The sequence below is a fragment of the Thamnophis elegans genome, chromosome 1, assembly GCF_009769535.1.
Source record: "Thamnophis elegans isolate rThaEle1 chromosome 1, rThaEle1.pri, whole genome shotgun sequence".
NCBI lineage: Eukaryota > Metazoa > Chordata > Lepidosauria > Squamata > Colubridae > Thamnophis > Thamnophis elegans.
This window is the reverse complement of record NC_045541.1, coordinates 125,329,015-125,473,193: the sequence shown is the minus strand read 5'-3', so window position 1 is coordinate 125,473,193 and position 144,179 is coordinate 125,329,015.

The window sequence follows — 144,179 nt, the reverse complement described above, 5'->3', positions numbered from 1 at the left end:
TTATTCCCATGAATCACAGACCATGACTAATACCCTAAGGCTAGGGGGGAAACACTTCTCCCTTTAAGACATGCATAGCATTCAGTGTGTTAGATAAATACAAGCCTCTTGACCTCACCTTGTTTTAGACCACAATTCACTCCCTGGCAACAATAGCTATTTAAACAAGAGGAATATAAGCTTTCTCTCCATTTCATTAATTAGAAATGCTTCTTCGTTGTCACAATAGGCATTGTGATACTTGTATTTATTTTTAGTTTTGAATTTATGTTGAAGCCACTTGAACCACTGAGACACCAAAGCATCTTGTAAACTAAGTAAAAACAAATATAAAAATAAATAATATCCAATTAAAAGCAATGCTAATTAATTTAAAATCAGAATGAGATTTTTTTTAAAACCTTTTTAATGCCATTTTAAGAATTGCAAAAGAGTGATTACTCTCAGTCACCTTTTGAAAAGAAAGCTCAAATAACTGATTTCCAGAACATGAAAATACTGATTTTTTTCTAAATAAATAACTCCAGGGCTCACCTCAGTTTTATTTCAGAATTGAAATGACTAGTGCTTAAGCTGCTAAATAAAACAATTATCTATAATTATCACCTGAAGGCCCATAAATAATATTAGCTCATGTATACAATATTTACAAGAGATGCATGAAGCAGAATTCAATTACATGTAGACATTTATTAACCTTGAAAATGTTTGATATTATTATTTCTTGGTTAAATATAAAATCTCTTTCAAGTTGAGCTTAACTTCTAGTGATTGGAATATCTATGTAGTTTCATTGGTATCATCTCCTATCCAGATAGCCAGGTTCTGTTTTTTTGCTGCCACCTGCTATTTAACTATAGCTTTAACTATAACTAGTTCTCACTTAACAATCATAACTCCTTCGCTAAGTGACATGCTTGTTAAATGAGACATCATGCAACCGTGACTTGCAACTTTATTGTCAACTTCTGCATTTATTCTGCAATGGCAATTATGTGACCGCAGAATGCTATAAAGTTTGTAAATGCCTGCCAGTTTCAAAGCATCAGGACAGTGGTGAAATCTAATTTTTTTTTGCCACCGCTTCTGTTGGCAGGGCTTGGTGGTGGTGTCATGTGACTGGGTGGGTGTGGCCAACTTTTCCCCACTTTTTACAGCATTTTTTACTACCTATTCACCCGAACTGGTAGTAAAAAGTGCTTTAAAAAGTGGGGGGGGGCTCCAACGATCAGGCGGATCAGCTGTGAGTCGCAGGATCATCAGACCCTCTTTATTTCACTTTTTAGAGCATTTTTTCCTACCTATTTGCCAGTCCCAGTTTTTTGGGACTGGGAATAAGATTCATTCATTCATTTTTGTGCAATACCTTGTTAACTGAGGATTACTTGTATGTACAGTATATAGTGAAATAGACAGATCCTATGCATGCACTAAATAAAAGAATGCAGACAAAATCAGTAACAATAACTGCAATTCCACTTAATTTTTTTTCATGTATAATAAAGAAAGAAAGCTATCATTATTCTATAGCCTCAGCTAGATTTCACCTTGCGCCAATGTCTCCACCTACAAATTTTCTTTAACTTTGCCTCCTCCTCCTCCTCCTCCTCCTCCTCCTCCTCCTCCTCCTCCTCCTCCTCCTCCTCCTCCTCCTCCTCCTCCTCCTCCACCACCACCACCACCACCACTTGAAGAAAAATGTGTACTTGAAAGAAGGTGAAAACATTCTGTCACTGCGACAGGTGGGGTGCTCTTTTAAATTATGTTCAATTGGTATTGCTCTTTCTCCACTATCACCCCCTCCTCAGAAATGTCTTTAGATGTCATATAGGAGCAGATCTACCAAGAAAGTGCTATTTTTTACAGTTCTTTTTCAGAGATGAAGTGAACTCTGAATATTTTTGCTCTTTGCTGACACATTTATTTACCATTACTGGTTTTGACATGTTGCCTCATTGTTGTTTAATACCAGTTCGGTACTAACCCATAATATAGGTGCAAACATCTGTTGTTTGAAATGACTAGTATATAAAACTTCCTTATATGTGAATAAAAAGTAAAAGAACTGAGGTTAGCATAAATATTCTGCCTTTAAAAGTTTGTAAATCTACAAATAGTTGAAGACGATATGACAATTCTGATGCTCCTTTGCATTATTATACAACCCTGTCCTAAAATACATACAGATTCACTCTAAATCCAAATGATTACTCCCAAAAAGTATCAGAGTTAATAGAGAGTATTTAAAAACTTTTTACTTGAGTTACAGTCATATGGGAATTAATTATTTACAATAGCTTGATCATTCCTTAATATATATACCCATGCATTTCTATTAAAATATGTCAATTGAATTTATGGGCTGTACAATCACAATTTGAGTCCAAAATTTCTGTTCTTAAGTGAAACATTTGTAAATGACTTTTGCCCCCTTTTATGACCTTTCTTGCCAGAGTTGTTAAGGGAATCGTTGTGTTTGTTAAGTTAATGACATTGTTGTTAAATGAATCTGCCTTCGCCCTTTGACTTCACTTGTCTGAAGGTTACAAAGGGGGAATCATGTGATCCGGGGAACATCATAAATATGAGCCAGTTGTCAAGTGTCTGAATTTTGATCACATGATCATGGAGTTGCTGCAATAGTCGTAAGTGTGGAAAATGGTCATAAGTCACTTTTTCAGTGCCTTTGTAACTTCAAACAGTCACTAATGAGTTGTTGTAAGTCACGGACTACCTGTATTCAGATAAGTATATGCCGACTCATTGCCTTCAACTATTATAACAAGTTTCACTGATTTTCCACAATATTGTTATATACACAAGAATGTGAAATTGTAGCTGCCAGTTCTTTAACTCATGTTGGCCCTCATATGCATTGAGTTCTTCCCAAGATGTAATGTATTCATGTACTATATGTGCAGATCCAAGAAGAGTGGCATTTTGTAATTGGGATGAAAGAAGTCTCTACCTAAAATTTATGAAGAAATGATGTAAGTAAAGTTTATATAATTCCAAGGTTCTTAGGCTAAGGAATATATCCTGAAAATGCATTTTCCTGTAATTGCCCAAGGTCTCCCGATCTTGTGAGATTTATTGCAAAGGTAGCATGAGAACATTACGCAGACAGCACAATAACACAATTGCTGTGGGTCCAGTTACAAATGGTAATCAAAAGCAAATGTAAAGTTGCAGCAATCCCAGAATTAGCCAAAGGCAACCTATGCCTATTCATCCAGCTAAGCCCCCAATGTGATAGGTAACTAGCTATTGATTGAACTGTCCATGGGAAATAAATGATGCTTCTCTGGAGAGTTATAACCATATTTTGCCCCTCATTGTATGAAAGGTTTTTTGGTGAACTGTTGTGCGAATTTTCATTGCACATTATGTCATTTCTCTTTCACCCTTTGAGCAACTGAAGAGGAACTAGCAAATACAATACAAATATCCCACAAAGGGACCTATACTACTTTCTGAAACAGTTTTCAAGAGAGATTTTGAAGAGACCTTTGCAGTTTCAGCAAAGAGAGGTATTCATTCAAGGCCTTATCATCTTATTACCTTCACCATGAGATATGGTGCTGGGTACTACAGTAATTTGACTAGATTTAAAAAAGGATTGGACCAATTCCCAGAAGCCCTGGGATTCAATGGCTATTAGCCTGGATGGCAATGTCACTGTCATTTGAAGCTCTCGGCTGGGAGATCAGTGAGCTTCCTTATGCAGTTGGTTGGATACTATATAATGGTCCAGGGGTTTCATCCAGCAAGGCATTTCTTAGGTTTTTATATTCTTGTGGTACTTCCAATTGCCATATCACTCTTTTTTCAAGACTAAATACTCCATATATATATACACACATATATATGTGTGTGTGTGTGCGTGCGTTCGCGCACACGCGTGCATGCATGCATGCATGCATGCATACATACATACATACATACATACCAGCAAAAATGCAATACAAAATGGTTTTGGCCTGGAAGGTTCCTAGAGTGGAGATGAAGGGCAAAAGGGAAGCAGTATGCTCCCTCCATATTTGAGCATACTAGGTGCCTTGACAAAACATTATATATGTATACAGTGTTTTCCCAAAAATATGACATGTCCTGAAAATAATGCCATGCCACATTTTTCGGGTGGGCAAAAATATAAGCCCTCCCCTCAAAATAAGCCCCCTGGACAACCCCCCCCCCCATCCAGTCAGGCAAAGCGCCACATGGTTGTATGCTTTGGGCTATGCTCTGCCAGCAGCCGGCCCACAGCCATAAAGCGTACTCCCAGAGCGGCCACTGCCGGAAGACTCAGCATCCTACCTCCGTGGTTTGGAAGCCACAGAAAAAGTCATGCTGGGATGGTGGTGGCAGTGGTGGGCAGCGTTGGCAGTGGAGGTGCCCTGGCTCTGCAGGGAGAGTTGGGCAAGGGCATTGTGAGGCTGGGAGGCATGCAAGCGGGAGCAGAGAAACCACTCGCGCAATCTCCCTCTCCAGCCATGCAGAGCCCCATTCACTGACCTAGGGGCATTCCGAAGGCACCAAGCCGCAGGAGCCGGGGGGCGGTGAACAGGCGCTCATGCGGCTTGGCAGTACTCCTAGGTCAGTGAATGGTGCTGTGCCCAGCTGGAAAGGGGGTTTGCCGGGTGGCTGCTTGTGAGCGTAGTCACTTCATGGCTGCTGTGACAGTGCAACACAGCTGTTCGACCCTGAGGCTGTGCCTGGTGCTTTGGGCATCTGCTTGCAAGAGAGAGCAGCCACCCGGCAACCCCAAAACAATAAGCCCTCTCCTGATAATAAGGCGCAAGCCATATTTTGTGGGGCAAAAGAAAATAAGATCCTGTCTTATTTTCAGGGAACACGGTGTGTGTGTGTGTGTGTGTGTGTGTGTGTGTGTGTGTGTGTGTCTGTGTCTGTGTGTGTGTCTGTGTGTGTCTGTGTGTGTATGTGTGTATGTATAATATTGCCTTCCTCTGAATGGTTTCTGCATCTTTTAAATTGTGATGTCCAGAAGTGATGCTGTACTCAAATGGAATATGACTAGTGCTGAATAAAACACAGCTGTTACTTCCCTTGATTTTGAACTTTATTTACACTGAGGTAGCCTCAAATTTTCTTTGCCTTTTATGTAGAGATTCTCAATCATCCAGATAATGGTTGTCCCAAATGGCCACTGGACTTTTTCCAAAAGGCAACTGGACTCTCTTGGTCTTTTCCTTTGAACTGAAGATGCTTCTTGAATGAGAAGCAAAATGTTTTTAAAGGAGGAAAGAACAAATTAAGAAAGTCCAATTGCCTTTTGGAAAAAGCACCTTTTTATGTAGGCATGTCACACTGCTTGTAATTTGCAATCAGGTAGTATTCCTTGTTTCATAAATATTATGTCCAAGTTAGATGTTAACTTCTATACATGCCCATTTGATTAATAACTACTTGTATTGTTATTCATTCTGTCATTTTCAGCCCATTTCACTGTCATGATCATTTTGAATTTGATTTTGGCCTTCTAATAAATTCACCTAATTTTGTGTCATCTATAAATAAGATAAACATCCCCTTTATTTTTTCTTTTAGATTATGAATAATTTTAATATCAAGTTCTCAAGGCAAGGCTAAGTGAAGCACTTGTAGACTGAGCCAATTGTTTCTACAGTGGATGGCTTCCACAAATGTTATGACCAATTTCACTGTCTGTGTTAAGCTACTCAGCCTGGGGTTTCTTGGCATAAAGCCACTAAGTGTAAAAACACTTCAGCTACTTCTGAGGGAAGATTTAGAGGAACTCTGTCTTACAGAACTGGCCACCAGAATTCTTTTATCCAGGCAAACTAGGTGACATTTTATTTTGGTGAAATGGATCTTGTTGCCTCCATGATCCAGCCTAGATTTACCAAGGGAAATCTACATTCCTTCGTCTGTCCCCAAGGAAGCACTCTTCAAACACTTGAGAAGCTGTGATACAGAATAAGTCCAATATTTTTCTATTGTTCCAGAGTGCAGTATGAAGAATAATGTTTTTAAATTACAGGCTAAAGGTAAGGTTCCCCTTGCACACATGTGCTAGTCATTCCTGACTCTAGGGGGTGGTGCTCATTTCCGTTTCAAAGCCAAAGAGCAAGCACTGTCCAAAGACGTCTCCGTGGTCATGTGACTGGCATGACCAAATGCCGAAGGTGCACAGAACTCTGTTACCTTCCCCAAAGGTGATTCCTATTTTTCTACTTTCATTTTTACATGCTTTTGAACTGGTAGGTTGGCAGAAGCTGGACAAGTAGTGGGAGCTCACACTGTTATGTGGTGCTAGGGATTCAAACCTCCAAACTGTCGACCTTTTGATCAACAAGCTCAGCATCTTAGCCACTGAGCCACCACATCCCTAAAATTACAGACTAGTGTAATTTAATTGAATTACTTCTTAGGAAAAGGTTCCTAAGAATAAAAGTATTTGATGTGATTCCTTTTACTGGATGTGACCAAGCAGAAATTAGTTTGGATTTCTGTACTGATCAGAGAGTAGGACTCAATAACTGGCCTCTTTATGCTTTTTTTCAAACATGAAATGGCAATAAATAGCTCTGTAAAGCTTTTTCTAGGAATGTCTTTTTTTTTTTTTTTACATTCAGAAAAGCTGATCTTAATGTTATGTTTTGTTTGCACAGTGAAGTCTGGACTTTAAATCTGTAGTTGTCACTTTAATTAAGCCTCCTTGTTTTTATAAGATCAGTACTACTCTACGTGTTATTTCTCCCTCCCTTTCTTTGAGTCATCTTGACTGATAATATAAGCATAGGATTCATATGTACATGCTGTATTGCAATCTGTGAGTCTCACATTTGGCCACTTCTCTTTTTGCATATTTAGTAGTTACAATCGCACTTCAAAAGTTGAGTGCTACTTCTTTGGATAGAATTGCATGTGGATAGAAATGTCATAAACGAATGTGAGGCATGAACATTGGGAAGAATGTAACTGTCGTTTTAAGAATTGTATTCCAAATCAGTGGACAGCAATCCTACTGAATGTATCATACTGCAGGCATCCGTTGAAAATGCCTGGGCTTTTTTTTTTTCTTTTCCATAATTACATTCAACATGAGGCTGTTTTGAAAATAACACCTCTATGTTGACTTCAATCATCCCCTTGCAACATTTAGGCACAGTTTCACTTGCTACCAAATGTGTTTCTTCTGCACCTGCTTCTTTTTCACTGCTTGGTACAAATGGCAGTTGGGGGAAAAAATCTTATGCCAGCTATGATAGTATGTGGACTTTCAGGGGCAGTGCCACCAGAAGGTTGACAAAAAGCAACAAATATGCCCTGTTTAGGAGTGTGATATCTAGAAAGAGAGAGACCAAGTTGGGGGAAAGCACAGTTTCCCCCATCTTCCATTGCTCTGTTCTTTTTTTCATATGTGAAAGACAACTACACAGTGACCAGAAGAGATTCAGAATCCAGTTTTATATATTTTTTTTCCAGAAAAAAACAAAAGATCTGTACTAATTGGTAATGTTAGCCATTCAACTGCTCTATTGGATTTGGTAAGGACAAACACACCTGAAATTTATGCTAGACCAGAATAAAGCCCCACTTAGGCATTGACTTGTACACATGAATAGATAAAGGGGACACAGAGAATCATAGGATTGAAAGGGATCTTGGAAGTCTTCTAGTCCTTTTTTTCTCCAGCTTCTACATGCTCAGGTAGGAACAGGGGCAGTGGTGGTACCAGTGTAACAACAGGTTCACTTCACATGGACACGGGCCAAATACGTGCAGTGAGCGCGCACATTGCACTTGAAATCAGCACTAAATTTACCTTTCCTGCAGACTCGGTGAGTAAAACAGCCTAGACGTGGCAATCTGCTCTGCCGCGCCAATCAGCTGGGCTTCAAACAAATATAAGACATAAATAAAGGAAATATAGGATGGAATAGAGCAGGGGTGGGTGGCGGGGCCAACTGATTATCAGAACTACTGGTTTGCCCAAACCAGTCCAAACTGACTGAATCCCACCCCTGAGCAGATTGCATGAGAAGATTTTTAAAAAGTCAAATAGTGACCAGAGAAGTGTGATTGAACCTCCACTTGTTTTTATGTGAACTCCTGGGCAGGAATTAAAGAGGCATAGCATTTGTGTTCATATGAATATAGTACAGCTTCTTCCCTGGTCCAGGATCAGGAAAGGCAGCTTTCCTGCAAATTTTCCCTTTGAATGTGCAGAAATTGGAAAGAGTTGGGAGCAGATATGCTATGGAGCATCATTTCTCTCTCCATTTTTCATGTTCCACTTAGTCAGTTAAGAGCCATGGTGGCTAGAATACAGTACTGTAGGCTACTTCTGCTGCCTGCCTGCTGCCTGAACTTCACCAGTTCGATTCTCACTAGCTCAAGGTTGACTCAGCCTTCTATCCTTCAAAGTTGGTAAAATGAGGGCCAGATTGTTGGGGGCAATATGCTGACTCTGTAAATTGCTTAGAAAGAGCTGTAAAACACTATGAAGTGGTATATAAGCCTAAGTGCTGTTGCTATTGCTATTCCAGTAAGTGCCTGAATAGGACTAAGTGTGCTCTTAATTAGTTAGAAAGGAAATCAGGTGAAAGGATCTTCAAAGGGTTAGGTTAGGGGTAGGCTGTATTCCTGATTCACACTGGCCAACAGCTCCTAACTGCACTTAGCTGATCTTGAAAAACTTAACCAGTTGGTTAATATTTGGATGAGAGACCATCAGAGAATCCCAGGACTGTAAACAAGATCAGAAAATAAATAAGGCAATCATAAACCACTTCCATGTTGATTCTAAGGACACATGAGTGTGTCATGAGTCTGGATATCATGGGAGACTTATTTAGTCACTGTTCCTGAATGAATCTCATTATAGGTGCTCAGATTATGGTTAGAGTATATATAATTAAGAGTATATATAACTAAGACTAATGTGAGAAATTGAATGTCAGATGAGGTCTTAGTGACAATCCCTTAATTATGCCCTGTTTGGATTATAGTAATACACTTAGCATGAGGCAACCTTTGAAAAACATTCAGAAACCTCAGCAAGTCAAATTGTGGCAGCCAGATTCTTGGTTAGAGATAATTGAAGGTAACAAGGTACAATGTTATGTCCAACAACAATACTTTCTTATTTCAGGATCTTATTTGCTCTTTATTTGTTTCCAGGCACAATTCAAATGTTCCCATACACAATTAAAATTAAAGGCACCTTTATTTAAAACCAGACTATGTGAAACAAAGCATTGTCCCAAATTAGTCTAACTATTCTCTTTCTCTAACAAACAACTGGTGCTACATTTGGTAGGCATATGAGAAAAGACCTTCTCACTTCCTGCTCCAAAACCATTGTTTCTCAATGTGGCAACTTTAAGAGACATGGGTTTCAACTCCCAGAATTCCTGAAACCAATACTAGCTGGAGAAATCTGGGAGTTGAAGTTCACACCTCTTAAAACTGCTAAGGTTGAGAAACACTGTCCTAGACATTGAACCTCCCTACTAAGGATGTCAGGTAACTTTTCTTACTAGTACTTTTATGCTGATGTGCATTTTGCTTGAGAGATACTATTTATTTTCAATGTTAATTAAAATTTTATACTTTACAGTTAATGTAAACATAGTATAAATGTGAGGTTTACATAGATGTGATAATGCAAATAAGTATGTCTGTGTATGTGCATGTATATACACACACATATACATGTATACAGAGTAAGAATGTGTATGTCATTTTCACTTTCAGTTTCTCATTTACTCTAAAGTTGTCCTAATTCCACATTAGTTGCATTCCCACAGAAACACGATAGACAGACACACAGATATAGACACACATACAGTGAATGCAAAATAAAATTGATATGCAACAGAGGTGCAATATGCATATTTTGGAAAGAAGGGCATATTCAACACAAAGTTTAAAGAATTAAAATCTGGAGCAAATATTTTTACCATGTCTAGTGGAGAAAATTGTGGGAGAATGGAAACAACTTCTGACATTTTCGTGCAAATGGTCATTTACTTAATCACTTATTCACAAATCTATTCATTCACTCACTCACTCTCTCATTCACTCAATTTAATAGATGGCTATCATCCCCAAATAGACTTTCCTGTCTTGATATCACTTTTGGGAACAGACCTGTAACTACCATACATATGTCTGAAAAGTTTAAAATGTTAAAGAAAACAGAAGTTGAGGAATTTTAAGATTAGGAGTGGAATGTGATACTGAAATTCTAATGATCTCCTCTCCAGCAGGAAACAAGCAGCCATCCACACCTGACAGTGAAGATGCCTCTATTACATTAAAAATATGCACAACACAGATATTGCTTTTCTGTCTTATTTGCATATTACTAATAAACTCTGCCTACAATATGTAACTGATTGCATTCATTGCATTTCCTTGTAGATAAAGTGCATCTCCCACACAAGGAAGCACATAATTTCTTAAGCGAATGTTTATTATTTCTTAGATCTTTTTTACCATAACTGGGCCCACATCATTATTTCCAATGAGAAATTCAGTATTTTTGTGGAGGATATACAAGCAGAAGAACACATGAATCAAAATGGAATAAGTACCCTTCCCTTCCCCTTCCCCTTCCCCTTCCCTTCCTTCCCCTGCCTTCCCTTCCCCTCCCCTCCCCTGCCTTACTTTCCTTTCCACTCCCCTCTGCTCCGCTGCCTTCCCTTCCCTTCTTCAAAATAAAGAAATGATCTAGCTCTATTTTAAAATCATTATTTTAAATATTTCTAGTTAGGAATTTATCTATTAAAAATTCATTTAGACTTGGCACCAGCCCTTATACTTAGCATTTATATAATACATTTCAATGTATTTGATCAGTAATTCTTCCTGCCTCTCCAAAGAATAGAAAGCATTATCCTCTTCAGATTACAGGTGTATTCGGAGGAGGGGAAGGATAAAGCTGAGAGACTAGAAACATTATAAAGAATAACTATGAATTCTATTTAACTGATTTTTTTAAATACAGAAATAATTGCTGGAGGATATAATCAGGACTAGAGGCAAAATAAGGCAGTATGATACAGTATTTTCTGTGATAGTTTTCCTCAGAGAATATGAAAACCATCTTCAGACTGCTTCCCTACGTACCCATATATATGGAGAAAACAGATTATTATATTTTTCCTCCAGGGAGGAAAGCAGCTGAAAGAAAAGGAATTTTAAGAAAAAAAGTGGCTGGCATCAAAAGACTGGATATCCCTTGTTCAACCCACTTTTCTGTTTCTGATTGTTGCAATGCTTTCAACACAATAGGGAAGGACAAACTTGTAACTGAACAATGTATAATGTACCATGTAGTCTGACCTAAATCTATCCATTTTACTCGTGTCTGAAGAAGTTCCTGTCTTGAGTTCTCACTCTTAATTGCTTAGCTATATCACCTGTGCACATTGTACACCATTATGTGACAGAAATATATATGTAGGTGCAGTGCTTAGCAACACCTGACCATCTAGCCTTCTGAATCCACAGCATTTCAAAACTTGCTACACCTTCCTAAGATTGGGAACAACACAACAGATCTACGATGTAAATGTGCTCGCATAGTTGGCAGCCAGCCTTAAAATATTGAAGAACCAGGTTGGTCTAGTGGTTAAGTTACCAAGCTAGAAACTAGGAGACTATGAGTTCTAGTCCTACCTTATACATGAAAAGCCTGCTGGGTGACTTTGAGACACTCACTCTTTTTCTCTCAGTCCATCTGGGTCAAGCAACAAGATGTTGCTCAATTCCTGTTGCAGCCAATGGATCAATACTTAATTGATTTTAAAAAAAAAACCCCAAATAACAGGTGAAGGTACTGGGAAAAGACTGACAGCAAGCACTGAAAGTTAGGGAAATGTAGGCTGTTTTGTCTGCATGTCACCTTTAAAGTGAGCTGTTCAACTGATTGAACTGGTTTCCATGACTGATTTTAAATCTATCCTTACATTTGCTTCTATTTTCAGAGACTAGAATCATATTTAAATATTGTCTAAATACTGCATTCAAGGGTTTTCAGTTATAACAAGAATGTATAATTCTTACCAACAGATTCAAACATTATCACCATTTTTCATTTTTTAAATTAGGAAAAAAAATCCTTGAAATTAAGCTTCAAGTTGTCTATGATTTGCATAGATGATAGAACCGTTTAGTTTGCTAAAAACCAATTCTTTGCACAATGTGGGAATACAAATTAAAATATTTTTGACAGATGGCTGTCCCAGCCTTTACTTCAAAATATCCAGGGAATGGAAATTTATCCCTCTCTGGGTAATTAGTTCTCCTATCATGCTCCTCTTACTGTCAGGAACTTTTTCCTAATATTCATTCAATCTTCCTCCCTGTAATAATGTAATCCAATATTCTGAGTCTTGCAATAGAAAGCATGATTGACCTTCTTCTGTGTTACATTATTTCATGTTATTTGAAGAAGTATATAAATATTCTCTTCCAGTTCTCAAGGCTCAACATGTCCCACCTCTTTCAATCTCTATTCACATGAATTATCATCTAGCCCAAGTTTCATTATCCTTCTCTAAATTTCTTTCACCTTATCTGAATTCGGCCTGAAAAATGTGCCCAAAATTATACAATATATAAAATGGGATCTGACCATCACCAAATAAAGACAGGCTTTGTTTATCTAAATTTTCATAATTGTGAAACCACCCTTAATAAATATATCAGTGGAATCTTCTTTATGAATATATTTGGCTGTTTAATAAAATGTATAATATAATTGTTGACTATTTGACTGTAGGTCAACCTGATCCAGTGATCCTCAGGAGGTTCAATTTGACACATGATTATTTTTTACTAAGGAAGAAAAGATCTGCCAGGTAGGTTTCTAACCGGCCATTGTTTTAATCTGTAACAAGATTGCAGCCATATGTCTTTAGGATCACTTTCACCTTGGAAAAAAAATATCAATGTGAAGCAGGCACCATAGGCTGCAAATAGTGAAAAAGTGCTAGGTTGCACTAAAGAATAACAGATAACTGAGTTGAAAGGAACCTTGGAAGATTTCAAGTCCAATCCAAAGTTCAAGCAGAAGATCCTATCTCATTCCAAACAAATGGCTTTCCGGTCTCTTATTTAAAACTTCTAGTGTTAGAGTACCCACAATTTCTGGCCAGAGATATACAGCCAGAGATGATGACTGAATATCAAAGATTCAATGCATACTGAGTGTCATAGGCTGTCTAATATACTGTATGTGGCTTTTCTATGGATCGGCTCTTAATAGCAATATAGCAGTAGACTTATATACCGCTTCATAGGCCTTTCAGGCCTCTCTAAGCGGTTACAGAGAGTCAGCATATTGCCCCCAACAATCTGGGTCCTCATTTTACCCACCTCGGAAGGATGGAAGGCTGAGTCAACCCTGAGCCGGTGAGATTTGAACCGCTGACCTGCTGATCTAGCAGTAGCCTGCAGTGCTGCATTTAACCACTGCGCCACCTTGTTTTTTGAAAAAACAAATACTTAATTTTGCATTAAAGTAAGGTGAGTTTGTCATTGCAAAAACAAACCTTTGTTTTTTTCAGTTAAACTCCATCTGATATTGTTCTGTCTAATTAATTTAGGTGCACAATGTTAGATAGTGCCGAAATATTAGCTCTTTACTTCAAAGACTTGTAATCAACAAAGTAAAGATTGCTTTAAATGGATGACATTAGTTCAATACGACTTGGAAGAAGTGTTTTAGACTTCTTCAAGCTGAAGGAAAAGAACTTTAAAAGTTTAATGATCATTAACATTTCTATAGCAGTGATATTTCTATCCCCAAGTTTTCATGGAAGCCTGAAAAAGTTGGCTACTTTAATGCACAGCTGAGAGCTGCATTTGAAATCCCAAAACCGATTCTTCCAAATCGTCTTCAAAGTAGCATACTTTAAATGTCTATATCATGATGTCTCATTGCCATTTATTATCTTCAGGTTATACCTTTATGTTCTGGCTCCCCTCCATCCGGTAATGAACACAGACACAGGCTTAGCTGTTTGCAACTCTTTATTCACAGCAATTATATTCCTGTTGGCTGAAAGCCCAGACACTGACTCACTGGCAAGATATTGGCAGCAACCCAGATTTCAACAGATACGGGAACACAAGGCAGACCAGACAGGAGTTCTCCAGATTGTTATGAACGATTTGTGTCCTGCAAAAGGACTCCTCCCAAAGTCTTTTCTTATATACACCCTAGGGAGGGGCCAAGCCACAACCACCTGGACTTGATTATCTCTTATGAGTCTGTCTCCGTAACTGCTGCCTCCGTTTCTCTGCCCTTCATTGCCTGGCATCAGGGACAAACTCCCTTTGATCTTCAGCACTGCTCCATGCCTCAGGCACTTCTGGTGGCCAACCAGCCCTGCTCTGAGTCTGAACCCTGCCCAGGGTCCTCCACATCTTACATAGCAGACTCATAGGGGTCCTCGCTATCGGAGTCCATCAGCAGTTCCAATGGGTCCTGCTGGGCCACAACACCTTTATATATGAAAATTAGTTATGTCCCTTTTTTAAAGAAAGGAGATTTTCAACAATGTTCCTTTAGGCATTGGGGTACGTGATTATGTTGGAACTGATGGCACATTTAGCATTTTCAGCGTGTTGTGAGTTACTCTTCAGGGGTGGGTTCCTGCCAGGTCTAACCTCTTCTACAGAAGAGTTTCCACAAATTACAGTGCCATATAGAACTGGTTCCAGCTCCCTCCCCCCGCCCATCTGGCACATCATCAAGATGAAGAGCGAGAGGAGGAATTCTGGGAGTTGAAGTCCACAAGTCTTAAAGCTGTCAAGTTTGAACACCCCTGGGTTTTTTTTCTAAAGGGTTAGGGGTGCAAGGGTCTTGTAACTTGACAACTTTAAGACTTACGTGCTTCAAATGCCAGAGTACTGAGCCAACATTTTGCTTGCTAAGCAGAGTGTTGTTAAGTGAGTTTTACCACATTTTACAAGTTGGCCATGCCCCCCAGTCATATGGCTGGCAAGCCACTCCTACAAAGCAGGCCCACACCTACAGAAGAGGTTCTAAAAATTTTTGAACACCCACCACTGGTACTCTTACAAAATGGTTGTCAGAGATCTGCACTTTCCCCAATGAGCACATGCTCATATGTCAAGAAAAGTACATGCTCATTTGTAAGCAAGCAAAGTAGTCAATTTGCATGCTGTTAAATTCCCTAATTCCTGAAGGTGTTTGGTTTTATTGTACTTCTGTTTTTTCAGGACAGAAAAATATAACAAGTGGGGTGCAATTCTTAGTCCAGTGGCTTACAGACCATTGATCCATACTCAAAACTATTCCTTCCTCCCACTAGATGTTATACACCTTGTATGTATCTATATGAGTAGGGCTACATACTAATTGACATTGGTCACCATGGAACCTCTGAAACCTGTTTTAGCAGTAGTATGTGTGAGAACAATCTGGGCTAGATAACTGAGTCACTCAATTGAATTTGAGACATCATTATGTTTCAATTGCTTTAAAAATAGTGGCAAAAGTTATTTTGAAATATACTGCAGTAAGCAGAGAGTCCAGCTTATGGGAGATAATTACCCACTCTATTTATTTTGGTCAGTCTACACTTGGAAACTGGATCCGATTCTGTGTGCTACAGCGTAAAAAAGTCATCAACAAGATAAAGTGAGTTAATAGGAGAATTGATATGATGGTGGGTTGAACTAGTAATCAAACCCTATGAGAGAATGACTGAAGGCTATCATACATAAGGGCAAGTAGATCTACTATTGTGGTTGCAAACAATAAAGCTAGAATTGCTGGTTGAGCAGACTCAGATAGACATTAGGAGGAACTTCCTGAAAATGAGACAATGGAGTAGGTTCTTTTCAGATGTAAAAGAATAACTAGTGTAACTAGAGGCTGAAATCTATCCAAATCTTGAGCAAATCCTGCACCAAAAGGAGATTAGACTAAACACATTACTTTCCAACTCTATGATTCTATCAAATCCTGAGCCAACATGAAATTGTCAGATAATGTATTGCAAATCCCTGCTACAGCAAACTTGGAATACCTTTGTTGTTCCAAGGCCATGGCAGTTTACATAGGAAGGTAGAATATTCCACAAGGGAGTGGGTAGTACACCAGCCCAATCCAATTCATTTTGATGCCATGGTTACCTTCCACAAAATGAAATGTATCTTATTCCTAAACGGTAAGAACCTGGTGAGAGACATATCTAATTACTTCTTTCAAATGCAATTGATTCACTTTCATAAGACATATGCTATTTTTTTTAATGGAACCCTTACTGTTATTATAATACCTGTTGAGTGATACCACTAACAGACCTGGCTTTTCATTTGGAAGTACAAACAGCTGTGCAACAGATTGTCTGAACAGTCTCTGTAGCAGAATGCAACATGGATCACTGACACAAAGGCAACACCATACCAGCTGGGTCTACATCTGAAAAAAAAAAGTCTATTCCTAGATGATTTACCTGTTTTCAACTTTGTCACCCTAGTGTTTCGACTATCCAGTGAAATAAAGTTAACAGTTAAAACTAAAATGTATCTGGCCTTCCAGAAGGAGTCAAAATGGCCATACTTAAATGCTGGTGATTTTATTAGCAAGAGGAATTTCTAAATACATTTTAAGATCCTTGATTATTATTTGCAATACACTTGCATTCTTTTCCGTAAAGTAGTCTGAGCATCGTAAGAGAGAATCTCTTCTAATGTATTCATATGTTGAGAATCTAAATTTCCTAATCATAATCACATCAGCGAAAGTAAAGCTTTTCTTAGAATGCATGTTTTAGCCTAGAAAATAGTTTTTCCTTTAAAAGGGATTCAATGGAAAAAACGATATAAAAGAAGCTGTAAAATTACACACAACACTTTGAATATTCAAAACGATACTTTTCTATATTCAAGAAGCATCTCTTTTCTTTTTCTTTCTTTTCTATTTTAACTATGCAAAATGGAACAAAATCACCCTTTTGGAATTTTGCAACTGTGTTATGGCTGCAAAACCAGTAATTTTCAATATTCCAGTAGGATGATAGAAAATGCATTTGAACCTAACTTATAATTGGGGATCCAGTTATATAAAAACAGCCTGAAATGCAGGAGTAAAAGAACATTTTCAACTAATTATAGCTAATTTAGTTCAGAATAGTGGACGTGATCATTTTCTCTCCTATACATATAGTTTAATTATGCTAAATATTCATGTCTACATTTTTGGAGAAGATAAATATTATCAATGCTTTTCAAAATAAACATGTATTTTCTGTAGATTGGATTCATATGTAATTTTGCATGTTTCTCCCGGTGATCCCTTCCTTTTTTACCTTCTTCCTTCCCTAACTTATTGGAAGGCCCTCTTTGGATAAGGATTACTTTAAAATGTTGTTTATACTATGCAAGGCACACTAATGCTTTAAATGAATGCTACAATTGCATGCTACAATTTATTAAAGGTACTTGATATTGTCAAGCTGGAAAAAAACCGGCACCATTTTATTCATTTTAATGAGTGAATTCCTTAAAGCAGAAGCATTTTTCTTTCTTTCAGTCTTGCATGGAGCTCTGAAAAAAAGGTGGTGGGTTGGTTTTTCCTCCCCCATGGCCCCTTCGAGTCAGTTTTTGATTCCTGGCAACTGCCTAGACTACTCCCTACAGTTTCTTGGCAAGGTTTTTCGGAAGTGGTTTGCCACTGCCTCTTTCTTAGGGTTTAGGGAGAGTGACTGACTCAGGTCACAAAATTGGCTTTGTGCCTAAGGAAGGACTAGAACTCACACACCATTACATTAAACTGACTTTCATCTGCAAAACATTCAACTTCTCTAATTATATAGAACTCAGTGGTTGTGCTTGAATAAGGTCCAAAGCACATCTTTCTAATTATTTTCAAAGCATGCATCGCCTTAATAGATATATAAAACACTTTTGAGTTTGCCTTGTATAACTTAGGACTAAATTAGATGGTCTGTAAATATAATAGAAACTTTCTTGTATTTTTGTTTCTGGATGAGACTGGGGTTTACAGAACTAGGGGGAAGCCTATCAGCATGGGCATCCACATGAGTATAAGGAATGGAATGTGCATATCATGGCATTTTTAGAGAAATGATATGACTTATATGCTGCATCAGATGTTATGGTGCAAATATGCAATTGTATCATGTGCTCAATGACATTGAGTTCACATTATTGTCATTTCGATGTGGCTTGCTAGAGATGTTGTTGTATATACTGTAATTTCCCCTGACCCCTGTTTAAGAAAAACAATCCATACATTTCATTTGTGCTTGCCTCGCTCTACCTAAACATATGCCAAAGAACTGAGGCCTTTGAACAGTGGTGCCTGCAAGTCCCTTGGACTCCAAGACGATCAAACCCGTCAATCCTAGAGGAGATCAATCCTGACTGCTCTTTAGAAGGCCAGATCCTGAAGATGAAACTCAAACAATTTGGCCACCTAATGAGAAGGGAGAACTCAGTGGAGAAGAGCCAAATGCTGGGAAAGATTGAGGACAAAAGAAGAAGGGGATGATGGAGAATGAGGTGGCTGGATGAGTAGGTATGAGCTTAAATGGATTCTAGGGGATGGTAGAGGAAGGAAGGCCTGGAGGAATGTGGTCCATGGGTTGCAATGGGTTGGACATGACTTCACAACTTCCAACAACACCTAAGCATAGGCCACCCATGCTCAGATATCAGAAGAAAGCATTGCTCTTTCTTTGGCAAATACTTTTACTGATTCTCTAAATTTTAGTGCCTTGTCATGGAAATGGTTTGTTAGGAATCCTTTAGTCATTTACAAATTCCCAATATCATGATTGAATGATAGTACTTGTACCTTCCTAGCTGATTAGGAAAACAATATATTTGCAAATATGCTTGCATTATATTTGGACTATACAGGTAGTCCTTGGCTCACAATGGTTCATTTAGTGAATGTTTAAAATTACAGTGGCCCTGAAAAAAGTGACTTATGACCATTTTACAACCACTGCTGTATCCCCATAGTCGTATTATCAAAATTCATAATCCAGATGCTTAGGAATATTTAATTGCGGGGTCTTGTGATCAAAAAATTGTCTGTATTCTTATTTTTTAAAATGGTGCCTGAAGTACTTCAGAATCTTCACTAATGAGATTGGCAATGGAAAGACAGAAAAGGAAGTTTTTCCTTATAAATTGGAACAGAATTGCTGCTTTCTTTCCCATCTGTGGATCTTTAAAAGGGAAGGGGAAGAATAAAGGTGAAATTGCATGGGGGAAGGGGGGGTTTATAGATTGTACAAATCTTATTGCCTTCCTTCTTGTTTCAGACAAAGCTTAGAAGTCTCCACAGGTCATTTCAAAGCAGAAGACCAGCAAGTTCTGCCATCATCTCACATCATGATAGTTACAGGTAACCCTCAACTTATGTCCATAAATATGCAACTATACATAGTTCCTACCCTTCTAACAAATATGTTTCTGTAGCATTTATAGATCTGCTTTTGAATTCTTTTCTAATGTTACCCCTTACATGCGAACACATACTGCATGTAAGACAACGTTTGTCAATCCTGGAAGCCATCTTTTTCGTTGGAGCTTCAGGGCTGCCACATTCGAACCTGGGAAAACGGGAGGGAGATTACAAGGAGCAGTGGAGGATTAGCCATAACAACGTTCTTTTCTATGGGAGTCAAGGACACACCTTGAAGCACCTGGATGGGAGTGATTGGGGCTGGTCTCCGTTGGGATGTTGAAATGATTGGACCATGTAATGGACTTGTGGCTGCATGGGATGGATCTTTGACTTTCTTTTGTGGGGAGAACAGGGAACTCCCAGATTCGGGTTTTCCCAGATGTGCAAATATGACATCTCTAATAAAATGGAACTTTGAGGAATTGCTAGCCTTGGAGTTTTCTTTTGTTGTGTGTTATTTGGAACCCTGACAACTTGGAGTTGATTTGATTCAACAAGAATTTCACTTCCTTGCTTTTGACAAGAAGTGGAATTCATCACATGAAGGAGTATGTATTAGTCTTTAGTTTTCTAAAACAATTTGCAGAAGCCTATTTTTTTTAATAAAAGAGAAACAATTTAATAGCACTAGCAGTTAGACTTATACATTTCACAGTGCTTTATGGCCCTCTCTAAGTGGTTTACAGAGTCAGCATATTGTACCACAACTATGGGTCCTCATTTTACCCACCTTGGAAGAATGGAAGGCTGAGTCAACCTTGAGCCATGTGAGATTCAATCTGCTGAAATGCTGATGGCAGGTGATCAGCAGAAATAGCCTGCAGTACTACACTCTAATTAAGCTTCAAATATCTCTCTCTCCCTTTATCTCTTTCTCTATCTGTCTATCTGTCTATTTCTCTGTATCTGTCTCTCTCTCATATCTCTTTATCAGTGTATCTGTATATTTATCTCTCTGTCTCCTATCTATCTTTCTATCTATCTTTATATCAAGTTTCTACACTGCCCATCTCACCTAAGTGACCTTTAAAGATTGTGTACTCTCAAAGTGGGAAATAACCCTTTAGGCCAATGTGGCACCATGGTGGCACTGTGGTTAGAATGCAGTACTGTAGGCTACTTCTGCTGACTGCCATCTGCCAGATTTTGGCAGTTCAAGTCTCACAGGTTGACTCAGCCTTCCATCCTTCCAAGGTCAGTAAATAAGAACCAGATTGTTGGAGGCAATATGCTGACATTGTAAACTACTTAGAGAGAGCTGTGAAGCATTATGAAGCGGTATATAAAACTCTTAAATGCTATTGCTACTGGCAACTTTAAGACATACAGATTTCCAGGTCCAGAATTCTTCAGCCAGCATGCTATAGTCTAAATAGAATTTAACCTCTCACTCAGTGCAGCAGCATTATGAAGTTAGGTTAAAAAAAATCCAAAATTCATGAAAGAATAATAGCTACAATAAATACTCTCTATAATCTGCCTCATTGTCATTCGGCAGCTTAATCTACACACCTTTATTTCATTCAGAATTAAACAATCATGTTGCCTGAGTGACATTCAGCATGTGAATAAACAAAACACTGGGTTGGTTAGCCTGTGTCAACACTTTCCCTATAGATAGCAATGGGAAAATAAATTGGGGATTCTGCAGATGGATACATTTTGCAATCAAACGTTGCCTCCCTGACTGGGGGCTCTCTAGGAGTTCTGATTCAAGGTTGTGTAATACGGCAGATACAAATCTAGAGAGCTTGCAGGTGGCTGAAAGAAATTGATGACAAATCTCTTAACAATCCAACTTAACATAAAGCAATCTGCATTCACAGGAGAGATAATGCCATTCTATTCAGATTCCATGATTAAACCATATTAATCTGAGAACAGGCTAGCCGACCATTAGGACAGCCAGCTCGTCAAGGGAGCCCATTTCATTATCCCACCTTGCAAATCCAAGTGCACAAGCTCAATTTGATCCTTATGGCTGGCAAGGAATGTAATTATGGGCTACTAAAAAAAGCACATCAAATGCCTGGACAGAACTGCGTGGGAGGCAATACCCTTGTCATCTCACCAGATAAGCAGGTTTTGTTGTGTGCTGCTCAGTATTACAGTCAAGAAAACATTTTCCTTGGCTGAAGACGGCACCAGCTTTTACTCCTCAAATAGAATGACAGGAGCAGCATAGGAGTTTCTGCCTTAATGGAAACTTTTTTTAAAAAAAAAATGACATCTTTTTGCATAGGTGGAAACTATTCCTGCCAATGGACATGCAACTACATTTATGAGCAACGTAGAATTTTAAATATTAGAAATAACATAGTGTTGAGGGTGGGGGAGTTAATATGTCCATACTTAATGCATATCTATATATAAATGTTTCCATAACCAATGGGCAGAAACAACATGGTAATAGCAACATGGGCAGGGATGGGCTGCTACGGGTTTGCCCAGGTTTGGGAGTAGCTTTATAAGAGCCGAGGTGGCGCAGTGGTTAGGGTGCAGTACTGCAGGCCACTTCAGCTGACTGTAATCTGCAGTTCAGCGGTTCTAATCTCACCGGCTCAAGGTTGACTCAGCCTTCCATCCTTCCGAGGTGTGAAATGAGGACCCAGTCTTTGGGGGCGATATGCTGACTCTGTAAACCGCTTAGAGAGGGCTGAAAGCCCTATGAAGCGGTATATAAGTCTAACTGCTATTGCTATTGCTAACGTTATGGATGGTTTGGAGAACCTCCAAATCTCAAACCTGGATGGCCCCCCCACTCCACCCCACCCCTCCTAGGAGTCTCCACAGGGCCCATTGGATGCAATGTAAGTGCAGGGCCCACATGGAGGCTCAGGGAGGGGAAAAAAAAGGCTTCCTGGAAGTTTTGGAAGGCCAGAAAAGGGCCTCCTAAGCCGGGGGGGGGGGAAGCATTGTTTGCCCTCCCAGAGGCTCGAGGAAAGCCACTGAAGCCTGGAGAAGGCAAAAACGCCCCTCCAGCCGTGGTATAGGAGGCTGACTAGGCCACGCCCACCATGGCCACGCCCACCCAGCAACCAGGCAGAGAACCCATTGCTGAAATTTTTGAAGCCCACCCCTAAACATAGACATCTGTCAGGATAGCACAAGGAGGCAGATGTTTGAACCATCACTAAAGGTTGGCAAAATCGTAACTTCAGTGTTAGTTGGGATAGCTTCACCCATTACCAAAGGAAGAGCTGGACATTCTATAAGATATAGAGTATCTTCTTTTCCTCCTCCTTCCATGATGAAGTCTGATAAGACTCCACTTTTCATGTCCTTGATCTAAGAGTTAATGAAATGAAACTTGGGTAGAAACACATGGATAAAGATGTTGATACCAGGCTCATCAAGAGGACCAAGAACTCCAGCACTGAGCTAAATATATTGTCTTCATCTGTTTTTGTTTTACAAGAGAAATAAAAATCTAAGCTGACATTTTAGGATTCTATTTCTGCCTAACGATACCTGAGAAAGCTAATGTATACCTCATAATATATAAATGACAGTGAGTGCTTTTTTTTATTCCAGGTAGGTGCATTGGGAAGCCATTAATACATTGTGAAATAAACACTTTCTTTGACACGATAACAACATTTTTGACAGATGAATGTTTGTGATGGAAAATGTAAATTGTGAAGCATCTTTGAGGGGCTACTCAGATGAAAATCAGAAACTTTAAATTACCTGAGGTATTCTATAAAATGAGTGGGTGGGTTACCAGGCAGTGTGCTGGGAGCTGAGGTCTGCACATCAATAGAGATCGTCTTAGTTATGCACGCCGGCAGTAGGCATAGTAATTGCTTGCTTCCTCCTTGCCCCACCCAATTCACATCACCTTAGAAAGACTCATTCCATGTATCACCCACTCACCACAGCATAATTGTATTCCTTCTGGCTTTCTGCTCAATAGTGGACGTGCAATAGTTTGGTGATTCAGCCAGAGTTATACTGGTATCATCTGAAGTCTGGGCTGCAGGTTGCCCCTCTGTGCTATAAATAATCTCATCAAAGAAGGAGGGATAGAAAATGTTGAAGTTCGAAGGAACAGATGAGGCGTGAGGCAGCTGAGGTAAGTGAACAGCTATTTATTGAGTAACAGCAACAGTTAACTATATACGAGAGAGTTCAACACCTCGCCCTACTTGACAGCTATTTATAAGGGAGCTGTCAAGCAGGGCGACCAATAGGAGTGCAGCCCATGCTCAGCCAGCCATGTCCTAGCCAATCAGGCGCGGCCAAGCTGTTGCCGCCTGTCAATCATAAGTCGAGGACTTGCGGCCGGTCGTAAGTGAGGGCGCATGCATGAAGGTTGCGAATGCATAATCACTTAAGTAGGTGGGCCAGCGTGAGACCTGCCCAGAACGCCTCAGTTGCAGCAGCGGCGTTGATGGGGTAAGAGGTCCCTGTGGTAGCTCCTCCCTGAAGGGAGTGTAGCTGTGGGCGACATCATCCTGGCCTACCCCAAAGGCAGATCCAGGGGAAAAGGTAGGACAGGGTGAGGGGGCACATCCGACCGAGGCGAACTAGATTGTGGCTGCCGGTAGGCGATGGCAAGATAGATAAGGCCTGATTGGGCGAAGACCTCATGGTGAGGAAACCCAGGAGGAGCATTGACGATAGATGGAACTTGGTATGGCTACCAGAAAGCGGTAGCAGGGTAGGGAAAGACTGACTAGGCGAAGGCCTCATACAGAGCCACATTTGATGGAGGAATTGCGGGCTGCGGCAAAACTGGGGCCGGCTGCTGGGCAATGGCGGCTGGACTCGACGGGCTGGATTGAGTGCAGGCCTCAGGTGGAAGGCAGCGCCTCAACTGATCCACATGGCACCGCACTTGGTGCCATCTTTGAGGGCAATTCTGTAAGAGCAGTGACCGATTACTGTAGTAATGGTGGCAGGCACACACTTCGGATCCCCAGTAAAATTCTGAGCCCAAACAAGGTCCCCTTCCCCAAAAGTGCGGGGAGGAGCCCTCACGTTGCTAGGCTGTTGCCCTGAGTAGAGTGGGTACAGTCTGTCCAGGGTGGTTCGCAGGAGCCGGCCAATCAGCAGTTCAGCAGGGCTTTTGTTGGAGCTAGGGCAAGGGGTGGAATGCTGACCTAGGAGGTAAGCGGTCATCTTTGCCAGCCAATCACCCTGATCCATCCTGCCCAATGCCTCTTTGGCTGAGTGGATGGCTCATTCCACCCAGCCATTGCAAGCAGCATGGTAAGGGGTGGTAGGTGCGTGGCGGATCCCCTGCATGGCCAGGAACTCCTGAAAGGCCATGGACACAAACTGCAGCCCATTGGTGGACATGACAATATCATCAGACCGTGAGTTGCGAAAAGGCGCTGCAAGACCCACGAGAAGACTTGGGAAAGGACAGGATCAGCCATGGTGTGGGCCACCACGTCTGAGGCAGTCAGTGAGAGGTCGAGGGAGGCCATGGAAAGCATCAACAAGGATGGCACTGGCTGTGGGTCAGCAATATGGAGGGGCCAGTGGCTGAGGGCATCAGCATGCCCTAGCTGCTTGCCCGGACAGTACTGCAGCATATAAGAATACACTACCAGGAACTCTGTCCAACGGGTCATCCAAGGAGAGAGGATGGGAGGGTAAGACGATCACTGGCCAGAAGTCCAAGGAGAGGCTTGTGGTCAGTGAAGAGTGTGAAATGCCATCCACATAAGTAGTCATGGAACTTTTTAATCCCGGACACGGCAGCCAGAGCCTCCTTGTCGATCTGGCTGTAGTTCCTCTCAGCCGGAGACAGTGTCTGGGGAAAAAAGCTATGGGGCCTCAGAGCCATTGGGGAGGACATGGCTCAGAACTGCCCCAGACCAACAGGGGAGGCGTCACATACCAGCATCAGTGGCAGCTTGTCACTACATTGCACTAAGACAGCTGCTGACATAAGCATAGCTTTGACAGCCACGAATGCATGCGCTTCATGGCTGCCACAGGACTAGGCTGCAGATTGGTCAAGCAACCAATGCAGGCTTGGCTAGTGACGCCTTATGAGGTAGGAATGGCACGTTGAAGTTTAAAAGACCCAGGAACGCCTGTAGCTCTGCCTTAGAGGGAGCTTTGGGGTGTTCCTGATGGCAGCAACATTGGAGGGCGTAGAGTGGATGCCCTGGACATCAATCAAGAAACCCAGGAACTCCACCCTTGGACAGCAAATGAACACGCTGCACTTTAATTTCAAACCCGCACCCCTGAAACGCTCGAGGACAAAGTATTACAATACTTCTATAACATCTGAGCAGCTGTGAACAGCGATCAGGATATCATCAAAGTAGGGAACCACGCCTGGGAGCCCATTGAGCAATCGCTCCATGTGGCTCTGGAAGATCCCCAGGGCAACAGAAATGCTGAATTGAAGGCAGAGGCAACAAAAAGACCCGCGGTGGGTGACGATGGTCTGGGCCACTGCGGCCTCACCATCCACTAGAAGCTGCTGGTAGGCCTGTGCCATATCCAGTTTGGCAAATATGCAGCCCTGCCCCAAGGAATGGAGCAGGTGCTGCACCTCAGGGACTGGATAGGGGTTTGCCTGGAGGCTGAGGTTGATGGTCGACTTAAAGTCAGCGCAGATCCTGATAGATCGGAACCACTATGAGAGTCTCCCATTTGGAGTGGTAGATGGGTTCCAGGATGTTCTGTGCCAACAATTTGTCAAGTTCGGCATCAACCTTCGGCCTCAAGGCAAACACCCTGAGAGCCTTCAGCCTGATAGGAGCAACCTGTGGGTCCAAATTTAGGGAAATAGGGGTCCCTTTGTAGTCCCCCAGCTTACCTTCGAAGACGTCAGCAAAGTCTGCAATGGTGTCTTCAATGCTAGGGGAGCAGCCGTGGTTTGATGCAACCCCAAGAGTGATAGCCCAGTGGGGGAACCAATCAAGCCCTAACAGGCAGGCAGTGGCTTTTCCACAATCAGGATGGGAAGACTACCATGGAAAGCCCCATAGTCTACCCACACAGAATGACAGCCCAGGGTGGGAATTTGAGTCCCCTGGTAGTCTTTAAGGGCAGTGTCAGGTGAAGACAGTGGGTCATGGTCAATGTTCGGGCACAGTTGAGAGAAGGTGGTCCATGACAGGAAGGAGCGGGAGGAGCTGGAGTCGACCTCCATGATGCAGGGCACCCCTTCCAGCAGTAGGGATGTGATAATCTTCCTGGAGTTGGCTGATGCCTTGCTGACTGACTTTGCAGGGGTTCAGGAGGGTTCCTGAAGACAGTGAAGTAGTCATCCTTCTGCTGCTGCTGGCGGTGGGCTGCTGGAAGCATGGCTGCGCCGGCTGGCTGTAGAGCTGCAGCTGGGCATCTGGTTGAGGGGCAAGCGGCAACGTAGCACGGTAGACTTGAGCTAGATGCCCCTTTTTTGTGCACCTGTGGCAAATAGCAGCTTTAAAGGGCGTGCAGAGCGAGTGTGGCTACCCCCCGCAACCAAAGCAGGTGGTGATGGCGGAACGGCTAGCCAGCTGTGGCGGTAGGCATCTGGGCACAGCTCTCAAGCAGTCCACCTGTCCTCATCCAACTCATCGAGGGGCACAAGTTTATCGATGAGGCAGGTTCTGTGTGATGGCAGAGGTGGCAGCTGGATGCGGCATCTCAGCCATGGACTGCTCTGACACTGCAGCGGTTCTAGCTTCCTCCACCGCCTGCTGCAATGTGATCTCTGCCCTAGCCAACAGACTCTGTTTCAAGATCTCGAACTCTGCAGACAAATAGTTCCACGAAAGAGTCTGAGAGGTCAATGAACTTGCACTGGATCACCACCATCCAGAGAACTGTAAGAACTGGCTCACAGTCTCAGAGTCTTTCTGAACACACTGTCGGAATGCATAGCACCAGTGATCCTCGATGGTGTCAGAGCATAGCGGGTTTTTAGCTTAGTTATTACTGTGTCTCAGCTGAGTTCATATCGGCCAAAGGTGAAGTGAGAGCTCTGGCTGTATTAAACATTTCGGGACCACACGAGCTCAAGAAGAAGCTGCACGTGCGGTCAGAGGGCAGGTTATTTATGTTAGCAATCAGAAAGCATTCAAAATGTTCCCGGAACCCAGCCCAAGACTCGCCGGTGGTTCAGAATGGAGCAAATGGCAGAAGCGAAGCCATGGCTGTTGTGGCATGAGGTAAAAGTCGTTTTCTTCAAGAGAAAAATAATAATTTCGCTTCCTTGTCTTTAGTGGCTGTTCAGGCAGGAACCGTCAGCATCCTACCTTCTCTGCCAGTGTTGAAGTTCGAAGGAACCAATGAGCGTGAGGCAGCTGAGGTAAGCGAACAGCTATTTATTGGGTAACAGCAACAGTTAACTATATACAGAGAAGGTCAGCACCTCGCCCTGCTTGACAGCTATTTATGGGAGCTGTCAACAGGGCGATCAATAGAGTGCTTCTGGCAGCCCACCTCGCCAGTCGTTTCCTAGCCAATCAGCACGGCTAGGCTGTTGCCGGCTGTCATCGTAAGTCGAGGACTTGAGGCCGGTCATAAGTCGAAGACTTTAGGACTGGTCGCAAGTCAAGGACTTAGCAGGAAAGTGTTTCCATCTTCCATCATGAGCAGCAATTTGGGATTGATAAAAGGAAATTTGTAATGAGACAACAAACAAATGAAAGGCATGTACTGTCCTAAAATATTACAATAGATATTACTTTTTAGTTTTTCGGTCACTTCTGATTCTTCATAATCCATGAACATAACTTGACTGGATTGTCTTTCAGGAACTAGTTCTTTGAATTCTTGTAAAGTCTTGCTGTATTACTGATATACAGTATTTAGCCACTTAGTCTTCTGTTGGCCTCTTTTTGAATGACCTTTTCCCCAAGCACCATAGACTTTTTCAATGATTCTTGCTTTCTCATTATTAGTGTTCCCACTTACACTATTGGATTTCTTGATCCAATACTAATTATTCTTTCACAGAAATATTATCCAGAACAACAATCAATGTTCCTTTATTGTTAGTGTGATTTCTCTCCATCTTAATACTTTGTCTAGTTCTGTGATCGTCTTTGTTGCTGGAGTCTGGAACACATATATTTGTCTTCATTCGTGAGAGTTTTTCTTCCATGTAGCAGTGATTTCTTCTTTCAGGACTATCATCATTATTCCTGTGATTTTATTTTTAATCCTATGATTTTTTTGAACTTCCTTGAGAGAGGAAGATAAAATAAGTTAGCAGAGCATTGGAACAGTGGTTAGAAGACAGTACTGCGGGCTACTTCTGCTGACTGACGGCTACCTGCAATTTGGCACTTCGAACTCATTAGCTCAAAGTTGACTCAGCCTTCCATCCTTCCAAGGTCAGTAAAATGTGGACTCAGATTGTTGGGAGCAATATGCGGACTCTCTAAACCACTTAGAGAAGGCTGTAAAGCACTGTGAAGCAGTATATAATCTAAGTACTATTGCTAGTATTTTTTTAAAAAAATATCCAAGTAGTTAATCTTTCAGATTTCTCTAACCTAATTTGCATTAGCTTATCCTGAAACCATGAGCAATAGACCATATTTTGCACACATCTCTTCACTTTCAACCAAGATCTTTCTACCAGTCATGAAAGTGTATCTCCAGTTGTTGATGTTTCTGTTGGCACTTTTAAATTGCAGGTCCTAGTATTTCTCATGATACATTCTCACATAAGTTAAATCAATAAATCTTGATGCACTGCTTTCCCAATTTTGAGTCCCATAGCTGTTCCATGTTCCCATCTAAATGTTGCTTCTTGTTCATCATAAAAATCTTCAATAGGTGGGGACTGCCAGGTATGCTCATGTTTTTAAGGGCTATTCATAATTGTTGTAATTTTCATAATCAAAAGTGTTTATATAATCAGCAAAGGAAAAATAGTCATATTTCAACATTTATACCTTTCTATATTACATTTACTACTGTGCTTTTTCAATATCTGTTGAATATTAGCAATATGATCTTGGATTTCCTTGCCTCTCTAAAATCAGCTTATTCACCTGATAGTTCTCATTAAACACAGTGTTAAAATCTGAATTGTGAAACATTGATCATTACTTACTACGTATGACATAATTATAATAGTTCAATATTTTGAACATTCTTTAGCACTACCATTTTCAAATATTGGAATATAAAGGATTTTTTTTAGTTTGGCTATTGCACTCTTTCTGTACCCATTTACAAATGGCAGGTAGCCCTTGAAGTAAATCAACTTGAAAGATTTTCATATATTCCTGTACCTTTCTTATCATATTTTCATTTAACTTTATTTCCTATAACATTCAGTTGAAATTCAATAATTAAATTTTCTTAAGTATTAACAATTTTGATTTTTAACAGTTCCTTTTAACATTTTCTTTTTTCACTAAATTTTTGCTTATTTGTCTTTTATTACCGATGTACAAATAATTCTTTTGATTTCTATATATTTTTAAATAAATATTTTAAATTTCAATTCGATTGATATCCTAAATTTCTTTACATTGTATTTTTAGATATAACTCCTTTTCGTCTAGTCTTATCTTGAACTTTGGTTTTAATTTACCCTCTCTTTTGCTTTCTGCCTTTCTTTAGCTATTTTCAATGAATCTGTGGACAACCCTCTTACCTTCTTTGGCCTTTTTTTGCATTTTGAGATATTTCTGTTCACGTCATCTTTAAAGATATCAGGAATTTCAGATCATAGATCTCTGGACCCTCTATTTACTAAACTAAGTCTAGGAAATCTGTTGTTTACCTTCACTGCATAATCATATGGAGATAGTATTTTGTGGATTGACATTATTTGTTTTATCTAGTTGAAGTTGAACATTCAGATTCTGCGCATCCAGAAACAATTGGTTGACAGCTGTTTGAAACAGATTATATAAAGTTAGTACAGACTGTGAGATTTATTAAATAATTTCTAAATACCAGCCTGTACATAAATCCATACAAGTTAAATACAATTCTGTTTAGCAAATAAAAAGGAATGAAAAGACTAGCAGCATCAATAGAAATTTTGTACCTTCTCTTATCATATCTCTTCCCAACAGAAATAGTAGGGTGTTTTTTTTTAGTGATACAGCTTGGTTTCTAACCCCAACTGCTTTGCAATTTTATCTTGCATTCTAGGAGAGAAAAAGTGGGCACATCCCAACAGCTGGATTAATGTATGTACAGGCATACATATTTGCTAGCCTAAATTGTACTGTCTTCATGTTTCATCTTTATTCTATCACAGTAATGAGGCCAGGAGGTTATATTGTCCTTATAGTTTTCATGTTGGACAAATTAAGAAAGCAATTGATTAATCTCCTTGGCTCCATTTCCCTTTCCGCTTTTCTCCCACCAACGGCACCAACGACAAAAAGGACTAATATTCAGTCTTATTGTTAAAAACAGCTACTACTCAAATAATAATTGAATAAAAAAAGCAAAGATAGTACCAACAGTGATAGGTAGTTTGGTTCCAATCCCAAAACATCTGGAGCTACACTTGAACACTATCAGCACTAACAAAATCACCATCTGTCAAAAAACAGCTTTACTCAAAACAGCATACATCCTGTGACAACACTTTAACCCCATCAAACAACAGCTTCCACCTTTTCCTGGTCCTTGAAAGGGACTCAATAGATGGATAAAAAGGCCAAGTCCAGTTTAAGTGTTGGGCTGACTGTGTGACCTATCACAATTTTACATATTCAAGTAATAACCCCCTATCTAAGTCCTTGGGAAGGACTTGATAGGCAGATAAAAGAATTTTTCTACAAGGGAGATGGGTGGTTTCTAAAATCATCATCATCATCATCATCATCATCATCATCATCATCACCATCATCCATGACATGATGATATCCGGGGTGGTGGTGGTGGACGGAGCCTGCTATCAAGCACACATGCAAAGGTAAGTAGAACAGCGAGGGGGGGGGAATCCACTGTGTCATGCAATTTAGATTATCTAAAACAGGAAACATGTAATATAAATCATGCATTACAGCTGATCATCAGAAACACCAGTTCACCCGAACTGGTAGCATTCTTTTACTACAAGTTTGGGCGAACCAGTACCATTTTTAAACTACCAGTTCTGGCAAACTGGTCCAAACTGGTAGCATTCACCCCTGGTGCAATGGCAACAGGGAAAATAAAGAAGAGACATCTTATACATTTTTAAGGTTATGGAAACCATCTTCAGTAAACTGTAATTCTGCCAGACTTTTAGCATTCTGCCTGGAAGAGGAATTTTACTTTTTAAGATGAATTTGGCCTAGCATTTTGCATTACTCAATTAAATGCATCAGTGAAGCTTCCTCTATTACTTATCCTTAGCAAGCTAGATTTGATTCTAGAGATAGCACATTGTCAAATCAGAGCCTGATTTTCCATGATTTTTTCTAAACCCTTTAAAAAGCACTTTTTGATTGTCATCATCATCATCACCTGTGATAGAACAAATTTCACAATGTAACAGTGCTGAGAATTAATTCCTTCATTAGTTCTGAGCCCCCTGACCATCCAATTAGGGAACACATGGTAGCTAGGCTCCTTGTCTTCTCTTTAGGAAATGTCATTCATTGAACTGTCTCTGTTCTTCTGCCTGCCCATTCGGACAACTCCTTCCAAAGCATGGGTGACCTTCCTTTACATTTGGTCAGGATGATAACTCAGCTTCTTTTAGGAGGAGACAGTAATTTTCATCTCAACTATGTGATGTGCATATGGTTGTGGTTGCTTATACTGCTGTTTTTTAATATGTTGGGGTTTGGTTTTTAGTTTCTAATTGACATGATTCTGGCAAAGTCATAAATTATGAGTTGAATAACCTTATAAAATCTACATAAACATTTAAATAAGTCTCTTTAAAAGAACAGTCTGTAGTCTGTCAGTATTAATTTAAAGGCTTATGTGTGTTTGAAAGTTACACCAAAACCTAAATATTTAAAATGGCATATCAATACCACTTAAAACTACCATCATATCAGAATTGGGTTGTTTAAATATGCATAATGACAGTTCACTACATGGCAACAGTGAACAAGTATATCTATGTAGTCCCACATTCTACCTGAAATGTTCCTAACAGTAAAATCACATTGTATCCTAGTATCTCTATTGGATTGCAGCCAGTGAAATATTAGTGGGAAAAAGGTATAAAAAGTACTTGTAGTTCCATATTCCACTAGCAGATCAAGTTGTATAACTAGTACAAATAATATCTAGCACACTGAAGTTGCAATGAATTATGAAAATGCACAATGAAAGTGTTGTAGAAGTGTCACACTTACAGACTAATACTATTGGATACTATTCAATATTTTTATCAATATTATCATTGTTCCCAACACACATAATGAAGACGCTAGGTACAATATGGCATCTAGCTTTAAAGGTGATTGAACTGTAGACTAAATTGATGCCCTTGAACATAAATTAAATTAATGGAGTTTCTGGCCTTTAAGTATATGCTGACTAGGCATGTGCTCATGTAGGCACATGTGTTAACTGATAAAAGTTAAAACCTGAGCCATTGCGGTGTGCTGTCACTTTTTAAACACACCAATATAGTGTAAGCTCACACAATCTGTTCCTGCAGTGAAGATAAACAGAGGACTTTATCTCAAAGGCTGTCAGTCTTGGCATGTTTTAGAAGTGCTGCACTCACTTTAGAACAGGGATTTTTAAAACAGCTTCTAATGGTATTAGAAAACTATATTTACTGCCTATCACATTCTCTGAAGACAAAGAACATCATGCTACATTTCCACGGCTATAGTTTGTATGCCAGTTTCAGTGTTAATGAAAAATATATCTTCCAGATAATGGTATATGCAATTTTCGCATAATTTTATGGTTGTCTGCAAAACTGCTGAAGAAAAAGATGGCTTTAGTGCTTTCATAGTCTCACTGTTACTTAAAAATAATAACTTGGTAGAAAAAAAAATGATTTCTGAAGGCCTTGAAACAATCAAAAAGTAAGAGCTTATTGGCTGAATGTTAAGACCAAAATAGAGAGGTTTTTGAATTGACTCGCCACACATCAGTTTCATTTTTTTTTTCAGTCTACCTGAGCTAGGGTAAACTATTACATTTCATCCTGAAGGGCACAAACCATCCGTTTTATGTTAACTTTTATGTGTATATGCAAATTTAGGAGTGATTATTATAATTTAAATAGAAACACACTACTTTTCATCATGGTTGGCAAGATGATGATAAGGCGACCTGGAGGCCTACTCAATCTCTTCCTGATAGGGTACTTGAAGGTCTGCTACTTAAAGCAGTCTGCTTTATATTTAAGCTGTGCTTAAATAGGCAGGACTTCAGAAAGAAAAGAGGGTACTTTTGGATAGAATCCTGCTCCTGGAAAATAGGACACTTGGCTAGAGATATAATCCTGTAGTTTTGCAAAGAAAGTGAATAGACAGAGGGAAATAGATTCAAACTCCAAGAGAGGAACACAAGAGTAAAAATAACGGAGACATATTATTTGTCATGGAATGGTTCCAGTGGTGGGATTCATTTTTTTTTTTACTACCGGTTCTGGGACATGGTGTGGCTTGGTGGGCGTGGCAGGGCAAGGATACTGTAAAATCTTCATTCTTCCCCACCCTATAATTTGCTTTTCTAGTTCCATTCTCCTGTGCAGAGCAACGAAAGATTCAGCCAATCAGCTAGGACTTGGGAGGGCAGCGAATTGATGGGGGAGAAGCCAGGCAGAGGTGGATATTTGCTGGTTCCCGAACTATTCAAAATTTCTGCTACCAGTTTGCCAGAACTGGTCAGAACTGGGCTGATAGCACCTCTGAATGGTTCCCCTTTTAAGAAGGGTAGACTATGCTTTGAGACTTATTTCCTGCTATAGTTACAACCTTAACGTTCTCCATGAACACTAAGGAAAAGGGCAACTTGGCCACTGCTCTCAACTGGAGTAAGTCACCATACACTTTTCTAGGCCCCAAAATATCAGAGGATCTCCTGTCTTTCAATATACTGTATGTCCATTCTAGGAACCATGGTGGCTCCAGTGGTTAGGATGTAGTATTGCAGGCTCATTGTCAGGAGTTTGATCCTGATTGGCTCAGGTTGAGACTCCTCCTTCTGAGACAGTAAAATGAGGACCCAGATTGTTGGGGACAATTTGCTGATTCTATAAACTGTTTAGAGAGTGCTGTAAAGCGCTATGAAGTGGCACATAACTTTAAGTGCTATTGATATCCTGGGTTTTGACGTATAGAAAAAACTGCTTTCATACTTTGTTTTAACTTCGCATAAATTTTAAATTTGCATGGATGAATTAACAGGAGTGAGTTTTCATTTGCTATAATAATGTAATTGCTATGGCATACTGCTTTGAAATCCACTTCTACCTCTGATTATGTCCTTAGTAGTAAGAGGTTGTTTTAGTTGAGAGAAGCAGACAAATGGGCTTCTATTTTGAAAAGCAAAGAGAAAGCTTTGTGTATAGGTCATAGAAAGTTACACACTTCCTTTTCAGAGGAGTCATTTATCTGTCTCTGTTTTGAAAATGTTCCAAGTTGTCTTTTCCTAACTATGCAGAACTTTGTCATTGAAATTGACACCATCTCTTTGCTCCTTGATGTAGGTCTTTCTCATTGTTGGGAAACTTTGCTGAACTTACTCAGGTTACAGGTGATCCTTTGGTGTCAGCAAGGGCTATTGGTGAGGTTGAACCAACTCCAGCAACAGTAGTGTCCTTTTGTTTATTTAATCACACGGTAGGATAAATCCTTAAACACCCACAATTTCATTAAAATCTTCAAGTCATTAAGAGGGTCTTGTTTCACATAGGTTGGCAAACATATAATTTCCCACACAATGGCACAAGAGTTTCCTATCTTTTAGCTCAAATATTTAAAATCTGAGGGATGTCTGTCTCAGATTACATTTGGAAGGCATCCAAGTTCCTGAGAGATGAAGACACATAAGAAGGCAAAGCTTCACAAAAGCTGCAAAGATGGGAAGGTAGGATAGGTTTGAGCAATCCAAGTAATAATGCAGGGTCCTTAAATTTAATTGCATGGTTTACAAAAAAAAAAACCCATGCGTAATTTATATTTTCTTTCACATTCAAGCCAAGGAAGTAATACATTCGTAGCAATATGATATTTAATATCACACTAATCAAGAATGATTCAGAGAAAAAGCCCACTTCTTAGTGTGGAGGAGAGATTCTAAGTATAACATTCATCTATACTTCTAGCTCCTAATCGCTTCAGTCCTCTTGAGCCCTTGCAAGTATAATTCGGCCATCAATGTAATGAATGTGCATGGGTCAATGTCAGAACCAATTCCTCCCTGCTGAATTAACTGAATAGAGAACCTGAGCCCAGAAGCATGTATTTTTCTTTGAGGACGCAGTCATCAAACGCACTTCCAGATTTAGAAAGCAAGCCCTGCAGCCATTTGGAACAAACCCTCATTTAAATGACTTTGAGGTCCCTTTTACTCATCAGACTTGCAAATATACTAGAATGCATCCTGAAATACCGACATCGTAGTGATTATATAGATATAAAAGGACATAGAACGTAAAAAAGAGTAAACATTGATCAATACAAATTTATTGCACATCTTCTAATTAGCATCTTAGATAGAATCTGCTTTCAGCATTGGAATGGGTAATGTCTACATAAAGTACATATATCCGGTATACTAAGCAAGCCATCTTGTCAGGTTCAGTTCCTAGTGAGCGTGTGAACAAATGCTCAGCTAGTTAGCAAATAAACTCTCACTAGAATTTCTTTGTAATTTCTGCTGGGAATAGAACCAGAAAAGGGGAATTAAAACATCAACAGTTTCAAAACCACATGAAATGAATACCACATGAATACCACTTTATACTGCACTGATAATACCAGACTTTGGAATACGCTGTCCAATTTTGATCATCGCAATAAAAAAATGTTGAATTCTTAGAAAGAGTGCAAAGAAGAGCAAGCCAAAGATGATTAGGGAGGTAAATCATATGATGAACAATTGGAGGAACTAAGTATGTCTAGTATAACAAAGAGAAGGACTAGAGATGATATAATAACAGTTTTCCAGTATTTGAGGGGCTGTCACAGAGAAGAAGGGGTTGAACTGAACTCCAAAGTGCCTGGGGGCAGGCTAAACTGTACAGGAAGAAATAATTAAAGACGAGATCCAACCTAGAACTAGATACATTTCTGGCAGTGAGAACAATTAATCAGTGGAATGGTTACCTCCAGAAGTTGTGGGTTGCGTCCAAAGCACTGGAGCTTTCAAGAAGAGATTGGAATGGTATAGGGTCTATTGTTTGAGCAGGGAGACTAGAAGACATACAAGGGTCCTTTCAACTCTATTAGTTGGTATTCTATATTTGAAGTTATTGGTTCTATATGAGGCTTTGCATGTTGTTTCTGGCATGCAACATGTTTGGGGTTCTGGACTTGTTTCATCTACTCCACTTTCAGTCAACTGTTATGGATAAGAAGCAGAGATAAAGACTACATGGTGGGAACAAGTAATACACACACATTCATTTCATAACATTGCATCACTGTATTGATTCTCTACAGCAGGGGTGTCAAACTGCAACTCCACGGGCCAGATGTGTCATATGCAGGCCACACCCACCCAGCTCTGCAAATGGGAAAAACCTCACAAAACATCAGTGTGATGGCAATGTGACATCGCAAGTTGGACACCTGTGCTCTATATCAATGGGTACTGTGAAAGCCTTCTGTTCTGCATATGATTCTGCCTATGATAGAGAACAAAATTATAGAATATATAACTGAATACAAAATTGTCTTTCGTAACTACATAATCATGTTAAGTTGCAAGCAAGTTGAGAAGTAAAATATGAAAAAAAAATGCCCTCGATATTTGACAGGCAGGAGAAATTTGAAATATTGAATAAGATCACTATTCATGGGATAACCCGAGGCGTGGGCTGTTGGGGGTTTGCAGGGGTTTGGCAGAACCTCTAGCTAAGATCCTGTGTAGTTTGGAAAACCCTCAAATCCCACTCCTAGTGGGCCCGCCCACCCTATCCCATACCATGAGTCCCCATGTTTTGGACTGTAGGTAAGTGCAGGTTGTGCGTGGGTGGCTTGGGAAAGGTGAGAAAACAGGCCTACCAGAAGTTTGAGTTTCCGGGGAGGCTGTTTTTTGCTTGAGGAAAGCCTCACTGAGCCCAGGGAGGGCAAAAAACCTCCCACCCCCCCATGGTGCAGAAGGTACTGACTAGGCCATGCTCACCATGGACCATGCCCACCCACAACTGGGCAGAGAACCCCTTGATAAAAAATTTTTGAAGCCCACGCCTGGATAAACTTATCCCATGAAGGTGGATATGTCCTTCATCCTAATATCGCCACCTTTAGACTGCAGTTAGATTCCCAAATTATGCAAGAACTACACCTTTTTGGAACGCTTTATAAATGTAAGGGAAGCACATTTTCAGATTTTTTCTTGTTTATTTTGTTTGTAATTAGTATGCACTATGTCCAAAAGGAAAACCTCCCTTACTTTTAAATTCCTGGATATTCTCCCTGAACTTATTATTTTATTCTGAATCTTTAAATTAAACCAGCACCAAAGTTTTCAGGCAAATCATTCAATCTCAGAAGTGGAGCCATTTTTTTGGGGGGGGGGCGGGATCTCAAAGTCCTCAGGCCAACTGAGTGGGAAGAATCTGAATTGGGTTTGCATGCAGGTTTGCAGAACGTGGAAAAATGTAATTATGGAAAGTAGGAATACACGAATGGTTGAAGCATAAAGTGCAGCACTTAGAATAAGACAATTGCCTAAATTCCCCTGACTGACAGATGGATGTCACATTAGATGAAACGATACAGATTTAGTGGACTGAAGACTAACTTTCCTCTTGGCAGTGCTCTGATCCCTGACCTAAAACCTGGACTTCCTGTTTAGCTTCACTAACACAGAATAATTGTCACAGGTGCAGGATAAAAGGAACCTCAACAGCCAGTACAGTGGTTAGAAGTCTCTTTCTTTGATGACCACAAATGCCGGTTGAGATACAGTCCACAAGTCTTGACCTTCGTTGACCTTTGAAAAATTAAAATGTACATCAGAGGAAGCGGAACTGGTGTGTGTGTGTGTATAAAATGTATACACCCAAGGTTTGTGTGTGGAAAAAATATACACACACAGCAAGATTAGTTCTGGTGGATATAATAAAATACTAAAACTGCCCTAATACATAAACATACAACAGTGTAGAGTAATGGTAAAATAATGCATGTTCATTAACACCAAGCCCTGTTTTCCATACCATTGTGATGGAATAGTACTGTGTATTCAGTAGCATGCATGGGTTTTTATAATTATTAGTAAATTATTACCATGTCATATTCTGGATATGTTCACTGTTGAAATGATTCTGTTGTATTGATATGCTAATTGCTAGCTTTGAACAGAAGCAAGCCGCTTTGAAATCTACTTAAATTGGGAAGGTAGAGGATTTTAGCAGGACTTATAAATGACATGGTGACAACTGTGAGACTTCACAGAAGTTTACACCTCCTTCTGTTAGAAAATAGAGTACATTTTATTTGCTTCTTCAGCAACCTGAATGGGGAATTCAGAAAACAAGAGCACAACACAATGAGCTATGCAAATATTCTTTGTAGAGACATATGAATATTATAGAAGAAAACTAAACGACTGTATATCCCATTAGAAGGAAGTCAATGAAGTAGACTGCCAATATTGTTTTCTTTTGATGTGGAAGAATGAATATCATAAGGTGGGGGAAGAGCAAAATGATTGCACATCTCATTAAGCTAATGTTGCTGCACTAAAGTAACCTGTGTGTTTTTCAAACTGATTTACAGGATATTAAAAAAGAAGAAGACAAGATCAAGTTCTTAAAGATCCAGTAATAAATGAAATGACACGTGCAATTATTGTGATTGTTGGCGGTGGAGGAATACTAAAATCTTCCAAATATTTATTCACAAAATATGAAGGAACAGAAACAATGCATCAAAACACAATGAAATGGTGGCATCAAATTTCTGCTGCACTCTGAAAAGCAGCTATGAAAAAGCATAACATTCAAGGGTTCTTGCTGAGGTCATAGGTCCTGCCCTTTGGTTATTATTCATCCACAAATTGCTCTGATGAGTAATATGACACTAAATTGGTATATACAAGCCTTAGGGTAATTGCCCACGGTAAATATAATGATCAAATACCTTAAGGCTCTCTGTATAGGTAAGATGACTTCAGCCCACTGTGAAAGAACTATAGTCAAGGTCTATATTTCTCCTATGTCATGAGTGCTTATGTTTTAAAACATGATAAATATATGGATTATTCCATGCAATATATGTCATGAACACTGTCAATAATGCCTTCCCCGAGATACCATCTTTTCAAATGTGATGAGATCATCAGGTAACAGTGTAAGATATGAAGGCTTAGCATGCTGTGTTGTTAGCACTTTAAAAAAAGAACTTGCTGGGATAATTAACAACTACCTATTTGTCTGTGGGCTGCATTCATTATGCTGGCACAAATTGGAGGTCTCAAAAATCTGTGCAGTAAAAACTTTGCTCTTTGTTCAGGAAGTTCCCTTGGATTTGAGGGACATTCTGGTTGCTGTGTCTATTTGTAATTGTGACAGGCAGTTGACATGTCTCATAGTCTAATGTAGTGGCAAGCAGGGGGTGGTACAAATCATGGTTGGGGGGAAAAACTGCCATTCACCCTGGTGCAATGGAAAGGTGTTCTTAGCATACTCCACCTAAGTTCAGTCTAGAATTGGGTCTCTGAGGTTGAAGGTCAAATCTGTGAGGTCAAGCTATTTCTTGTCAATCTTCGTTCCCTAAGACACATGAATTGGAAATTAGAACAAAGTAAGTTAAAGCGAATAGCCCAGAAGGTGAGTGTCTGTTTTATTACTCCGAAGAGCTGGGAAATCTGGCCAATTGTGCCCTATGTGGCATGAATGACAGTTGTTAAGTTGAAAAAGGGACAGTGTGATGGGAATGCCACTTTAAATCTCAATTACCTCCTCCACTCCAATCAGCTGGTAGAGCTTTAATGAAGTGCATTCTCTGTCCTTTTCCTCATACTTCGATCTCTAGAATAAGCCTCACATTCAAGTTGACAGCAGTACAATCAGTTTTCCATTCATCACTGGCCCGGTTTTAACCTGCTGAAAAAAGGCCTAATGTACGTAGCAGTGATGGCAATTAGGCAGAAAAGTAATATTAGAAACGGACAAAAGCCTGAGTCTTTAGCATTACAGGTGTTTTTTTTTCAGCCCTTTCTAGACATAAAGGAGTAGGCAGTGTTGTTAAGTTCCCTTCTTCGTGCTTTTCTTAAGCTGAAAGTCCAGCGTTTTTCAAGATTCAATTAATTAAAGATATGGAGAGCCAAAGAACAAGGTAAAAGCTATGTTCCTTCTAGGGAAGATACACATAGTAATTGGCCCTTATTAAAATGGGTATCGTCTGGGTGTATGTTTAACTAAGGTTGATAAAAGTCGTCATTCCTCATTACAGCTACAGCCTAAAAACACTCTCTGTGCGTGTATATAGAAAAGACGAAGGATGACACATGAAAATATCAATCTTTTAACAAGAGAGGCATGTGAATTCAAGAATTCTGGAAGCTAGAGATCTGAGGCTGAGAGAACAGAGACAGATTTTGTTTCAGTATGTTTGTGAGGAATTGCTGCAATGGGAAAAGATACTTGGGAGATCTCGGCTTTTGTTTGTTTTTATTTTTCCTGAATGGGCACAATATAAATATAGCCGAGCTCTCCTTCTTCGATGGTGCATTCAGATATTACCAGGAGGCTTTTGCAATAAGTAAATTTTGTTTGAAGGGAATGGTCTCCCCCCCCCTCTTCTACTTTAAAGACTAGGTCTTTTACTACAGTCACTGTTTAGTGTTTACAATCTGCCCCTTTTTCTCTTCCGCTCATAACATGATTGCATCTTCCACTTAATGAAGCATCTTCAGTGAGCATTTCCTGAAAATGGGCTCTTGGGTCATTGTGGCTATGATGACTATTACTATTTTGGGGTTATTATTGGTTGTTCTTGGGTTAGTCTCCTTTCACCGTTCTTTTGATGCCCCTTTTGGAAAATGCCAGTAAAGGTTGTGTGTGTGTTATTTTGTTTGAGAGATTCACTAGCGCATGTGGCAACGGAGGAAGGATCTTGCTGGGGAGAATGGAAGCTCGGAGGGGGGTGGGAGAAAAACCCCAGATGCAGCAATTAGGCCGCTCTGCAGCTCATTGGGGATGTGACACAAGTGGGTGATAGTGGCTTTCACCTATTCCACTCCCTCTTTCTCCTGCCTGATTCCTCGAACAATCCCTGTCAGAAACACTCTTTGAAAAGGCTGCATTAGACAATGGCTCTTCACCTTATTTTATGCTTTAAGTAGGGAGCAGAATGCTGTAAGGGGGCTGCAAACAAGGCGTAATCTGAGAAAGACGCACAGGCATTGTTATAACTGTGAAAACCAGAAGACCCCCTTTCAAAGCCGTGACTGAAAGTGCTATGAAGACCTTTCGTCCTTTGCACTCCTCCCAATCACCAATTAGACAAACATTAACATCAATTAAGCTGTTATACAGCACAGGTTCCATATAATACCTTAATGGGTTGACGCTTTCTTTAGCAGCAATTCTTAAACAAACTTCATCTTTTGTGCAACAGGCTAAGAAAATTTTCAGCAGGGAGCATTTCCTTTTGTCACGGTTTCTAAAGAGACAGCTGAATTGTTCTATTTAACAACAAAACACCTTCACTAAGGACCCTCGTCCTGTCCTCGTTCCCACCACATTTGACTACCAGGCTCAAAGCTTATTAAGCATCAGAGACAAAAAAAACCTGACTAGCCAGGGGAGAGCAGACACATGCAGGGAGGGCAGCGCACAAAGAGCCTGTGAGTCTGGCACTGGTGTGCAAGCAGACCTTAGGCAAAAGGACCAATTGAATGAGCTGGCTTATTTAGTATCCAAAGAGCCAGATCCGTCCTGACTACCAGCACAAAGAGCAGGCGATAGAAAAACAGGATCTTGCTCATAAAACAAGACAAATCTGTCTAATTTATTTGGGACCAGTAAGTGCTCATTAAATGCAAGCTACTCAGATTCTTCTTGTTCCTGCATCACCTAATTCTCTTAGACTACTGACAATGGCAGGCTGATTTTTCCCCCCTGTTTAAACAAAACATTCCATTGAAATGTACTCAAATACAGCTCTATAAACTACAGGCCTTATATCACATTATTTTTTATTTGATACGAAATTCACAGAGGGACTTTTCCCCACTTTTCCAAAAAAGAAGAGAAAGAAGAAAGAAAGAAAGAAAGAAAGAGAGAGAGAGAGAGAGAGAGAGAGAGAGAGAGAGAGAGAGAGAGAGAGGGACAAACTTTTTCATTATATTTCATGAGGAAAGAAAGAATTAATAGCTGAATGTGTCTAGTGAAATGAAAATAATTGCTTGCTGGTATTGGTGCATAGGCATGCATACAAACAAAATAATCCATGTAGCTATATAAAATTTAATTGCACTGGATCAGTGTTAAAAGCCTATAACAAATCAGAAAGCAGGAATATGTTATGTTATGCAAAGAAAGAGGGAGAGAGAAAAAACGGCAATGTTGCTTCAAATGCCTTCGATTTTCTCATGCCGTTGTGTACCTAAACACCACTGATTGATCATAACAATATGGTAGCAAGGAGTCAATTCATTTTTTACACATTGAAGGTCATGGTCTGAACTTTCAGTACATTTAAATGTTACCCTGGTGAACTCTAAGCACCCCTTTGGGTCAAAGGTTCAAGACTGTTGAATTAAAAGACAACTATGAATCTAACACGTTATCTTTAACCTTAGGCGATGGTCATCAATGGCCAAAGCCACAGAGGAATAGCCATTTGTATCATTTGTGTGAAATGAAATATACTCTAAGAAATACACTGATACAAGCCATGGGACAATAGGTCATGGGGAGTCAGTTGATGCTTTGACATTCTGGAAACCTTTACAACAACACATTATACAGCTTAGCTAAAGTCCATGGAGGAATCCTGAAAATGAAAACAGGCAACTCTTCTTTTTTGAAAACACATTCACCGCATATTTCCTATTTTATTAGTATTGAAATAATGGAATTGTGTTTTTTTTTAAAAGCACAAAAATGCATTTTGAAACTTCAGCAAATGGAGAGTTTTTTTCTCTTAAGATCAATGATAAAATAATTTGGTTTCTATTATTATAATAAATGGGATTCTTCATCACATACAATTTTGAAGTAGCCTAAATGTAACAAATGTCATTTCTTAGATTTTTATCTTACATTATATTATTTGAAAATCTTTTGTCAAATAGGAACAATATCCATATTTTAAATTCTTGATTTAGCTTTAATAATGCCATTTAAAGATCTGTTCATCATCTTCTATGTCTCCTTAAGTAATCAGAAATAACTTCCTATTCTTAACCCAAAATTGTCAGCAATGGATGTTGTAAAATGCTGCCATGGGCATCCACAAGGGGGAGCAAAGTGGCAAGTGACCTCATATATGCCATTATGTCATTGTACAAATGATACAAGGAATGTTTTGAGTCAGTTGTGGCTTCTATTGGACACCTGTGCATGTTGCCAGCTTGCAAAACTGCAATGATTTCTCTTGGGCTCTCATAAAACCACCCATTGGAATTCTGGATCATGCTCTAAATCCAAGTCTTCATCAGTTGTGGATTTTTTTTTCCCAGGGACAATCATATTTAATGGGTAAAATTTGCTATATGAAATAAAGCATCATTTGCAGGTTAACTCTTTCACTCTAAAAAGAATGAAGTGAAATGAATGAATGAATGAATGAATGAGATTTGCAGTGAACCACTCACAGATAGCTAGATATAGATGCATTTTTGATCTGTTCTATTGCCATTACAAATATATTATATGAGTAAATACACAATGTATAAAAACTTGAAGTTTTCTTGAAACATCACATTTTTAGAAGATAGTCTGCTTTTAGAACAATTTTTGACCTGTCAGAGAGTTTCAGTGAATTAATATGATTGTCCTGTAAAAGTTTTGATCCCAGCTGAAAGACACAGACACTGTGGTAGGATTGTTTACTTTCTACACATGACTTCATAGGACTAATATGCATCCATCCATCCATCCATCCATCCATCCATCCTTCCTTCCTTCCTTCCTTCCCTTCCTTCCTTCCGTTCCTTCCTTCCTTCCTTCCTTCCTTCCTCCCTCCCTCCCTCCTCCCCTCCTTCCCTCCCTCCCTTGTGTCATTGCTACATGTACAAATAAGGATACTATATGGAATCTAAGAATAAACATTATCCCCACAAAAGAGACTATACGAGTGTTATAATGGGTGATTTAGAAATCAGGAAATGGAAAAGAAATAGGAAAATAAAAGGAAAGAATAGTAGTCACATGAGACTGCTTTCTTTTATATTAAATATAAATCTAGAGCACTCAGTCCTCATCCTACTGTTAAAAGCCTTTGGAAAAAAACCAATGGTTTAGACTCTTAATACAATACAATACAATATAATAGCAGAGTTGAAAGGGACCTTGGAGTTCTTCTAGTTCCTGCCTAGGCAGGAAACCCTATACTGTTTCAGACAAATGGCTTTCCAACATCTTCTTAAAGACTTCCAGTGTTGGGGCATTCACAACTTCTGGAGGCAAGTTGTTCCACTGATTAATTGTTCTGTCAGGAAATTTCTCCTCAGTTCTAAGTTGCTTCTCTCCTTGATAGTTTCCACCCATTGCTTCTTGTTCTACCCTCAGGTGGCTGGAGAATAGTTTGTCTCCGTCTTCTTTGTGGCAACCCCTGAGATATTGGAACACTGCTATCATGTCTCCCCTAGTCCTTCTTTTCATTAAACTAGACATACCCAGTTCCTGCAACCATGGATACAGTGATTTGTCACAGAAATAATATAAGAAAGAAAAGAGAGATGGGGAAGAGAGTGGAAGGGATTTTTTTTGGGGGGAAGGGAGATTCTGTAGTATATATTATATCATCATTCATATCATCATATATCATATATCACAGTGATGGCTAACCTTTCCCCCATCGCATGCCAAAAGTGGGGGGGAGCGCAGAGGGGTTGTGCACAGGAAAAGAAGCTGAAGAACAAGAAGACCAAAAAAAATATAAGCTGAAAACAAGGAAAATCAGTAAGCTGGAACTAGTGGACCACCAAATGGAAAAGAAGTTAAAGTTCTCTGAGACTTTAGAATTCAAACAAACAAGCACCTGCTACATGACACCTTAAAGCTAACCGTTGTCGATCAAAAAGTCTGGATAGTGGACACTGCTGGCAACAGCAGAGTAGAAGAGAAACATCTGGAAGAAATCAGAAAATATAAAGAAATGCAAATATTAGTAGAACTGTGGTAAGATAGAACCATTGTGGCTCAGTGGGGAACCACAAACAATCTGGAGTGCCCCTTTTCTTTCATCTGCTGTAGCTTTCTTGCATACTGACCTTATTTTCCAGCCTGATCTTCCAATTTGGTGATGGGCTGTTTTGCTTGGTTTTTTCCCCCCTCTTCTTGTTTCTGAACTACTTCTGGCATGGCTTCAATTTATTTGTCCTGGGTAGACCTTTGAGTTCTTCTAATTCTGCTTCTGTGAATATGTTATTCCATACTATAAATCAATATTGTTCTGCTAGACTCTGTTCTGTTATTTTTGATTCTGAATGTTGTCATTTTTGGAACTGATGCATTCTTTTCAGATATCCGGTTCTTTTTGGACTTGATTTGTAATGACTGATTATTATTTCTTGTTTTCAATCTTTGTATGTTTGCAACACCCTTCCTTCCAGTAGTGTTGCAGCTGTTGGCCCTGGATGCTGAACCAACAGTCCTGAGTCTTGTAGTCTAAATGTGAACAAATGTCCCAAAACTCCAATACCTAGTGTGGTTCTTGTTGACCTTGGGTGACACCAGTTCAATGTTGGTTTTCTAAATTATATCTCATGATATTGTTTATGAGCTCAGGATTGGCACATGTTCTTTGGAACATGTACTTTATGAATTTCTTCAACCAAATTTGTGATTTGCAACTGAATGATGGGCAAAGGTTTAGTAGCAAAATCAGTTCATTATGTGGTTACTGTGTTTCTGCATGAAATACTTTTAATGAGAACGTATAAGCAAAATATTCTTAAGATATAACAGGGTTCAGTCAAGAAAGTGTTCTTTCACTAATTAGGAAGGAATGTGTGTATCTCATTTCTCATACGTTCTCCTATATTTTTCTCCAACAAAATAAATAAATCTAAAACACAAACAAATTATAATTACTTCCTGCACCAATTTGGGCCGTATCGTTTTGTATGCCTAAATATGAAGTGACTCAAGGCTTTGATTGGTGCTACATCAGGAAGCCTTGGCTATAACTTGCATAAACTTTATATCATAAAAACAACCCAATTTACTTTACTTGGAATGCTTTAACTTTAATTAATACTTATTAATCCTTTATTTAAAACATTTATCCAGCCATCCATCTTAAACAAATCTCCGGATGCTAATTTAATCTATTCCTGGGTTTGGGGGAGGGGAGCCCAAACCTTTGTGGAACATTAATTTATAGCTTTATCAATTCTCTTCATTTATTGATATTAATAATATCTTTGAAAATATACATTGTTTTAAATAAAGTATATAAAGTAAAGTATATGGGGGAGGGGGGAATCCATAGATTCCCCCTCCCCCATTTAGATAACCAGTTTGCCTAGAAAATAGGGGCCGAGGTGGCGCAGTGGTTAAATGCAGCACTGCAGGCTACTGCTAGATCAGCAGTTCAGCGGTTCAAATCTCACCGGCTCAGGGTTGACTCAGCCTTCCATCCTTCCGAGGTGGGTAAAATGAGGACCCAGATGTTGGGGGCAATATGCTGACTCTCTGTAAACCGCTTAGAGAGGGCTGAAAGCCCTATGAAGCGGTATATAAGTCTACTGCTATTGCTATTGCTTACATAATTGTAGCCACCATCTTTACTTATTTTATGATATAACTTTACTAAGATAATGTCTATTAATTAATTTGTGACAGATCCTCTCTATCCACCTGGTTTCATCAGAACATAGAACAATTAACAGATCTCTTTCCATACCAAGCTGCTTTAAAGCTACTCATTCTAGCTCTCTGATTTCCAAATATGCATGGAATGTAGCTTAAATTCTTGGTAAAGTATACTATATATAGGGATGTGGTAGCTCTGTGGCTAAGACACTGAGCTTGTTGACCAGAAAGGTTGGCAGATCGGTGATTGAATCCCTAGCGCCGCGTAATGGGGTGAGCTCCCATTACTTGTCCCAGCTTCTGCCAAGCAGTTCGAAGCATGTAAAAATGCAAGTAGAAAATAGGAACTACCTTTGGTAGGAAGGTAACAGCATTCCGTGTGCCTTTGGCATTTAGTCATGTTGGCCACATGACCACGGAGAGATCTTCGGAAAGAACTGGCTCTTCAGCTTTGAAACAGAGATGAGTACCACCCCTAGAGTTGGGTATGACTAGCACATATGTGCAAGGGGAAACTTTACCTTTTACTATATATATATACTACTTACACACACATAAACACATATGTACAAATGCCACACACACACACAATTCAAATGGGAGATAATTTTCTGATTTAAATTTTTCTCATTATGTATACAATGTCCATATGTCCTTTATTTTAGAAGTCTGCCCTTTGGATTTTTTTCCCCCAAAAGCTCATTTTTGGTCTTTTATTTTGGACGTTTAATTTTGCCCATACAAATGGCACCACTTAACGCACTTTCACATTTCCCGTGAAAAACATAGAAATTGAATTGTGTTTGTAAATAAATCTACATATACTGTTTGATTTCAGTTTTTTTCAACTGTAATAGGTGTTTTTTGTAAAAAAAATTCTTGGTTTGCTCTTGAACTTTCCTTCATAAAATTATAATAATAAACATTTTTTAAAAAAATAAAAGCTTGGTCTTCTCCCACAAGCATTTGAATAGAATGAAATGATTACATCTTGGAGGTTTAAACTTGGTGACAGGGTTTTTTATTTTTATTTTTAGCATTTAAGGTTTTAATACTGTTAATATGGTATGTATGTATGTATGTATGTATGTATCTATCTATCTATATCTATATCTATATCTATATCTAGATCTATATCTATATCTATACTTATATCTATCTATATCTATATCTATATCTAATCTATATCTATATCTATATCTATATACACACACACACACAGACACATACACACACACAAACACCACACACACACACACAAACAAACCACAACCACACACACACACACACCACACACACCACACACACACACACACACATATATATATATATATATATATATATATATATATATATATATATATAGTATATCAGCTGATAAGGAGGAGGACGTGTGGCTTATGGCTAAGACGTCTGCCTAAGATGTAATATAGCACAGGTTCGAATCCCAGTGAGGGTATGGCTAGCTGATGAGAGCTAATAGCTTGAAATAAATCTATATTAGTCTCCCTTTATTTATTTATCAGCACAATACAACATACATACATACATACATACATACATACATACATACATACATACATACATACATATATATATATATATATATATATATATATTTCAAAACAGACACCAACAAAAAGAATCCTCCTTTTTTTACATACTGTAGAAAGTATATCAGTTGGTTACAAAAGACTTTTGTGCATCTCTTCCACAGTCATCAACCATAATTCATATTAACTCAAGTATTTTAACTCAGATATATTTATACATAATACCATCATCATACCTCCATTTTCATTTGACTAAATTGTTAAACGTCCATCATAAAATATATCAAGATTTAAAACATAACCACATACTGGCATTTCATTTGCTATTTCTAATATCCTCCAATAACACTGAATCCTTATGGCTTCTTCTGGCTAAACATCCATAATATTTAGCAACAAAATTTATAAACCTCCTTTCCAAATCACTGTTTACAATTTACATCCACTTTCCTTATGTTGTACCCATGCATATGTGTGTGTGTGTCCTTTATCATAACATTTTCCCCTAATAAACAAAACTTAACTAAATTTAACTTAGTTCTTTTATTAACCTTTATATATAACAAAAAATTCTAATCTTCTAATTCTAATCTTCCTTTCATAGGTACCATTCAATATTCATATCCAATAATTACTTATCATAGCAATACATATGTATACATTATTATCATTATCAATTATTTATTTAACTATATCTATTGTCACTAAATTTCACTAAATTTAACTAGTTTTAGATTATACCCTTTCATCTATCAACCTGCTACCTTTCCAGTAGCAAAACAATCCCATGTCCTCTGCTATGTGTGGTATCAGTCCTCTAATCATCTCTTTAATCAAATTTGTATGGACTCCTCTTGCAACTCATTGCTTATTAAGTCTCTCATGTAATTTCTTCTGATTCCTTAATCAGCTTATCTTCAATTGTCAGTGGTGTTTTCAATGATGTTGCTAACAAAATTTCTCTCTTTAAATCCATAAATTCTTTTATTTTTCTTCTTCTTTATCTTGCCATCTGGGGTAGAGTTCCCCTCCATTTAATTCCTCTTTCCATATTCCACTCTTTCTATTTCCAGACACAAACCAATCACCATAGATATCAGCGGATTTAATTTCTTTGTAGTCATTTTTCTCTTTGGTTTTTAGACCTCTAACATCCACTTTTTTCCACTTGATAAACCTCTCCAACTTCTTCATCATATTTTACTGTTAGATGCTCTAGACTTTCCAACTTCTTCTCTGTACTCTCAAATGTGTTTAATAATTTCTGAATTTCTAACAATATCTTTTGCAAGATTAAAGTTTATTTCTGCTGTTGAGATTGTGCCATTATCTCCAGGTGACAAATACTGCTGCTCTGGCTTGGAAGATTTTTACAAGATTAAGCAAAAATTCACAATAAGGTCTTATTTTCACTCCTTTCTGGTTCAAGATATATTTCAAAGGAACATCTGTATGCTTTTCTTCTTATCACTCTCTATAGACAAAACAGTGAGACCTTGAAGTGCCAAGCCAGAATAATCAGGAAAGTAAAGTGTTTTGTTTCCAATACACAAACCTCCAGCCTCTGAGTAGCAGTGTCATCTTACCCTCTGTTGTTACAATGTTCTTTGTTGCTTTTTGTATCTTTTTTTATTCCAAGTTAACAAAAATTCTTGAATGAAATAGAGAAGAAAAAAGGAAAAACACACACAGTAATGAAGAAGGAGAATTTTAGTCCAGAAGTTGAAAAAAATAATAAAAAAGAAGAAGAAGAAAACTTAATCCATTTGGTTTAAAAGGCTTGCATAAATTCCATCCATGAAAATAACATTTAAAAAGTAAGATAACTCACTGTCCAAAACCATTCAAAGCTTAATTCCGCCACTTATTTCTTCTGTTCTCAAATTTAAATTAACTTTAAGTTTTTTATAGGTAGTCTCTTTTAAAATGGTAAAAATCCTCACCAGCTGGAAACACTTTCTCTTTCCGTATCCTTCCCTTTTGGAGCCGCCCCAATTTCATCAGCCTGGTGGCTGGACTTTTTGTCGCCGGCTTGAAGAACTTCTCTTGGATCGATCATGGACTTTGCGATGTCCCTGAGATCAGCAAGACATATTCTTCCTGTTCACCGTCTCTGCGGACGGTTTAGGTCCGATTGGACCACCCAGTGGTAAATGTATCGGCTGTGGTCTCGGAGCATCAAGACCGCACATCCGTATCACTGCGACATTAGGCCCTCCCCTGTTAATATGGTTTTTATGCTGATTTATTACTGGTATTGTGTAATTTTTGATTAGGTGTTAGTGAGAGTTTGGTTTCAGACATCTATATAATCGTTTTAATAAATGAATAAATACATATATATTAATAAATGAATAAACAAACAAACCAACAAAATATTTGTCCCTCTTTCAGATTTGCTGCTTTTTCAGGTGTGTTCTTTAGAAAATATGGTCACTGTAATTATATATTTTTATATTTCAGTTTGTATGCTATGATTCTCTCTAAATGGCCCATATAGAAGAGGTGGTATTCAGCAAGTTCTGACCAGTTCTGGAGAACCAGTAGTGGAAATTTGAGTAGTTTGGAGAACCGGTAAATACACCTCTGACTGCCCCTGCCCCATCTATTCTCTGCCTCGCGAGTCCCAGCTGTTAGTAACCTTCCCCTGGAGTGGGGAATGGAAATTTTACAGTATCCTTCTCCTGCCATGCCCACCAAGCCATGCCCACAGAAACCTGGTATCAAAAAAATTTGAATTATTAATAAAAGTGTATGAGACAAAACTATGTTAAGGCTACCATCATTGTGTTTTTATAACATTCTGGGAAAGAGCAAACATTTACTTTTTAACTGACTGAAATAGATACACTAAAAATAAGATAAAACTACTACAGAACTTTAGATTTTTATAAGCAGCAATCTGTGCTCTTTAGTACTGTCAGGGCCCCAAAACAAATTCTGAAATATGGAAGAAAGTTGTTTCCAGTATAAATCTAGAAGAAATATTGAGTGCCATAACTATAGCAGCACCGAATGTGAATAAAGAAACCATGTTAACTTTGTTAAATCTTTTAGAAACAGTGATTTATTTAACTTTTTAATATATAATTATGATTTCATTTCTTAGGTTGGAAGAAGAAAAAAGATATAATAAGATCATTTTAAACTTAATTTTTGACATAGTAGATCTTGGAACAAAATTACTTCTTTATTTTGGTTACATTTATACATTTACAAGGGAACATATGCCTGAATTCCCATGGAGGACTGCTGAAGATGCATCAGAAATGGGATAATTTTTTTTTAATCTGCAGGAAGATTCATAGGAGAAAAAACTATCCCAGTGGGGAAGTGGTAGTTCCACTGGATGGATAACCCTGCCTTATATTTTATTTATCATTTTTGCAACTCAATGGTCTAGAATTGCAAGTATAACTGCAGAAATCCATAAAGGGAATAAACTTATTCAGAGTATAATTGCATTTTAATCCACTTCTATTAGTTTTATTCACTCACAGAAAGATACTGAGTCCATTTATGGTTCATTGATTTAAGCACTCTTGTTTAGTTTTACATTTCTATTATTTTCTCTTGAGAGTTTTTTATTGTATTGAGTAAAGTGCACAGAAATAATTTTATGTTTAATTAATCAGAAATAAACCAGGGCCTGGAAGAAGGAAGGGCATGCTTAGTTTAGAAACTATATTCTAGATACCATTAGTACATGATGGTTGACATACTAAAGATGCACACCATAGTGAACAATGTCTACAGCATTCCATTTATATATGTTGGGCTGTACATGTGTGGCTGTGTATGGGAAATATGAAGAGCTTTAGTTATACTATCTTATAATAGTACACACAATTATGTGTCTACACAGAAGTATATTCCGAAGAATTTAATGGAATTTATTTCCAGATATGTAAACATCACATTGCTCCCTTACTCTTAGCTGATATTATACAAGAGAAATGTAATGTAATGTAAATGCTAATATAATATCAATACAATATAAAAACAATACAATACAGTGCAGCCAGTGCAGTGTAGTGCAATAGACTAAATATGCAATGCAATGCAATACAACACAACAAAATTTTCTTGCTTTAATTCTGAGATTTTTTGGTTGAGTTGTACAAGTATAATAATATAAATCTCCATTGTCCATTACTTGCCCTTTGTATAAAGGACAATATAATTACCTGGGAGACCTTCTTTGTTTTTCTAATTCAGGGTTTATTGATTTTTTTTTCAAGGTGTAATTGCTTCAGTGATAGAAAAATGACCAGTCCCCTTCAACAAAATATCAAATTTCATCTTCTCTTAATTATGAGGATGTAAAGGCACCTAAGTGTTCAAAATGTTAAGTAGCCAGTGTGATTCATGTGAACTGGTGATGGTGATGATGGTGGTTTATGGTAGTGCTACTCACATGTCCTTGCTGATGACCTGAAAGTGGCACCCTATTTAGTTCCACATAATTTCTGGAATATGTTGGTCCTAGTATTGATTTTTGCACTGTATTCTCCAGGTTCATCTTGTAGGAGAGAATCTGGTCCTACAAGGTACTGTATTTTTCCGTGTATAAGATGCTACTTTTTCTTTAAAATATTTACTTGAAAATGGAAGAGCACCTTATACACAGGAGACCAAGGAGAAGGCTGCACATGTAGGATGAGCCTCTATCTTATATGCAGCTCTATATTTCCTCTCTATTGTAGTTGTTTCCTGTATCACATTGCCACTCTGGGTTTCATTTCTATTGTTCTTGTGATACATTTCTGTTCTTATTGTATTATTAACAAGATGGCTTTTGCACAGTGATGGATTGTATTATGCTTACTAGAAGAAAGCACATGATACATGGGGCCGTCTTATACTTGGGGGCGTCTTATAGATGGAAAAATGTGGTACTTTGGAATGGGATCATAAGGGAGTGGGATCATAAGAAAGTAAGTTGTTGTTTAAGTAGCTCTTCTGGGCTTATTGGTCTAATTTGTTGTTAAGTTGCAAGCATCTAGCTTCTGTTTTGCTGGTGCTAGGAGTGAGCCTCCAGTCAGTGAAAAGGACAGGTAACTATTTATTAAATAGTTATAGCAATAGTTCTTAGACTTATATACCACCCCACAGTTCTTTACAGCCTCTCGAAGCGATTTACAGAGTCAGCATATTGCCTTCAACAATCTGGGTCCTCATTTACCCACCTTGGAAGGTTGGAAAGCTGAGTCAAACTTCAGCCTGGTGAGATTCGATCTGCCAAATTGCAGGCAGCCGGCAGTCAGAAAAAGTAGCCTGCAGTACTGCATTCTTACCACTGCACCACCACAACTATTGATTGTTGGACCGCAATTTTAAAAGAAAAAAGTACCTTAAACAATGGAAAGGCAAAATGTATTTTTCTATCCATTCAATTTATAAAGCCTCCCATCTCAAATGCAAAACTCTGGGTAGCTTACAATAATTAAAACACAGCCCCAAATCAAAATACTATATTAAAATATATGAAAGCATATGAAATCACATTAAAGGCCACATTTAGAAAAAAAAACAATGCAATATAATATACAACTGAAGGATGGGCAGTCTTAAGGATCTGATTTTGGGCAATATTTTGAGGAAGTCAGGCAGATTTGTGTACCCGGCTTTATTTTTGTTGTCAGGCAAAACTATTCTTTCAGGAGCTGGGAAAGATGACAAAATGTTGGATTGTGGCTGAGTAAGGACAGAATGTTGGGATACTCACCTTGTTATCTTGTTCCAATTCTATTATCAGGACTGCCCTCCTGTATTGTGAGCAGGTAAATGAGTCTTCAATTATTTGATTTGGATGAGATTTTAGAAGGCTTTATCTGGATATGAAAGGATTAAGGAAAGAGAACTTAGTTTGACCCTGGTCATATCCAAAAGACAGAGAGGCACCCTCCATTTTGCTTGTTACTTTCTCTGTGACACATTTTCACATTTTATTTTTCTCCATGACACATTGTGCTTTGCCATATACTAATCATTTTATAAAATACTTTAATTGAAAGACATTGAGGTAAGATTCTACGCAAGGAATTCCCCACCCACCATGCTTCTGACCTTGCTATCAGTTTCACTGGTATTCTAGATTTCTTCCCAAGGGAACTAAACTTATTGATATATTTTTTTGTCAGCACATAATTTTTCTTCTCTACTAAGTTATAATTTACAGTATAACAGATATAAAATTCTTGGCATAATTTTCAGTTTAACAGCAGCAATTCTCCCTAGGAGACTAAGCTTTCCCCCCAAGTTCTATTACCTGCTCACATCCAATATATTTTCAAACATTGCACAAGACCTCCAATTTATGCATATTTACATTTAAGCCTGCCATCTTTTGAATAATTCTAAATGATGAATAATTCAAAATATACTGGTTAATAATACTTAGGGATCTCAGATACAACCACCAGATCATCTGCATAAAGATTAGGTAAATGTTAGGTAAATGTTGTTCCTACAGTCCCTTCAAACTGTGATTTAGTTTCAGCTTAGATGCTAAATGTTCAGTAGCAAGTGTGAACAAAAAAGAAGATAACGGGCATCTTTGCTTTGATCCTTGACAGATAGGGACAGTGGAATAAAGCTGATTTGAGACAGGAAGAAATTTTCTCCACAAACCTAATTTATGAAGTAGCAGTAAAACATATTGATGTTGTATTGTATCCAACTCTTTGTAACTTCCAAAGTGAAGATAGCGAGAGATTTATTGTACAACACAAAATATTTAACACAATTCTCTATTATGGATTCCCCTGATATAAAGACAACCTGATCACAAAGGAAGTGACAGTGTGGCTGAGCCTCATAACTTAATAGAGCAGTAAATAATTTAAAGATTCTGTTTTAATAAAGAAGTCAATAGAGAAGAATCTGAAGTTTAGGCTGATCTTCCCTTTAGAAGAAAATATTTATAGCTAAGAGTGAACTGTATAATCTTTTGGGGTCTCTGAACTTGATTATTTCTTGGTTGTTACCTAGTTGGAAATGAAATGTCTGCAAGGAAACAACCAAGCTCAGAGACCTCCAAGGACAAGACTTTTCTTTAAAAAAAAATGAAATTCATGAGGTTTGCAATAGTGGCAAATATCTGTAGCTTGGGTGTAGGATGAGGATGAAGCAGAGGTGGGTTGCTCCTGATTCGGCCCAGATCAGGTGAACTGGTAATAGTGGCGGCAGGAGACTCCGCCCACCTGCCCGGATCAGAAGCATCCTGCTCACACGAGCGAACCAGTAGTAAAAAAAATTGGAAACTCACTACTGGGTTTGAAAGTTCCCCTAAACTTGCTGAAGATGTTACCTAGCCTGGTAATGAAACATTCGGTAAACCAATCCACAAGCTCAGAAAACAAACCTTCACCCTTACCTGTGATGATTTCCAAGAATTTAGCTTTCTACATTTACTTGTTTTTCTTTAACACTTTCATTAGTCTCTAGAACTGTGTAGAAGGGAGTAATCTCCTTCTCAGACATCTGCCTCAATTCTTCTAGTCTATTTATAGTAATACAGCATTCAATCAACTCCTCTAAGGTACCTGCCATACCTTCCTGAACCAGTTCATCTTGCAATTCATTCCATAGACCCTCTTTAAACTGTCAACTACAATTATTCCAGCTCACACCTCTTAAGTGAAATTAAAAATCAGGTATATTTGCCTGAACATTATGTTTACCTTGGAACAGTCTGGGAATTTCACAAGTCCTTGTGACAGAATTGACACAAAGAACTCTTGATCTAATCAGATTTTCTATGGTGTAGATCTAAAAATGCCTTGATCTAAAATCTTGAAACAATTTTACCTTCAAAGTAAAAGGAGTTTAGAATTAATGACAATATTGACAAATCAACATTTAAGGAACAAGCATTGTTTTTACTTCTGATTAATAAGTTTTATTACAAAAACTCAAAGTGCAACAATTTCAATAAATACTTTGGCTTTTATATGTGAGTATAATTATATATGTATCTATGCAATTCAAACGATCTGTTTTTTCTTTTCTTTATCCTAGTATTTCAGTGAATGAACTTTGTTTGGTTTTTTCTGAAAAGGTGGGTCAGCCTGCACCTGCATATTGTTTACATAAGGGTTACTAACCCCATTATCACTATAAGATTCTACTCTCATATCTTCACAGTTCTCTATCACCTACTCCATAGCACCTTATGCTACTATCCACGAATCTCTCAACATACATCATGCAGGATTGAGATGTGTGAATTCCACCTTCACTGTGGGGAGAATCTTCTTGCCACACCCTAATATCCCAAAAAAGGCATGATCAGGAGACCTTTCTTCTTTTGAAAAGCTTCTACCTTCTTCTGTCAGTTTCACACTATTTCTTTACCATTTCCTATTTCCTTACTTCCATTTCTCTGTTAATTTCTGTTGATTGCTATAGCAGCCTCTGTATGTCTGTTACTGCTCTTTGAGGTGTTTCTCACCAATGGTATCAGCCGGTACCAACTAGTTTGGCCGAATTGGTAGTGCTGGTGGTGGGAGGCTCCACTCACCCACCCAGACGTCTTTGCCCACCTGCCCGACATCATGATGTCCCATTTTTACTCTCTGTCCATGTGTGGAAGGTCCCGCATGCGCTCACATTTGCAAACTGATAGCAAAGGTAAGTTGATTTCACCTCTGTTTCTTACATCTTGTTCTCACATTTCTTTGGTCTTATCCAAGCTCCTCTCACAAGCTCTTTAGCAGCCATTGTACCATGAGTCCAAATTCGCTGTTCCTAACTTGGTCACTATCTTTCCTGCAGTTTCTATCCACAACATTTTACTTTGTTGCCCTCACAAACTATCCTATCATCCATACAACTTACCATCTTCAACAACCTCCATAATTTCCTGAGGACAGCAGCAACAACAGTGTTTCAATATGACACTGGTACAAGGTCAGTTTTTGTCTTTTCTTTCTCCCATTGTTACTGACTTCAATAAATGCTAGTTCTCCTTCATTGACAAAGTACTTTAGCAATATGTTAAAAGAGAATAAATTAGAAGAAGTGGAGTTTGAAGTTTAGGGCCATTAAGGGGACATGAGAAATACCCACACAGGTCATTTGATTATTTGACTCATGTCAAAACATTGGAAGCTAACTCTGTGTCATCTTTTGAATATTTCACTTAATGCAACGTATTTCTAATGTAGTACTTTTTTTACACATTCACTTCATATTCATTCAGTATTCATTCATTCATTCATTCATTCATTCATTCATTCATTCATATCATTTTTGTGTCCAAATCTTCCTATTTACAACCATTCTTAACTAACTCATCCCCACTGCTTTCATCTAAACATTAATTTCCATGTAATGCTCTTCTACTCAGTTTTTGACTCTTTCAAATATTAATTCCTATATCCTACTTTTCAACTATCATTTCTGCATCTTAAAATATTTCCAACATTTCTCCATCTTCAGTAAGGGTACACACATTTGTCTGCCTGTTCTAATTTTTCAACATTTATGTATCACTTGCAACTGTTTGCTTCATTCTTCCTGTCAAATATAACTACCTTGTCTTTTTTGAAATATTGATTTTTAGAAATATACTCTTTCCACTGCAGCATGTCTAATATTTGCTTCAAATAATTCAAGTTGTCTGCCAGCAATCTAGCTTTATATCTATAATAAAGTATACACACATTCCAATCTTCAGTCAGTGTACTTCTTGCATCAACACAAACATAAATTTACCCCAAAATAAATTAAGCTATCATTAGGACATCCCACAAATTTACCTTATTCCCTGCTTAAATTTGAATTGTTCACTAAGTGTTCAGCTTATTCTTTTGCATGCTTTCCTTCCATCATATATTATTTCTATTACTTTCAACAACCAAGAATCAGTATTGTGCAAAATGTTCCATAATTCAAGCAATTCAGTTTATCATATGCTTTTTTCTAAAATCAACTGGCAAACAATACACTTTCTCATAATTGGTATATTACTCAGGGACTTGCTTAAGAGGAAAAATATGGTCTGCACACATTGCTCCCAGCATGATGCTGTACCACATTTCTTAAATTTTGCTCATTGCCACCTATTGCACCCTTTCATCAGAATTCCTGCCAAACATTTTTCCGGGCACACTGAGCAAATTAAATCATCCCTGAAGTTTCTGCATTCAATTTATCATTTTTTTTAATGTTAGGAAGAAATAATGGCACCCTTAATTTTTGGTTGTTATGTGTTGTTTTTATTTTATTTTATTTTGTTAGCTGCCCTTAGTCACATGGCAAGTGGGTGGTCATATAAATTCATGTCAAGCTTTCATCATTCTTTTGAAATAAATCATGCTTTTATACTAATTAATTTATGATATTTACATGGCAATATATGTATGCTTAAACCATGTTTTCAGAACAAACAGACTGTTGAATCAGTTATTCACTAAACACTCATACATTTTGGGGGTCTCTGAATGACTCACTAATTTTTTGCTCTCTCTGTCTCAATCCATTCATAATATCTTTCCTTAGATTACATTAATTCAAAATGTGGTATAATCTACTCCAAACTCATCTTTGTTTTTACATTATCACCATTCACATTAATCGTATGGATTAAGATGCATTTTCGCATGGATTATCACTTCATAGAAACCCATAATAACCTAGATTTTATAACCTAGATTTTATCTACTGATACTTTATACTTTTTTGTAAAAATCTATATACACATTTTATATTCCCAGATTCAATCTTGTCTCTGATAAGACTCATTATCTGTACAGCTTGTCGTGCTGGCCATGGTTAGAATGCAGGCTACTTTTGCTGATTGCCAGATGCCTGCAATTTGGCAGTTCGAATCTCACTAGGCTCAAGCCTTCCATCTGTCTGAGGTTGGTAAAATGAGGACCCAGCTTGTTGGGGCAATATGCTGACTCTGTAAACTGCTTAGAGAGGGCTGTAAAGCACTATGACGTGGTATATAATCTAAATGCTATTGTTATTGTCATAGACTTGGTTAATCAAAATGTTCACATTATAAACAAGATAAAATAGATTAGGCTTCAGATTAGTCACCACATATTTATGAAAATAGCAAAGAACATTGTTTCTGGCTGTTTTGGCTAGAATGCAGAAACAGTGCCAAACATTCTCAACAAGTCTACTCCAGCTGGGCCCGCTTCTCAATCAATTCGAAGTATGCACAATTTGCAGAGACTTTCAGGACATTAAGTATTTAGTACAATTTCTTAAGCAATTCCTCTTTGTGGGTCTCTTCCTTGGTTTTCTAAAAACTTGAGAATGATGAAAATTACAGGGCTTAGATTTCTGGTAGATGCAATCAAGAAATTAGATAAAGTTATAGCATTAATTGTGATCATGTAGTATTTATTTTCTGCCTTTTATGTGCAGAGTTTCTGATGCAGCTTTTCAAAGTTGCATTAGAGTGGAGAAAAGCTGAAGAAAAGCAAAACTGTCAAAATTTCATTTATTATATATTTGCACATAAATGATGTGCAGTCTTATTTGGATTGCATAAAATTGCAATTCTTCAGTATGCACATTTGGTAGCATTGCATAAGATGTTTCAAATTGAGGAAGAAATATAAAGTTGGTTTATTTGATCAAGATTAAAATAAGACTTTTTTCTTTTGTACAGTTCTGATAAGCTTCATGAACATTTTATTGATACAAGGATCAAAAAACTATGTTTTATAAATTTGTTTTTTATATAAGGAATGGGATATGAAATGAAGAATAATCTGTTTAAAGCCTTAGAGAGAGTGAAGAGTTACTAAACTTGTTATACTTTAGTAAGGGAGGTTAAACTTCTTTATATATTATTTTTCTTTTCTGTATTATATGTTACTTTTTCTTTTATTCTTTCTTTTCTGTTCTTTTGATAAATTTAATTTGTTATAATTGTATTGTAATAAATTCTTAATAAAAATTATATACAAAAGGTTTTGTTGGAAGTGTTTCAAGCTGAAATGATTAATTTTGGGTGAAAAATAATGCTTACATCTATTGGATGTCTTTCCATATTGCTTTGAACCTTCAGGAAGTCTTCCTAGTTTGAAATGGCATCTTGGACATCTCTGATAGACCTGGAACATTTTTCAAGACTAACAGAACAACTGTTTCAAGCTCCTTCAAACTGAAATGGATTATTCCACAATTGAAATGTTTCAATTCAAAATATTTTACACACCACTATTGATATCGGGTAGTCATGTTATAATGTACTGTTTCCAGTTGTCTATCATGAGAATACAAACCAGATTTTTAGCATTGTTGACTGTGAAGTTGTGTTTGATTCTTGCTCTTCTTGATTGATTAAGTCCAACGAGGCCTACTATTTTTCTATAGATATAATAGTGGTAATTGGCTATGGTTTGCTAGGGTTACCAGCTATCTGAATAGGCAAAAGAAGATGTGGACAATTGGAAAAAGGGACAAGTGGGGGGGGGGAGGAATACTAATTGTTTTACATTCTTGACTTCTGCAACAAAACTGCAAAAAACCAAAAACAAATAAATGTACTTAGGCCTACATATATATTAAATTACTTTTTCCAACATTAGGAAGACTGGTTTCAATGGTAGGAATGGGACAGAGCCAGACCTGGAATGGAAAAAATCTTCAACATGTAACTGATTAAGGTCTTGTCAATTTCGGGTGGTGTCACAAGCCACCTGGAGGAGACTAATCAACTAATTAAGGTCAAAGGGCTGAGCTTATTAACTTAGCACTTATTAGAGAAATGTTGCCCCGTGGAGAAAGTTGCTTGGGAAGAAATAAAAAATATCTTGTTAGATTCTCAAAGAAGGAATACTTGATTGTATAGCTCTGTCTGCTGGATAGAGGACATGGGGGCAAAAAGGAGAAGATGTCTTTCTTCCTGGAAATTTGCTAACCTTATCTCAAGCAGAATTTTCTGTCTCGTATCTTACTGTCTCTTATGAAACCTCTTTAAAGAAGTTGTCTATATAGAGAGAATCAAAGCATTTTGAACCAATAATGTTCTATTTTGCTATTTCTGGGCCAGATGCTTGAGCATATGATGATGTCCTCAGTTCTTCAGGCCTGCACAGTTTGTCTTGATGTGGCTAGGAGTTTTGTTTATATATGGGGACACGGCAATGTCAAAGTGAACAAGTCATCCCATTTATTTTAACATAGCTGAAGAGTCAATAGTTCAGCTCGATAAGTCCTTTTGGATTGCACCGCATCCTTAAACCTAGAAGATGCTTCTGAGCATGTGTAGATTTTCTGACTATGGGACTACATTGCTTGGGGGTGGAAACTTTCAAACATTGCTTAATTTTTTGTGAAAAGGAAGCACTCTGTTAAAGATCTCCCTGCCCTCTTTTATAGAAAGAGTATCTAATTCTATTCTATTTGATTTAACAGAATAACAGAGTTGGAAGGGCCCTTGGAGATCTTCTAGTCCAACCCTCCATGCTGAAGCAGGAAACCTTATATTATTTTGAACAAATGGTTGTCCAATCCTAACTAAACCAAATGGTTTCAAGGTGGCTTCAACATTAAAAAAAAGCCTTGTGTGAGTGGAGGCTTACCCTACTTGTGTCCTACATACTAAGAAACAAACCAGTGAAGCTATATTAGTATGTAGATCTTCACTGTCCCACATTTCCTATCAAGACTAGAGACATCCCACTATTAAAAAAAAAGGCTTGAAAGCCTGGAGCAACAAAGTCTGGTTTAACTGGAATTCTTCCATGGAATTCAGTGGCATAGACCTGCAATAAATAAACTCTCTTGAATCACATTGATTCCATGATTCCATGTCTATATTCATTTTGGGATGTTGTCTTTTGGGTATAATAAAAAGCAGATTTACCATTGTATACTGTTGAGGTTGTTTCATTTCCTCAAATAATCTACATCCTGACATTTCCTGTTGGTCTCCTACCCAATAGCAACCAGATCCAATACTGCTTAGCCGTTTTGAGATTTGCTAAGGTCAGTTAAATAATGCAGAAATAAATTATTGTGTAGTGGGTTTCAGTAGGCAAGAATAGACCAGCATAGCTACACCTGCATTTATTGACTCAAAACTGGAACTGTGGTACAACCGCAAATCCCTGTTTGCCTGTTGGGGTCCACGGGACCTTAACCAATCACAACCCTTAAGAAACCTGGCCCAAATATAAATATTCTAAGTTCTCTCCAACACATTTGCTGTTACAGTTAGGGTCTCTAAAGGTTATTCACTTTAGCAGGACTTAAACAACTATATAGATGCAATATATAACAAATGGATTAGATTTGAGTGGAATATATTATAGTCCTTTAAATGTGTAGAACCAATGGCCACTTGCCTTAGCTCTTGACTCAAGGTGAAATCAAACAAAATAATGAACATGTAGTCCAAAAGGAGATCCTGTTAAAATGCAATATGGAAGTGGGCACAATGATTGTAGTCAGTCCAATTTATCACTGGGTATGCAGGGATTATTTTTTTGTTAGGATTCTAAGTTGACAGTCTTCCTCCTGCCAAAATCCTTTAATCAACAGTTGAAGCATTGGAGAAAGCTCTAAAGTTTAATCCATTAAACAGCCATTCAGAACCAAAACAAATAATAGAGCTTTAAGCTCTTCAGTGACAACAGAGCCGAAACCAAGCAGTCTTCTTAGGAACTCTCAGCATTTGAGCATCAATAACTTGCACTATGTGCTCCAATGGTGATGAAAGCTAGAAATCTCTGCCGTAGGCCTCTGCTTTTCAAATATATTGGGCCACACAAATATTCTAAGTGAAGGGTGGCATCAGCCATGTAGTCCCAAAGGCAGACTTAAGTACCATCCCTGCGAACAATGAAACAAACTAATTCAAACATCACTTGAAACTGAAAATAGTCTTTGTTTTCCTTAATCTGCACTCTTAAAATACTTCAGCTTCATCCCAAGGTGATTATTTTTTCAAATTAATTGAAATATGATATATACAGTAGATATATATGCATATATGTGTCACAACAACAACCAATGTTTCCAAGAATGCAAAACTCTGCTATTACTCTGATACATTGTAAATGTGCAATGAGTTCATTTAAGCCACTGTGAGTAATCAAATCTCAATACATTTACATGAAGAAGGAAGAAAAATAAACATTCCCACCTTTTTAAAGACTAAGTGCTGTCTTTAAAAGGATTGTATATTGTCCTTTGTGTGATGGAAAATTATACAATCCTTTAGAATGATTCAGGTTTGATGCATACATATTTATTGTATAAAGTATTTAGTCTACAGCATTAATAAACTCAGCTAGATTTATTCAGTTACTTTTTTTCAAAGAAATGTGGGTAGAATCCTTAATTACATGAGGTCCATTTACATGATGCATTTTCCTGTTTGATCCTGCAGAATTGTGTCCTTCAAAGATCTGCCCCTAATGACTCCATCTCTTTGCAGCATGGGAAGACCCTTCCCCATTATGATGCTATAAAAATTTAAGTAGGATTGGAAGCAGATATACTCTTCTTTGAGGATGCTTTTTAAAATCGACTGGACTTAATTAGCTTAGACTTTTTTCCTGTGGGTCTGCCCCCAGGTTTCTTCATTTTTGGATCATAATTTCAGGGCTAGTGGGCTAATAAAAGTGGATTAATTTTGTCTTTGTAATTTCTTGAGGCAAACTATTTCTCATTTGACATATAGCAATAGCAATAGCATAGCAGTTAGACTTATATACTGCTTCATAGGGCTTTTAGCCCTCTCTAAGCGTTTACAGAGTCAGCATATTGCCCCCACAGTCTGGGTCCTCATTTCAACCCACCTCAGAAGGAGGGAAGGCTGAGTCAACCTTGAGCCGGTGAGGTTAGAATCGCTGAATTGCAGTTAACAGTCAGCTGAAGTGGCCTGCAGTACTGCACCCTAACCACTGAGCCACCTCAGCTCTTCGGTTCTCGACATATCAGAACCAATTTAATCAGACATAATATGACTTTCTCAAAAATCAACATTCACAGAGGGAAAACATGCCTGAATGAAATGAGTTTTATTAAACTTCCATTGGCTTGCACTGGCCCAGTTTGCTTCAGTTTTCATAACCTTGTCTTCCCCCTTCCTCCAGTTCCCTAAAACTGTATTAAATCTCAACATGTTCTTTGTCTCTGTTCATTGTTCGTATTTTTATTTCAGTTTCACATTTACACATAATTATAAACCCAGCAGTTCAAGAGGAGTATTATTATTATTTATACTGCAGTGTCATTGATTTGTAGTTTACCCCTGAATTATCTAGAAGCATTAAATTATATACCTTCATAGGTAGTCAACAAGATTCTGTAGAGATTGCCCACAATATGCCTACAAACTAATTTGTTTACTAAGGATTTGTCAACTTTATTATTTATTTTTCATACGCTAGCTGGATTTGCTGAATGCTTGCTCTTAATATTGTTTTAAAGGATAATACCAGATCAGATGATTCAATTTTGGGGGTGGAAAATGTTAGAAGAATCCTGCAGCTATTGAACCAAAGAGTGTCACTCATCTAAAGGCTGTACACTCATATCCAAGAATATGTAGCTCTGCTGTATGTCAGGAGGAAAAAAGCTTAATTTGGATTCATCAAAATGCTTGCTGCATAAGTGAATTGTCAAACAGGCAGTACGTGGGTGGCTGCAATGGCAGTGCGGAGGTTTGTATGGAAAACAAGTATGGCATTGTGAACAGTTTGTTTCAGTTTATTGGTACCCATGTTTAATGTATGTTGGAGATTTAGTAAAATCCTTCTCATGATGCACAAATATATTGGGGATGGGTGGGGGGGGGGGGACAAATCAAGCTACCTAGATTTTTGAATGTAGCAAACAATGTCAAGTAGCACACCACCTTTTCTTCTTCCTGTCTCAAAAACCATTCGTTCACCAAGTGTGCTTCTAAAATTGCTTTTTTCCTTAATGGGAAAAGAAATAGTTGTCAGCTTTTGCTTTAATTCAAATGTGTTACTATGTGAAAAATATATTTCCTGCATTTTTAAACAAGAGCTGATACGTGAAAAAAAGAGAGGATTGAATATATGTGGGAGGGAAAGATAACCCCAAATATATTCTCTAAGCTTCCAAGATTGGGAAATGAAAGCCCCCAAATTTATTTTGCATTTGCTTGGAATAAAATTCTATGCATTTTCTGGTACATTGTCCAAAATGGACATACAGCATTCAAAGTGCCTCAGCAGCTCTTACATTGTCCTTTATTTTCAGAGACATAAAATGCTTTTATAAGGGCTCCTCCCTTTCTTTCTTGACAAACACATGCATGTTTTCTGCAAAATGGCACAAAGAGAACACAGTCTACTTGCAAAAATCTCCGTAGATTTAATAGAAGTCCTTTTCCAATGATTGTGTCAAAAATGTTAATTTTGTGATCCACCATATTACTAGTAGACCAAACTGAATAGCCAAAAACTAAATTTGATTATATTTCTAATGTAGTGGTATTATTTTGCCATAGGAAATGAAATAATCAGAAATGGCCATGAATAGCTAGTTCAGAAAAATATGTTAAGGAGTGTTTTGTTTTAACCTGCTGAGTTTACCAGGTGAAAAGTTTACATGCTGAAAAGCAGAACTGAAAGGCACTTAGATCACCCTCATTCGATTTCATCATTTCAAAATAGTGATCTGGCAAGCCAAAGGAAAATATAAACATAAATACAGTTTCATAAAAATATTAGGATGCAGAGAATTGAACTTTACCTGAAACATTTTCAACAAATGACAGCCTCCGAAACCAAAAATAGGAGGTTTAACTGTAAGCTTTAAATAATTTCTCTCTGTATGTTTGTTTACTTCATAAAGGTGAGTCACAGATGGCAGCATACTACAGATAGATCAGTATTCCTTCAATGGAAGACAGAGCAAAATATTCAACTTTTCTTGTCAATGTGGTTGCCTTGCTCAATAAACTGATTTCATTTATTGTTAGGAGTATGACAAACCTGACAGAAAAGTGGTGGTGGTGGGGGAATAATATAGCTGTACATCTTTTACAGGGGTTTAAGCCTCATTTAAATTAGAGAGTGACATTGAATGCACTAGAATAGAATCCCTCTATTTATATTTTCTCTTCCTTAAATTGTAGCAGATTTAGACCAGAGGAAATTGACCTAGATAGTATTGAACCAGTCATGGTAGATATCTCAGCATTTATCCAACTATGTAAGTAATGTAATGATGTTTCACATGTAATAAAAGAAGATACAAGATTAAATAATAATTATTAAGGTAATGTAAGTTTTATAAAAGTCTCTTCTACCTTTCCTGCCTACCTATTATCACATTATTCTATCATAACTAAATATCATACTAAAAGCTTCTCATTTTTCCCTCCAGCATACTTTATACATACAACATACTAATTATACAGTTACAATAAATGGAATTACTACTGTCTGTTTGGAAGATAAATTGACTTTCATATAAATATTAAAAATTAAAGGAATTGGAATACATGGATAGCCAAGTCTTCTTTGCTGGAGTAAGATGTATATTTTCTTCCAATGTTTTTTGCAGAAATGCTTGAAGAAAATGGCATGCTGATTAGATCTAAGTGTGTTGCTTTAGGAATGTCTTGCAATCGTTTTATATTTAATCATCTGACTGATTCTGTAGGGTGGATAGTTGTTACTCTTATTAGGCAGCTGTGAACAGTTGCTGTTCACAGAAGTGAATATTTGTTACTGTTATTAAGCTGCCATATATGATCTCTGTATGTAGATTTTGTCCCTGTTTTCTTCCTGTAATTCTTCTGCCTGTAATTATCTAATGGATGTATTTCCTTAATATTTGGACACACACACACACACACACACACACACAGAGAGAGAGAGAGAGAGAGGAGAGAGACAGAGACAGACAGACAGACAGACAGACAGACAGACATAGAGTGTATAGGTCCCTGCAATATCCATTTTTTGTCTAAAGCAGATAGATAGACAGACAGACAGACAGACAGACAGACAGACACCGACGACAGACGACCGACCTACCGACCGCCGACCGACCGACGACCGACCGACCGACCTGTGGTAAGATGGATGGCCAATACATGAAATTATATATAATTATATATAATATATATTATTAGATTTTTACAACCCCTGGTAAGCCCCAATTATGGGAGGAAGCTAACTGCCTCCATCATCTGTCAATCGGCTCGTCACAAGAGTCCATCACAACAGAAACCCAACGTTTTTACTGTTGCCTTTGTTATATTGTGTTTGGGTTTTTTTGCTGATAAATAAATAAAGGGAGACTAGTATAGATCTATTTCAAGCTATTTAGCTTGAAGTAGATCTATACTAGTCTCCCTTTATTTATTTATCAGCAAAAACAAAACAAAACATGTGTGTGTGTGTGTGTGTGTGTGTGTGTGTTATATATGTTGCTATTATCGAAATATTTTAACAGACTAATGAACAAATTGCAATACTGTACAGAATAATATTTTTAAAAAATGAACAAACATAATAGATGTTTTCCAGCAATTATAGGACAAGTCACTTGTAACCTGACCGTAAACATTCCAATCCAATAAGTGTTTGGGGTTGACTCTTGTCTTGTAAATCATTCAGAGTCTAGCCCCATATAGTGCCAAGTTGGCAGAACTAAGTAATCCTCATTATCATGAATGGTGGTTAAATACCCAAATCCATCCCCTCCAGAGTCTCAAAGGATTGAAATTCATTGAATGGAATTGCTTTTACTATCAGGTTGTACTTTTTAAAAAAAGATAGTTTTGACCCATGAAGATATTGTAACCTATTATTGACAGAAAGCAGGGAAGACAGTTTATCCTACTTTATCCTACTTACACTGGAAATTATGGAGAGATTTCAATTAGATGTTAGTCAAAAATTCCAAATAATGTCATTCCTTGGAATGTTGATCTATAATTTAAAGAATCTGACCAAATGGAAATAGGTAGGAGGGGAAGTTGTTTGTCCCTCCCTAAACTCAATATTATACTGATCAAATAGTTTTTATACATTGTAGACTTCTGATGCTACACTTCAAAGAATTCCAGATGTGACTCTGCCTTGCTGCCTGACAAGAAAAGGAAGTTTTACTTTAGCCCACAATGGATTGATTGGCCTAGTGCAAAAGGTCACCAAACACTACACATGCCTGCTGGGGCCAAAGCTTAGTGAGGGAATCCTGCCAAGCAGGATTAAGAGATCTATTCTCTCTCCAGTATGCATCCATAACTCACTCTATCGAGGGCAGTTATGCATGCACATTAAAAGAAGAATGGACCCCAAGAGTGCAATAGGATCTTGCAAAGTGTCAAATGGCTTGTTTGACACAAGTAAACTTAACTGAAGGATTGTAAAGAAATCTTCAGAGAAGGGAAGGGGGAGAGGAACTGAAGGATGGGGGGGAAGGAACCAGAACTATATTTAGTTCAAATTTGTCTTGCACCTTTGTTGGAGAATCTGGATGTGGACAATGGTTTCAATAATAATATAGAAATCAGAAATTCTCTGGGGGTAATAAGAAAATATCTTCCTATGTATCAAGAGGTACAAAATTCCTTTCCATAAATTTTCTAATGATTTACCAATGGCAAGGCAAATTGGCTGTCAATATAAAGACTTCGCTGAATGCCTGCATTCCTCTGAGAGTCATGGATTATGCACACAACTACTTACAATTATTGGGTGTTATAATTCTTTAGCTCCTGGCCATGAGATATTTGTATTTCAAACCAAATTTTGCCAGTGGATCTGCACTGTACTTTTCACTTTATGTCATCAGTAGCACAGCCATACAATATTTTTGAAGGGCAATCTGCAATTATTTAAATACACTGAACTCTATGTTAACTCACTATATAAAAACTTAGTACATTCAGACTGATCCTCTGGGAATGTGGGTTATTTGGAGTGGAATTGGCAAGAACTAAACTTATATCATGTGTTTCCAAAACACAGGCTGACTATTCATCTGTAGAATTTATAGTCCCAATTATTCCTCACTTTTAACATCACAGCTTTATTGTATAAACTGACATACAGCTCAGAATAAAGTAGGTTATTTCATATAAACTTACTGAAATTACACATATCTAACACTGATATGAAGAAATAGCCAACAGGATGATGTTATTAGTGTAAGATTAAGATGTTATTAGTAAGATTAAGAAGAGCCATGGTGGTGCAGGGATTAGAATGCAATATTGCAGGCAAACTCTGCCCACAGCTTGGAGTTCGATCCTGACTCAGCCTTCCATCTTCCCAAGGTCAGTAAATGAAGATCCAGATGTTGGGGACAATATGCTGGTTTGTAAATCACTGAGAGGGTGCTGTAAGTACTTCGGAGTGGCATATGATTCTAAGTACTACTGCTATGACAAAGTTGGAAGGGAATTTGGAGGTTTTCTAGTTTGCCTCCTGCCTCCAGGTGATTTGGAGAATAGGTTGATCCTTCTTCTTTGTTGCAACCCCTCAAATATCTCATAAGATTGTTCAGTATTTAACTTTCTTTCTAAGGTCTTGCTTAAATATATATTGCTCTTATGTGGGCTTAAGAACAAGCTCTCATCATTTTTTATATTTGCACTGAAAACTTTATTAAATGTTCTTATCAAAAAAAATTCAAAATGAACTAAGAATGTTACAGGTTTTAAATGTAGTATATCAAAGCAAAACAATCCCCCCCCCCCGCCAAATAGATCCTCATCATCTTGCTTGGTCAACTATAATTTCAATTAATTACAGATTGTTCCAATGTAAACAATTATAAACTGGAAGGTAAGAAGGGAAAGTAGACAATTTCAACATCTCTCTGTCTATGTTAATGGGATAATGTGGAATATAATAACATGTGAATAGCTGTACTGGATGAAGCCAAAGATGATCAATCTGATGCATAAGGAAGCTCATCATCAGGAGTGAAAGTGATTTCTCACTTCCACTCTCTCCCTTCTAATGGAGGCAAATTCTTTATAAGCCACTCATATGTGTGCTTTAGACAATCCTCCCATTTGTGCAAGCCTATTTACACATTTTATTTGGCCAACGATCAAAATTAGAAAAAGGCAAAACATCTCTGATTTACGTATAAGGAATTCAAGTTAATACATGGTGCAACGTGCAACATGTTCACATTGGTGCAATATATTATAATGTAATGTTAAACACATATATGTATAGAGGATTGTGTGTTTATTAGTATGACTTACTGGGTTAGGGATTTTCTTTCTTTCACAGAGTTATTGAGATGTATTTGTGTTGTGGGTAGTGCACTAAGAGAGGCTCAGCCAATCTCATTGGACACATGGTGCATGGACAATCAAGGTTTGAATTCAAGTTGATATGCACCTTTTTAGTCTCAGCATAGTAGAAAACTCTGCCATTCATTTTCAGCCATTGGAGCTAGAGAAAATCCTAAAGGATAGAAAATCGGAATTCTGAGGCTATACTGAATCCTGGCATTTAGGTCGTTCATCCTAAATTCAAATATGATTGAAGCTGTAATCTCTGGAGCAGTAGCAGGAGCCCTAGGAGGGAGCAATGCTTCATTTCCTCCAAAAGAAAAGATCTTCAGAGCTTTTCACCTAGGCAAACCCCCTTTATAGACATTTTTGGCTTTCATTGCTGCAACCACAATGGGGGAAATAGTCTCTTCATATGTTAAATGTTAAAAAAAGAAATAAATAAAAAACAAGGATAAATAATCAATGCATTTAGTTGAAAACAAAGATTCCCTGGATATAGGCCTCAGGCATTTGCTTAAGATTACCAAATCAAAAGCGGTGATAGAAACTTCAGTTTACAGCCTATTCCAATGAGTTCTGCCTGAAACTTAGTTGGAATTGATGACTCCCAAATGAAGTGACATTTCTTGATGGACACTGGAGCAAAGTAACAGCAAGACTGACAGAAAAGAAAGTCTCCCATATTTTAAACCCATAATCGTCACAATGCTGCTAAAGAAGAGCCCTCTGTATTTTTCCCTTTTAGTTCTTTGTGTTGACTTTCTCACGCATAGCAAACATTTGGTGCTCGAGTTGCTGAACATCTTTGGAAGGCCCCATGAAGTGTGAGAATTTCTGAAGGGAATCATTTCATCCAAGTGACTGAGAACATTCCAAGAAGAGGGGAGGGGGCATGGTGGCCCTTCTTCCATCACCACCTGTTTCTTGGGATTATTTTTGTTTGTTTGGGCTTTTTTTAAGCAAAAACTATACAAAACTCCAACTTTATCGGAAGCTTCAATTTCAGCAACAAATCTTGCCGACCTTTCCCAAATCTTGTGGAGTGAAGAATGTAGGTTTCCAGGCAATGGCGAACTGCTGTTCTAATCCTTTTCTCTCATTTTCAAATTAAGCAGTAGCAAACCCATTATTCCTATTAATTAAACTTTCCTCACTCTCTACTGACTCTGATAATTATTTTTGTGTTTTTTTTAAAAAAGAAAATCTTTGCACTTATGTCATAAAATTTTCTGCCTTTTTCCCTTTTATAATATTTGTATTCAAGACAAACAACAGGTTGAATTCAGGCCATTTAAAAGAAACATCTGCTGACATTTATTCATATGCTACATGTTCCACTTTCATCATTGAATGTAATGGTAAACACACATTCCAGTCAATAATGGCAGTTCCCAGCCAAGCTTTACAAATGGTCTCTTTAACACCTAAATTGACAGCTCGGAGAATTTCAGATAGAAGCTAAATATGGTACTTTTGGACAGTCTTTTCCTAAGTCTAGAATGACTGGAAAACATTAATGAGAATGTGCATTGTATACAGGCAAAATTGACATACTTATGCATTTTGGATAAATGCTTCATATATTATATATGATATATATATATTATATATATAATATATATATCCTGAATAAGGACATATGGTATTATTTTTAAGCATGAAATCTCTGTATATTAAAATAAAAATCTGACACCTTATTTAAATGTCAGAAAAAATGTTCTTAAATAAAATCATATTAATTTTTGTATCTCTTTAATATTAAAAATGTTTCCATCTAATAAGGAATTAGGTAAAGAATAAAATGAATATTATACTTTTTGAGAATGTCAGTATTTTTGTCAAGATCTGTATTTACGTAGCCAAATGATAACTTAGAAAAATTAAAATAAAATAAAATTAGGAGCTTTATAGCAGCTTTATAGGAAACAAGGACTTGTGGTGGGAATAAGATTATCTGATTTTTTTAACTGGATCTTTTCAAACATTCTTTTCTGATACTAGAAACAACGATTTGTCTGATTTTTAATTGATACCCTTTTTTACATTTTAGTACAGGTTGATTAACATTCTTATATCTAGATCGTAGAATAATTTCGAGTCGAGCAGAAAATCACAGCATTTACCAAACTCCTTCATGTGTGAATAGCTTTTCCTTTTAAAAATTCTGGTGTAGTTCAGAATAGGTCATTCACTATTTAACAAGTTTTATAAAAAACAAAACCCTACATGTTTAAAAATAATGAATGCAAAAACATAATTATAGATCACAAAGTTAGCTTGTGAAATATAACAAATATCAGTTGAGGAATGCATTTTGCAGGTTTGGAGCCCTTAGATCTGGGAAAACTGAAACAATGTTAAATCAATTACTTATAATTAATTGTAAGGAATTATAAATAATATTGCAGAACTCTATTTTAAAAATTCCATCATCTAGAAGATCTGCTAGGTAATGGATCATGAGTTACTGATTATAAGAATTGTTGTGGCAACATGTTCCATGAATAGCATAAATAATGATGCTATAGTTTTTCTATACATACCTGAATAAAAACGGATCTCTATAATGACTGCAGAGGAGAATACAATGCTCAAATACAGTGAGTGATTACATTAGAGCCTCTATAGAATAAACCAGAAAACAATAACAACATATGAGTTTTGCTTAAACTAAATTTAATGGGTCAATCATGTTTAATAGTCATGACCAGCCTGATGTATTCAGTGGATTAATCCAAATTGATATATCTATGAATGCATACGTTAATTTAAACCTATTTTATTGTGCTGTTTAGTTTGTTTCTATTTGATTCTGTTCTGCAAATTTGTCAGCAAATTGAAAATTGCAGTTCCTTCAGTACAGATATGTTTCATGTGCTTCTTTCATGCTCCATTCTGAATGACAGATAAAGGTACAACTTGTAAAAATATCATACCTATCTCTCTGTTTGGGTAAATTTGAGAATTCTATGATGCTACAATAGATTATAGGCTGAGCTTAAAATGCTAAAGAGCATTGCACGAAATATACAACACTCTTTTAAAACTTGGATAATTTCTTTCCAAATACTAGGACAAAAGGAAATTGTTAGGAAAATATGTTAAAAACTAATATAATTTTCAAGCTGATCACTATAGCCACAATCTTTTTTTTGTCTGTATTAAAGTAACATGTTATCTCTTTTATAAGAAGATTTCTCTCTATATATGTATGTAGTATGTATATGCAGTATATATCTTCTTCTTGTGCCATATCTGTCATCGGATGTTTGCAATCATGGCAATATGTTTGTGTGTGTGTTTGTGGTGTGTTTGTGCATGTATGCATATATGCATGTATGTGTGTGTGTGTGTGTGTATGTGTGTGTATATATATATATATATATATATATATATATATATATATATATGTGTGTGTGTTGTGTGTGTGTGTGTGTGTGTGTGTGTTTTATTTTATTTGTGCTGATAAATATATATATATTTATATATATAATACTGTATCTATTAGCATTTCATCTCTAGCACAAAGAATTGTTTGGTAAGTAGTTTCACAGATTTCATTATGCCAGAATATGATTTTCCTTATCTTGAAATTGCTTTTAAAAAAAGCAATTGGAAAGTATGAAAATATGAATCCAATACTGCATTTTTAATTAGTAAAATTGATATTCACACATATGCATAAGTGGGTATGTTTAATTACATACATAATTATAATTTCCACAAAATAAAAAAATATTTCTATACATGTATATAGATAATAGCTATATGACATTTTTAAATAATTGTTTTAACATTGGACATAGAAATCATATTGATCAATCTTTGTATTGCATTGATAAAGAACCTATTCAAAATTATGTGCTCTCTCTCTATACTACAACTTAATCTACCAGCAAAATCCTTACAATCATTACATGATTGCAAGGCCATACAGTGGCCATCTGGAGTTTGCAGCCTAGGTGTTAGGTAGGTGAAAGCAAAATGGTGTGCTGGATTACTGTTAAAACTGACTTCTATCAATTTTCATGGCCTGTTATTGTTATTTCAATAATGTATTTTAGGGAAAGAATTGTACTTTACAAATGGCATAGTCTATAGCAGGGGTGTCAAACTCAAGACCAGTGGGCCAGATCTGGCCCAGGGTGTTTAGATCTGGCCTGCGGGGCTGCCCTGGAAATAACACACAGCCCCCCCCCCCGAGCTCCATTTTCACTGGCAGATGGTTGCAGGAGGCTGTCGCAGCCGAAAATGGAGCTTGGGAACCCCTTTTTGCTGGCAAACAACTTGGGCAACCAGAAGCACCTCCGACACGAGTGACATAAAGCTGGCTATGCCCAACCTGGCCATACCCATGCCAGTCTTGTGAGGTCAAACACAACTGTGATGCAGCCCTCAATGAAATCTGAGTTTGACACCCCTGGTCTATGACAATCTTTATGAGCCAAGGTGGCGCAGTGGTTAAATGCAGCACTGCAGGCTACTGCTAGATCAGCAGGTCAGCGGTTCAAATCTCACCGGCTCAGGGTTGACTCAGCCTTCCATCCTTCCGAGGTGGGTAAAATGAGGACCCAGATTGTTGGGGGCAATATGCTGACTCTCTGTAAACCGCTTAGAGAGGCCTGAAAGGCCTATGAAGCGGTATATAAGTCTACTGCTATTTCCTAGCTCATGCTTGTTGAGAATTCTGGGAGTTGTAGTCCCAACATATTAGGGTAAGACCAGCTTGCAAAAGGACATCCTGATCATGAACTGTATCAGTGTTGGGATTCGATTTGTTTTACTACCGGTTCTGTGGGCGTGGCTCGGTGGGTGTGGCATGGATTGGTAGGCATGGCAGGGAAGGATACTGTAAAATCTCCATTGCCACCTCACTTCAGGGGAAGGTTACTGCAAAATCCCCATTTCCTCCCAATCAGTTGGGTCTCGGGAGACAGAGAATAGATGGGGCGGGGCCAATTAGAGGTGGCATTTACCAGTTCTCTGAACTACCCAAAACTTCCTCTACCAGTTCTCCAGAACTGGTCAGAATCTGCTGAATACCATCTCTGGACGGTGTCTCTTCGTTTTTGTTTGTACAGGTCTGTGGTTTGTGTGTGTGTGTGTGTGTGTGTGTGTGTGTGTGTGTGTACATAGACTGACTATTTCAGGACTATATTTCAACTGGACATCATTACCAGATGGTGAAATAGCTCAGTGAAAAGTGAGAGAAAAATCATTTTCAAATACACACATTACTTTCAGAGAATGCATTAATCTTTTTGTGCCCCTTGTTACATTCAATGAGGCTGAAGAGAGTGAAAAATAAACCCCTATCACCTACAATTTAGGCAAAGCTGTGATGATCTTTTGTGACAAGTAAAGTCAATGGGAAAGCCTGATTCACTTAACAACCATGTTACTGCAATGATTCACTTAACAATTGTGTCAAGAAAGGTTGTAAAATGAGGCAAAATTTAACAAATGTCTCACTTAGGAACAAAATTTTGAACTCAAATGTGGTCATAAATTGAGGAGTACTTGTATTAGACTTATCTGACATCCCAGCCCAATGCCTGAGGGAATATTTCTTGGTGGAGAGGATTTATTTTCAGTGAATGGCCTGTAAGTTGTTTTGACTCTGTTTCACACAAAAGTTCCTTAAAAAAATCCATTGATATACATAAATACATAAAATTACTCTCTGAAATACGATAATATCAATGATTACTCATGGTACTATTTTCATTCTGTGAAGAAGATGTAAAATGTAACTCTGCAACTAACTTTCCATCCGTAACAGCAAAGAAAAACATGTACCTATCAATTGCATGGTTTTTTTTTCATATCACAAACCTATCTTCTAGAAATCGTATGCTACAACCTCCACTAATGGTTGAAAAAGCAGAGATTCCTTTATGAACAAGGTATGCTTTGGTGTTGCATTTTGTCTTAGCTTTCATGAATTTTTAAGACTTTGAGATGTGTCTTTTTAAAAAAACTTTCCTGTGGCTGGAGGGTGGAGCTACTGGCTGCGAGAGGGGAGTCAAAGAGATCCATAGGACTATGGTAGTTTATAGGATTATATCTATAAATAGATATTTATACTCTATCTACTATGGTAGTCCTTTGGTTTATATCTATAAACCAAAATAGCAATAATACATTCTGGGTTAGTGCACTTGAGACAGTGATTTTATTTTATTTCAAAATGACTGGCTTAGTTCATATAATGTTTTGCACCTGTCTTTCACAGTGCTCTTTTCAAATTTGGATACTGTTCACTTTATAAACAATTACTAGACTACATAGAAACATTACCTATCTAGAATCTCTAATCTGTGCTCTCTAAGCAGAAATTAGATGTCCAATTCAGCCATTGCACTCTATGGAGATGGCATCTCCCCCCAGCACGGCTCTCCAAAATGTTTAAAAATCTGCCCCCAAATTATTGGAAGTGTAAAAAAACACCAGGCATTTTTTATCATATGTGGTGGACATGCAATGAGGCACAAAAATATTGGAAAATGATTCAATCATGGTTAGAACAAATGGTGGGAGACCAAATTTTTTTAAACCAGAATTTTTTCTCCTAGGCATAATACTGGAGGGGTTTAAGAAAGATACACTTTATCTAATTATACATGTACTAACTGTGGCAATATTGGAAAAAAGAAAATACACCATCAGAGCTAGATATAATCAGAAAAGTGTTGGCCTGTGCGGAAGCAGATAGGTTCACTCTTGAACTTAAAAATAAAGGGGAATCAGAATTTTTGAAGTCTGGAACAGATTTTATGATTGGTATAAGGTAAGGTGACAAGACTGGAACAAACTGTATATATTGTGATTGGACAGAAGGATAGACAATGTACTAAGTAGGCTACTAGTTAATGGTTGAGACTAGTTGCATATAATGTAAATGTATGGTCACTCTGACTTCGCGGTATTGCAATGTTTTAAATGTAAAAATAATAAAAATATATTCGAAGAAAAACTGTACAAAAAAGATGGCTTGCCCCATCCAAGAAAGGGAGTGAGTTACTTGGGATTAAATTCACAGATTTTCTGGATAAACATTTAAACTGAACAGTGGGGACAGAGAATTAACTGATACAGAACATTTCTGTCCCCAGCAATATAAAATTCATAGGGTTATCAGTGCTTGTAACATAGTTGTTTCTGTGGGTAAGATTATCACTCCTGCTGTCAAGCAAAACCAAGCATTTAATAGTGAGTGCCATACCATGTGCACGAATCATACAACTGGCAAGAAAATAGGGGCAGTCAGGCATAACACAGGTTATGTAGACAGTACACACAGGGTCAATCAAAATGGACTCAAATGTCTATACAACCATGCAGAGAGTATGAGGAATAAACAGGGTGAATTAGAAATTCAAGTAAATGAGGGCAGATATGATATTGTTGCCATTACAGAAACTTGGTGGGATGAGATCCACAATTGGAACATACAGCTAGAAGGATTTAAATTATTTAAAAGAAATAGACCAAATAAAAGAGGAGATGGAGTTGCACTATATATAAGAATAACTACATCTCTACAGAAATAGAGCACAACAATGATGAGAACTATCTTGAATGCATTTAGGTCAATATTAAAGGGGGAGGGGGGACAACATTGCCATAGGTGTATACTACAGGCCACCCAACCAAGCAGAAGAAGTAGATGAACTTTTTGCTAGTCAGCTAACTAAAGTATGTAGGAAGCACACCACAATAGTGATGGGAGATTTTAACTATCCTGAAATTACCTGGGAAACAAACTCTGCACCAAGTGGAAGATCCAACAGGTTCATAACAAACCTTGTTCCCTTCTCTACCTTTTGTTTCCCAAAAGGTAGCGAAGGGAACAAGGGGATTGGCCATATTGGACTTAATTCTCACTAACAGAGAGGAAATGATGGAAGGTGTTGATGCTACAGGAACCTTGGGGGGCAAGCAATCATGCAATACTGGAATTCAACATTATTCAAAACAAGTAGTTGAACAAAGTGAAACTAGAGTATTGGATTTTAAGAGAGCTAATTTCAATAAATTTAGAGAGAGCTTGGGAAGGATTCCGATGAGAATCCTCAAGGGAAAAACAAGTCAAGAAGCTTGGGAAATTTTGAAAAATGAGTTATAAAAGCCCAGTCTATCACAATACCAGTGAAGAAGAAAAATAACAGCTCCCAAAAGAAACCAGCGTGGCTGCATAAAGAACTCTCTGACAAATTGAAAGGCCAAAGGATAAATATAAAAAGTGGAAAGAGGGGGACATAACTAAGGCAGAATATCAGCAAATAGCCCAAGCCTGTAAAGATAAAGTGAGGAAAGCTAAGGCTCACAATGTAGAAAAGACTTTCTACAAAAGTAAAAATAACAAAAAGCTTATTCCAACATGTTGAAAACAAGAAAAAGTTAAGGAAACAATTGATCTTTTGCTTTGAGAAAATGGCAAGAAGGTGACAAGCAACAGGGATAAAGCAGAAATATGTAATTCATTTTTTGCATCTGTCTTTACATAAAGGGAAAAAAACAGTTCAACCTATCAAAATAGCACCATAAAATCAGATTAGGAACACAAGTTGAAATAGGGAAGAAAGTGGTAAGTGAGCACCTGTCTACCCTAGACAAGTTCAAATCACCAGGACCGAATGGATTACACCCCAGGGTTCTGAAGGAACTGGCAGACGAGATCTCACAACCACTGAACTATATCTTTCAGAGATCCTGGACCATCAGGGAACTACCAGAGGACTGGAAAAAGAACTGATGTGGTTCCCATCTTCAAAAAAGAAAAAAAATAGATCCAGGAAACTATAGACCTATCAACTTGACCTCAATACCAGGAAGATTCTGGAAAAGATAATCAAGCAACGAATTAGCAAACACCTAGAAGTAAACAAAGTAATAGCCAAAAACCAACATGGGTTTGTCAAAAGCAGATCATGCCAGACTAATATTATTGCATTCTTTGACAAAGTGACAAAATTAGTGGACCAGAGGAATGCCGTCGATATAATTTACTTGGACTTCAGCAAGGCATTTGATAAAGTAATCCAAAACCTACTAGTAGATAAAGTAGGAAATGTGGGTTAGACAGTATCACCAACAGATGGATTCATAACTGGTTGACCAACCGCACTCAATGTGTAGTTCTCAATGGAACTGCATCTACATGGAGGGAGGGAGGTATGCAGTAGAGTACCCCAAGGCTTTGTTTTAGGTCCAGTACTCTTCAACATCTTCATCAATGAAGATCAATGGATGAATGAATAAATGGGAAACTCATCAAATTTACAGATGACACCAAGCTGGCAGGAATAACCAACACTCCAGAAGATAGGCTTAAGATACAGAAGGATCTTGACAAACTTGAACATTGGGCACTATCTAATAAAATGAATTCAGTGGTGAAAAAAGTAAAGTTCTACATTTAGGCAAGAAAAACAAAATGCACAGTACAGAATAGGTGGGTACCTTGCTCATAGTAGTAACTTGAGAGGGATCTTGAATCCTAGTGGACAACCACTTAAATATGAGCCAGCAGTATGCAGCAGCTGCCAAAAAGCCAACACAGTTCTAGGCTGCATAAATAGAGGGATAGAATCAAGATCACGTGAAGTGTTAATACCACTTTATAATGCCTTGGTAAGGCCACACTTGGAATACTGCATTCAGTTTTGGTCTCCATGATGTAAAAAAGATGTGGAGACTCTAGAAAGAGTGCAGAGAAGAGCAACAAAGATTAGGGGACTGGAGGCTAAAACATATGAGGAACGTTTGCAGGAACTGGGTATGTCTAGTTTACTGAAAAGAAGGACTAGGGGAACATGTTAGCAGTATTCCAATATCTCAGGGGTTGCCACAAAGAAGATGGAGTCAAACTATTCTTCAAAGCACCTGAGGGCAAAACAAGAAGCAATGGTGGAAACTAATCAATGAGAGAAGCAACTTAGAACTGAGGAGAAATTTCCTAACAGTTAGAACAATTAATCAGTGGAACAGCTTGCCTCCAGAAGTTGTAATGCCGCAACACTGGAAGTCTTTAAGAAGATGTTGGATAGCCATTTGTCTGAAATGGTATAGGGTTTCCTGACTGGCAGGGGATTGGACAAGAAGACCTCCAAGGTCCCTTCCAACTTTGCTATTGTATTGTATTGTATAATTTAGTCATATTTGAGAACATTTGTATATTTTATTAAAAATATAATATTTTCCTGATGTAACCCTGCATGAAAATTATTCAGGAACAAGTGGATTGTTGATAACAACATTGGATATCATTTAAAAAAACTCACACAAATTTTACTATGCAAATATAGATATGAACCCTAAGGAAGAGAATTCTACATAGTAAATTAAAAATATATGTAACCTCATGAAAAACTGTTTCAATACTCTGGATGGGACACTATAGTAGAATTAGTAGTAGAGATATGACAAGAAATGTCTGCTTGAAAGACCTGTATTTTGTGTGGGAAGGGAGGGAGGAAGGGCAAAGTTTTAAGTTAGTGGCTAGTATTTTTGTATGGGAAGGAAGGAAGGAAGGAAGGAGGGAAGGAAGGAAGGAGGGATAAAAGAAAGGAAAAAAATTTTAAGTTAGTGGCCAGAAAAATAAGAATTATGTTTGAAATGCTGATACAACAAACTCTACTCATCATTCTTGCTCTCCCTCCCACTTGTTTTTTCTGGACTGTGAGATTTCTTTCAGCTGTAAGAGATGAATAGTCATTTCAGAGCATTGCATTATGGTAATATCTGTGGTAATGGTTCATAAATTATACTACCATATCATTTGTATTTTTCTTTTGAAAATTGCAATCCCGCTGCCTTTTAACTTGGCTAATGATGCACATTTTTATGATCCACTAGCCTTGTGTGGGAAGGAGTTATATTTTGCTGCAACTAATATCAAAGTAAAGGGGATATGTCATATTCACTTCATGATATTATTTTATCGAATGCAGATAACACAGAATAGTTGCTATATTCCCTCCATTAACATTCCTTGACCGTTTTTAGTTTTATCATTAGAAGATTTCTCTCCATACATTCATCTACATGTCATTCAAATAAAATTAACTTAAAATAAAATCTTCAATGCGATCAAGCATTATCGTCCCCTATTACAGATTTGTCAATGCCTGTTTATTGTAAACTGAGAACAGTGGTGGCAAAGCACTAATAAATCTTTGGAATTTGTAATTACTATTATTTTTTCATTAAGCAATATATAAATCTCCAATGACTGGAGCTTTCTGAATGATTCATGATGTAGCATTGAAGACATCTTAGTAACAGTTAAATAAGACACTATATAGCAGTTGGCCCCCAACCTCTTGGACAACAGGGACTGTTCCATGGAGAAAGGTTTTTTTATGGACTGGAGGGGACGTGGTTTTGCATGTTGCCTGTATCCCATAGATGAGGATTTGCTTGTTTGTGTGGCCCCGTTGCTCACATGTCTCGGCCCAGTGCTGGACCATGGACCAGGGCTTGAGGACCCCTGCTATATAGCACATGTAAAACTGTTACATTTTATTGAAACGAGGCAGCTAGAGATTAAAATCAGAATAAGTTTTGTCTTTTTTTTAATGGACTATTCTGCAGTGTAAAAGTAGAGGATCATAAGAAGAGAAAAGGGAGCTTGCCCATCCAAACAAACATTAGCACATCAGGATTGCATGCATCAGTGGTGGGATTCAAATAATTTACCAACCAGTTCTCTGCCCTAATGACCAGCTGGGCAGGCGGGGCTTGGTGGTCATGTGATCATGTGGGCATGGCACTCAGGTTGATGTGCACTTCGCCTTAGTTGTTACAATGGTAATAAAGGTTAACTGGAGAGGCAGTTTCTGTTAGCAGGACAATAATATTAGGCTAGAAACAACACCAGAAATGTTTCTTTCCTGCCTTCCTTACAGGATTAGCCCTGTAAAGTGGGAAAAACAAAAGATTTCTTCCAACAACCGGTTCTCCGAACTGCTTAGAAAGTTACCAACTGGATCTCCCAAATAGATGCGAACTGGCTGAATCCCACCACTGGCATGCATCCAGTCAATGCAGTGGTGGGATTCAGCCTGTTCAGGCTGGTTCAGGTGAACGGGTTTTAAATTGCTGGCTGGTCCTGCCCCTTCCTGCTGCACCCCTTCCAGGAGTCTCCACATGCCCCATTTTGGCTTCCAGATAAGTGTCGGGAAGCCTACAAGGCCCAAAACAGGGTGCAGGGGGTGTGGCGCTCCCCTTGCGGCCAGTTTTTGTTCCCAGGGGAGTGCAGGAGGCTGAGTGCTTCCTATCACATCCCCTGGCCATGCCTACCATGGCCACGCCCACACAGCCGGTCATTAGGTCAGAGAACCGGTTGTTAAATTACTTGAATCCCAGTACTGAGTCAATGGTACTGACAATGATTACATGTATCCGGTTGGTACTGACTAGCGTAGTCCCTGCAGTTTTATTGGCAAGATGGGACTGAGACTCATGGTCTCCTGAGTTCTAGCCTGATCCCTTAGTCCCTAGATAATTTTTCTCTCATTTCATTTCATTTTATTACTATTTTTTCTTAGCTATGTATCCCTACCTCTTTTCTGGGAGCTCAAGCATTGTGTTCTCTATTTTTTCTCCAGACCTGTAAATTAACTTTGGCCTATTGCCACATAATAAGCTTCCATAGTTGAGGTTGGGTGGACCCAATTTTCCCTAGTTCTAGTCCAATACATTAACCAATTGCATTGGCATTCAAGTCCAGCATGTCCTCTTCTGAAATTCTCTAACAGTCCCACAAATTTATCAGCAGAAAACTGTTTCTGAGTTGTTCAAGGTTTTAGATGCTATTAGAAAAAGCTTCAAAATTGCATAATGTTTGAAATTCATTTGGTATCCTAGAAGCCTATATCTTTCTCACAATGTAGTTGCTTGAGTGTAGTGATACAATCACATTCTATTTCTGGAACCCTTTGTTCAAGTTGAAATGGAATAACTGTAAAATAGAAGCCTTAATCCACAGAAACAATTCTGAATGAATAATACGTAATGAGATCAAAAGTCACTGAACTATCAAACAAAAGGAGCAGAACTTCTTTTACTGCTTCACTCAAAAGACTGTCCCTCAATGTAACCATACGTTTAGTATATTCCTAAAATATTTGCAGCTACATATACCTCATGTACCTTGTCCAAAAAGGAACAAGTATCTTAGGTATTGTTTAGCTTCCAGAGCCAAGGGGTGCTCTTGCAGAATTGAATTAAGTGCTGCTTGTTTCAAGTATGCCGGCATCATTTCTTCAGTTGATAACATATTTGCTAATTTTCAGAGCCATGCAATCAGCTTATTTTGGCCAGTTCAAACTCGAGTTGATATCATGTATTAGGATGATATTTCTAAGGCTTCACATAGTAAAGCTGGTTCCTCTCATTGGCACCAAATGATGCAGAACATTTCAACTGATGCTATACTAAAAACTGTAATAAATTGGCACCAAGGAGAATTATGTTATCCTCACAGTAATCTTCAAAATGTTTAGGATTCACAAGATGAAATGACAACAAATTCATAACCAGAATATATTCTGTTGAATGGTTGCCTGATAACTCAATGGAGATAATGAAATAATCCTTTACTTATTGATCATAAATTAAATTTATTGATTGATTGATTTAATTTATTAGTCACCCATCTTACCACAGGGTATCTCTGGACAGCTTACAATCATAAAGATAAACATTATATAAACTAAACTTATAAATAATTAATATAAAGCCAAACATTGTAATTCAGTTAAAGATCGGGCGTGTGGAAGCAGAATTGGGAAGGAAGGTAGGATGTGTTTTAATCTAACAATCACCTCCACTGTAAGGCTGCCTCATTGGAGCCCCAAGCTAACTTTATACTCCTCCTCACCACAAAATAACCATGATTATCTATACAGCAGTATAGATCCAAATGATCTTATGGGTTTTACCCCTGTGTTTTTTAGTATTTTTCGATCAAGAGAATATGCACCTGCCATTGTCTTACCAGAACACTTTAATAAATTTTTCACGTCTTTTTAAAAAAGATGCAGATAAAATATAAATTGATATGTGCCATCCAAATGGCTATGTTTCCCTAACCTGGTCTTGTGGGTCTTCAATGCCACTGTAACTGATTCCATACACCTAGCTGTTGGTCACCCTATTTTCTTGCTTTCCATCTTTTCTGTTACTACTAGAACCTTCTCTAGGAAGCTAAGTCTTCACATAATGTGTCCAGAAAGTTTGAACCTATCCAAAGTCTGGGATAATTCATTTGATGATCCGTTTGTTTATTTTGCCTTTTTAAGAGCCGAGGTGGTGCAGTGGTTAGGGTGCAGTACTGCAGGCCGCTTCAGCTGACTGTTATCAGCAGTTCAGCGGTTCTAATCTCACCGGCTCAAGGTTGACTCAGCCTTCCATCCTTCCGAGGTGGGTGAAATGAGGATCCAGACTGTGGGGGCGATATGCTGACTCTGTAAACCACTTAGAGAGGGCTGAAAGCCCTGTGAAGCGGTATATAAGTCTAACTGCTATTGCTATTGCTATTGCTATTGCTATTATGCTGTCAGGAGTTTTCTCCAACACCAAAGTTCAAAAAGCAGCAATATTGTTTTGTGTTCTGCTTCTCCAAAGTCTACTATTGTCTTACACTGAGTATCATAGGGAAATACGATTGCTTGCATGAGTCTGATCTTTGTAATTATAGACACTTCGTGGCATCTGAATATCTTTTCCAAGGCCTTCATGGATGTTCTAACCCAGTGCTAGTCTGTAGCATATTTCATGACTGTTTATTCCTTTGCTGTTGATGGTTGATCTTAACAGGCACAATCTATCCATCACTTCAATATTTTAGTGCTAATTCTAAGAGTGATTGCTGTACCCGGTGTCATGGAATTATTTATTTGAAACTCATATATATCTTATCAAAGAAGCAGCTTCTCCTTTATTTTAGATGTTACAGTTGAAACACAAAGATGAGTGTATGAAAGTGTTTTATTTTGTACAAAAGATGTAAAGATCAAAATAATATTTCAAGGGCAGATGTTGCCAGAGAGCACTGTTCTTCTTTTTCTTCTTTTTTTAGAACTGAACTATTATCTTGGCTCAGAAATTTTCTCTGGAAATGTTAGCAAGCAAATTGAGATAGATTCATGGCTAGGGCAGAATTCATGGCTAGGACTCACCTGCTTGAGGGGAGATTAAAACATAATCTCTGTATCTTTTGCTTTTTCATTAGTCAATCAAACAGTTTAGTGGTAGGCTTATAAAAGTTTGTTTGTTTTACATGAAAACTGTTTATATTATCTTTTTAGGACCATAAATCATTTTTATCTCCTGAGATAAGTGAAATTCTAAGAACTTAATTAAAATGGCTTTAAATCTATGATTCCAGTATAGTAATAAAGTTCTATCCAATTACCTTTGGCAACTCCTTGCTTTGAATGACTATCCTTGATCCTTCAGTTCTTACTGTTCTTGACCATTAATTCTTGCTGTGGTTTAGGATGACCTGTTTCTTTAGTTCCTTGATAGATTCACTTCAATGATAACGATAATTGCTTCCTTTCCTTTATGAAAGGGACAAAACTTCTGTTACTTTAAGCGATTTTGAACAGTATTGACAAGGGATGAACTTCAAATATGGCAGAGCTAAAAATCAGGTTTTAGGTTTGGATTAAAAAAAAACCTTCAAAAATAGGGTACCTGTTTGCCTCTTAAATCAAGCACACCAACATGAGAAAAAGAAACTCTACTGGAATCAGCTCCCTGGATACCAAACGACAATTCCAGATGTGTGAAAGATTCAAATCACCCAGAATATAAGACTATGTTGCAGAACATGCCTACCTATGAAAAAGGTTTCTGGTATCCATAGAAGCTTTGATATACTAAAAATAACAATAGTCAGGTCTTCTACAATCTGATATCTTCAAGAATTCATAGACAAAAACTTCAGGACAATATAAAAAACAAAATACTTTTGGATTTATTTCATTCTTAAAAAAAACAACCAAACTAGGAATGGAATACTCTTTGGTTTGATTAATTGAGTAAAAAAAACAGATTAGGAATAGATTGACCACTTTATAGTTAAACAAGTTTCTTCTGGGGTTATACATTTGTTCTGTTTAATTGTTTGAACATTTTTATATAAGAGTTTATTATAAAAATCTGTAGTTAAATTCACAATGTTCTGCTTTTTATGGAAACAAATACCAAGATAAATTAAACACATCATTTTAAAGAAAAGAATTGAAACAAACAAAAAATGGGGTATGAATAGAAGTTTCAAAGAGAAAGTTTATATGCTTTCAAACTGCTAGGTTGGCAGAAGCTGGGACAAGTAACAGGAGCCCACTCCTTTACGAGGCACTAGGGATTCGAACCACTAAACTGCCGACCTTTCTGATCGAGAATCTTAATGTCTTAGCCACTTAGCCACTGCTTCTTTAGGTTTTATTAAAGGATGCAGCAATGCAGAAACACATTATCAAACTAGCATTTAGTAGAATATCAGTGAAGACCTTGGAATACATAGTCAGATGCTGGGATGTATCTATCCCGATAAAGTTAAAAACATTGAGACAATGGTTTTCCTGTAACAGTCTATCAAAGCAAAGCATTGTCAAAGGATATGAAGAATATTGATACTTATGAACTTTGGTGTCAGAGACAATACCATGGATAAAAAGAAAACAACAAATAGATGATGAAAAAAATCAATGCATAATGACTAGCATCAAATTATCATATAGTGAACATACTATGCCAAGATCTAACTCTCTGAACAAGGTTTATAATGCTGCGACTGGTGGGAGGAAAGATAAGAAGAAGATGACTAGCAGTTGATAACCTCAATTACAGTGGCAACGTAAAGATCTGAATTACCAGGTTGGAGATAAATCATCTGGAAAATCAGTGTGATTGCTTGAGCCTCAACCAATTGGAGGATAGGTCATTACAATCATGAAAAGCACACTCGAGCGAGCAACTTCCACTTGAATATTGTTTTTGCATAATATATTTTCTTCTGTGTTTTTTAAAAAATATTTTAAGTGTTCTAAGTTTTCATGCTGTTGAATCAGCCATTTTAAACCCTGTAAATCCCTTTAATTAAGAAATGATTTTAAAACTTTTTTTTTTCAAATTAGCAAAACTGCCAACATTTTCTTTTCAGCACAGTTGCTAAAACTGAATTCAATCTGAAAATGGTCTTCTTTAAAATTTAACTGCAAATTCAAGCATTCTAATTCAGAGCCATTTGATGTAGCGATTAGGCTCCAGGCTAGAAACTGGGAGACCGTGTGTTAAAGATTCATTTGGTAATTATGGTTCAGTCCAGTTTAGGTCACTTCAGAAGCAAACTCTGTTGGGCATAATATTATTGATTTCATCATAATGATACACTACAGATATAAAATGATACCAATTAACTATAAAACAAAGGGGGATTGTTTTCTTTTTTGGAAAGTAACAAGCACCACACTTTTAACAAATATTTTTAGTCACTAAATCCATATAACTCCTGTTTCAATTTTAACGCTATCTAAAGTGACAATGTAATACTTTGCAACAAAGGCAACAGAACACATCCCTATTATTCTCAATCCAGCAATTGTTAAAACATAATGTGAACTACAAATAACTTTAGAATGCATCCATTTACTGAAGAAAGAAGGTAGAGACCAGGAGCAAGTTGCAACTTAAAGATTAGTTTCTTTTCCTTGGGTTAAATTTGTTGACCCATGCCTATATCCTGAGATGCCTATATTATTCTTACAACTGGGACTTCAACCTCTTGTGAAATAAACATTGAACAAATATAAGTAAACAGTTTGTTTTAGTTGGAGATGGAAAACCTGTTTTAATTGAGTTTTTAGTGATAGATGGAAGCCATATCATTGCTAAGATCTCTTACACTGGAAAATTGGCTTTCACCATATTGTCTACAAAGGATCCTGTTTTTCTTTGTATTCATTATACAGCAATAAAGGGGAAAATATCCACACCAGTGTAAACTAATTTTATTTTTGTGAGATGCTACCTTGGCAATAACCCTCAAAAGGTTATATAATTAAATACAATACTTGTGAAACAAAATTATTCCACTGAGATTATAATCACTAGTTCTAAAATGAACCCTCATACGCAGTAATCAGAAACTTGATGGATCATTGTGAAAGCCATTTTAAGGTACTTTGAATTAACTCTACCCATCTAAGATTTACATACATTGTAACAGAGTCCCAATAGCACATAGTCAAATTTCATGGCCAGGCAGGACTAACCTGGTCTTTAGCCACCACATCAACTAGCTTTGAGTTGGAAGTTGAATTTTTGAAAGAAGAATGTGTTCATGTACACCTAACCAACCTGCAGTTTAATTATTTAATTATAATTGTTCACTGTGTCAGCCAGAGATTCAGTCTAGAGTATGTGTGGTTATGGTTCCAGAGCACTTTTTCTCCTTTGAATGTGAAATGCTACAGAGCTCTAGGTTCCCTAAATGTTACTTGTGTTCTCTTCCACATGTTGTCTGCATGTATTCTATCTCTATATCATTGTATGCACATACACAAACATATTTGGGCAGATAAAGTTATACGCACATGAACTAATGAAATGTAGGTTGAATGTTATTGTGATATCTACTAGGATATCTACAGTATATCCAACTCTACAGTCATTACCTATTGAAAATGTTACAGCTTTAAAAATCCTAGATTTGGTTAGTAGGAAAACTAAAAGCCCATAAATGATAAAAAAGAAGTAACCTTTACCATTAAATATTTCTACAAAGGATATCAAACGAACTCTAAACATGGGACCCTTACAGGAAGTAGCTGACATAGTAAAGGATTAAAAGATAGGTAAACATTAAATTTACTCCAAAAAGTTAAAAATCTTAATACTGGACCAATCATCTCAGTGATTTCCACTGAGATGAAACATTTACAGAAAATGTATTTGCCTTTGACCTCTGCTGAAAACTTTCTGACAAAAAGCATCCCAACTCATTCTAACTACCTTTGAATAAAGTGATTAATTGCAAACTGGCCAAGACGATGTCTTTATTTCTTAACATCAAAGTCTTTAATTGCAGAACTACTCATGCTGACTTAAGTATGATCATGGATCACAGCTGTAGAGCTTTTCACATAAAGCACAGCCTAGTAAACTAGCTAATGTTGTAGAAGATATTTATAAGAATCACCTGGAAGTAGCACCTAGGGCAACTCAGCTGGGAGCAACAAAGGCTTCAGTTAGAAGGAAGTTCCTGAGAATAATTCTTTGGTTGCTGAGATACACACACACACACACACACACACACACACACACACACATGTTGTCAGATTCCAGTCCATCCATTATTTAAGCAAGTGATTTTATGATGAGAATCAGGGGTGAGCTTCAAAAATTCCAGCAACAGGTTCTCTGGTCCGGTTGCTGGGTAGGTGTGGCTATGGTGGGTGTGACTTAGTCAGCCTCCTGCACCGTAGCAGGGGGGGGGCATTTTCGCTTTCCTAAGGCTCCGGAGGCTTTCCCCGAGCCTCTGAGAGGGCGAAAACTGCCTTCCTGGGCTCAGGAGACCCTCCTGAAACTTCCAGAATCCCCCTTTTTCCCCTCTCTCTGAGCCTCTGCATGGGCCCTGCACTTACCTTACATCCAAAATGGGTGTGTAGGGACTCCTGGGAGGTGCAGGGTGGGATGGGTGAAGCCCAGCCAGGGGTGGGATTTGGAGGTTCTCCAAGCCAGCCATAATGTAGCTAAGGGTTCTCCTGAACCCGGGCAACCCATAGCAGGCAACCTCTAGTGAGAATGGCAAAATATATGCATTTTGCCCTGTTCTTACTGTATTATGCATTTTGCCCTATTCTTATTGTATTCTTACATTAGTTTTAAGCTAAGTTAAACTAAACTAAACTAAGCTCAGTAACTTAGATAAGATAACCTTTTTTATCATTTTTTTCCTGTGAACAACTGATACATTAAAAAATGAAATTCTGATACCCACTTTCAAAAGAAAATAAGCCAAAATGTTGAAAGTCACCCGAGCTAACAGCACTATCCAGGAGCACTAACCAAGTTTCCATTGCAATGATGACAAGCAGTTTCTCACATGCTGGTTTGTTATTAATTCTAGGTTCATGTAATCCATTTTAGGCTTGAAGGAGCACATTAGCAAGCAAAATAGATGGTAGTGACACTCTGTATGGATTAGCCTTTAGCCTAGGTGTTAACCCTCCGTGTTTGCTTTGTTTCCTCTTTTGATCACACTGCTTCAACTTCAGAAGACATTCGGTGCTAGAAGGAGACTTCCCTGCTGTACAGGCTGCTCCCGCCACCCAAAACGCCAAGTTACCTTCAGAGATTGAAGTCGATCTCACACCCTCCACACAACCCACCAACATTTCTGCTGCTGAGACCTTCCACCAAACAGTCCAAAGCAACAAAGACTTTCCAAAACAGTTTTATCTGTAGTTCCTCTCTTGCTAAGCACCACCAAATCCAATATAAACTGATGGCCTTATAACAGTTTGGTAATACAGTTCTGCTTTCTTGTCACAAGAAGAATCACTCAAACCAGAAGGCACTTTGATCTCCAAAATTCTTGAGAGCCAATGCAGCTGCAGACAAGCAAGGGGCTGCCTTTTTAGAATTACCATAATTATTATTAGTTTCAGAAGTAGTCATATTTTCATTTTGTAAACACCATATCAAAACACAATAAAAGACCTTTTTTCCCTATAGCAACCTTGTGTAAGATAGGTTGGACTGATATGCTTGCCCAAAACTGAGTGAGGTTCCATAGTAAAGAGTGGATTAGAACCCGAGATTGCTCTTCTTAGTTCAACACCACCATCACTACACCATTTGAGCTGTCATTCATTACTTTATTGTAATTTATTTCATTATTAGAATTGTAAAGTTGGAAGGGCCATTCAGTCCAATGCATAAATCCAGAAGGTACCATGCCTAGAAATGTTCTTTCCATCTGTATAATTATATAGTTGGTCCATTCAAAGTAGGATAGAATTAATAAAAGGTACTGCTATTTTCATGAATGGGCTCTTTCTAATTTTTACTCCAGCATATTTTGAAAGCTATAAGTTGTAAGCCACTTCTCTAAGACAAGGAGTGGACTTTATGTCATATTTCAAGTTTTCAAGTTTTCAACAAGTTCCTGTAAATCATGCATAAAAGGATAATATCATCTAAAAAAATTATTATATTCCTTCTCCCAAAGGTGCTTTTTCAAGAGGCAACTTGACTTTCTGGAATCTTTCCATTCCCCATGATCCAGTCAGAGCTGAAGAAGCTTCTTGGATGAAAAGTGAAATATCTTCAAAGAAAAAAACAGAAAGTCCAGTTGCCTCTTGAAAAAGCAACTTTGGGACAACCATGACCTGCATATCTGAGAATCTCCATCAACATTGCATCCCTTCTCTTGCTTTTTTCTTCCTTTCATGCATAATTAGACTGCAGTTTTATCTTATCCTTTCTTTTATCTTATTTTTTCCCCTAAAGAAAAATGAGAATAAATGCTTTTTTCTGTATCATCATGGTAATAGCTTTAAACTTTTCACCACTGAGAATGACAGGCAGTATATTTTTCACATTAAAACTATGTTTATTTTTATTTGGAGGATGAAATCTGCACATCTTCAATCAAGAGAACCCTGCTCCTTCTAGGATATCACATTTTCAGAGCAGTCAAAGCAATGTAATTTTTTATATGGAAAAATACTTTACATATTTACTGACATTGTAACTGCAGGGTGCACTCTATCAGTCTCATGGATGCTGATTGGGTACAGTTGGAAATGAATATGAACACTCGCCTCCTAGTTTTATTTGTTTCAATTCCAGAAAATAAGGGAGAGTTTTGGTCTTGCTGAAAACCAATTGTTAGTAGCAAAATTATTTCTTCCCTGCTGCTACAACAGATTCAGTGCTGCAGATACAGCCCTAATCTAATGCCCAAAGATAGACATGCTATTGGAATACTAATAGCAGGCTCTCAAGGAGAAATCAGAGGTTGATAATCTGACATGAAATATATGAAGAGATTACCAAATGATCTAATTGATTACTCTCATATTTAAGTTACCTTGCAGTGAAGAAAAATGGAGGAAGTGCATTGAACTTATTTCTGTTATATGTCTTCTTGCCTATCCAGATACTCCTAGACATCCATAGGGTTAATTGTCAACCATTGTTTTTCTTCTTTAAATGTAGGATTACGGCAAATAAAAATAATTTTCAGGTCTGGAGTAACTAATTGAAAGAGGAACAGAATAGCTCAGTGGTAAATTCCATAATGAGCATGATTCAGTCTGCAATAACTCAAAGCAGCAAAAAAATAAAATTTTGTGAGGCATGAACAATCAGAGTTCAGTTACCAGTTTTATTGCTCCAGCCTTTAGGAATCTTCTCAGGAATCTTTTATTGTTCCAGACTTTAGCAGAAGAATCTTCTCAAACCCAGGTCAGACTAGATAAGGTAAAATGCCATTCAGGGGAAATCAGATTTTACCCCCTTATGCCCATGAAGAAATTCCAAACTAATTCGCCATTTGACTCCTCCTCCTGATTTGGCCAGACCTCTCTGACAAATTCCTATTTGAAAGCCTACCTTGCCCTTTAGGTTGAGGTCCCCTAGTGGAGAGCATTATTATCCCCATGGATAGTGTGGGGGAAAAATACACTTCCTTGTACCTATTGAGCTCCCTGCTCAACCAGATTGCATGTATTTATGTGTATGCATGTATGTATGATCATTTTAATTGAATAAATAAATAAATGGGAAAGTACATTGCTGCAGTAATCCACCTAAAGCTGAATGAAAAGATGGAAAATGTTTGTGGAAGTTTTTTTTAGGACACTAGAACTCATAAAGGAAATAAAGTCTCATAAAAGTACGACTTATCTGGAAAAATGGCCCCTGCTCAAATCTATTTTTAACACAAATGCATACCTAGATCTTTCAACTTTTCTAATATTTTTATTCCTTATGCAGAGCTCAGCCAGACAGAAAATATAGCTGTCATGCAATTGGATAGGATAAAATATGCTGAGAACTGGATAGACAACCTGTGATGGAACTGGAGAAAAAGAAATATGTTGAGATCTGGAGAGAAATGTGTAGTCCAACAGAACATTTCAACATATTCATTATCACTAAATTCAGAGTAATAGTAGAACATTTTGAGAATTCCAGGGAGGTTTTGAAATACTTTATCACTTGTTATTAATAGATCACTTTAAACTGGCTATATTGTTGTTTCTTTTTCTGTTTCTAAGGTTATTTTTCATTCAGTTTCAATGTATTTAAGTGCTATACTTTTCTTTTCTTACCAATCACATATGAATATTAAATCTAGCCAGAAAATCCTCTTGTGAATTAAAAATATTCAAATAAATGAAATTGTAAAGTTAACATTTTTCTTTTTAAAATGTGTTATTTTTTTATAGCAATAGCAATACCATTTAGACTTATATAACGTTCCGTAGTGCTTTACATCCCTCTCTAAGCAGTTTACAGTGTCAGTCTATTGCCCCCAACAATCTTGGTCTTCATTTTACCAACCTCAGAAGGAGGGAATGCTGAGTCAACCTTGAGCTGGATAGGATCAAAGGAATCAAACTCCTGGCAGTGTGAACAGAGTTAGACTGCAATACTACATTCTAACCACTGCACCACCAGGGTTTTATCTTGCTTTTCTTTCAGTAGCTCAAGATACCATACAGAGTGCTCCCCCTTTTTCACATTCTCCCCTACAGCAGCCTTGCAAGGTAGGTTGGGCTGAGAGATTTGCTTCAAATATCTGGATAAATCATCTGGATAACCTCTGTAAATGAGGGCAAACTTTACCCTTGGTCTCTCCAGGTCTACTTCAGTCCTGCACTATTGCCATAACTTAAATGTTTTTAAAAATGAGAAATAATAAATTATAGGAAGGTATCAGCTATTCCTTTGCTTGCTTTCCCTTGCTTTGTCCCAATCCCTTTGCTTATATCTGTCAAATCTAACTTGCAAAAAATCTACGACAGTGTTTTCAACTTTGGCAAGTTTGAGATGTGTGGACTTCAGTTCCCAGAAGTTCCCATCCAGTACACACAGATACATACATGGACTCAGAGTGGGTTCTTACTGGTTCAACCCAGTTCAGCCAAGTAGGTAGTAACTTGGCCAGCCACAACCCCGAACCGGTTCTATAGGCGGTGCCTATGGCACCACCATCTTGTTTTTGCTTCTGCGCATGCGCAAAAGAACTTTTACCTACTGCACATATGCGCGTAACGCTCATCAAGCGTGCACACACTCAAAGCACATCCCTGAGTGAACCAGCAGTAGAAGAAGCCAGAACCCACCCTGCATTGACTAAATAAAAGCCAATTCTGATTGAATTACAATCAGAAGCCAATTGGCAGCCAACTTAAAACCTACAATACAGATGTAATATATTAATGGCATGTTTTGACGTTAATGGTATTTTAAAAATTTCCACCTGAAATCAAATCTATTAGAATTGGCAGAAACTCAGAAAAAATAAAATCTAGAATAAATCCTGATAGATTTTTTTTTGATATTGTCCAAAATACCATTGCAAATTGTGTCCTTCCAGAGGTTCATAGGCATATAACTATTACCATTCCCAACTCACACTATTAGTGTCAAGGATGATGGAAATTATAATAAAAGTTTATTTACAGAACCATGGATTCATATTCAATAAGACAGTCAGAGATCCTTAAGTAAAACTGGGGCTGATCTGCCAGCTACCCCAGGACTGTGAAATTAATTAGAAATGCATTATAGGATTTTTAAAAATGTTTGTCACTGACACAAGTATAGTTGCAGAAGGACACGAGATAAATGAATAACCTGTATGGGGAATCAGGCCACTTTAGATCTAATTAGCAGCAGATGTATTCTCTCCATAACCCTCCAATCTTAAAAGTTAAAAAAACAGAAACTTAGTCTTTATTATGGCTTCTATTTCATTCTATGTTCTTGTTTAAGCTCTGTTTTAGATCTCCTTCACACACGATATTCACAATGCTCCTTTCCATTGCCAAAACAAGCAGGTAAGTAACTGTGCCTTACCTCATTTTTAAAGGACAGAATCATGAAAACTGAACTCAGGGAATTGCCTCCCCCTAGTCCTCTTTATCTGACTTTTGGATGACTAAATATGTGAACTAGACTCAGTGAAATTTTCCAAGGAACTCCACCACAATTGTCTTTATTTTAGTCAATCAAAACTAGAAGAGTTCAATGAGTCTTGGGTACTTTTGTCCATGACCAAATATGGTGTTAATTTCGAATGCATAACAGACTTGCAAAAAAAAATGTTTCTACACTAGTTTATTAGCGTGCAAAGTTCAGAGAGTGCAAAAATATCTTAAAATAATGCAGAAGGTACATGTCTGTACTACCAAAAGAATCCCTGAACTTCTGTTTGCAATGTTCTGTTTTGAATGTAACTTTACTTGGCAACAGATGCAATATTTATAGTAAAGTCTATCACCGTTTATTAATGTTATACATTAGAGTATTTTTGCTACTCTAAAAAAATGATATGCTAAAATATGCTGAAACATTTTCAAATAAAACATGAAAAATGATCTGACAATTTATTAATTGCATTTCATTGTTGAAATAATAGAGCATAATAAATCTTTGAGCAAAGCAATGTAAATAATATACTGATTTCATCTAGCATAATTGTGCTAACCATTTATAAAGCTTTAATGAAGTCTCATGAGAGCACTTTCCTACTTCGTTTGTTTTAAAATTGCTAATTTCCCCCTAAGCTGAAGTTTTCTGATAATTTTTATATAAGCATAGAACCAGATGAGCAATAATGTGTGATATACATATGTCTGCTTTACTGATTACCAAATCTTCATGCTAATTTCAATTTCTATGTAACGTAATTTGAAGCACATTGCAGGTATAATGTATCTTGCATTTTAAGTTTGTTGTAAGAAAAAAACTATTTTTCCTAATATGGAACGTGTTCTGTTTCGATTGCTGATGTTATTGCTGTTGAATTAGTTCTTATTTATTTTCAGAGTTGCCTAATTTGCTATATTTGGATGAATACTGAACTCTTTAGATGGCTAATAATGTCAAAATGGCTTGAAATAAATGTGTACCAATAGTGTGCGGCGTCAGCCAAAATGGAAAATGCAATCCTTAGCTGCCTTAACAAAGGATATAATCGAGATCATGTGAAGTATTAGTACTGCTTTATAAAGCCTTAGTAAGGCCACACTTGGAATACTCTGGTCACTACAATACAAAAAAAGATATTGGGACTCTGGAAAGAGTGCAGAGAACAACAACAAAAATGATCAGGGGGCTGGAGGCTAAAATATATGCAGAATAGTTACAGAAATTGGGTATTTAGTCTAATGAAAAGAAGGACTAGGGGACATGATAGCACTGTTCCAATATTTGAGGGCCTCCTTCAAAGACCAGGGGGTTAAACTATTTTCTAAAGCACCAAAAGGCAAGGTCCTTATGTATCTTTATGTCTCAATATAAGCATGAAAGTGCCAGCTTGCATCATCACATCTTGAGACACAGTTTGTCATGACTGAGGCTAGAATTTTGGAAGTACAGGAAATGAGTAGCTTTCGAGGAGGCCTTCACAACATAAACAAACTTCTGGGGCCCAGTGGCATATTTTAAAGTTAATAAATTCATTGCCACTGCTGCTGAGCACCTCTAAATCTCACTGATGCCTCATCTGCACTAGCCACCAAGCTTCTGATTTGGGCTGCTAAGCATTCTAAGTAACAGATTCATCGCAAGCAAAAACTCTGAGGCAGATGAATCCCTCAAAGAATACCTATTGGAAATATAATATTGGCACATATCTGGTGAAAACCAACTGAGGAGCCCCTTGGTTTTGGTTTTGGTTGGTTTTGGTTGGTTTATTCGATTTCACCTAATTAAAAGTAAAAGTTTTTCCCTCAACCGCAAACAATAAGTCTAAGGTGACCAGATTTTCAGATTGGTAAAGAGGGACACCATTGACCGGGGGGGGGGGGGAGCTAGGCCGCGGTGGTTACTGCCAGCCCGCGGCCTCGCTATGGATGTCTGGTCACCTTAATTATACACATCCCCCCTCTCTCTCTATCCATCCATCCGTCTGTCTGTCTATATGCCTGCCTATCTAGTTATGGTATCCCTCTCCCTCTTTCCCCCTCTCTTTCTCCATCCATCTATCTGCTTGCCTACCTATCTCTCTCTCTCTCTATCCATCTGTCTATCTGCCTGCCTATCTGTCTATCTAGTTATGGTCTCTCTCTCTCTCTCTCTCTCTCTCTCTCTCTCTCTCTCTCTCTCCCTCCCTCCCTCCCTCTCCCTCCCTCATCTCATTATCATCTATCTCAGTGTTTCTCCACCTTTTTAAAAAAATAATTTTTATTTATTTTTTTTGTTACATAGACGACACATACCCACAATAATAAAAAAAAAAGAAAAAAAAAAGAAAAAAACCCCATCATCACATATAGCATGTCGTTTGGTTACAAGTGTTTTAACATTTATCATTCTTATACATTTATTATTTCATTTAATAGGTTATAATATACAGTTTGGGTTGCTTTGTTTACCATCCCTCCCTCCTGTTATAACATCACCTTATTTTCCCTTTCTTTTCTCCCTTCCTCCCTTCACTACTTTCTTCCTTCCTGCTCTCCTTTCCCTTCCTTCTTCCTGTACCTTTCTCCTACTCCTGCTCTTCCTCATCCCCTTCCTACTCTCTCTCCTCCTCTTTCTCTCCTTTCCATCCTTCTCTCCTTACCTCTTTCTTTTCACCCTCTCTCCCTTCTCTACTTTCTTCCTTCCTACTCTCCTTCCCCTTCCTTCTTCCATTACTTCTCCTTTACTCCTACTCTTCCTCTTTCCCTTCCTCCCCTCTCTCCTTCCTTTTCTCTCCCTTCCATCTTCCTTTCCTTTCCCTTTCCTTTCTCCCTCCCTCCCTTATCTACTTTCCTCCTTCCTCCTCTCCTTCCCCTTCCTTTTTCCCGTACCTTTCTCCTACTCCTGCTCTTCCTCTTCCCCTTTCTACCCTCTCTCCTCCTCTTTATCTCCTTTCCATCCTCCTCTCCTTACCTCTTTCTTCTTTCCCCCATCTTCCTTTCATTCTCTCCTCCTTTCTCCCTTTTTCCCAACTCCCTTTCTGGGAGTTGAAGTCCACACACTTTCAAGTCTCCAAGGTGGAGAAACACTGATCTATCTAATTAATATAATTATTTCTCCCTCTCTTTTTCACTCTCTCCCCAGCACACACACGCAAATGCATAGGGCAGCCCACCTCACACACAGGTAACTCTGGGCAGCTTACGTGAAGAGGACAGCTGACCACTCACCCACGCGGGGGGGGGCAGGATTTCGCCAATAAAAGTTAACTTTCCTGCAAAAGGGGCCGGCAGTCTCTCAGCCCTTCCCGGCCGGGGAGACCTCCCCCCACTTCCACTCCCACGACACTCCTCCCGCCTCCTTGGAGCTTCAAGCAAGCTAACTGGGAAGGGCGGGAAAGAAGAAGAAGCGGCGGCACGGTCCCCTGCAGCCGCCGAGCCGGGAAAGGGGCGCTTTGGCAGGGCTTCCGCAGCGCCCCCAAGGACTGCCGTGCGAGGTCGGCGGCAGTTGCTGCTGCTGCTGAGGGCCTTGGACGGGCAGGAAGGAGAAGGATGAAGAAGAAGAAGTGGCGGCGCGGTCCCCTGCAGCCGCCGAGCCGGGAAAGGGGCACTTTGGCAGGGCTTCCTCAGCGCCCCCAAGGACCACCGTGCGAGGTCGGCAGCGGCAACTGCTGCTGCTGAGGGCCTTGGACGGGCAGGAGGAGGAGGAGGAAGAAGAAGCGGCGGTGCGGTCCCCTGCAGCCGCCGAGCCGAAAGGGGCGCTTTGGCAGGGCTTCTGCAGCGCCCCCAAGGACCGCCGCGCGAGGTCGGCGGCTGCTGCTGCTGCTGTTGAGGACCTTGGATGGGCAGGAGGAGGAGGAGGAAGAAGGAGTGGTGGCGCGGTCCCCTGCAGCCGCCGAGCCAAAAGGGGTGCTTTGGCAGGGCTTCCGCAGCGCCCCAAGGACCGCCGTGTGAGGTCGGCGGCGGCGGCTGCTGCTGCTGAGGGCCTTGGATGGGCTGGAGGAGGATGAGGAAGAAGAAGTGGTGGCGCGGTCCCCTGCAGCCGCCGAGCTGGGAAAGGGGCACTTTGGCAGGGCTTTCGCATCGCCCCCAAGGACCGCTGTGCGAGGTCAGTGGCGGCTGCTGCTGCTGCTGAGGGCCTTGGACGGGCAGGAGGAGGATGAGGAAGAAGAAGCGGTGGTGTGGTCCCCTGCAGCCGCCGAGCCGGGAAAGGGGCACTTTGGCAGGCTTCCGCAGCGCCCCCAAGGACCGCCGTGCGAGGTGGTCATCGTCAGCTGCTGCTGCTGCTGAGTGCCTTGGACGGGGCGGAGGAGGAGGAGGAAGAAGAAGAGGAGGAAATGGTGGCCGAGTGGAATCCTTTTGAGAGGGGAGGGTGTGTCCTGGGAAGCGTCGGCACGGTCTACACCATTGCCAATCGCGCCCGTCTCCTCTCAAAAGGATTTGGCTTTATTTTGGCGCTCGCCGGCCCTGAAGGAGCGGGATGAGCAGCGAGCGGAGCCTCGTTTAAAAGCAACGATGGCCATGGCCGCTCGTTCGCTCTGCTGCTCTTGCGTGGAGGTCTGAGGAGGCAGAGGAGTGGGAGGGGTGCAAAGGAAGCAGTGCGGCAGTGGCGGCGCTGGGAAGGTGCTGCCCCCGGAGCCCAAGGGTGGGTGGGCTGGCGAGCGGGCGCCTTTCTCACACACAGGGAAGGGGAGGAGGGCGGCGGCAGCTGTTTCACTAACAGGTTACTAATTCCCACCGGTTACTCACCATTGAAGCTGAAGCAGCAAAACAAAGCAAACGGCCGCGAAGCGAAGGCAAAATGAAATGGAGACTCCTGCAACTCACGCAGCGTGCTAAGCAGACTCCAGCCAATCAGTGAGTTGGCTGGGATGGAAAACTTTAAGCATGCCGCGTGCGTGCTTAAAGTTTTCTATCCAAGCCAGCTCGCTGATTGGCTGGAGTCCAGGCCAATCAGTGAGCGGCAGGCTGGGCTGGCTTAGATTTTTAGAAATAGATGGGGGAACGAATGAGCGAGCTAGCAGCAGCTAATGGGCGGGGGAGAGAGCGAGCCACAAAATAAAACAGGGTTTTTCTAGAACGGCCCAGGACGCGGGAAAAATTATGAAAAGGCGTGCCTGTCCCACCAGATGCAGGACATCTGGACACCTTAAATAAGTCACATGGCCCAATCAAAACAGTGTCCGGTGGTCTGGTGACATAACTCCTCCTTCCTCTGGCCAGGTGTGAGAATGTCCTTGGTTCCTAAAAGAAAGCATTTTATTCTGACTACACAATCCCAGCTATCTATAATCCCCTCTCCCTATCCCTCACTCCAGTGTGGCAGCACTGAAGCTTCAAGATGGCTTCATCCAGATCAGCTTCAGGGTTGACACATTCCTTTGTGATCCCCCAATTATTTTTACTTTATTGATCTGGCCCTTTTTCCGCTACAAATTATGGAGGCCTGCTTTGGACAGGATGAGCATTAATGTAGAATTGTTACTAAAGTTTTAAAACCAAAAACAAAAACCCCACTTTGTCATTTTATAATTGTAGATAAATATGTAGCAATGGCCTGAAAAATCTTCCAAACTCTTTCTGTGAAGGAATCCATATAAAATTAGTAGAATGTCATGCTTGTTTTCAGAAAGAGATAGGTACTTTCAAGAAACTGGGTGATGGGAGGAATGTTGGTCAGGCTTAATGCCAGAGTTTTAATAAAGAGGAAATGAGCATTTGTTTTATAATATAGTACAGTGAGAAGTGACATATTTTAGTTAAAATATGAAATGAAGGAACCTAAATGTAAAGACAAGGCCAAGCTAAATCAATTATGAAGTGGAAATATTACTTGAAAAAAATCAATTGGAAAACAGAAATGAGAAATCCTGCATTTGAGAAAGTCATGAAGCATCCACATAGATATATTGGAAAAACAACAGGTAATTAATTCCAGATATATCTTTTCCAGAAACTGCCTCTTCGGTTAACCCTTATTACATTGTAACAGCTAAGGTGAAGCATCCATGAAATCTCAAAATAGTAACTATATACTTTTTTTAAAAAAATCAATCACATTTAAGTTTTTCTTTTACCACACTTTGGATTTTTCAAATTGGCTTTTAGAAATGACTGAGGAAAATATAAATAACTATGGGAAATGTAAATGCTTTTTAAACAAATGATGATTGGATTGGATGAAGATGTGTGTAGTTTTAAAACTGAAGAAAGAAATATAAATAATGTGCTATGATGATAATAATACTCTGATAACAGAAAATAATAATAAAAAATCTGCAGGAAATTACTGAAGTCAAGAAACCCAGTGAAAAAAATGGGATTAAAGTTACATATAACGTAACATATAACGTAACATATAACATATAATGTTATATGTTATATAAAACATATAAAGTTACATATAAAGAAGACCAAACTAATGAAGATATGAAGATTGGTAGATAGCTTCTATCTTTTAGGATCAACCATCACCGGTAAGGAATCAGTAGCCAAGAACTATGCCACAGACTAGTATTTGTTGCAGCAAACATGAATGCCTTGGAAAACAATGCATCTATACTTATAGATCAGGATAGTGTAAACAATGGTATTCCTGCGACACTCTATAGAATGTGAAAGTTGGATTCAGCTACAGTGTTGACAGGTCCATCATTGGACAACCAGAAGGACCTGGTTAGGGAGAGATCCTAAAAAAATGTATATGGTTGTCAACTTGCACATAATCAACAAACAATTATTATACGTGTGTATATATGAAAGAAGGTAGGTAGATAGTTACTGTTCTTCTCCTGATGTATTTTAATAGAATAGCGGGGATAAAATATAAGCAGCAGCAGAAGCAACAGCAATGATTTTATCCTGGCATTTCAAAGAAAAGTCATGGTTTTGGTGAACACACTTCTTGGAAATGCACCACAATATTCAAGATCTAATTATCATGATCTCCCTTAAATTTCATAATTGAAATTTCACATTTCACAATTTGAAACAGATGCACGGTGCTCCTTTAAATGCCTTACAAGGGCCTATTCCTGATCTTGAAAGGCCATCTCACATGACAGAAATAAGTTGACAATAGGTGAACCACAGCGACCACCTATTTTTCTGCCTTTCCCTTTTCTCCTGCGACTTATTTTTGACATTCCCCTTCTCTCTGTGTGTCTTCTCTCTTGCACAGCAGGTTGCTGGAAAATTGATACATTGCTCATTTTGGAAATCCAAATGAATCATCTGCAAAAGGAAGGCTGTAGAAATTAAAGGAGGGGATTACATGTGGCCTGAGGGCAAGGAAAAGAAAAGAAGAGGGTGGGAGTGGGGGCATAGACTAGAAGTTAGTGGCAAAGCGCACAAGAAGAAAAACAGAGCGCCAAAGTCTCCTATACTGATAAACGACGGATGTAACACTATTAGATCTACTGCTGTTTAAGTTGAAGGAAAACAGAAAGAAGGTTAGAGCAGCAGTTAGAGGAAGGCCAGCTTTTTGTTCCAAAATGCTATCTGTTGTCCTTGCCTTAGATTCTATCAACTGGCTCACATTCCAGGTGAGAAAAAGCAATTAACAGGGAGCATTTCTTTTCCTATGGGGCAATAATGGCACAGATCACTATGTTGCAATGCAGGTGCCAAGTGTTTGGCATACAGGTGTTCCAGTTTGCATTTCTACCAAGGAGGGGCTAAGCGCTTTCTGTTTTTGCCTGGGGAGAGGGAAGAGAGAAGGACAGTGATCCTCCCCAGTCTTTCTTTCTTCAGCTTTATCCTTTGCCAATTAGCATAACAGATGTATGATCTGGGAAGTCTTCCAGATACAGTTTTAAGAAATTAAACATTCAAGATTGGTTATATTAGGGAGAAGGGGGGGGGGTGTTTCTCAGTTATAATGTTACAAAAGAAAACGGAAGATCCATCCTGGAAAACTTGAATCAAGGGCGTGCCTTGGATGCTGAAATACCAACATATGTTTTGAATGAACTTTTGTGTTCAAGAAGTACACGTGAAATTGTGGTGATTGCTTTGTCACAACTCTGAGTGACAAAGAAATAAGAGAAATTGTGTAAGGTTTCAGAAGTCAGCAAGTGCTTTGAGAATTCCAGGAATACTGGGTGTCAAGAGGTCTCAAATAAAGATAGATAGATAGATAGATAGATAGATAGATAGATAGATAGATAGATAGATAGGTAGGTAGGTAGGTAGGTAGGTAGGTAGGTAGGTAGGTAGGTAGGTAGGTAGGTAGGTAGGTAGGCAGGCAGGCAGGCAGGCAGGCAGGCAGGCAGGCAGGCAGGCAGGCAGGCAGGCAGGCAGGCAGGCAGAGAAAATCATGGGAGAGTTTGTTCATTTTCAACAATGGCTTGAGATCCTCATGAACCAGAATGGTTCATTATGAAGAAAGATCAAGATGATGCTTTGGTGGGCTGCATAACTAGTACTTCATCTTTCCAGATTTTTGACTTGCTGCTATATCTTTTTGTGAGAGTGATTTTGAAATAAGAGTACAGTTCAGTAGAAAATAAAAGCCTCCATACAGCTTTATGTGAGCAACAACCATGCCCTATTCTTTTTCTGTTATGCTGTCTGGTTGTTTATCAGATTCAGAATTTATAAGCACAAATTAAAATGAGACCATTGAGACCATTTTGCTTAAGGAAAAAAACCAGCATGTTGTTTGACAGAACAAATTAATTTAACATTTAAAACAAGTAGGCAGCTATGGTGGTTACATGTGACATACTGTAGCAGAGAGTTAGAATATATGGCCTTTTGTTTCTGATCTCAACTTTTTCTTCTATATATATATTGCGATACTTGAAAATATTGACCTTGACATTAGTTACTCAGGAGAATCAAACACTGAAAAACATCCAATTTATATACTGTGATCTTTTAAAAGATAATTAACTAACAAATATTTTTCCATGCTTCAGTATTTTCATTAATGCTACTTCCAGCTGTTTTGTTGCTGAACAGTTATTACTAAATAAGATATAATCTAAATAAATCACACCATATTTAGACAGATCCATATTGCAGTTTCCAGTTGTTGTTGTGGTTAGTTGTGAAATCATGTCTGATCCATCATGACCCCATTGACAATGTTCCTCCAGGTCTTCCTAACATATGGGGTGCCTCAGGGCTCGGTCTTATCCCCCCTACTATTCAACATCTACATGAAACCGCTGGGAGAGATCATCCGTAGGCACGGGATCAGATACCATCAATATGCGGACGATACCCAGTTGTATCTGTCCGCCCCGTGCCATCTCAATGAAGCGGCAGACGTGATGAACCGAGGCCTTGAAGCCGTTATGGACTGGATGAGGGTTAACAAGCTTGTGCTCAACCCAGAAAAGACCGAGTGGCTGTTGTGTTTTCCTCCCAAAGATTCGACAAACATTCCATCACTCAGGCTGGGGGGTCAAATTTTACACCCCTCAGAGAGGGTTCGCAACTTGGGAGTCCTCCTGGATCCACAGCTATCGTTTGACCACCACTTGACGGCTGTGACCAGGGGGGCATTCGCCCAGGTTCGCCTGGTGCGCCAGTTGCGACCCTACCTGAATCGGGAGGCACTCACAACAGTCACTCGGGCCCTTGTGACCTCTAGGCTGGAATACTGCAATGTGCTCTACATGGGGCTGCCCTTGAGGAGCATCCGGCGACTTCAGCTAGTACAGAACGCGGCCGCGCGAGTGATTGTGGGTGCACCTCGGTTCACCCACATAACACCTATCCTCCGCGAGCTGCGTTGGCTACCTGTGGATCTCCGGATGCGCTTCAAGGTGCTATTAGTCACCCATAAAGCCCTGCATGGTAGTGGATCCGGATACTTGAGAGACCGCCTTCTGCCAATTACCTCCCTGCGACCAATTAGATCTCACAGGTTGGGCCTCCTCCGTATTCCATCGGCCAGCCAGTGCCGGCTGGCAACCACAAGGAGGAGGGCCTTCTCAGTAGTAGCCCCGACCCTTTGGAACGAACTCCCCGTGGAGATTCGTACCCTCGCCACCGTCCAGGCCTTCCGCACAGCCCTTAAGAACTGGCTAACCCGTCAGGCCTGGGGACAAGGATAGCCGCCCCTCCCGAATGATGAATGTATGTTGCTTATTACTTTTATTATATGTGTCTTTGTCATTGTTTTGTATTCCCCCTCCCTGATTTTATGTGAGCCGCCCTGAGTCCCCTCAGGGAAAAGGGCGGCCTACAAATATTAATAAAATCTCTAAAAAAAAAAAAAAAAATCTTAAGGTCCAACTTTCACAGCCATACATTGCAACTGGGAAAACCATAGCCTTCACTACATGCAGTCTTGTTGGCAGGTGATGTCTCTGCTTTTTAGTATGCTGTCTAGATTTGCCATAGCTTTCCTCCCCAGGAGCAAGCATCTTTTAATTTCTTGTCTGCAGTCTCCATCTGCGGTCATCTTGGAGCCCAGGACGTTTCCAGAGGGGTAGTTAATTTAATCCACTACATCAAAAATAGTGAACAGTCTTCTCAGCACCATCTTATCAGAATATGAAGAAGTGAGCTTGCTCCTGGCATTGGCAGAAAAGGCTGTATGATGTGCTACCAATTATTAATTTTCCATGATAGATGATATTACTGGAGGATGTCTGTACAAGATTCTGGAAGCCACAACTGCTTCATATACCCCAAAGAATCTCAAACTTCTTGGGACTTAAATTAAATCTCAGCAGATACTTACGTATATTAGAAACACAAATTCTTGGATACATCATTCTACTTCCTTTTTTAAAAAAAAATCATGACTATATAGTAAAGAAGGAAGAAAACATTTCTATACCAAGCCCTGAAAACCTGGCTGTTACCCTTGATACCACTTTCCCAGAAAGAAACAGAGATCAGAATTAATTGAAGATATACCTATTAATACTTTTAGAATTAGTTACCTAATGTTTATCTATAATACATTGCAGAATAATAAACTCTCTATTTTTCCTCCAGTAAACTGATTTGGAATTCTACTGAAAAAAAGCTGTTTCTTTCCTTTTTTTTAAATTAGCCAATATTGATAGTATTGCCTCCTGTTTATTGATGGGGAGAATCAATGTTGATGTCACATCCAAAGACTCCCAGTGGCTTTCTCAAGCAGTATGAATGCAATTCATAAAAAGTTAAAAATTCACACTATCTTTACATGTTTTTATTATGAAACTACTGTTTATCGTAATGGGGGGGGGGGGGGAGACAGAGAGAGAGAGAGAAAAAGACAGGGATGGAATGGATAATGGATCTATTATTCTGTGGAGTTAACATGCCTTCCAAGTATAGAGATTTACAAGTTTAAGCATAGCAACTACAACAGCCTTGTTTATTGCTTTTTTATTTTTGCACAGCTATTGCTGTAATGACACTGAGAAAATATGTCTGTTTATTGCAGACCAAATAGTTTCATTAAAACATTCTAAACACATGCAAAAGTTCATGATGCATAATGATTGGACTGTTTCTCTAGGTAGGTGTTCTGTATTTCAAAGGATCCATATGTGTCACAAACAGTGAACAATCAGGAACACGCACTGATTATGATATGATTCTTTTTTGGCAGACACTTGCTGTTGCTCTGGCAGAATTGTGCTGATGTATTAGTCATTTACATAGAAAAGATCCTAGTGCATGACAGTCATTTATTTGTGGTGCCATCTGCACTTTTTTTTCCTTTAATAACATTTGAGAGGAAAATGTGCCTGCAGTTTATGGATACTTCTTGATTTGGAAAGAATCCTATTAGTTTTCAACCAGTATTTGAATAAAATAACAGATTCATTATGGCAGTATGTGCAAGAACTTGAGCTTAAGCATTAATTAGGAGGAGGAAGAATGTTGGATGAAATATTGCCATCATACCATAGATCTTTGAAAAACAGCTCTGCTAATCTATCCTCTTTCTTTTTCCCCCCTCTTTCCATGAGAAATATCTTCCCCCTTTCTTTCTAATGATTATAGTTTATGTGTCATCCCAATCTACTTTTCACTTGGCACTTCTCAAAAGTTTTTATTTGTGATTCATACTCCTAGGCAGCCAAAACTGACTTAAGATGTCTAACTATTCAAGACAAAAACTAAGATGCTCTACATTCCTTGCACAAAATTTTTATACATGATGGTCTGTTTGATCCTGTCTTAACACTGATTGCCTTCATTGAATCTTAGGCTGTGAATTACTTATTTGGTTTGGTTGTCCAGTACCATATTGTTATTCCCCATATTCCATGATATGCTCCTGACACAATCCCCACATTTTATTTCCTGCTATGACCAACTCTGAAAGCATCTCTCTGTGTCCTTACACTGAGCCAGCCAGCCTCCATTCCTCCCTTTCTGTAATGCAGTTTTAAAAATCTGTATCATAACCATATATCATCATTTTTTAATTGAGTGAACCTTACAAACTGTTTTGAATAATTCAGCTTTGCACACTTCCAATAAATAAAATAACAACAGCAAATAACTTTATGGGAAAGAATGTCCATAAGAGCTGTGGTGGTGCAGTGGTTAGAATGCAGTATTGCAGGCTAATTCTGCCCCCTGCCAGGAGTTCGATCTTGACCGGCACAAGGTTGACTCAGCCTTCCCTCCTTCTGAGGTCAATAAAATAAGGATCCAGATTGTTGGGGGCAGTATGCTGACTCTGTAAACCCCTTAGATAGGGTGTAAAGCACTATGAAGCAACATATACGTCTGAGTGCTATTGCTATAACTGTGTTTCTACAGTACCCTGCTTCTAAGGAAAAATGTGTCAGAACATTGAGATTTAATGTCAAACCATGGTTTATATGATTATGTTTTCAAGATCCTGTGGTCCACGGGTGTTCAGGGCTTGAAACTAGCAAGTTTTCATAACACCCTATTCAAAAGCTGAAATGCTGTTCAGATGTATGAGCTCCGTACGTTATACCTAATAAAAGTCTGGCAGCCCTGTATTTCAAAACTGTTTTGATTATTAATAACATCTATAATTTCTTCAGTGATTAAATATATTCAGTTCAGGACCTTCAGAGAAATTACTTCATACTCAAATATCTCAAAACAATGGTAGCAAAACAGCAAATTAAATTGAATCTGAATGACACAACACAGTAAGATAATGTTACAAGTGATGTGTAGGTGGTACATCAAAACATCTACATGTTTAGACTATTTGTACATCACAGAAGATCTGATCTGTATAACTAGAGTAGAAAGTATTATGCTTCATTGCCAACAAATTCTAGCACATTATAACAGAATAAGAAACCAAATAGAACATGATTTGCTCATAATAAATTGCAAAAAAGAAGTTTTATTTCCTAAAGCTTGTATTTTAAAGGAAAAACATGCTAATAATCATTGTATTTGAGACTTCTATTTCTTTAACTATCATTTATGCAGTCATTTTGTATGTAACTGTATTTGAGAATTGTTACATTTTATTTATTAATAATTTAATAGTAGATTCTTTTGTCTGAATCAACTGATAGCTTGGAAATTGTATCAAACAAAACCAATGTAACTTGTGTAAAATAATAATGCTTACTTTGGGGTCCTAGATTTTAAGCGTCATATGAACCAGTAGTGTTTGCTGGATTTTTTTAAAAAATGACACTAGTGTTGCAGACTTCAGAAATACTTCTTCCTTAATTTCCATCCTTCCGATCTCTCTTATCTTTTGTGAAGTTGTAAGAAAGCAAGCTGTTAAAAATATTATCCCCAGACATATTTAGAACTTTATGAAACTTTATGAACAGAGAGATACACACTATAGATCCAATTTCCATTGTCTGTAAAATCAACTTTGAATCCCAATGGGCACCTGATTTTCATTTCACTAGTTATATGTAAGTACATGAAAAATAACTATGTTCTGAGTTAGGTCAAGCAGGATAAGCTAGTTGTCAAGAAAATGCTTTCTCTTTCCTCTAACCTATCTATATATACTCACCAGCTCAAGGTTGACTCAGCTTTCCATCCATGAGGTTGGTAAAATGAGGACCCAGATTGTTTTTTTTTTTGTGGGGGGCAATAGCTGACTCTGTAAACTGCTTAGAGAAGGCTGTGAAGTTCTGTGAAGTGTTGTATAACTCTAAGTGCTATTGCTATTAATGAAGTTATCATATAATCACATGTGACTGTTTTTATAATTCTTTAAGAATCCCTAACTGACTAGGCTTAATCAGTGCAGAATCTTCTCTAACTTCTCTTTTTAAAATGCTATTAAAAGTAAAAAAAAACAAATTGGTTCGAACAGAGTTGAAACTATACCTGCCTGTTTAACTGAACCTGAAATGGATAAAAATTGCAACCATGTGACAAAGGCTGAAATATTTTATTTGATTTTATTTTTCAGGAAGATTGCAATCCAGATAAATGAATAAAAATGCATTCAATTTTCTGTGGCATCTATTTTCTGACTATTTTGATACTTCCAATTTGTCAAAATATTCCTTTTCTTTGTAATTTATGTAGTTCCACTGTATGCTCATCTGCCAAGAAGTATTAATTTCTTATGACATACATTTTCCTGCTTGTTATTATAATAACAATAGAGAGGATCTCACTGGGCATTTAAAATGAATTTAGTCAAAATAGAATCATATTGGGTAACATTAATTTATGAAATTTCAGTTCAGTGATAAGGAAAGTTGGTTCATACACATTCAAAAATAATTTCATAAATGGAATATAATGCAAGAAGGTTGAATGGTAGAACTCTTATATAATAAAAGAGTAGAATTGGAAACCTTTGCTGATATTATTATAAGCCTGATCTACAATAAGAATAATATTAAATATAATGCAGATTGTAAATAAAGCTTTGTTGTATATCTATTTGCAAGTTGCATCCTAGGAAGGCAAAAGTTTGCCATTCATTTCAATTAAAAAGTAGCCTTTAAACATTAATTAGCTATTAAAGCAGAAGCAATATTTCATTCCCCCCTTTTAATCAACTATGTTGCTGTAAACATTAATTCATTTATCTTCTATATTGATAAACTGTCTTTACCTGCATAATAATAACAGTTATAATCAAGCATGGTTTTATGTATCAACAACCACATATTTAACTATCTCTGTACCATCTATAAATGGCAAATTTAAAATGCAATAAGCATCTCAAACAAAACAATGTTAATTAAAATATATGAAATAATTGAGTAATAGATAAAACAATTATTAAGGTTATAAAGGAATTAGTTAAATAATATCCTTGAGCTATATTTTAAACTAGCTGTAAAAAAAAAACATGCACAGCTGTTACAAATTTTTGCCTGGGAGTAAATTCCACTGATTTCATAGGGCTTATTCTCATGCTAGATGGTGTGATACAGAATTGTACTGATGGACAGCAATCCTCTACATTCTAGCAGTGTAGCAAGCTACTTTCAATTTAATGAGTTAAGACTGTCTGGGAGTACAACATTGTAAACTGGAAGTTGGAAAAACATCTAGGAAGAAAGAAGTGGTAAACCATTTTGGTACTGTTGTTAAGAAACCTGTGTGATTGTGTGTCCACATAGTCCTCATGGTTGAATCAAAGTTATCTTTGTCTTTACCTTATAATTCAAAAGACTGCATTCTGATGTAAATGGAGGATAGGAGATCACATTTTTATTTCTGCTTTCAGAGGTGACTGATTCAAGCTTCCCACAATTGTTCAAATAACATAGATGTCGATATTACATGTTCAACATACACCCCAGGACTCAGTTAACCCCAAACCTGTATTCCCTTTTCTGTATATTTTTTGCTTCTGTATATGTCTTGGCTGACATCTCATCTAATCAATCAGTCAGGGACATTCTAACAAGTGCCAATTTTTGTCCTCTTTCACAAATACCTGTGTCTTCTTCTAAATTCACTGATAGGAAAGTCTTCCCTAATATTTCATGAAGGTAGCTAAATATCCCCCAAAGACTTTAAAGTCAGAAACCACATGGCGAACTCACCCGAGGAATCAGATCACAAGGATGTCCATATATCTGAAATACATTGAGCACTATATAATCAGGTAAAAAAGATGCAAGCAGAACAAATAATACAAAAAAATTACCAATAACACATTACTCATTCTCCTTCCATGATAATGAGAAACAAAATAAGCTCCTTTAGCATAATTTAAATTAAATCCACAGACATATTAACTCAGTCAAACCAACTGTAATATAATGACAGGAACTGTTTATAAGAAACAAAACTATTAGGATGACAAAAGCAAGCTGCAACAGCAGTATTGATGCTAGTGCTGAGAACAAATTGAACCCTACCACCCACAAAGCGGAATGTGCCGAATACTCAGAAACAGTTATATTTCCCCCCTTTTAAATCCAATCTGTGAAAAGCCTAGAAACTCAAGAAATCTCTTGGATCAAAGTCCGTGTTTGTTTATAAGCTCTACCCAGATTTGTTGACTTGCAGTAGGAGTCAACCAGCCTATGCATCTATCATTAGCTTGACTTTTACCAAGAGTTTACATCCATTTTTGTTAATACTGCACAAAAATCTCTCCTCCAATTTCCAGAAAGTCCCCCCACCTTTTTTTATTGTTGCAAGAGTGTTGCCACATGCATGTAAATATATGTTCTTTTTTTTTTCCCCTGCAGCCTCCCTGGCTGATCTGAGAAAGGGAAAAATACCATCACGATACCTGTGAGACTTATTTCTCACTTTGAATTAGCACTTAACAAAACCATCAACAAACAGATCCTTCTTCACTAAAGAGACAAGCCTTTTTCTCTGCTATATCAGAAAAGATAAACTGACTATTTTTGCTACGATAAATTACCCATGTACAAGCACTTCATTGGAAAGTAGAGTATTCAGTGGAGATCTTGTGTTGTAGTCCTAATATTCCTTTTAAAAAAGTACTATTAATCATAGTCCTAGACTGTGGTTTCTTTGGATTAACTGTTTCCAGTCTAATCACAAAGAGAGAATTCTGATAAAATATTCAGGAAGAGAGTTTATGGCACAAGAACAGGCAAAAACTCTTAAGTTGCTCAGACATATATTAACTTAAGTAAGGCTACGGTTTGAATCTGAAGAGGAAAAGGCATCTTAGATCTCATACTATCACTCTCAAAACACCTGTTCACAGTTCCTTTTTTCCTGGGATTTCACAACTGCCCTTCAGAAAAGCAATAAAATTCTGGAAATGGATGCATTTGGTTTTAACCTTACCAAGAGATGTTACATGTGAACATGCAATTGGAAGCATCTTTTCCTTTCAGATCTAAAGCATTGTGTGGCCACATTAACATCAAAGCAATTAATTCAGCTTGTGAGAAGTTCACCTGCAAAATATCACAACTTCTCAAATATGAATGGTTGAAGAAGAGTAGACAAAATGTTTAGTATAAGCCAGTTTCTTTGGGTTCTAAATCATCAAATATCATTGTACTTAGAGGACCAAAAGTAATAAAACCTAAGAAAAACAAAACCTTAATATTCTGTCTCAACTACTACCTAGTTACCCAATATGACTTATGTAACTATTAGGAGGCAAGGGGTATAATGTTTAGAAATTTAGACCAGGTTTGGAATAATATAGTCCAAATATTCTATTCAACCATGGAAAGTTTATTAAGCAACCATTATTCATCAGACCATCTAATCGTGTAAACTACATTATGATTGATTCAATATACTCTTATTTATTTATTTATTTATTTATTTATTTATTTATTTATTTATTTATTTTAAAAAGAACCCTCTGTTTTATTTATTTCTATCATCCTTTTCTGATGAAAAGTTCTTAAAAATTGCAAGCTTGTAGCAATTTTGTATAACATTGGTTGGTCTAAGAGAAATATTGCTTACAGGGATTTAGGATTCCCAAGTCTTAGTGCATTTTAATATCTGATTCCTCCTTCCACATTCCAATTACATGCATATGCCAGCTTGCTTTTTTATTCTCTTCCCATACATAAATGGATGGTGGTTAACGATGACTTTTGTGTGGATGACAAAGACTTGGAAGCTGCAAAGGAGTGGTTGATGAATCATTGGCTGAACCAAAAAAAGTAAACATTTGTAGCTTAGGGTTGAAATGAGAGATGCTTGGTGCTCTCTGAACTTAGTTGTTTTCTTGCATACATTTCATTACCCAAACCAGGTAACCTCATGACTAGCACTGATGATGTGTATCGGTTGGGTAATAAAACATCTGTGAGAAAACAATCAAGCTAAGAGAGAGCACCAAGGACCTCCTCTTGTTTGACGGAACCCGTTCCTCTCCCTAACTGTGTTATGCAGCTATTACTTTTAAATCCCAACATGGCTAGGAACCTAAATATGTTGGAGAACACATGCGATAGGTTGAGTTTCCTGTAGCCAGTATGAGTTGGAAGGAAAGTTTGTTAAGGATCCTTTCTTTGAGGGATTGTCATCTATAGGAACTGAGAGGATAAATTAATGGCTTAATTTAGAAGGCTTAATGAAACAGTTGCTCCCAATTAATAATCTGTCATCTTCTTGTTAGCTTGCTGGAGAACCTAGAAACCAAGAAAACTCCCTTGGAAGCATATGGGATTTATAACAACTGACTTTGATATAGTATGTTGGCTGGAACTCATTGGATATATTTATTGATTTAACTATAATCAATTTATAACAATTATTTTATTGGCGGAAGTAAGCTACTCAGATCTGTTTGGAATTGAGCCTCATTCAGGCCATGGTACATAAGTCAGTAAATTATCAAAGCTTAGGTTTCCGGGTAGTTAAAATAAACGTAGTGAGAACTATGTAATTCTCTTGAACATCTAGCAGGAAAAAATGATATATAAATGTAATGAACAATAGTAATAATAAGCTTCCCATTAGCAACAGTAATTATTTCCGCTAATTTTATCTAACACATAAACTGAAATGCTTCTATAAATTATTAAATGTTGTTCATTATTCATTATTTAAACAAGCATTCTAAATCTGTTTATTAAAATTAGGCACAGAAATGTGCATATTTGTGTGAAAATAATGTACAACCCATACCATACTAACAAAAATTGTTTGCAAAAATGTTCATAATAAGTATATATATTTTGGAAATAAACATATTCAAAATATGTATATTTGGAAATAAACACATTATAAGTTTATATGGGTTTCTTAAAAATAGGTATTAAACTAAGCCACCCACTCACTTTCAGTTCAACCTATCTTAAAGGGCTGCTGTTGTGAGGCTAAATTGCTGTTGTGAACCTATTTAAGTCTCCTTAAACTCTTAGAGGAAAGGTGGATTATAAATCTAACCTGTAAATCAGAGGATTAACAAAGGCAATATCAAAAATGAGTGGAATCAAATTCATCCTTTATTAAGTACAAATCTGATGTCTTAATAGGATCCCTTCTTAAGAACCAATCCTAACCTTTTAGAAGCTGGCAGAGTTTCCTACTTTAAAACCATAAGCATTTTTTTTAAAAAAGCTGTAAATCGTACATAGTTAAGCTACAGAGGTTTAGATAGAATGGATCACTATGGCTCCGCCTCCCCAAAGACAAACGCAGAACAGTTTGGTCTGCCAACTCTGGTGCTTTTGCAATGTCCATGCCACTTATGATTTCCTGGGCCAGGGATGACAAGGAAGTATATTCCCCAGAACAAAAAAGATTGTCTTTCCTAGCATCAAGCCATATTTAGAAGTAATCAATATAATTTCAATAGACAGTAAGTCAAATCCACATTTAGTAGAACATGCCCACTCAATCTTCTGTTGAAGGACATAACAAGCAAACTCTTTTGTAGGGTTCTTCACTTTCAGATTTGATAGTTCTTAAAATAACAGATCTCTTTACGCAGTGAAGTTTTCTCTGACCACCGAAGGGACAGATGGCCATTGTAAAGAAAACTGCATTGGTTAGTTTATTGCCAAAGCAAGCATTAAGACTAACTTGGCATTGGCCATACTTTGGGAGGGTCCAGAGTCTGGCAAGTCAGGAAAGTGCTGAAAAGATGACAGATAAGAAGAAGGGAATAAAAAAGCTTTTTTTTCAAACAGATTAATTGATGCATAGAATAAGCATCAGATGAGTTGAGATGCCATGCATTCTTGTTATTCCATGAATCCTCCCTTATATTTATCTAACTGAGAACATGGGTATTACTCTAATCATGTAGAACTTTTGACTTCATGCATAAAATTCAGTAGTGGGTTCCTACCAGTTCGGACTGATTCGGCCGAACCGGTAGTGGCTTGGCAGCTTGGGTCACTGGAACTGGCAGCGATCCAGGCCTGCCATGCTCCCTGAACCAGTTCTCCAGGTGGTGCTGTAGGCACTGCCATCTTGTTTTTTGTTTCTGCACATGCGCAGAACAATTTTTATTGCACTACGCAGATGCATGAGCACCCGGCGTGCATCAAGTAAACTGGCAGTAGTGCCTGCTGGAACCCAGCCCTGATGCAATTCCAACCTACAGGCAATTCTATTTATAGGGAGTTTATGAAAATACATAGAGAAGGTTCTTTTAATTATACATGCATAACTCTATTCATGTCGTGTTGTATGAAGAAAATTGCCTTTATTTTTTCCTATCATTTAATTTTAATAAAAGGAGCATGGTGCTCACAGAACACTGGGTTGGAGGTTAGCGAGCTTGTGTTCAAGACCCAAGTGTCACCATGGGGCAGGGTGAGCTCCCTTCCTTCACTCCAGGTCCTTCCAGGAACATGAAAGGAGCCACCAACTGGGTGTTCCCCAGGCAATGATTTAAAAAATCATGAGTTAATCCTTTCAACCCAGAAGCATATAAGTGCTATTTTAATAAAGGAGAATTTGCCTTTGCAATGTATTGTCAAGGCTAAGAAATTCTGGCTAAAATCCCAGCTAAGTATGCTTTTTAAAAAAAATTCCTTGTAAGGGATGGGACAGACTATCCTGACTTTCTTTGTGTGTCCATTTTGACAATTCTACATTTCCTATATGTGCGTTTGTGTCTGCATGTGCATCTATTGATTTCTTTCAACATTTAGATGATTTAAATCACTTAGATAAGAGAGGGAGATGCCGAGTGCTGGAAAAGATGGATAGCATTTGTATAGCTCTTCTCTTTCATGCTATTTAATTAGAGATTTAGAAGGTTTTAAAACACATGCACATGCAAAGACACTCCACACACGAACATTTTTTTAACGTGATAAAATATTATGTCAGCCCTAAGACAGCAGGGGAGGGGGATGGATATAAAATGTACACATTTGTCTCTAGCTTAGCTGGAAACATTTTCATTTTCCTTGTTTTGCTGTTGACATTATTTGTACATATTGCTCGTAATATTTTTAAATATAGCTTCTCTTCTATTCCTAAGGCTTTTTTATTAGAAATAATATTGGAAGGGCGGTTTTGTGTGTGTGTGTGTGTGTGTGTGTGTGTGTGTGTGCGCGGGGGATCCAGCTGTATTTCCAGCATACTTGAAATGAATTCTTGAATGCTGTCACTTCTCTACAAGTGACTATTAGCCTTTTAAAGGAGTCATATTTCAAGAATCAGGTGGGAAAGACAGAAGTGTTGGATGCACCTGACTGCACTGCTGTTCAGCCTCAACACTTTGCACAATGTGAGAATGTTTAATAATTCCTACCCAGGCTGCAGATAAAAATCTTGGGTGTCACATCACAAGTGACAGTGCTGGTGTGAGATTTGCAGTAAAACAATATTCCAGCTGTAGCGATCATTGAGAGAAATAATAACCAGCAGAATGGAGCCAGGCAGGAAAGGGGTGGAGAACTTGGAAAGATAAGCACTTTTTGTTATTGGGTGTCATTTATGCCAACAGTCGTAGAATGATTGAAATGCCCATGTGTAACAGCTAGGGTGAATGTAAAGGAGATTATGGCACAGCTTGATTTTAAAGATGTTTCCAAATTCTTTTTTTTCCTTTACAAAATATACAGTTAAATGTTGACAATCCAGGCAGATGACCAATTATAAATTAGCTTTCCTGTCCAAATAAAATACATGGCAATGGAGTGGAGGGGTGGGGTGTGTGGAGAGGTGGAAGAACGGCCCAGCCCCATTAATCAACAAGAAACTTCACACTCATGGAAAGTCTCGGGGGAGATTTCTAGCTGGGAAAAAAGATCCTCCCAGCTCAGTTTTAATCAGTCCGTCCCATCTGCAATGGGTTTTAGACTATTGTTAATGACATCAAATGACAGTCGAAGGGCTTTTGAGTCTGTCAGTATAGAGTTTCTATGAGATCTCTAACAGGCTACTGAAGCCTGGATTCAGGCCTTCTAGAAAACGATCTGGATCATACAGGAATAAATTGGTTAGGTCAGCAATCAGAATCAGGAAGGCATCGTTAAATACCGCTTTTTCAAATGATAAAGAGGGCTCCTAAAATATACCTGCCTTACCCATAAACTATACGGGAATGTTATTTTTTTGAAGACATACCACAGCCTTGGAAACACTGTGAAGTATCTGAGCAGGAAGTCAAAAATGAAAGCTTAAAGAAACTTAGATGCACCTTTAAGCTTCATGGGGTCTCCTTACATTCAGCATAGATTAGCATTCAGAGAATCACCAATGGTAGTAATATTAATAGAACGTTGCAAGTTAACAAGTATAAAACATAGGGCCAGATAACTGCATCATAATTAAAGTTTTAAAAAGAGACAAATGATTGTAGTGGTAACAATATTTAAAAAAATCAGAAGAAAGGCCAGCTGATCTATTTCTAATGAGTTGTGTTTTGATTATTATTATTTTTGTACACAATGAACAATGAAACATAGGGAAAGTGAGATTTATTGCCATCTGAAATAGAATTCAACAAAGGACTGAAATGCTAAATTGCACAATAGCTCTCCTGCTATTATTTAAGTCATTCAGTTGCTAGTGGAAGAAGTTGACTGATCTAATGAACTTGCTCATTGTTCCATTTATTAGTGACATCAGAATCTGGCTCACAGTCCTTGGCATGAGAAATATATGTTATATCCGTACATCGGAATATCTAGAGTAGTTAGATAATAAGGCAAGTCAATGAAAATTTTCCCAATCATAATACGCTGAGTTAAACAACCTCTTTTCAGCTTCAGACAAAATTTAATGAATCAAACCATGACAACAAAAAGATTGAAATATTTGCATGAACATAAAACCAGTGAAGAGTAAGGTATGGTGATGCAATGAGATTTTCAGATACTGCATACTGATGGATATCATCTGTATGTGCTTCTGCCTGCATCTCCTTGTAAATCAAACTGTTTTAGATCCAGGTCATAGCATCTGTAGAATTCCATGCTGGCTCAGGAATTCTGGGAGTTGAAGTCCTCAAGTCATAAAGGGAACATCATTCCCCACCTCTGCTATAATGACTGCAAAACTATGGAAGTATTGTTGTCATAAAGGATTCTCCATATAGCCCTGGGTTACTTCAAGTTTTTTTTTCTGAAAATGCATCAATAACTCCTTATGTTGTATTATACACTGAAGGGGATCCATCTGACATACCCTGCATTGTTTGAGAAATTCCAAGAATAAAAGAATACATACTTTGAGAACAACTAAAGAAGGAGGAATTAAGGAGGTATTGCAAGTATGTACCTTTGTGCCAAATTGGCATATTCTGCCAAACAGTGTTTGGCAGAATATGCCAATTTGGCACAAAGGCACATACTTGCAATATTTAAAACAGGGGTCCCCAACCCCGGGATTGTGGTCCACTACTGGGCCATGGCCTATTCACAACCAGGCTGCGGGCTGGTGAACATGAATACAGGCAGCCCTACTTGCACAAGCAGCAGGCTGGCATGTATGCAGCTCAACTTGCCATTGAGTTGCATGTGCATACCTAATTTGTGTGAGTTGAGTTGTGCACATGCATGTACGCTCCCACACACCACTTGCACAACTCAATTACCCTCTCCCCCCTCCATCCAGACCACCAAGCTCCACAGGTTGGGGATTGCTGATTTAGATGAAGAATCTCATGGAGCTGAGCAATATACAATAACTCTGCTGCTATGTTGCCTCAAATTAGTTATTTATATTTTGACAGTAGAGGAAAAAGGCTAATGTAAACTTTTCCCACATTGTTGTCATGTAAATTGGGACACATCTATGAATTTGTTTCAACTTTATATCCTTAGCATTAGAACACCAAGTGGTACAACTGAGCAATCTGTTTTGTTCTGAACATGGCCTATTTAATAGGCTAACTGCTGCTGATCATTGATGACATAAATGGACCATTTTTCTAGGAGCCAAGGTGGCGCAGTGGTTAAATGCAGCACTGCAGGCTACTGCTAGATCAGCAGTTCAGCGGTTCAAATCTCACTGGCTCAGGGTTGACTCAGCCTTCCATCCTTCCGAGGTGGGTAAAATGAGGACCCAGATTGTTGGGGGCAATATGCTGACTCTCTGTAAACCGCTTAGAGAGGCCTGAAAGGCCTATGAAGCGGTATATAAGTCTACTGCTATTGCTATTGCTATTGCTATCCTGCTGATGAGCAGAGAAAATCTAGTACCATTTACCCTTCCCCCAACTGCAGCTATTTTTGAGAATACCCATAATCTTAAATAACACAACCTTTCCACTATTCTCCAAAGTTGCATATCCTCATTCCATTTATATTTAGGAAAATGAGTAATGGGAACTAATTGTATGGTTACATAAAATCACACTTTTATTCTCTTTTAAGAAGGGATTAAATTATGAATATTTTGAAAGGAGCTTTTTCAGAATGTATACCTAGTTAAGCTACTTCCCTGTCAATCATCCTTAACATCTGTATATTTGGAATTCTACATATTTTCCTTTAACCTGTATGGCATTATTCTATATAGGTGTTTCAAATTGATGAATGAAACACTTTCAAATGACATTGTGATTTCCTTGGAAGAGGAGAATTCTTGCTGTTGTCTTTCTAGGTCTGAGAACTTTCACCTGTGCTTCCTGCCTTTTTTGAATAAATGGTGTCAGGCAGGATCTCTACTAAATGGACAAACTGTACTAGCTAATCTTGTAAAAACTTTACTCTTTTGTGCCAAGAATAATCATTATTAGGCAATGAAAGAGAGTATAAGCAAGTAGACAATTATTTATGATAGAAACAAAATGAAACTAATGGGACAAGATTAGAAAGCTGTGATGCATGAAACGTACTATAGAAGCAGCTTTGGCACCATGACAAACAAAAAGAAAGGCTCAGTGGGAAGCAACAGTGTGAACATGGCTACCAAGAAGAAAGAATATATGTACTGATCAAATCCTTGCCATCTGTTGTTTATTTAATACACAATGAAGGTCAAATGACCACTGATCCTTTCTGTCCTATCCAACTGCAAGAATAGAAAGAATCTACCAACTTACCAATATGTCTTGAAATGCTTTATTATATGATCTGATGAGCTTAAAACGATTAGAATAATGTTCCTCTTAATATTTCAAATGGGAAAGGAGAATAAAAAGTTTTTGAAGGCTGAAGAGAACAAGCAGATGCGTTATTGCAGACCTGACAATAAAACTCAACTTCTCCTACCTATGTTTACAAAAGGTTGTAAATGTTACAAATGACTAAAAGGCATGTTTTGCACATCTTGTCACCTTTTACCTCTTTTCCTTTTCATTTTCTACCACTGCAGAGGTTATTTAATTGTTCCTCTGGGATACATTAACTTTGGGTGAGATATGATTATTAGGCATTCTGTGAAAACAATATACACTATGAGTAAATTAGTTGCATATTCAACAATATGTTACATATAACATTCCATTTCCAGCAACCTTCCTTGATTTTACATGCTCATGAAAGAAGTATTTTCTAATGAACATGGCTCAATCAATTTAATGTGTATTGTGATAAAGCTTTAGCTGTAGAATAAGAGGTATGAGGCATTTCTTAGTTTTTTTATTTGTGTTTTTGAGGTAGTGTTGACTCCTGGTAACTGCCTGGAAAAATCCCTGCAGTTTTCTTGACAAGGTTTGTAATTGCCTCTTTCTACAGAGAGTGACTGACCCAAGGTCACCCATTGGTTTTATCCCTAAGGTAGCACTAGAACTCATGGCCTCTTGGTTTCTAGATTTAGATTTAGATTTATTTTATTTGTATGCCGCCCTTCTCTGGGAGGGACTCAGGGTGACGAACAATTCAAAAGGGGGAAAGGGAACACAGAACACAATACAAGTAATTAAAATAACCAAGAATCACACAGCCACACAGGTCGAGAGGGGAGAGGAACTCATCAACCCCAGGCCTGCTGGCACAGCCAGATTTTAACGGCTTTCCGGAAGGCCTGGAGAGAGGTGAGGGTCCGAATCTCCGCGGGGAGTTCGTTCCAAAGGGCCGGAGCTGCCACAGAGAAGGCCCTCCCCTGGGTGGTAGCCAGATGGCATTGGCTGGTGGACGGAACCCTGATGCCCTAACCACTACACCAGACTGGTTCTGGAATGAAAGGGTTACTAACTATTAAAATGGACATCATGCACTAGGCAGTATATTTATTATTCCTGGGATTTTTTTTTCAATTTGTAAAAGAACAGCTTAAACAACTATATAAAATAAAATAAATAGTTTAAGCAAAAAAAGACAATAGAGAGGAAATGACATCAGAAAGCATCAGAAAGACTACCAGATTATCAAGATGTTTTTCTTCACATACAGCAGGGGTGTCAAACTCACGTCAACACAGTGGTGTCACATGACATATCAGGACTAAAACAGGAGACATGGCCAGCACATGATGCAATTGGCCCATGGGCTGTGAGTTTGACACAGATGTACAGAGAAGAAATGGATATTTTCCTTAAATTTAGTACATCTTTCTGCTACTATGGCTGCTCAGATGATGGCAATCTACTATACATAAAAAACAAGAGTGGTCAGAGTGGATCAGAAGAAGCCTTGGATGTTCTCATGCCAAAATATTCCTATGCCCTGGACATGTACTTAAAATTAAGAAAAAAGATATGATCCAAGGCAAAGGATTTTTTCCCCAGAGAATGTGGAGAAAGAAATGAAAATGCTAGTATTAAATTCATCCCAGCCAGTAAAACCCATTGGGCTTAGGAATTTTGAGTCACATTAGACATTTCAGTCTAATGTGGATTATGTCTCTCATCCTATAGCTTTTCTTAATGAGGACAAACTGGTTTATTTATTTGAACTATTTGATAGTGACATACCTATGGTATTTTAAATAAATTCTGTTTAATATGCCATACCTTTCACAGATATTTTCACAGCAAGAAAGTTTAAATCCTGCAGATGTAAATATTTAATAGGGGAAAATGTTTTCAAAGAGTCACAGCCCTTATACGTAAGTATCCAGATATAGTAAATCAAAGGACGTGGGTGCTTGTATGTTATTTCCTTTAAAGAAAATCATTCTGAGTCTTCCCTTTTAGACACTTTTTCCGAACAAATAAAATAGTGATCAGGTTGGATATGGTGACTCAGCCTTCTAATATCTCCCACCTCCACCTGTTCAGTTGAGGATGTGTGTATGCAACTCAGAATCATGATAAGTTGCATGATTAGAATGCAGGATGAAATTCAGGCATATTTTAGGAACCCAAAGGTCATGCGTTAGGTTTGCTTTGCCTATTGTACATAATTTATTCTCCTGAAAAGAAGGTTATTAGTTAAATATTTAGGTCCGTGGGACATTTAATGCCCTAGAACTGGCCTGGAAATAACCAAGATTTTCAGGAAATTGTATCCAGTATTATGGATGCTTTATGCTTTTTCTATAGTATTGTGCACTGTATGGCATATAGAAAAGATGAACATGATCTAAGCAATATACTAAGCATCTTTGCCTATCTTGATGGAGAGTGTTTCAGTCATTGCATAGGTTGGAGCAAGAATCTCTCTTGATCCTTATTATGAAGATAATAACATAGGCTAGGAATGGAGAATAAGTGGACAATGTGTGATCTCTCCCACACTCCATACATATCCCTTATTATCTTATTCATTCTGCCAAATTTCAATAGCAAATTAGGAATATTTTTATAGGATTTCAATCAATTTGAATGTGAATGAGTCATATTACAAAGAAGTTAGAAGGAATTTTGGTGATTTCTTGTTCCTTTCTCAAATTACTGCTCTACTTGGCTTAAATAATTTGCCCATGCCCTTCCTGTAATGTTCATTATCATTACATAGCATGCTGATCTTTCAAAATATCAGAAAACTGAGTTGTGGTTCTGACACCTGATGTGCTGTCTTATATGGAAAAGAAACTGAGTAGTATTTTTTAAATATTGTTAAATATTGCTTTATAATCTAAAGCAAAAGTTGTTCTCACCAAGAGGGATCACTGTGCAAAAACTAAAAACAATGTCTTCTGATTATCATATCTATATCTATATCTATATCTATATCTATATCTATATCTATATCTATATCTATATCTATATCTATATCTATATCTATATCTATATCTATATCTATATCTATATCTATATCCATATCCATATCCATATCCATATCCATATCCATATCCATATCCATATCCATATCCATATCCACATCCACATCTACATCTACATCTACATCTATATCTGTTTATCTGTCTCTATTCTTTAGATTTGCATCCACTTTTTCACTAAATAAATATTTGATAGAAAATCTAAAACATCTAATACAATAAATAATCAATTAAAACACAATCATACTCATACAACAATAAATATGCTCCCACCCTCTATTTAAAGGCCATCCTTATCTATATTGGTTTTCTGGCTTTGTGAACAAAGTATTTTGTTTCCACTAGATGTATTTCCACTAGATGCATCTTCAGTACAGTACAGTAAAGGCATCTTCTAATGGTGGGTTTTTCCTAATAATTTCAGATTTGTATAGTTTGTAAGGGAGGATACATTGTAAGCAGAGTTGATATAACTTATCATGTAGCATGAGTTCAAGTCATGTCGGGTTTCAGATATTGTAAACCAGCACTATCCTGAGAAGCAATATTTATGAACAATTTTAATGTGCTATGAGAGCTACAACCAAAGGACAGGGGGATATTTCTTTGTATTTTTGGATCTTTCTTCTAGTTCTTTATGGTTGTGCTTATTTGATTGTGTGCAAGCTTGGAATAGTGCTTTAAGAAGAAGTCAAGAAATTGGAGTACGAAGTGGCCACACCTACAATGAAAATGAAAATATATAAAATCAATTGAATGAGGTATTACCAGAGTAATTGATAAAGGAAAAAAAAACTGTCTGTAAGGAGAGTTAAATCACTTAAATCAAAGAGCAGCCTCAGTGAAGACTATCAGCCAGAATCAACACACATAGAAGATAATCTGCACCACCAGAACTGAGGGGGGGAAATGACACAGTATAAAAGGGGAGTGAATGATGGATTCCCGTTAGAACTACAGATTCCTAGGTCAGAGATGTTGGATATGAGAATAACCAACTGCTCCTTAACACCAAATGTGAGAAGCACAAAGTAGGGCTTTTGTTAAGTCATGTGGGAGATCAAAATGTTGAATTTAAACTGAAATGTCATTCTGTTAATTGGCAGTTGACAGTTTATAGAGGTTTTAAGGGTAGTGCATAGTAAAAACACTTTATTAGGAGCAATCAGATGACTGTCTGGAAAGTTTCAGCATTCACATTTTAGTCATTTAAGGGAGGGAACATGATAATTTAAGACATGACAATCTATAATAGTTGGAAGAACCAAATAATCAGAACTGCAAAGAAGCAAAACAATTTGTTTTGTATAGGAGTCTGTATTAAGACATGGATGGAGTCATTCTCAAGACACAGCCAATTCAATGACAGTTACCCTTTCCTGCTAATTGCAAATAACTATAAGTATGCCTTCATGGATTATTTAGGAAAAAAGAACAAGAACTTGGCAGCTCAGATGCTATTTTCATGATTATTTCACTATATTCTGCAGAGATCATACAAAATTGATCTGTAACATTTTGAAATAATGCAATATTTACCAGGAATCAATATGCATTGATTAAAAACCAGTATTTACCATTTCAATGAAATTTAATTTAATTCATTTTTTTGGATTAGATGGCATTCTTTGTGCCATTGTAGATTGTGGAAATTCAATAAATGTAATATATCTTGATTTCAGTAAAGTATTTGATAAAGACATCCATTGTGGAATGTGTTAAATATAAGTCAAGATTTCTTCTCTATTATTCCAGAATTTTAGACATTGAAAAATGGATCTGAATTTTAGAAAGTCAGATTTGGAGTGACTTCTTACTTAATATTCATAGCATTGTATAGAGTTTGATTATGAAACTATAATTACCAGAGTTTCTCATTGCTTGTATTCAAAAGTCATATGTTAAGACCTTTTAATTTGGATTAACTGGCAAATTGGATTTAGTAACCTAAACCTGTGATGCTATGGTTCTAGGACATTGTACTTTCAGTTTCTCCATACAATCATAATTATAATATGCTTTTTTGCTTATTACTTCTAAATATTTCTTTATCCATTTGAATGCAAAAAAACTTGCCTTTAATAACTGAAGCATGCATATGCTATTTCCTGTTTACTTAAATTTATTAAATTTAATTTCTTCATCATATATTAACACAATATAATCCAGGGCACACTATAGATAGTGGTCCTATTGCTCTTGTCCGAAACACAAAGGACTCTTGCAATTCATTTAAAGAGAACATAGGAATGTGATTGTGTGGGTTGAGGATTGAGGGACTGTAAAATCCAATTCTCAATTCTTATATATCTTTTCTTATTTAGAAAACTAGAAGTTTGATTATGCCAAGTCAGACTAATTTATCACTTAGCCTTGTATTGCATTGTCACTTCTACTCTGAACGATTTTAGTGATAATTTTGCTTGAATTGCCAGAAATTGAACATAGGAATTTTGGCATAAAAACCGTGTGTGTGTGTGTGTGTGTGTGTGTGTGTATGTATGTATGTATGATATCAATTTACTTCTGCTTCTTTTAAAAGTAATTTAAGATGAGTTACTTCAAACAAATTTTGTTTCAGAATGAAATGAAGTATGTATTATTAGTTTCTAATAGAAACTATATAATACAAATCTAATATAATATAGCTCTTTGATTATTATTTTTTGTAGTGTATTTAAAGGTCAAAAATCTGCTAATCTGTTCTACAAACCCAAAGCAAATCCCTCAATTTTCTCTTAATGTATGAGAGAGTGTTTTGGATTAAAAGAATGACAGAAAAGTGTTTTTATATGAAGAGCTATTTTAAAAAAATTCTGAAATATTGAAATCAGATTTTACATACTGCTTTACTATGTTTCCAACTAACTCGACCAGAGGAATTTGTAAAACAGACTGGTTGTTGTCATTTCTTCCTTAGCACCTGAGAATAGATTCTTTTGAGACTGACAAAAATGTCTTTAGATTGGGTAATTAGTGACAAGTGTCTAAGAAGGACTCAGGAGTCACGCTTAAGCCTCTTGAAGCATCTTCATATAAACAAGTCAAACCACATCACTCGCTATTCCTCTTTTGTTTACTGGGAGAAAAGTTCAAACAATTTAATGAGAGGATTACCATACTTCAACTCTATTGTAAAAGATTAATTGATATTTTCCTGTTAGGGGTTGAACCATTTGGATTTGCCCTCCTATCCCCTATTGTTATTGATGCTGTGATCAGCGGAGCAAAAGTTGCTTAAAGGTTAGACAAACTTTGCAGCATAAATTACATGAACTAATTTATGTTAACAGCCAAAGGAATTCTCTGCTCCCTGTATCTGGCATTTGAACAGTGAAAAAAGGAAGATCCTTCAGGAGCCCAGAATGTGTGAGAAGCCTGAAATTATATTAAAATAGTGTCATATTTGTTACAAGGAGGCAATGCATCTTTTAAAATCATATCACATGAACATCAAGAAACACATTGCATGGCAAATAGCATCCAGCATCTTTAAATATACTTGTTTGGTGTGCAGCCTTGCAAATTCTTTTTTAACTGTGTGCATTGAGGACATATGGCTGCATATTTGGATAACCCTATTTGCATTTTTCAAATGTGTAATATTTTTAACTACTCATTTGGCTTTTGCTTTCAGAAAAGTAGACAGCTAGTGTAACCGTTTTGAACAGGCAGTTTACTTAATTCTTTTCAAAGGACGAGAAGTAGACAGTATTTGTGTTCATAAATCATTATAACATAGATGTTTGTGTTTTTATGTCAGGAAATGTAAGCTGATAATGTGATTTAGATGAAGCATGAAGGAAAAAAGAAAAGATTCTGTTTGCTGGAAGCAAAAGGTGCACAAGAGATATCAAAATGAACAGAAAAAGTCCTATTCACCAAAGATACAGTACAAAGGTGTTTGAAAGATTCCCTTCTATAGCCTTGATTTTGGAAATATTGTTCTGTAATGACTTAAATTGTAAAAGAAAATGAGAGAATTCAATTGTGAAGAATATAAAGTATGAGTAAGGAATAACATTTCATAATTTTGCAAAGTGAGAAACAAACTACTGAATTTTATAGATCTGTACTTAAAACTAAGACATGAGTATCAGAAAAACAGCTAGGAATTCATTATTTTTAAGACTGTGCAAAAATTACAAATATTATTCAGGTTACTTTATTATTCATATAGAATTCTTCATATAAATAGAAGTATTTTGTTGCCTGTTATTTTAATAATAAAATTCAGATATATTACCATTAGTTTTAAAAAGATCATATTTCTTGAATATATGTTTTGGTTGAATTAGTGATATTGTACAAGTATTTCTGGCTTTTCAGTCCATACACTGAATGTATTATGTGTTAAAATACACAGTGATCAATATATTGTGCATATGCTGGAGTATATTGGAAATATAATTAGGTATATAATGGATGTATTTGAATATTTCAGTGTCACTTTTAATTGACATGAAATAAGATATTTTAAAGCACTTATTGATGATTATACATTCCTTCTGGAAAAAGCTGTTGATTAATTACCAGATGAACAATGAAATTAAAGCAAAATACAAACATGTATGGCATTTCTGATACTGAATATGGACAAATTTTATTGACCTTAAGCTGGGCAAATGTACTTAACCTTATTGATTAACTTGAGCCCATTTGAGTGGAATGAAAACTGTTTTACCACAAGACGCTATGGTATGATCCTATGTCAGCCTTTCAGTCTTCTGAACTTAAAAGCACAGCTTAACGTATTGATCCTACTCACTGGTTCTGCTATAATAAATATTACATTCTTACTGCAAGTCTCCACTGTCATTTTAAGTGATTGGAGAATGGAGCTGTAATCAGAGAAAGTCCTGTGAAAGATAATCTTTCTTTATTCATCTCCCTTCAGCGGAGGCAGAAATAGGGACCAAGGGACAGCAGTAATTGCTGTCATAGCTCTTCTAAAATCTTTTTCCTCAGTGACAAAGTACCAGAGCTGTACCATTTAGTATTTATCCCTTTAAAGGCAGAAGTTTTCAGAAACATGAATAAATGCAATCAATCAATGGAATGGTTTTATTCTTGTCTATAAGGGGAAAAAACCCACATGAAACAAAAAATTGTTTTAAAAAGAAGAAACCAGGTTTTATTTTAATAATAAATTTCATACAATGCTCAAATAAGTTGTTTTGGGGTGAACATTATTACTGATAATATTTCTACTCTGACTTTATTTTTCTTTTCAGATGTGCAATAATCTTTTAATTAGCATCCATCCAAAGATAAGCATGTAGGAAAAGAAAAAAATCAGTAGCTACAAGCTTTCCAAATAGGAAAAAAAAAAGCACATACAGCAACAACAACAATACACAATTGCATCTTTCTATTTAAATGCAAGAATTAAACAGAAGGAATACCAGACTTAAACAAAGAAGAAGACAGATGTCCAGAAGTTGTCATTAGCTACAGCACACAGATTGTGATTAAATTTTAATGTGGCGTTTAACTTAAGTAAAGATTTTTTTGCTTATCAGAGAGAAAGAAGGCTGGGGAAAATATTGTTATTGATTTCATTGCTTTAAATGTAACTGATCCTTTAAGTAATTTATATAGAGTTTGGTGTCACTTTTTGGACTGAAAGAGTCATTAGAGGCTATGTTCATTTAAAATTCTGTGTCTAATGCATAAATTGCTCTCCAGCAACTTCCAATTTCTATCTATAGCAAACAAAACAAAGCATTTAGTTGAATGAATAACAGCAACACACAACTGTTCCCGGTTGATTGTGTGAATTTATTGGCATTAAAGCTTTCATAACTAATTTCAGAGTTTCATCATGCAATTCTTTTCTATAAATACTGCATCTTCTAAGGAACAAATAAATGGCAAATTTGGATTAAAAATTCTGCCTTAACATTTATTTTGTATGCCATGTATTTATGTATACATTTGATAAGTTTTTAGCTTGTCATGTAAGTAATGATGTAAGCTATGGTTTTAAAGAAACAATTTTTTAAAAAAAGATTCCAATAATGTCTATATTTACTAAAACAATTTTTGAAGAAAGAAACACTTGTTTTTTTTAAAAAATGGTTAAAGTTATGAACATCATTTAGGCTCAGTCATGTTCTGATATACCATCATTTTTTACATTAATTTTAAGATTCCTGGGATTAAAGATAGTAATGAAATTTTGAGTTCATGGCTTTATATTAGTGAATGAACAAAAAGATGGCTGAGTGAATGTATCTCTGAAATTTTGTTCATTAAATATATTATTAAAGATGGTCAGAGTTTTGCCTAGTTTGGAATCAAGCCATGTCTACCGAATTCAGAAATACTTTAAGACAATTGAAACTATTATTTATTACAATATTTAAAAGACATATGGGAGAAAGACAAAGAAAATTCCAGTTAGGATGTACAGTAATAGGATCATAATATTTGGACTTCAATGTAGCTTCAGGAACTAAGAAGGAGATGACCATGTCTTCTCTAGTGGAACTGCTTCCAAAATACCTCTTTACAAGTAGTCCACAACTTACAATCACAATTGAGCCCAAAATTTATGTTGTGAAGTCAGAAATTTGTTAGGTGAGTTTTGCCCCATTTTACAACATTTTGTCACTTTTGTTAACTCGAATCAGTGCAGTTGTTAGATTAGTAACATGGTTATTAAGTGAATATGGCTTCCCCACTGACGTTGCTTGTCAGAAGGTTGCAAAATATCACCACATGAACCCAAGATACCACAACCATCATAAGTGAGTCAGTTGCCAAGTGTCTGAACACAAATCTCATGACCATGGGGATATTGCAATGGTCATAGTTGTAAAAAATGTTCATAAGTCACTTTTTTCAGTGCCGTTGTAACTTTGAATGGTCACTAAATAAACCGTTGTAAATTGAGGACTACCTGCATTTGAAAGTGTTCTCTGTTTGAATAGCTGTCTGCTCCAGTTGTGATTTCAAAATAAAGGGCTGTAAGTAGGAATAGTAACAACACATCAGCAGTTTATATCTATTTTGCTGACTGAACAGGCATACAGATCAGTGGTCAAGGTTTTCTCTGCAATGGTGGTTATTTCTTTGTAAGTCATTTCTAAATTTGCATTAATGCATATAAATCAAGATATAAATTATTATCCAAATATACCACTTATTTTGGTCTCATTTTTCCTTTTCATTGGCAGTGCATCAGGGGCCATCTCATTCCAGTTGCACATTTGCTTTGAGGAATATTGGAACAAAAGTATCTTATAACTTGGATAACTAAATGTAAGCTTAAGAATACTAAAGGGCTCACCAGGCCTGACTTTAAACAAGGTTGTGTTCCTGAAGAAGTATGTACTGTTTGACATGTAACTTCTGTCAGAAGTTTTGCAGGTTCTCAAATTCAAAGGTACAACTTTTCAATGTTTTTTTCCCTCTACTTCCTATTATCTTCTTTCCTTCTGACTCCACCCTCATTGCTTTATTCTCTGAAACCATCATTCTTACTTAAATTGGGTATAACCATTTCCTCTTTCTTATCCACATAATTTCTTTTTTTCCTTTCTCTCCTAAGGCATCATTTTACATCTGCAAAATTTAAATCTAATTTCTTTGTTCATCCGCCAGACCATTCTTGAGCTTATTCTTCTTTACTCTCCTTTGCATCTGTTATTAAGCATGTGCTAAATTCTAAAACAAAATGTGGCTATTTTTTGTTCTGCGTATGAAAATGATAACTGATCCCATATTATCATGTTTGTACCAATTGATGATAAGGTATTTATGCTTTAATACACTCCTCAGATACCCTTTGAATAACAGACTGCCAGACAAATTCACTTAAAACTGAATATGGATGTCTTATTTTTAGTGTTGGAGTTTGTGTATGTGTGAATATGTTCAGTTCCTGGGTAAATCAATAACTTTAATGATATAACAAGGGCAAAAATAGTAAAAGGAGGAGGCTATATATTGGTAATTCTGCTGATAGTAAGACATTACTTTAATCTGAAGCTAATCTTGTCATCAATAATTGTAGTACAAGCAATCCATGATAGAATTCATAGAAATTATTCCTATTAGTTAATTGTATTCAGAACTCCCATATTTAAGTGCAAAATGACCTTCTGAAGTTTGTTCTTGTGTAGTTTTTGGCTCTGGAACCATTACCGCCGTACTGTCTCTTTCCACATGGTGATTGTGCCATCTGGATAATGTGTCAACATTAATGTTCCACGCCCCCAGATTTCTGTGCTTGACAGTGAAGACAAAGTCTTGAATTGCTACAGCCCACCTCCATTACAATTCATCAAGTGTTAAGCAGTTTCAATGGTTGGCACTTGTATATTATTCACTGTCACTGCTAAACTGTGTTCTAAGTTCTCTTAATGGTTTCCGAGAAAGTCAATATTAGGATTATCCTTGAAAGAGAGTGAAATGGATGTAAGGCTTTGTGATAGAAACAGACTTGAATGCCAAATAACCCTAAAATACATTGAAGCCCCATTGATTATAATGGCTGCCACGGAAACCATGTAGTAGAGTATAAATTCCAAAATATGTGCGGACTAAAGAATAAATCATGTTGTCATAGTCCATGGCTAAAACATGGATTGCAACACTTTTGGATCCAAAGTCACCAGTTGGATTTGGATGATGTATTGGAGGCTCTATTCCCAAAGGTAGATGGGACCAGGACAAACGCTCATATATATAATGTAATTCTTTTATTTTATTTAAAACTAGCCAATAACGTGGTACTGCCCAAGTATTTATTTATAGGGGGAAAATGTCCAGACCAAACATAATTTCTAATGTTGGATTTTCCCTCTTACCAGAGGGAGTCCCCTTGTGGAGTACCATGAAGTCATTACTATGGCAATTCCACTACGCCGCTGCACAGGAGAAGCCATTTTACAACAATACAGTAGAAGCCATTTAAAAGCACAACAGAACACACACTCCCAAGAGGTATTAGGGGTGTCTTAACCCCACATTATTTATCTCCAGAGTGTAAGTCATCTATGTACCAAGTTTGGTTGAAATTGTTCAAAGCATTCCAGAGTATGCTGGAACATACACAGACACATCCATATATATATACACACATATACATATACATATACATATACATATACATATACATATACATATACATATACATACACACATACATACATACATACATACATACATACATACATACATACATCATTATTCACTATACATTTGATAATATTCTTTTGGGGAGAAAGAACAACTGTCAGAAATATTTCTGCAAGCACTCACATAAAGGATAAGGGCACATAGTAGGTTTTAGTCCTCCATAAAAAGCTCTGGAGTATTAAGCTGTAGACTTCTGTATGACAACCAAGTTAGAACATAGGTTGCCAGCTGATATTATTGTAATTGTAATGTTATTTTTCCAAAAAATGCTCTGGTTATTTCACTGATGAAAGGAAACATGTCAAATTGTTGCAAAAGTACCATAAGTGAAAGATGAAAATGTTAGCCTTTTTCAAGACCAAACTAACACCCACAAAGATGTTAGTAATACACCCAAAAATATAATACAATTCATTTCATTTAGTCAACTGCCCATATTGTAAAAATAGCAAAACATCATGAATTAAGCATCGTTTGTTTCTCTTGATGCACTGGTATGTGGAGAGCCATATTTTATCTCACTCCCTGTACAATTTTTTTTCATACATTTCCTTAGGTCCCCACTGAGTGAAAGATAACAAAATACATGTGCGTGGTGATGACAGTTGCCATCTGTGTTCTATTACCACTGAAAGGTATCTCTTCTCTTTCATCTCATCTAACCAAGCTGGTGACTGCCAAGTTCGCAAATGATGAACATGGAGGTGCCAGTGTTCTAATAGATGACTGTAAGGGGCTAGCTGACACAAGCTCTGAAGAACTCTGTCAATATCAAACAAACTGTGGATCTCAAAATAATGTCTTAGACTAATGAATGGAACTCATAAATGCAGGAAATTGTACTGAAGATTGAACTGTGGCAATTTCACTCTCACAATGGTTCTTTTCAACATACCACAGGTAAAGTAAACATGACTTTATTAGAAGATTAAAAGGAGATCTTCTATACATAGAATATGTTCTCAACTCCTGTCAATGACTCTACAGTTACATATCCAAGTGTTTGCCACTACTAGTGGTAGTATTATAGAGTAAGGTAAAGGTAAAGGTTCTCCTCACACATATGTGCTAGTCATTCCCGACTCTAGGGGGCAGTGCTCATCTCCATTTCAAAGCAGAAGAGCCAGTTCTGTCTGAAGACATCTCCATGATCATGTTGCCAGCATGACTAAATGCCAAAGGCACACGAAATGCTATTATCTTCCAACCAAAGGTAGTTCCAATTTTATACTTGCATTTTTACATGCTTTCAAACTGCTAGGTTGGCAGAAGCTGGGACAAGTAATGGGAGCTCACTCTGTTATGTGGCGCTAGGGATTCAAACCGCCGAACTGCCGAACTTTCTGATCAACAAGCTCAGCGTCTTAGCCACTGAGCCACCACATCCCTTTTATTATAGAGTATATGTTCTCTTTTAAGAGTTCTGTACTTGCTAAACAGGACTTTCCCACACAGCTAAAACTAAAAAAAACTAGAAACTTTAACTTTGAAAAGTTTACAAAAATTGGGACCAAGGAAGTGAAGGATTTCTTCTTTCCATTCAATTTACATATGCCATTATCAAATACTCTTTGTTGATATCCCTATCTCAAGGGAAGGCAGAGCTTTCTCAGACAGGATGATTGTGAAGAAAGCTCAGCTAGTCCCTTCATGGTTATTTTTTGCTTCCAAAAAACCGCATTCATTATTCCATAGCTTTTAAACTGATTTTATTCTTGATTTTGAATTGAGTTTTATGAATTTAACCTACTTTCATTTAAATATTATTTGAAGGGCAAGGCATAAATAAATAACCTGTGGTTTGAACCTTCATGCTTGCAAACTACACAATGTAAACTTATCTCCTAGTGTGTCAGATTTATTCCTTTGGAACTAAGACATATGTTTATTGCACCTGGGTAATTCTAGTCCATTAGACACATACTGTATTGGAATAGGGGACTCGATTCTAGTAGCACTAAAGCCTCTGGATAGAAAGATAGAAAAATAATGACAATGAAGAATTCCCTTTATCCACACAGTGATATTGATAGAGTCTACTTACCAAGGAGCATAGCTGATGTGAATTGTTGCATGTACATCAGACAGCTGAATAAGAAAAAAAGGACAATGGGAGAATATTTGAAGGACAATGAAGGTACACTGAAGCTAGTACACCACGATGGCTTTATTATTTTTACTATAAATATTTTAAAACTGACGTCTGTAAATGTTCTTTGAAAACAACATTTAATGAACCAACTATGTGGTAATGAGCCAAACACTTTTTAAAAATAATTTCAAACCTTAGGTAAATTTCAACTTTTGCAATTATCCAAAACCATTTTATTAATCAGGAGTTGATCTTTTGTGGCTCTGTTTTATTTACTTTCTGTTCTATTGAAATGATGTTATTTTCCTCTAAATAAACTTAGACATTGTCTGCTATTATGCCCATGAGTACTTTAAGCATTGAGTAAAAAATGATATCAGCCTAAGTTTTCTGATGTGGTCCCTTTTGCTGGATCTGTTTGATCAGATAACATTTTGCCTGTTATTAACCAGTGACTAATTTCCCCTTTATGCAATATTTCATAAAATGTTTAGCTATAATTTATTTATTTTGGTCTAATCTTCCATGTTGGAATTGAATATGATTTTGCTTCCAGTTTTCTAATTTGAATATACAGCCACTCAGTGGTGGGATTCAAATAATTTAATAACTGGTTCTCTGCCCTAATAATTTATTCCAACAACCAGTTCACCAAACTGCTCAGAAAGTTGACAACCAGTTTCCCGAAGTGGTGAGAACTGGCTGAATCCCCCGACTGCAGCCACTGTTGAATTGTAGGCTGACTGGTTTGTTTGATACATGTTATTTTAATCCTTGTGAGCACCTTATTTACATCATTTAATTTAGGTGCCAAGTCTTTGTGAGCACTGTTTTCAACAGGGTAGTTTTTGTTCTGAATTGACTAAAGGTTATAGAAGGTTCGATACCAGAACTTCAGTTTTGAAAAAGTGGTTTATAAAAGTCACGTTGGTATGCTGGTGTTTCTTATTTCACTAACATGAAGAATAGACATGGGGCAAGAGATATATGGATATAAGAACTATATTCTGTTCAGAGCCTGAATTCTTTGGAGAAATCCTATGCATTTATTGGGAAGCAACAATCAAAAATCCAGGAAGAAGGGTGATGTGGTGTCTTAATCTTTTCCTTTTGAAGTTTTGGCATTGTGCTGCCAATCAGTCAGGCTGCTCCAACTTCATCCAAATAACCAGCAGCTTCTGACAGTTATCAGAATGCAAGTGACAGCCAGGGAAATCACAAGAGCTCTGAATCCCATGATTTACATGACAGGAATGATCTTGGATATACTCTCCCGGGAGTAGCTGCAAAAGATTCTGCACACTCCCAGGTTTCTCCCTGGTATTCTCAGGACCTATGCATAAGAAAGCTCATAGCCTCATTTTAAAAAAATATTGGAGGTGACTGTCTTATATAGTGATCTGGTAGAAACATGAAATAATGAAACTTTCCAGGTGCTAGATATAATGATTCCTGAAAAATATCTTGTGCCTCAAATCAGAACCATCAATGGTAATGAGATGTGGAGAGATGAAGCATATGTGATAATGGAACAGGTCTAAAGAGAAATATGATTAAATTCATACAACCATAAATTCTATAGACATAATTATAAGGCATCATAGTAATTAGGGAAGAAAAGAACTGCAGTAAGGGTTTTCCTTTCTCATTGCACTTGTAAAGAACCAATTCATAGAGGCTTTTAGAGTTATTGGCTAGATAATTTGATCCTTCATGGTCCTAGTTGGCACTCTAGTCCTATCAGAACTTCATTGAATGATAATCCAAAAACTGCAACTTGTTTGAATGCTGTAATGTGTGTAGAAACTTGGGCTTCCAGAAAAAGCTATGTCAGTCCTGTATCAAAACAGTTTTGGTTTCTGTTAGCTTTTCACAACCAACTTTATGTTAAAGAAAGAGAAGGGAAGGGAAGGGAAGATTTAGGATTTAGGATTTATTTCATTTATATGCCGCCCTTTTCCCCAAAGGGGACTCAGGGCGGCTCACAATTCGGCCAGGGAAGGGGGTACAAACAGGGGATAAAAAGACGAACATAACAATACACAATTTAAAACACACACCAACCATACCATTCGAGGAGGGAGGCAAAAGCTCTTTAGCCCCTGGCCTGTCGGAACAGCCAGGATTTAAGGGCTTTGCGGAAGGCCTGGAGGGTGGTGAGGGTTCGAATCTCCATGGGGAGCTCGTTCCAGAGGGTCGGAGCAGCCACAGAGAAGGCTCTCCTCCGGGTAGTCGCCAGTCTGCATTGGCTGGCGGATGGAATTCGGAGGAGGCCTAATCTATGGGATCTGATCGGTCTATTGGAGGCAATTGGCAGCAGGCGGTCTCTCAAGTACCCAGGTCCAATACCATGAAGGGCTTTATAAGTGACGACTAGCGCCTTGAAGCGTATCCGAAGACCAATAGGCAGCCAGTGCAGCTCGCGGAGGATAGGTGTTACGTGGGTGAACCAAGGTACACCCACGATCGCTCGCGCGGCTGCATTCTGGACAAGCTGAAGTCTCCGAATGCTCTTCAAGGGCTGCCCCATGTAGAGCACGTTGCAGTAGTCCAGTCTAGAGGTCACAAGGGCACGAGTGACTGTTGTGAGGGCCTCCCGGTTCAGGTAGGGACGCAACTGGTGCACCAGGCGGACCTGGGCAAATGCCCCCCTGGTCACAGCTGACAGGTGGTGTTCGAAAGTCAGCAGTGGGTCCAGGAGGACTCCCAAATTGCGAACCCTGTCTGAGGGGTGTACTCAGTTTGACCCCCCAGCCTGAGAGATGGAAAACTTGGCCAATTAGTAGGAGGGAAACACACCAGCCACTCGGAGAAGAGAAGAGAAGAGAAGAGAAGAGAAGAGAAGAAAAATGTTCCCATTGGCCATAACTGGATGGATGGATGGATGGATAATTGTTTTGCTGCAGCTATGCAGATTTTGTTGCAAAGTAAGAGATTATCTATTTAGCTGTATCATCTCAAGATTCTATAGGAGAATTAATGTTTATGTTTAATATGTTTAAACAAGTATTTTCTCAGTTTCAGTTTGTGTGTATTCTTCAGTGAGCCAAGACTGAGTAGAGACCTCTTTTCCATTCTTGAAAAACAATATAGCAATTAGACAAAATGAGGGAAGAACTCACTTGACTGTGAAATGCACTAAGACCAGCCTTTGAGCTAATAAATCTCAAAGTCCTGTTATAAGTATAAAAATAGGGTTTTTTTTTAGTTTACAATACTTTGAACTCCTTGGAATAAATGAACACATGAGTTATACATTGGTATAAAGGAGACTGCTTTTAAACAAATCACAGCTTAAAAGAACTAGATAAATATTAATTTAGCATCAAAAATAACTTTTAAAAATATCAGAAATGCCAGATGAACAACCTCTATAACTTGTGAGCTATTATAAAGAAATCACTCTTCTTGTCATCAAGAAGACGGGGTCAACCTATTTTACAAAGCACTAGAAGGCAAGACAAGAAACAATAGATGGATTTTTGGTAGATGGAGGGGGTCCTTGGTGCTCTCTGAGCTTGTATCTTTTCTTGAAGATGTTTCATCAATGCTGTTTTCCTTTATTGGATGGAAGCTAATCAAGAAGAGTTTCAAACTGTAAGAAGACATTTCCTAACAGTGAGAACAATGAGCCACTAATATGTTTCTTATTGGAACAGAAGTAACTGGACAGGATATCTTCATCTAAATCCCATCATAGCTGATGATAAAAGATACCCTGGTAATAAACTTGACCAAAACTATAGACTAGAACTTTTATGGGGAAGGTTATAGCATTCCAAATATATTAAATGTCAAAGATTCAAATGTGTTAAGTGCTTACTAATGAGTACCTTGAATCAATATTGTAATGTAATGTAAGGTATTATGTTGTCCACAGCTTCTTCTCATTAATATGTAGTTCATAGGACTGTATTCATCTCAGACATTTGAATGATTTTTTAAAAAAAGATGTTTTATCACCATCATGGGACTATCTGAATAGCATAATAAATGCACAGTGTAAAGATAATGATAAAATTATATATCTGATAAATTTTATATGCAAAATAGATTATCGCAGACTGCAAGAAGTGACAGATAATCTGTTAAAAAAGCCTATATTCCTCATGGATGAGAATGAAACATGGAACTAGATACCTTATATCAGTAATGTTAATCACTCTTAATCACAGATAACTTCACCATCCAGCTGCATATAATTATTAAACTGCATTGGAAACAAAAGAAAACCATAACTCCATGTGTTAATTCCTATAAATGGAGACAAAGTTGTTTGTTAAAGAAATTTTAACCTGTTCAGATCACACAATATTTGTCCAGGTGTAAAGCCATTAAATGACCTGCCAACCTTTTAGTTCCCAATTCAGTCATGTGATGAAAAACAGCATTAGCATTCTGGTGGTTGTCAAAAACGTAGCACCAATGAGGTATAAAAGATGGAATACTAAGAAAAGTCAGGAGGCCTTGAGGCTATTCATCTCAAGGCAGTCTTTCTCTTTCTCTCTTGAATTTATCTCACAAGGTAGTTTGGTGGATACATGTTATCTTGAACCTCTGAAGAAAAGATTGGATATAAATTCTACATGCCAACCAAGTAATGAAACACAAGGATGCTATCTAAGATGGCTTCAGTTTCAAACCTGATTAATAAAGTTGATCTTGAAATATCTGTAGGTTTATGAATCTTCACTGCTTCATGAGAAATCATTGGAACTATTTTCCTAAAAGACTCTGCTGTTGAAGTAATATTTTATTGAGTGGTTTAGTTTCCCTCTCTAAGCAGCAACACAGCATCATGTTTAGTGAACTGGAAGCTCTGTTGCTTGAAGAAGCCTCCAAACAGCAGTACAGAGCTGTTGACAATGCCTACTGTTACCTTGAATACAGCAAAGAAATTTGTGTTGTTTCCTGACATTCTGGGAGACTGTTGCCCCTTTCCCTTTCTCACCCCCCACTAGCAGTTGCTACTGAAGTAGACAGTAACTCAGCACATTTGCCACATGGAGTTTTGAAAGCAATTTCCTTGACACTGTTTTTTTTCCCCTGCTGTAAGACACTGATAAGACTATTTTTATGAGGTGGTTATAATATTTTTGATGGCCTTTTATAAAGAACTTAAGTAGGCATCAATTCTTTGTGCGTGTATGTGAATCGGATGTTCGGCCTTATTTCCCATTCTCCTGATTATTGAAAAAGCAGCAGGACAACTATATAAATACAAGTTGACTCTGTTTCTTGAAAGCCAGCATTTTACATAGTGCTAAATGGTAGTGCTGCTTAAAATTAGATGCTTTCTCTTGCAAATAAGGTTAAAGCGACAAAGCAGCTGAATATTGCAGGAGTCCTAGGGGCCTCACACAATCATTTCAGGCCAGATATTGTTTTATATGAAAGAACAGCTGTTTATGGAACATATGTCAATTTATATTAAATTACAACTTTGGAGATACTAAGTTGAAAACTTAAAGCAAGCCATATGATATTATGCATTACATCTTCTGCCCATTAAGGAATCTTAAAGTAAAGCAACCAAAGACAGAAAATACTGGTTCAAATTTCAACCCACAAGAAGGGTGAATATACCCACAATTTAATAAAATGTATAATGCAACTTCCTGAGGCTTAAATTTCTTACAATTGCTCTTCGAATGGGCACTTGTTTCCCCATTATTGGCCACTTTAATCTACTTATATTCTCGTTGTCTCATTTAAAGATCATTTTATAGGATTGGGTGATCCCCGTTTAAAGTATGTGTTCCATGACTGCTTGGTGGAACAACACAACAGTTTACATATTTCTGATGGTGATCTCAAAAGTGATTTAAAAATCTATAGAGACAATCCAATTGTCCTGAAAATATATACACACAAGTCTACTCTAAGGTGGCTAAAATGAAATAAATCCAGTTTGAGGAGACAGAAAGGAAGCCAAGACTGGGAAGTAAAGATCTTGAAGTAAATGGGCACTTGCAATGACCAAGTTCGAAAACCCATCTCTCCCAGGAGAATATTAGAAGAGGGCAAGCAATTGGAAAAAGTAGAATGTTTGTGCTTTTCTTTGAAACAGACTGCATTAAATATTCAGCAAAAGCTGCAGGATCAGTTTACAATACTCTTCTTGTTTCTCATGTATCGGCTGACAGATGCTGTAAACATACACAGGCAAACATGGGCCTAAGCTAGCAATGCTCCAATAACAAAGAGCAGAAAATCATTTCCTACAGCAATTACATTTGTACCTTTAAGATATCCAACCTGGAGAGCAGAATTTACTTCCTTCTAAACATGCAGAGTTTGAGTTGGGTGTTATATTCCCTTAGCTTGTATGCATGTGAAGATTTGGTTCCTATAGGCAATCAACAGAAGACAGATTTCACCTAATTATCTCTCTGAAGAAAAGTATTGCATATGATATGAATATGTCAGTCTTACACATACACTTAGATATAATATCCCCATGAAATTGTCATTAGTCCCCCAAACCACATTCTTGATAGATTTCACAGGGTGCAAAAGTGCCTGGATCAATGTCAAACAGTTGACCTTGGCTAAGAGATGGTAGCTGGTCTTTAAAACAGTCACTCATCGTGTTTAAAAGATGTCAGAGTAAATAAATTATGACTGTTTACACTTAGACCTAAGTGTCTTCTTTTTCCACACTATTTGCCTCTGATGCTATCATTGAAAGTGAGCTAATCACACTGCTTTCCTCCTTTAACACTTGAAATATATGCTCCTTCCTTCCTTCCGTCCTTCCTTCCTTCCTTCCATCCATCCACCATAAATTGCATTAATCTAATATTTTGCATTTTGAGTTCCTTTTAAAGTGTCAGTATTATAGCACAGAGAATGCCTAGCCTTCAGAACAGAGGGTCCAGGTTGGTGGAAATTCTAGGAGTCACTATACTGGCTTATCAGCACCAGGTTGTAAGAGCTGTTCTAATGCTGCTAAATTTTTGTTATAATTAATAAATTAAGTAGCCTGCAATCTTTGTCCCAAACAAAAATGTACCATTTCAATTTTTTTTGTATAGTCATCTGTGAGCATAACTGACAGCATAAGGAAATCTTCGGCAGTAACCTGATATTACACTATAATCCCAAGCATTGTGCATCGTAAGAGCTGAAGCCAGTAAAACTGACCCTGTGTATTTTTCTTGACTCTGTTGGATCGTATGAAATTTAATAATTGGTTCTGGCACCTTATTGCATATTATTATAACTTTGAGATACAACAGTTTTATAGAACATATGGGCTTCACAGTCTCCAAACATATAGATGATACACCCTATGAAGGAGACCTTCTGTCTTGTTTTGTTGAGCTTTGAAAGGTCAGGTAAATTTTGTTATCTAGTTGTGTTCTTAAATTCTTCAGTTGCTTTGCAATTTTGAAGTAAATATGCTAACGGATGACTTTTTTTGGAGAGTTCTATATTAAAATTGAATGTGATACATATTTATGCAAACTACTGATATTGTGGTATCTTGTAATAGCTGTTTTTAAAATATGCAACACCTTGAATACATACTAAGAAATAGTGTTCTGTTTCTAAATAGGGATTCTATATTTTCTTTGTCACATTGCATTGTTTCATAACAGATGATAACCTATCCCATTATAAAGCATATAGGATTGAGGGTAAATATGTATTGTTTTGATGGACATGGTGGCTCAGTGGCTAAAACGCTGAGCTTTTCGATCAGAATGATCAGCAGTTTAGCGGTTCAAATCCCTAGCGCTGCATAACCTAGTGAGCTCCGGTTACTTGTTCCTACTTCTGCCAACCTAGCAGTTTGAAAGCATGTAAAAATGCAAGTAGAAAAATAGGAACCATCTTTGGTGGCAAGGTAACAGCATTCTGTGCACCTTCAGCATTTAGTCATGCTGGCCACATGACCATGGAGTCGTCTTCAGACAGCGCTGGCTCTTTGACTTTGAAATAGAGATGAGTACCGCCCCCTAGAGTCAGAAAGGACTAGCACATATGTGCGAAGGAAACCTTTACCTTTACCTTTATGTATTGTTTTCCTTCTACACAAAGTGGCTTAATGGGATGCCCACTTTTCAGTGCACATAGAAAACATAATTATGCAAAGTCAATGCAGTATACCAAAGTGAGTTGTAGCAGTTC